Genomic DNA, 144,179 nt, shown 5'->3' with positions numbered 1-144,179 from the left:
GAAGAGATGTTTTACACCAGAGCAGATTGTTTCTTTCTGGGTGGGTCTGCTGTTGGTGGCAGTTTGGGAACCATGTGCAGCTGAAGAAAACCCTTTTTTCTCTTAAGCATATGAAAGAGACTTATGAAGAACTGCAACACTGACTAAAATCCCATGTTCTGTTATCCTTTGTGTGAGTTGGGTAAAATGAGGAAAGTGCTGGAAAAGGGGAGGGGGTTTGCTTTAATTTCTTGTTATTTTTCTTTACTTTTAATTCTATTAGTAATAAAACTCTTTTCTTTGTACTGCAACTGTTTAAGGTTTGTGCCTGCTTTGCTTTCTCCTAATTCTTATCTCCCAGAGGGGAAATGAGTAAGTAATACATATTTTGAACCAAACCACTACACTTAATTGGTGTTTCCACCCGGTTTATGAACTGAACCCGCAACACTCAGCTTTCCAAATGATCAGGGTAATAGCATGTATGAGATCTCCAAAGCTATAAAACCTAGTTTTCCTCTGTAGCTAGAAAAGGTGTCCTCTCCTGGAGATTTGTCTTGTTCCTTGAACAATTCAAATGTCTCCCTATTTCTCCAGCTGGAAGATTTTGGTACCATGTTACTGGTTTAATGTTTAATGTTTCTGACATATGGTAAAACAATGACACAGGGTCCCTTCCTGACCACACTGTCTTTCTGCATCTTCTCATTCTGGGTTCATTTCCATCCACCATCAAAATGCAGTTGTCTTTGCAGCATTCAGCAGCTGTTTTAACAAGGCTACAAACAGTACACAAAAGCTCTGGAAAAGAAGAAAAGAGCTTTACCAGTTTGTAACTGCAACAGGAATTTCAGGCCAAAGGCAAGAAATGGACCATTATTTTCTAGGTAGATCTGCAAGCCAGTCTTCAAACAACCACAACTGGTCAGGACCTCTCATTTTGTATCTCAATTGAAAGACAGATGTTCCATTTTCTAAATGGGAAGATAGTTCACCTTGATCTTGGCTTCAGCTGCTGCAGGTTTTTACCATTAAATATAATTCAAAATAGATTATCATCACAGGGAGAAGACAGAGAGTGTTTGAACAAAACAAGCCATTAATTTTCTACACAGAAGAGAACAACTCTCATCCCAGAGACACTGCTGTGCTGTTGTCTGAAACACAATTTTCACCTGAAATTGGACAAACCATTTGGGAAGTAATTCAAGTTCCTCTAAAGGAAGGATGTATTGCACACTGACAGTGGTGGAGGGATTCAGCACCCACAACTGTGTTAACTGTGTGTAATGAATTGGAAGCATCTCCTTTTAATAGGTCCTAATTGCAGCACTTTTTCCCAACAGCTCATTTGCAAACACGCCAGGTGTTCCACCTCTGTAAGTCACCATCAACAAGCTTCATTTTGCTCATTCTGCTCCAGTGGCATCCCTAGCAATTTGCCCATTTGTCTTGCAGCTTATACTCACTCGTGATCGAAAGTCAGGAAAACGTCTGCCAGGAAGACCTCCAAGAAATAATCTGTCTCTGGACACAATACCACCAAAAAATGAGAACTCCCACATTCAGAGTGTTATGACTGATGTGTCAGTGACTCTCTACACATCTCATGGCATGGCCAGTGTTTTAGTACAGGTGCTTATCAAACTAATGGCCAAGTTGGGGAATGCATCAATCCTTGCCTAAGAGACACACACAGATGTTTCCACACACTGTATCTAGCATTAAAGGAAGTAAAGGGGACTGTGAGCCCAGAGGTGATCCTTGTGAACAAGTTTGCCCGGTATTTGATCTCTCCAATGCCTCTTACTCTGGATCAGAACAACCTCCTTCCCCACACAAGGACAGCTGAATACCCCACCTCCACCCAATGCAGTCACAGGCTGATGGGGCTCCATGCCAGCCTCTTGTAAATAACATGCAGAGATGATGCAGAAACTCCTCCCTGCCAGCTGTAGACTGAAGTGCCATTCCTTGGCATTCCTTTTCTGAGTTTAGTTTGGGAAACCATCCAGAACTGTCCCTCAAATGCCACAGCAGTGAAGGTTATAACCCAAGACTGTTGTGTAAACACAGACTATGTAAAGTAAAAACATTTTTATTTTGATTTACCTCAGTATCTCCAAACAATGGAAAATTAATCTGAGTTTCATTTTTGTGGATGCATGTGATCAAAACTTGTGTTCCCTGCAATGCTGAGATAAACTCGTAATTTTAAAAGTCAGAATACAGTATATGCAGAGTGATAGATGAACTTCTACTACAGCATTGCTTGCAATTTGCTCCTAAAAAAAATTTCCAGGGTTATTTTGCCCTCTGAATATCAATCAAGCCCAGGAGGAGAAAAAGGAAAGAGGATGGATGAGGGAGCAATTGGAGTAACAAGCCTTTCTACTGTAATCTCAATAACAGATGAGATTGCATCTACTCCTTTGCTGGATCCTAAACAGGCACAGGGAAAAGACGGCTCCTATAGAGTCAAGCATAAACACTGGGTTTGTGCACGTGAAGACAGTAATAGGGTAGAAGGCAGTATGTGAAAGACAAATTTTAACAGCTAGCTTTGGATCTGTCTTAGATTTCAGAAACACGTTAAATATAAACATACGGAAATGCTTTCAGCTCAGCCCTGGCTACAGTTCAATATGCTTTCCATTAACTGCTTGGTTGTAAAGATTTTTTCCCAAACCCCCTTAATCATTTTTAATTTACAACAAGGTATCTTTAGTGAAGTTAATTATAAAATAATGAGCAGTCTTTTTGTGGCTTAGGAAAGGGTTTATTTTGGTTTAGGTTAAATCAGCATGGAACAGATTCAAACTTTATTGAAGTAAGACATTGTTAAATCAGAATAGACACCTACACTGGGGTTCATACAGACATAATTAAAAAGAGCTGTACATGGGTAGAGTCTCATGTGCTCCCAGCATCCATACTGTATTGATCTAACAACAGCAGCATAAAATGATACCACCTGAAACATGAAGAGGCACAGTGCTTATTAAAAGGCTACTTAAAGCAGTGGGTCTGATTCCCTGGAAGGAAATTTGTCTATGTGGTTTTTTTTTAAATTACCCCTTATCTCCAAAATTATTATAAACACCAAACCTAGCTGAAGCAAAACTGCACTTGAGCACCCCTCATGGACTAGAGCCAGGTGACAGAACAGACACACAGAAGAACAGCACAGACACACAGGACAGTAGAGTGCTGTGGAAGTGGTGGTGTCCCCATCATCATTCAGCTAAACACAGAGCATTGTGAAAATGCTCTCCTTTCTCCCCCCACCACACCTCCCACGGATTCGTTCTATTGAATTATATTCTATTTTGTCTCCCAGACACCTGGACAAGAATTAGTGCTGCCTCATTGCACCTATGTGCTTAGCCAAGCCATCTCAGTATTTCCAAGGTCAGTGTCTCCACTCTTCTAAGGTGGTTGATCCTTTGGTTTGTCTTTAGAGAAGTAGGGGAGATAAACTTCCGAAGGAGAGATAAAGGACAAAAACCGGAAAAATCAAAATACGTGTCATTTTTATATAATACAAAAGATGGAGGTGAGTTAACCTTGGCTGAAATTCACTGCAATCATTCACACAAAAAAAAAAAACAACCAAAAAAAACCCCCAAACAAAAACCCTCCACCTTATATTTGGTGGTGATGGATTTGTTGGGCTGTTTTTCTTTTATCCACAATTCAGACAAGGACACCTGCTAGATAGACTTTCTCTTCCCAAAGGCTGTGACTTCGTAATTTTAGCCTGAGTAAGCTGCTGCTGTCTCATCCCATTCATTTGTGCAACCACCTCTATCCTCACAGCAATAATGAGCTGCAACTTGCCTGCTGTTCGGTGATGAAACAACTTGGATTTGTGCATTGAGCAGAAACTGATTTTCCTTTTTTGTGTTTCTTTCCCCTACCCCATCCTATGCAGACAAAACTGCACTCTGGCTCACCAACTGATTGCCCTTCATGGTTGGTGAACAAAATCACAAGGGTAGCCCTGCTATTCTTGCTGTCTTCTGCTTTTAGCCTTGCAAAAATCCACAGGAGCTGCATCATCTTGAGCTGGTGATTAAGTGGTGGTGGAAATCATTTGCCATGAGGTCTTTAAAACATTTGATAGTTGTTAACTGGTTCGATGTCTGGTGTTTGCTACTGTGGTGAGCTGAACTTAGCAAGCAATCTAGTCACTCACTCACTTCCTTTGCCTCCATCAGGCCATAAGGGAGAGGATCTGAAGTACAAAAGCTGAAAACTTAAGGAATCAGACAGTTTGATAAGTTAAACAGAGCTGTGCTCAAGCAAAGCAAAACAAGCAAAGCATTCATTACTTCCCATGGAGTGGCAGATGTCCAACTACTTACTAGAAAGCAGGGCTTTATCACGTGATGGATACTTGGGAAGACAAATGTCATAACCATGAATGTTCCCATCTTCCTTCTTGTTTCCGCCAGCTTTAATGCTGATCATGATGCTATATCGTCTGGAATATCCCGTGGATCAGTCAGGGTCAGCTGTCCTGGCTGTGTCTCTTCCCAACTCCTTGCTCCCCCCTAGCCTTCTCGTTGGTGGGGTGGGGTGAGGAGCAGAAAAGGCCTTGGCTCTGTGTGAGCTCTGTTGAGCAGTAATGAAAACATCCCTGTGTTGCCAACACTGTTTTGGTCACAAATCGAAGCACAGGTTGCCATCCCAGCCAGACCCAGTAAAACAACCATGTTTGTATCTGTTTCCTTTCCTGTTTTCTTTCTGCCTGTTTCATTTCAAGTTTGTATCTCAGCTGTTTTGGACAAGGTCTGTCTTTATCTGATATTTACCTGCAGACAAGGTACACAGTACAAAGAGCTGACAATGGCAGAAAAATTACAAAAAAAAGGTAGTTAGGGGAGCCATGACTTGCTCTCTTTTATTTATTTGTTTTATTGTATTTTATTTTTAGTGCATGCAGAAGTGTCTGTTAAGATGGGGAACAATGTTGTATTAGGTAATATAGAAATGCTTACTAAGGAAAAGCCTGTGCCTCAATGCAATTTTAATCTAAGTACACAACAGGAGAAAGGTGAACACAGCAAGTCACCCTGCAGAAGCTCTGCAGTCTCAGTTCACTGCCTTACTCACTGATCCATGCTGCCTCTGCTTTGAGCCATGAGGTAACCTCTGCCTTCCCAAAAGATGCCAGTTTTCACACTTCTTTTATAAAGGTCTTTGTTGTCTGGAGATAGGATTTGGAAGCTATTTCTACAGAAGTCACCAGAATGGAGAACTCTGCTTGAGAGGCATTGAAATGTCAGGTGTTTCTCCTACATGAAAATAAGAAAGAATTTTTGAAGAGTTCTATTTATAGTCAGTCTTGCCACCTAAATGAAGACCTATTTACAAATATTTTCAAGAAGTCCCATGAACTCTACTAGCAGGTAACAAATCTTGTCTCTTTCTTCCCATGGAGATGTTTTTTTTTTTTTCTCTCTGAAGCAGGAAAAAACCCTTTAAACTTGAGAAAAAGTTGGTTCATAATAATGACATGGGGAAAATAGAATGTGTAGTTTTTTCAGTGACTGAAGTGTAACACATTGGCTGAGTTTCTCTGTGGGTGCCGGTTTTGACTGCACATTTACCTGAAGAAAAGATTTACCTGAAGCCAGTAAAATGCTTAAAACCACATTTGGAGCTTTAATCATGTGAACAGTCTTCTCTAAGCCTTGGAGTCGTCATCCTGCGCTTCTGAAGATAATTAGAGTTTTATTATGCTGAGGAAATTGAGAATACTTAAGCAACATGATTTAGGAATGCTGCCTGGGACTTGGGAATAAGATGTATTTCTTCCTCCTGACTCCATGACCTCAGGCAAATCACTGCCATCTCTTGGTTTTGCACCTCTGAAAATGGAACCAGTGTGTCCCTCCTTCCTTCTCTGGAAAGAAGCTTTCTAGAGGAAAAATGGTATATCAATCTCCATGGCCACTCAGGCCTGAACTTCTGTTATAAAACCACCTGTAATAACTTCCAGTTCCTGTAAAGTAGAATTTAGACCATTAGTACCTGAGCTGAGACCATCAGTTCCTTTTTTGTAAGCTGTCAAAAAGCTGTCAAGGCGACCTACTGCAGAGCAAAACTCTCTGCCAGTGCCAGTTTCCTGGGTCATCCCACCTGCCTGTCCCCTGCCACCACCCAGGTTCCACTCTCACTGCTATATTTCTGGGTTTTATTTAGCAGCTAGACACAAAATGGGAGTGTGCTTGAGGGCAATTTCAAAGTAGAGGAAATAATACCAAGGGGAGGTACAATAACTATCTGCAGAAAGAGAAAAGAATGTTGCACCAGAGGACAGGAAGCAATTATTATCATTAGTCAGCAATGATAGAGAAAGAAGTAATTAAACTTCAGATGGATCAGGGAAAATTTCAAACAGAATATTAGAGAAAACAGCTGAAAAAAAAGACATGACTGTGCTGCCAAGGAAAGTGGCAGTGTCACTGTGGTATTCAAAGTCACATTTCATGAATGCCTTTCTCTAAAGAGGCTAAGAACACACTATTCCTAACTCAGCATTCTTGGGGGCTGAGATGGAAAAACATTTCTATTCACAGGCATAGCTAAACATGCTTAAATCCCATTCACATAATCTGAAAAGCCAAAGAATTTAAGTAGAGCTGGAGCTATTGAAAGGCATTGGATGACAAGGGAGTAGGTGTGAATTATCCTCAGGCACCAATATTTTTCCCAATACAGTAGGACTGGTGAGTATCTGCTACAATGAGCCTTCACCTCAAATGTATGCTTGTAGAGCCAGACTACCTGTTCCTACCCAGGCTGTGACCATACAGTTGAGACTTTCTCATGATCAGCAGGAGATAACAGAGCAAAGGGAACACAGCCCCCATCCCAGCACAATGTAAGGACAGGAGGGAGGGAGCAGATGTTGCCTGTGGCTGTGACAGCAGAGAGAGGACTGATCGCGAGAGCAATGGGGGACACTCTTTCCTTTCTACCACTCTGCTTTAGCCTTGCAGGAGGAATTACCTTTGAGGGTTATTCTAAGCAGAAAACAAGTTTATATATTCTGAATTCTCTCTGGAAGGGCCTCTATCCTCAGGAAGAAAGCATGAAAGAGAAGGACAAGTCCTCTTCCCCTCCTCCCTGTCCTCATCCTACCTAAAGCCCAGGCAAGGGTAGGTCACAGCTTTTCTTTCTGTTTTGAGCTCTCTTCCCGTTTCATGGATGAGGCAGAACACAGAGAGAAATTACAAGGAACTAGAATAAGTATTTAGAATAAAATCAGGAAGAAGGAGAAAGAGAGCATGTAGGCCTAATGGCACTGTTTCTACTGCCCTACTGTCTCCACATTTCATTCATTTTGCTAATCTGCTGGAGAAGTGGCTCACTGGCAGGCAGAATCTTGAAGCAGCCATTTAAATTTGCTTGATGGCCCCCAAGGCAAGTCAATTTTCAGTCTGACTGGCTTTAGTCCCGGCGGAGAGCCCCACCATGCCATTACGTGGCACAGCAGGAGTAAGAGTGGGGAGGCAATCACATTACAGTATCATTCCATTTAGCCATAATCTGTAAGGATCTCATGAAAGCATCAACCATTATTATGACTCCTGCTGTCCTTCAGGCAAAGTCTTTGTGGGGAAAAGGAAGTGAAAAAAAATGTCCACCTGTCAAAAGCAGACAGGCACTTTCATTTGAGGGAAAGGGAGGTGAAATGTAAAAGTGACACAATATTATTTAAACATCCTATTACTAAAATTACAGTTTATCTATATAAAACTGAGCTATAGGACCTTAGTCTGTCAGCTAGATCAATGTACCTGCCATGGTCACAGAGATGCAACGAGCTGAGGAAGCATTTGGGAGACAGAATTTGCTGTAAAGGCTTCCAGCTTCAGTCCATCATGCCTGGTGTCCTTCCCACGGCACTAAATAGCTGCAGGAATCAATGCTGAGGAGGGACAGGATGGCTTTTCCTCAGCCCATTGCTGCTGCATTCACATCCAGAGGCTTGAGGCAACTTTAGCATAACCACAGCTGGTTTGGGGCCAGCAGCTTTATTCAGAATTGTATTTAAAATCCATCTCTGGCGCCTGACTCTCTGACCTCTCATGGCAGATGCAGGCTGATTGCACTCTGTGTGTGGAAATAGCTGGCATCAGTGGCTGCAAATCTGCGCAGCTACTCATTAAAGTGGCCAGCTCCAAGATAGAGTGTAGATGGACCAGACAGGGTATTTGGAGAACTGCTCCTATTTCCACACCTGCTTTGGACATTTGGTAAATCAAGTCAGATTTTTGGCCTCTGTTTCTCTGTTTGTAAATGAAAATTCCTGCCCATGTGTAAATGGACTAGCAAATATAAACAGACACAAATTGGACCATGGATACAACATGTCATCTTACCACAAGGCAAGGGAAAACAGGCCATTTCTGTGGGCTTTTTCTCCCCTTTTTCATCAGCAATATTTTGTGAACTGGCTCAAGGAATAACAAAGAGGCAAGTAGAACTAAGGAATCTCAATTTGGGATGGTGGTATTCAGAGGGAAACCAGCAGGATCCAAAGAAAGGGCACATGGAGTGCATCCATGAAGATGACTGTTCTCCAGAGCTGCAGGACAGGGCCAGGGAGAAGCAAGAATGACACAGTGGCAGGACTGAAAGTGTTATTTATACATTGGCATTCAGCCTGTAGGAGACGATGCCAAGAATGGCTGTATTTCTTAGGAGGGTATCGATTCAGGAGATGATGTGGTACCCGTGAAGCTGCTGACAGCAGTCCAGGGCATCTGAATTGTGCTGGGACTCCTGATTCTCATGGTAGGATGCACATGGAACACCACAGCATGAAATCTAGGCATACCAGGGGGGTAATGCTGGGGATGCTGAGGCACAGCTGTGATGGCTGTTGATGACCTGGGCTCCAGGGGAACTCAGAGCACTGAGTTCATGTGGAGGACAGGGCGCCACTCCCTCAGTACCATACCCAGCAACCTGGTTGCTGCAACAGATATCTCTGGCAAGAATAAGATGATCAAGGAAAGAAAGGCTTGGATAACTGGGAGAATTTGGAAGAGCTGGAGTAGAGTCTCAGAAGGAAAAGATGTTAAGCTTCCAAAACAGACTGGGAATAGTCACAAAAGGCTCTCCTCCTAAACTACAGATTTGGTTTCTGCAGTGGACTCAGGAGTGAGGCAGATAAACAAAAGGTAGAGGAGGAGGTGATGTTCCCTTGCAGGAAGTCAGAAATAAGAATTCATACAAGGGTGGATTGGGGTGAGACAAAAACCAGATGAGGAAGGAGGTGCTTGAAATAATGTCTTTGGCCTACCTACCCACTGAAAGGATACAGGGGGGGCCCAAGGGGCCCACCCTACAGACACTTGTATGGATTTTGTTTGCCTGCTACAAATGGGTCATGATGTGCCTGACCTGACGAGAGAACTGAGAAACAGGACATCGCATCTTCTGTTAAAAGTTCAGGCATGCAGTCCCAGGGAAAAAGCAAAATAAGAACCTGTATGGATGCAATACCGTTCTGGCACCTCATGAGAAGGCGGCGTCTCAGACCGTGCAGGACTTTTCTGTTTATAAGAAAAATATACATATATATATATAGCTAGAGATTTATGGGGAGAAGGGGCACAGAAAGTTTCACCCCTCCTGCTGTATTTTAATGTGGCACTCAATGACTTGTAATGGAAAAGATCTATTGTTTCTCCAGTAGCAATAAAGTAAGGTTAAAACAAACTCAAACATAAATTTTGCAAACAACCCCATATAAACACAGCTGTTCAATGAACTCATAGGACTGGCTGCTAGCTGAGGACTGCCCCCTAATGGTATCATCTAATGGAAATGTCCTTTAATGTCTTTTATTAATAAAACACCATTACTATGTAGGACAATGGAGGAAAAAAACCATTGTTTTGAGATTAGGCTAAATTTAACCTAAATGTAATACTGACATTAACAGATGTATTTTTGGCTTGGCTGCCTACAAAAGGCAGTTATTTTCTACATCATCAAATAGCTGATGTTTACCAAGACTTTTAGGAAACTTTTTTTTTTTTTTTTTTTTTTTTTTTTTTGAGAAAAAGCTTGCTGTGGTTAGATGAAGTTCCTTGGAGATCAGAGCTGGGAATTAGTTCATAACCATCTCTTTTTTTGTGAGCAAAATCAGCCTGAATGTCCAGCATCTGGAACAAATAGATCCTGCTCACAGGCATCCAAATGTTCTGGTGCTTCTCAGAGCCTCTGGGAAATCGAATTCCAAAATGGAAAGGATCTCCTGGGTGTTTCTGGTGCCTTCAGCCTCTTAGAAGAATGAGGCTCTCCCTTCCTCCAAGATTTTCATATCAGTCCATACATAAACTCACCTTTCATGCTATTTTAGAGTATAGATATCCAGGCACGTTTTCCTGCGTGGGTCCTAGGAATCACAGGAAATAACTAATAAAGTTAAAGTTTGGCTTTTGCCCCGATGGAGAAGATCTTTTATTCCTTTCAATCTTTTGGTTTAGGATGAACTGATCAGCTCCTTGCCCCCATGGTGTCAGAGAGCAACCCTGGTGTGCTGAGCCCAGTGCAGGGCTTTAAAACAACTGGAAGGTTGAGAGGGACCAATATATATGCCTCAACATGTCACAAATGAGGTGAAGAAAATTCCTATTAAAAACCCCCTGCGTTTCCCTGTGCCCAGAGAAGCTTCACCCGGCAGTCAGGGCAGAGAACGAAGGCAGACTGCGAGCAGACCCCGCCGGCCTCCCGCCCCCACACGCTGGCTGTACTTGGTGAAAGCGAGTACCCGGATGCCCGCCAAAAATGCCCGCCAAAAACGGGCCCGCCAAAAACGGGCCCGCGCAGCCGAGTTGGGGGAGGAGTCTGGGGGCACATCAAAGCAGCCAGCCGCCACACCACGAGGTCTGTCTCGTCTTTTTGCTTTGGGTCGATTGGAGGGTCTGCTTGGCCCTTCTACTCCCACCTTCGCGCCCTCTCCCTTGTGGCCCTGTCTCCTTGCCTGTGCCCGCTTCGCCCTGCTGTGCCCATTCCGGGAGCTAGCTTGTCGCCGTGAGGGCCTCGTGCCCGCAGCCGCCGCTCGCACCCAGCTCGGGGCCGCCGCTGCCCGCACCCAACCTGCAGCCGCCGCCGCCTGCATCTCGCCGTGACCGCCGCCGTGCTCCCCGTGCTGCCCGCGGCAGCTATCCCGGAGCACAGCCCCGCGGCACCCCGCCTGCAGCCGCCGCGCCCCGACGCTGAGAGGCCGCAGCTGCTCCGGGAGCGCTCCTGCAGCCACAGCAGCTGCTCCCCGCCGGCGGCAGGGACGCGCAGCCCGCTGCTCTTTAAAAATCGCGCCCAGCCTGCCACTGCAGCTTCGCGAACGCTCCGCGGATCGCAACACGCACGCTCCGTCTGCCAAACCGATGCTGACAAACAGCCAGGGCTACCAAACAGTGGTAACGCTGTCTCCTGCCTTCTGTTTCCTTCCCCCTCTCTCTCCACTCCCTTTTCCTGTTGCCCCCCCCCCCCCGCTCTTTTTTTTTAAAGTAAGGACACTTAAGGTCTTTTGTTTGTTTTGTTTCAATAAATGGTCTTCAGATATAATATTGCCATGTTAGTGCTTGATTTTTCGTCAGAAAAATCTGTCAAAAGAATCCTTCCCGGCTTCCCCTTTTATAGTGGAACTGGACAAAGGTGCATTTCTCATCGCTCTCCACAACATTCATTGCTTTCCAGACTTTTGCAAGCCCTTCTTCATTTTTTCTCCTGATGGCACCAGTCTTAACCTTTTATCCTGGTCTACTGGTGATTCTCACCCAAGCCGTCTCCGTTCTTCTTGAGAGCAGCGTCCCCACCTGGTAGCACATCCCGTCATGGTCCGTGCAGGACGTGGTGTGCACAGGGAGCTGGGCTTTGCAGTCAAACTGTGGCACAGCTACCTTGCAAGAAGGCACCAAGTGACAGATCTTGCTCATGGCTCAGGAACGTATTTTCCCGATGGCAGCTGGCTCTGACTCACCTTTCCTGAGTCAGTCTTCCTGACGCTGTGGTACCCTACCTGACAGCATTAAGTCCCCCATTGTCACTTTACCAGATCCTTCCACCGTCATTTCCCCGGGACAGAACAATTTTCTTTGGGGGGCTATTTTTCATTCTTCTGCCTCTTATTGCTGCTTGACAGGAAGCCATCTCCTGTTATTCTGCTCCAAAATGTCACCTGTCCTAATTTGCCTCCCTTCTTCCCACACCCTGCTGTTTTGCCTGCCTTTAAAATGGCAGCCCAGCAGACGTTATAGAATCCTCTATTTATTTATTTACTTTTCTGCACAGCAAAATGTAAAAATATATAAATATATATATATGTACATATATACTGAAAATGAGCATCTGATGTGGGAATAGAAAGAAGACGTTTCAGGGCAGACCTCCATGGTTTCAATTAATAAGTATAAAAGAAGAAGGAAACACTGAGGTGATGACTAGGTAGATAGATAAGGTAGTTTTTATTTAAGAGCTCTGCCTATCACAGCTTAAAGGCAAGTGCCTTTATGCAGATGTGAGATCTGCTGCCATTTCAGAATGGATAAGGCTATGTGCTCTAAATTACTGCAGGAAACAGAAGCACAAATAGCACTGTCTCCTGGATCTGGACAGATTCCCTTTTTATTGTCACCTGCCTGACAGCCAGGCTGTTGCTGCTTACTAAAACCTGTCTGTAACTGAAATTCCCCAGGGTAATAAGCTCCCTGTGAAACAGGTTCCTAAGTGGAAAAATCTGCACATCTCCAGATTAAATCAATAACAATTAAGAATTCTTTGAAATCTAATTGGAAAAGCAGCTATTTTGATCAGCACCATGATGTTATCTGGAAATTGTATTTTGTTTATCTACAGCAGAATGTTTTCTTCTTTGTGGGATTGGTTTGCCAGCCTCAGACACATCCTTTGATCTCTGAGATGATACAGTGAACTGAAACATGGGGGCAATCAGAGGGATTATCACGGGATGGGGAAATCATTTGATCTATTTTTAAATGTAATTTTTATGAATAACTTTGGGGGTTGGTTATCATTAAGAAAGGAAGAGATGTCTCTCCCATCTTTAGCAGTGTTATATTTCTCTGAAGATGACTGATTCATGTAGTTAATAATACTTAGCATTTATATAGTGCTTTCTAACTTCAAAGCACTCTACAAATATTGCTCACTAATGCTGCCCACAAAACTTCTGTGTTATTACTTCCAGGGAGGGATGAGTCTATTTGATGTCTCTCATACTCCTGTGGATGGTTTTCTGTTCAGGGCCCGCTTTAGCTGCCTCGGGTTAACTGGGACAGAAAACCCCAGTGAGAGAAAAAGAAAGACTAAAGTTCTGGTCAAGAATACAGTGAGACTCTTTCAAGCACATCATCTGAAAAATCTCGTGCTCATCTTCAGAAGGTCTCCTACATCTTGCAAGGACTATCCTACCAAGTTAACTGAGTTCCTAGTTATTATTGTAAGGACAGAACCCTTGTCTGAAGATCTCTAGCAATAACAATGCTCAACAAAAAAAGAAAGAAGAGATCATAAAAACACAAGAACAGAAGACATACTGTGCTTTGTGTGAGCCTATCCGATGTTTGAAAAAACCCAAAATCCAAACCTTTGAATGAACTTAAAACTCTGAAAGGTCGGTGTGGCCTTTTTTTTTTTCATCCTTGAACCTAGTTTCCTTATAGTACACATTCATGCCAACAAATAGCAGATGGTGATGGCAGATATGTACTAAAACAGCTAAAACTGTGTTCCTTGTAGGAGCATCTATCATGCTGATAGGGCTGAACAGTCTGTACTGGCAGCAATAATGGTCCATGCCAGGAAGGAAAGATCAAAACCTTTCTCGAGATCTCCCTGGATGTTATTTCAAGTGGCTTGCTCTGCAAACAAAGGTAGATTTGCTCTTGTGGTTCTTGGGCACTGCTTGAGGCAGGAATGCTGCTGTGTTAGCCATGTGTCTGCTCTGAGAGGGTGACTTGGAGCAAGCTAGCATCAGGGGTGGAAAGGAGGGACCCTGGGTTCGTGGTGCTCCCCTGCTCTGGCAGGGGTCCTCCCTCATGTGGGGAGCTGAAAACTGCTTTGCAGCCCTGACAGCTGCAAAGCCAGGCTGACCCAGTGCTTCTGCTTGGGCTTACTGTGGTGCAAATTTTCCTCCTTTCCAGCAAGATCTCCTAAGAGGTTTCTGGGTCTTCAGGTCTTTGGCTCTCTGCAGTCAGTTGTGACAATGTTTCTTGCAGCACAGCAATTTGTTTACCAGAGGTTGGCATAAGATCCATTTTGGAAAGGGTGCTAAGTCTGTCATGGATAAGAAAGAATTAAGGGAAGCTTAAATGTCCAAGGAGCTCATCAAGGATCACAGTTGCCCTGGCCTCTAGGAGATCACTCCGTCTGTGCTAGCATATTGAAGAGGGACCCTTGACGCATTTTCAGATGCTAATATTTATCATCCCAATCCCTCAAAACTTCAAGTGGCACAGACCTTACCCTTCCAGGTCATTTTCCTTCTCCAAATACTTTGGCACAAGACTACAGGGTAGGATTATCTTACAGGAAGAGCAGGTGGTCTGAGAGTCACAAGTCCTGAGCCCTGAACAGATTTGTCACTGGTTTGTGGTGTGATCTCGGGCCAGTTACTGAGTGCCTGGTATTAGGGGAAGCTGGACACCCACATCTCCTGCTGGCTCTGGAGAAAGTATTATTTGGTACCTTGGAACCAAAAATTCTTGACCGTCTGGATTCTTTGATGTCTGTAATGAAAATATGATTTCTCACACCTACCTCTGGGGTATTGTGCCACTTCACTGGTATTCATATGTCAGATGTAGACACTGTGAAAGAAACTACAGTAACCCCACTATGTTCCTCTCAGTGCTGGTGTAGCACAAAGCCTTGGCTTTGAGGAATTGCCCAGATTTTTCTCTACAACTCTCCAGGCACCTCAGCAAGCTGATCTCTTCTATTTGACAGAGCTGGCTTTCTCCAGGCATCCTGGCTGGTGATTTACATGGCCTTTTTGTAGTGGTACTCATTTTTCACTATTCACATTGCCTGCTGATGAGCTGATTTGAAGTTACGTTTTGCTCGTAGGTTCAGTCTCTTGTTCAGTTGCTTTGCACTCTTTTGTCTGATTGCTGAAGTGGAAACTGGGCCTTGCTCTTAGGCAGAAGCAAAGTCACAAAGCAGCACCAAATCCTGGCATGCATCTCCAAGCTGTGAAAAATACAAGTGTGTTGGGCTCTAATAGAAGAGAAGGCAGACCCTGTGCCTGCAGGGAGCTCAGCCAGATCCAGCATGTTTCATAGATGCCCCATGTCTTCATCAGTATGCAGATCCATCTGCGCTGCTGAGATATCTGCATAGTACAGATAGGGAGTGGGGGAATACATTTATAAATAGGATCACTTCATCTTTCCCTTTCCTGCTGTCCCCACTCTCCCATATTCCCTACTGATGGAGGTACTTCACTACTGAGAGCTGCCAGTCCCACCCTACCTTCATACCAGCTCTTCTACTTTCTTCTTTGCATTGCAAATGGAGGAGGAGGGGGTGAGAGGAATGGATGGATAGAGAAGGAGGGATAGGCTCCACTGGCTGCTAGGACTCTTGAAGTAACTTTTACCATTCAATTAACAGTGACAGGTACCAGAAATTATGAGAATCTGACATTACAGTGCCTCCCTGCTATTTGTAATGGGTGGGGTTTTTTTTTAATTCAACAGCTAAATTCTTAGAAAGGTTGCATACTCTCAACCTACCTGTGTAGAGCAGCAGCCTGCACCAAAATACTTCAGAACACCAAGTACAGCTCACTCTTCCTGCTCAGTGTGCTAGAAGGTTGTTAAATGTTGCATGGTCACAGAGAAATTAAACATTGCTCTTACTCATGCTTACTCACAAGAGAAGCTGTTGGAGCTGGAGTCACACTGAATGCAGCAATCGTGTTAGTACATCACAGTAACAGTTGCTTGGAAGAAAAACACAGGAAAAAAAACTATATGAGACACAGCCCTTTTGCAATTGAGTTGAAATTTTTCTCCTAGCATCTCACTGTGATTTTCTGGAAGTCAGAATTCCAGAATCCCATTTTCTTTTCCTGTGCCCCACCACATGAAAAACCTTTACCAAAGTTGTCCAATGAACTATTGTGGTTTGTCTCCACGGCCTTCATGTGTGGTTTTTTTCTTTCCTCAAGTTCATACCAACCACCCTTTGGTAAACTGATTTATCCTAATTTTTTCTGACTGTAGGTATAGAAACTGAGATTTGCCATCCACCATCAGAGAACCCAACCCAAACTCCTTGGGAGAGACCAATATTCTTAAAGAAATTTTAAAAGTCACATTTTCCACTGTGTATTTTTTTTTTCTTATTATGGAAGTAATAGAGGAAGTTCTGGAAATTCCATCATCTGGCACTGAGGATGTAAATGTTCACATACTACGCAGCAATGCTTTCAAAAAGTTACTTCTGAACAAAAGATGAAAAGGATGCTGAAGCAATTTACCCTCTAGACAGATGACTGACACATTTGTCAGAAGCCAAAAGGTCACAGCAAGCATTTAGGGCAGTTCTACTTTTTCCCTTGGAAAATAGATGTCCTTGCAATTGTTAAGCAATGCCCCTTGAAACACGTAATTCAAAGAGGTGTCAGTGCACACAGCCATGAAAGCAAGGGAGAAAAGCAAGTGTTTCATGGACACAAGTGTGGAGAAACTCCATGGATTGTTAGTACAGTGCTGAGCAAGTGGCAATTCAGTGGCAGATCTGCCCCTGGTTCCTGCTATAATTCAATGGGAAAAACCCTTTCTGAAAGGCTTTGAGAACAGCTTTGTGTAAGATGAGACTTTCTCCTTTGAAAGACAAGTTCGTCTTCCAGGACCTTCACAAGTGTCCAGTGGAACAGATCAGCAGACCTTTTTCTCAACCACTGTCTCCCAAAATGTCCATGAAGAAACTGTTCCCACCGGCAAACAGCTGCTGACCTCAGCAAGGACTCAGGGGACAGCAAGATGAGCTTGCATTGGACAGGGAGACAGTCCATTCCCAAAATGATTCCCCCAACAGAGAGGGACACAGACTGCCCCTCACGGATAATCTAACTCAAATATAATGCTGCAGAACAGTGTTTTCTAACAAGCAAGGTACTTCTTACTGAGAGAAATCTCAATGAGACACGGACCTCCAAGGTGGCCTTGCAACGTGTCCCTGGATCTTGAGTGCCCAAAGCTGTTCTGGATGGGGTTATCTGGCAGAAATCAGATGCGCTGCCTGGTTTCCAGCACAGGAAAGAAAGAGACAGCAGGCACAAAAGATGTAAGAAGGGACAAACAAAGGCACACATGAAGGGACAGTATGATGGGAGGGAGAAAAAATCCAGGAGAAGAGGATGGGATAGGCAAGCAATCACAGGAATAGCAGATAATGGCAGAGGTGCAATACTGGAGATCTCAGAGGAGAATTTAACAAAAGGGAACCCATGTTCCCTTTGTACCATAGCTCATGATCTTCAGCCCTCCTGCACTCGTGTCTCTGCACTGCTCTTCGTGTTCCATCCCTGTTTGTGTTTCCTTCACCTTGGCTGATGAAAGTCACCCAGCAGCCCAGCTTGCCAGGCACTAACTGAAGGACATCTGCAAGGCTCTGTATCTGGTCACTCTATCAGGAAAGGTGCTGCTTGTCTGGGTAGACACAGAGCAGAGTGAGTATAAACTCAGGGTATGTGCTGAACACCCCTACAGAGTGTGCTTAGCATGACAAATGCCTCCTACAGGGGCCAGCTTTCGCTCCATATGTGTTTGCAGGGCACCCAAACTGTGTTTGCACAGATTTCCATCCAGGAAATCCCAAGAGTAAGTGTGGCAGTCTTGGGCATTTGCACAACAGGCTGACACTTCCAGGATGCAGCAGATGGGCTGGCTGCCCGTACACTCCACAGCCTGTGTATGCTCACTTCTGACAACCCCTGGTGGGAAAATGGCAGTCCTGTGTCAAGACCAAGCACATAGAGAGTTCTTTTGATAATGCTTTGCGTTAAAAAGTGCTTGTGGACATATAAAGTAATAGAAAATAAAGGCTTTGAGTCTTCAGATATTCAAACTCAGACCTCTGCAGTGCAGAACTGTGGCAGTTTTCCCAAATGACGCAACCCATTCCATCAGCACAATTGCTACTCTGGTGGTTCTGCCCATGAACTTTCTAAAGCATCAAACTCCAGCACAGACACACCCTGACACCATCCCCGTGAAGCAAAGAAGCAATGATACAAAGATTTAGTTGATAACAGGCTGTCAGGTCTAAGCAGAACTTTAGGACTTGCTGACACACTGCTTTAAGTCTACCAGTACATTTTCTGGTTGGTAGCCAGATCTCACAACTTTGTAGTTGTCACTGTAAGATAGACCCTACAGATCAATCACCTTGCTTGGCAATGTCATGTCAGATTGGGATGACAGTGGATTTCATCAGAACCTGGCGTGGGTGCTTTTGTCACTTACTTCACATATGGAAAATCTCATTTATTTTTGCCAAAATTTCATGTGGTTGATCTGCGAAGGGATGAGGAGGTGTAGAAGGGGAGAGGTGTGACAGCAGTGTCAGTCTGTCCCATTTCTGACATTTGAAAACAAGGGATTTTCATTTCCTATTCTGTGCTTAGTCCTGACCAAAAGAAAAAAAATTGCAGTGTATTAAAAACAGAAAGTCTGAACTAAGATGTTGTGTTCTGAAAAAAATATTTAATTTCTCGCTGAACTTTTCATTCATGGAACTTATCAATATTTTCGTTGGGTTTCATTCTGACTTGGAACAAACCTGTACTTCAAAACCATATTCTTTCCTGAAACAAAGTTCTCATGGTGCCCTCCTGCAGTGCCAAACCAGCGTGGGCACAGGAGAATGGCACTGCCAAGATCACAGTTGCTGACTCCACTTTTATGTCTTGGTCTCACCTTCTGTGTCAGAGAATAAATTTTAATTCTTGTATAACCCCTTAATATTTCATGGGCTAAACTAAGAGTATGTGTGTACAGATGTGACATTTCTGTTACGCCAAAATCAGGTAGGATAGAGGTGGTCAGAAGTCAGGATCACTGGAAAGCACCATGCCCACCACTAACTCTCCTCATCGCCACCTTGGCAATCCTGGGTTAAGCAGGGAAAGAAACCAGGGGCACATTAAAGTCCAGGAAAGTGAATAAGGTAGAGTTTGAGGCACAAGTAATGGGAGAAGCAAGCAGACAGCCACGAGGGCTGATGAACAACAGGATGTGTGCTGTTCTTTCATGTGGAACAAAAGGCAAACATGAGACTTCACCTGTGTTCTTTCTGCCTGAAAAACACTTCTGATTGCACACTGCAGAGGTGAAGTTAGAAGTCAAACACAAGCCCTCAGTCTTCGCTTTTACAACCACAATCAGACAACAGACAGAAGGGGATAAAAAATGCAAATGTAGAGCCTTGCTAGAGGGATTCTAAATACAAGGAAGGGACTGTAGGCACTTTGTAATTCTCATGTCCTCTTGGGTGTTCAGAAAAGAATTGCTGGAGGGAGAAACTATAAATCCATGAATTACTGAGTCTGTGTTGACTTAGATTACCCAAGTATCTCCTTCTTTCTTTTTTTTCCTTTTTTTTTTTAATTTTATTTTTATTATTTTTATTTTTGGAAGGATATGTGTCATTGTTTGAAGTCAAACACTGAACAAAAACAGATATAAGCAAAACAAGAGATTCCAGCTGAGAAATGGCTAGAAGAGACTCTCCGGATAAGTGATGGTGTGTAACACTGCAAGTCCTTCAGAGCCCTTCATGACCTCATGAGAATCAGCCAGCTGCCCACAGAGATCCTCACAAAAGAATATTGCATTAACCAGAATAACCAACAGGCCAAACTGGGTGTAGAAGGGATCTTGGTTCAGATTTTCACTTGCTTGCTTACAGTGCTGAACTGAGATCTACCTCTAAACTTAGTTTCCAGTTGGTGTCATTACTGTCTGTTTTTCTGGACCTTTCTGTGTTTCTCTGGTTTTGCTCAGAAATATTACCTGAGGATCTGCTCCACTCAAGCATCTAAGTTCTAGGGGAGCAGAAAAAAAACCAACCAAACAAACAAAAAGGCATTTCTGATGAATTTTAATTTCTGAATGGAAAGCTAAAAATAATTCCCAACTAGCTGTAATCAAAGCACAAGTATAAATCACACATGATTCACAGTACAGCACCCAGTGGGAGTTTCTTGGGAGGGATTGCTTCCCCAGGGCCCTGGTTTCAATGTGACACTGATGTGTTTGGCTTCTCTCCCACTTCTGTTGAGCATGAGTAAGATTCCAGCCTCTAGACTACAAATTCGCTTGAGATGTTGACATCTGCAATCAAATTGAATGGTTTAAAATGGTTCCCTTCGTCCCCATAGGAGTTCATTTATTCTGATCTGTAGTGGGTGAGATACCTTTCCCTGTTTTGGCTATTACAAGAAAATAATAATAAAACTTTCACTCTTGTTCCTCTTTAATTTTGCTACGTGCTTTGAGCTTTTATGGACTTGAGAATTCTCTGCTGATGTGGGCCCAGGAACATCTTTGTATCTGCAGCCAGAGATTTCTTTTCCTTTCCCTCCACATTTCTCTGTGTATCTCGAGTATTGTTCTACTTCTCAGTTGCCAATGACTAATTTAAATTGTCCCAATTTTCAACCCCCTCCTGGTAGCATCCCCCAGTGATCCAAGAAGAATTTCCTGAGACACTTCCCTTCCTTTCTTTCTCACGCTCTGTCTCCCCACTCAATATCTAATAATTTATGTAAATGAATTCATCAGTATCAAAATAATATTGGAGGGAGAAGGAGGGCCTGACTGATCGTGCAAGATATGTGGACAGCTCTGGGAAAACAGTTGTCTTTAAAATCTCTATATCCTCCAATGCACCTCTTAAAAACTGCCTTAATCAAGACTGTTCACATTAGCCAGTGATACTTAAGCAATCTTAAGATAATCATTTTCAGGTGAACTGCATTTTCCAGGCAGTAACCATAAGTCACTTCCTGGAGCTCAAGCCTAGCAGACTGTTTCTAATCCTTGAACCTAAAATGATCTTCACTTATAAAACCGTTCCTTTAAAAGGACACTTTTCACAAGTGTGTTTCCAGATGTTCGATGTAGTAGTATGAAAACAAAGATGCTTGCTGATCAGTCTTTGGCGTTTGCCAACCCTAAAGCTGTGTGATTGCCAGAAAAGGGTATTTCTGAGGCACCTGGGAGGTCACAATCCCTTTTCCCCACTGGCATCACTGCTGTGACTAAGAAGTCATTCATTCAATTACACAGAGGTTCATCTATTTCACTGTCTCCTCTGGTAGTTTTAAGTTGTTCTCTATTCAGATTTTATGCTGCAGATATATTGGGCTTGATGAATGCAGACAGGAATTTTATTTCATTATCTTAAAATATTCAAATTACACATGCACAATAAATATTGACAGGGAGGTGAAAGGAGGACTTTACTGCATCTCACAGCAAAAGTTACAGTGGCAGAAGGGAGTGTGTAGGGTGGGTGTGAAAAGCACAGCAGAAAGCCTTGGGTCTTTGGTGCACTGAGTGGGGACTGATGCTGCTAAACCCTTGAAGAATCATGCCCTGCATATCAGCCATCCTCTCCTTAGATCCATCTCCAAGATCCTCTGGGGGGTGAGGGATCTTTTATGTTTCTGCACTCATTAGCAATACCAAGGGAGTAAGTAACTGCATAAATTCTCTTGCTCATAATTTGGTACTTTTTTGCTTTCATTGGTACTAGAAAATAAAAAGAGGATCATAAGATAATTCAGCCTAGAAAAAACCTAAGGAGTTCCGTAACCCAGATTCCTACTCAAAGCAGGGTCAGCTCTGGAATCAGGAGAGGTTGTTTGGGGCTTTATTGAGTCAAATGTTAAAAACCTCCAGGGATGCAGAATGCACACACTCTCTGGACAACTTCTGCTTCCAAAAGCTCACCTAGTCTTGCATCTGGTATAGCTGCAGAAATCCTTTTGGTTTTGGTTTTTTTTTTCAGCTCCTGGAAGCTACAGAAATAGTCAAGAAACATTTTCTAGTTGATGACCTTAAGCAAGTTGCAGTCTACAAGCTGGCCTTGCCTTCCAACGCTGGGTTTCCAAAAGCTGTGCTACTCCAAACCTTGGGCAGCCCCTACTCCCTGATGTGTGCAAGGTCCTGCCTCAGGTCCTGCTGTAAGGCTGCAGCCACTCTTGGCTCAGATTTGCTGCCTATTTCATAGTCAGGAAAACCCATGTGTGGAGAAGTTTGTGATGTACGTGTTGGCAGTGTAAAGTTACTAAAAAAGATGGGAATTTCCATTCACTGCCCTCAGTGCCATTTCTCTACATTGCCTCTCTTGCCATCTGAGCAAACTTCAGCCCTAGTCTGCTCTTAATGAAGTTGTATGGGATCCACAGTCAACTCCTTGGCTGGCACTTGCTTTTATTGCTTCATCTTTTTTACTGTAGCTATTGAAAATTACAGTAAATTCATAGATCTTGTTCCTAATTTTGATCCTGTTCCCTACAAGACCATCATTCCCTGCTCTTCAAAGCTTTTCTTCACTGTGTCCTGGGCTGGTGTGAATCAGACCAACTCCAAGACACTGCCAGGGACAGCATCAGGGTTTGCATTTTTATGTGAGGTTCTGAAGTCTGGCAATTAAGATGCCAACAAAGTCCTGCCTCTGGCAGCCACTTTGCCCTTCACAGCAAGATATCTGAGCTGCTCATCCATTAGGCTCCTCATCACTGCAGCCATCAGCATTACATTTTATGGAAACTCACCGCCAACTCTGCTTTCCTTAAAATTCTGCCCTGTGGTCCTGGTGCTGTTTGAAAAGTAGTTTAGGTATTGGTGAGTGGGATGAGGGTAAAGTAGGGCAGACTGGGGGGCAAGGGAACTGGCAGTGATAACCTCATCAGCTTCTCAAGATAAGTCACCTTCTCTCATTGCTCAGGGTCCCTAAACACAGCGGAGCACCAAAGGAAATGCAGAATTTCTTCAGCAGAAATAACTCTTCCTTTGCAGCTGACACAGCACTGCTGCACATGTCCATGTACCAGAGGTCTGTGTTATGGGAATATTTCTCCTCTTTGAGGGAATTCAATTATAAAATTTATTTCAGATTGATACAATATAATGTAGATACTCTCACTGAAAGTAAATTTTCCTTTCACCCCCAAAATACCTTGATATGGGGTGATCCAAAAACTCCATTTGAGACAGAAGATCAACATTTTGTTTTCAACAGCTTTATTATGTGCCATGAATGATTTTAATTCACTTTTCTTTGTTTCATAAACTTTCCCTTTCAGAATTTTTTGTTCCAAAAAGAGAGAAAAATGTGCCCTGATATGACCAGCATTTTATGAGTTTTCTCCAAAATGAAATCCTCATTAGCTGACCTAATTTCTAGAAATATTTTATCTTAATGGAATCATATATTTCAAAAGGAACATGGTTCTACCCCATGTCTTCTGATTTTCACTGCACTAGTGTAAAGATGTTTGTTCCGGGCTGCTATAAGAACTTTATGGGGTTTTGCTGTGACATTTTCATGGACCACTTAATGCCAGCTGCAGGTAAGTACGATGGGGAATGCGTTACTGACCACATTTGCCACTCCAGCGTCCTCATTGTGTTATTTGCATAACAGGGGGGATACAAGCCGCTTTGATTTCAAACAGGTATCCAAACTTTGCTTGAAGTGGGAAGGCTTAATTTGTGTGAAATCCTAGAGCCTTATTCCCCACACAGAGCCATGCACAGCTCTGGCCACGCCGCTGTCGCCAGCGCCAGCGGGAGCTCTGTGAATCACACGGGCCCCCACAGTGAGCTGAGAACGAATTTCCCCCTGAGCTGCCTCTTTGAAGTGCTGCTCGAGCACAGCCCTCACAGGCCACGAGCGGGCTGACATTTTGTGCAGCTCCTGTTTGGCAACCGGGCTCGAAATAACAGCAAAGGAAGATCTTTGACCCTGACTGATATTGCATATAACTAGATACACTTCTGAAAATGCAGAGTTTTTACTGGCAGGATTTGGGAGAAGAAGAGGCAAGACAAAAAGAAACTTTTAATAAAGAAAAGCACAGGTATTTGTTTAAAAACACTGCATGGAAAAGAACATTGCTTGTTTTGCTGAGCTCTAGTTCTGAATCCGTTTGCTGTGACATTTACTGTTATATCACTACCAGATTATCCTCACTATTTAAAGAAAAGCTAAAATCCACTTGTTTTATCTCAGGGTAATTAGTTTGAGGGCTGTGAGGTTGAACTCAGTATGTTCAGCTTGTAAAACTAGTATCCTTTTCCAAATTTTCTCTTCTTTATGTTGAAGCTGTTACTGTTTGTAGCCAAAAATTACTTGTTCTCCACCCCCATTTCAGCACTGTTACATCTATCCTCTTCAACCACAACTAGCTGAAATAACTCTAATCACCTATTTTTACTGTTTGAGTTAGGGAGTGTTCACAGGACTCATTTTGCCAGAAGAGCTGAAATGCTTGCAGAAAGGGAAAAGGGAAAGAGATACAAATTCAGAGCTGCAAAATAGCAGCTGAACATGATAATATCCTCAGCTGGCAGAGGTGGCTGCACACTGAGCATCTGTCTATGGCCTAAAATGACAGTTTTGTTTGAGGATTTGTTTTTTGGTTTGTTTTGTTATACTGCAGGATCACTCCTATCTGCTAATACAATTAAGAAAGAAACTTCAGAAAAAGAACCCTAAGTCCTATGGTTTTTAATTCCCTGTTGGGTTTGGGGAAGAAGCAGTTTGTGGCAAACAGGGAAGACAAACCTGGATCCTTTGCTGCATCCTTCCTCCTGTTTAAGAAGATTTGTGATTCTACATCTAAATCCAACAACTTTCCAAGTGGCCCTGGTAAGTTACATAAGCTAAACTTTTCACAATTTGATGTCTAAAACTAATTCTTTAATCCATATTTAGGATCCTGTAATTAACTCGTCTTGAATGTTATCTGCAGGTGCTCAGACATACTGAAAAATTGATAAAGTATATACTTATTCTTAGTTAAGGCACCCAAATTTGAATTTTTTGACCATAATGACTGCTCCTAGGTGTTAATGAAGACTTTCATACATTGAAGGGCTCTTCTGAAGAAGAAATTTTAAATCACACTTCTCTGTAACTGTTGAAAATTATGCTTCAAGCACCAAAAGAAGTCCAAAGTGGCAAGAAGCAAATTCTAGCAATCTTTTTCCTATTCCATGTCAGGCATTTTTAGTCAATCTTTTTTTGTAGTGTTTGGGGGAACCTCTCTCCTCCCATGAACTCTGTATAGGGCTGCATGACTCCTGTGTTTAACAGAGAGAGAGACTTGCTGGAAGTCATGGTACTGGAGGTGGGGGCACAAGAGTTGTCTATACGCAGATTCTGGCTGAACTATTGGGAAAACAAGTTTGTCCTAATAGTTAAGGTGAATGAATTTATGTTCTCTGCCTTATGGATTACAGCTACAGATAAAACTTTTTCTGAGTAACTTAAGCTTTTCAACAAGCTCCCATTTGTTTAGAAGTAGCAATAGATTCCCTCCTGTCCAAATGGTCCAAATGCTCTCACCTCCTTTCCCAGCTGCCTTCATCTCCCTCTTCCCAAGGTTACTGGATTGTCTTCCTTAAATAGAGGAGTAACTGTCAGATTCCAACATTGCCTAGTAAGTGGGAGACAAAGAGGGAAACAGGCCTCTAAAGCAGGAAAAAAATAAGTAAAGGTGTGGTGATTTCTTTTATCAGACTTTTGCTTAAGGTTTCTTCCCTCCATTTCTATTACAGAGGCTCCATCCTGACAATCCCTGTCAGATGATTTAGGATGAGTAATAAGGGTCTTGGTTACTACTTTTCTATGGAATGATGCATAGGATTTGTCGGGGGGGGGGTGGATTTGGGGGTAGGAAGAGCCAGGCAAAATCTCAGAGGCTGCACTCCCAAGCACTGCCTGTTACCTCTTTCCCCAGGGCTGAGCCATAGGACTAGGAGCTGAAGGACTGGCATGTAACAGGCTTTTGTTTCTGGAACTGAATTTCCCCAAGTGGCTGATAACAGGCTCAGTCTATTCTGTGAAGGATGTAGTTAGTGCCTGCCCTGATACATTTATTATAAACAAAAGCTACAGAATGTTAAATTTTGTCTCTCACAAAATGTTGTTCTGGCTATTCAGATAAAAACAGGTTTGGCTTGGGGTTTTTTAGATGCAGAGCTGCCTTTGCTGTAGGAATTCTCACGTATTAAGGAAAGATCAATACCACAGCTAATGGCCTAAGGTATCAGAAAACCTCACTGGAGGAAATAAGAATGTTGTCTGGAAACCAGATGATGATAATCCTCAGGATAAATGGATTTAGAGATTTCCAAAGCTGTTTTAGTAAACAGAGGGCAGACTTAGGCAGTTATTTCAACAAGTTCCTTTACAAAAGAGAAAGAGATTGCCATTTTCCTGTTTGGTTTTAGTCTTGACATTGATGAGTCTCAGCGAATACTTATTAACCTCTTAGATGCAGAACTGACCTTTTAATAAAGCAACCTCTTCTTCTTTACAGAGAAATCTTAACACCAGTTATTTTGTCTTGCAAACATTGTCCTTGCACATGCTGTTGACAAAAGCTGGCAGAGAGCAATTGGTTTCCCTGGAGTCGAGCAAAGGCAGGTGGAAAACTCATAAAGGACTCAAGGCAGAGCTCAGACAAGTACCAGAAAGCAAAGTTGCCCTGATTCTGCTCTGGGGTTCATGGCTATGAACCAGAAAGAACCAGAGTAGAGCAGTGTTCAGTGTGGTCAGTAAGACCATCCAAACAGCCCTGGTGCCCAAGGTCAGAGGTCCATCTAGCCCACCCATCCCCATTCATCTTCTCTCTCACCACCCCTGCAAACACCTCTTTCCCAAGATGGTGATTGATGGCCTGGGTCATCTCTTCCCCTGTGAAAGCTCTTTCACAACTTAATTCACATGTGTTATATTTTTTAGGTTTACTACTTCCTCTGTGAGAATAAAAAAATCCAAATACAGCATCTGAGATCTGCGAGCTTGTGGTATTTCTGCAGCTACTTAGAAACGTGCTCTGTGTTGCTCTCTGTTCTTTCCCACATCTTCATGGCTCCTACAGGGGGCTGAGCTTTAGTGTTTCATTTTCTCTCTCTTTGAATAGAGGCATTTAATCTGCTTTGCAGGTTTTCAGTGGGTTTTGGTGCATCAGCTAAGTGCAGAACCAGACCAACAAAAAGGTGAAATGCAGAAGTTTATACCACTGCCAAAGCAGTTTACTTTGCAGTCCAGGCACGGTCAGCTATGCCCATTGACTGCCCAGAGAAGCTGTGGCTGCCACATCCCTTGAATTGCTCAAGGCCAGGTTGGATGGGGTCGAAACAACCTGGTCTAGTGGAAGGTGTCCCTGCCCATATCAGAGGGCTTGGAACAATCTTTAAGGTCCCTTCCAACAAAAACCATTCCGTGATGCTGTGACATGCTAGACTTGGTCCAGCACTGGTCATTTTCCATGTGTACCTTATCCTGCTTCCCACATGATTACTGGGGCAGTAATAATCCATCCGTCTCTGTCCCATGGGGCCTCATTTTCATCAGCCATTTTGTCTGAAACAATTAATGTGATACTGCTAAACTGAGAGCAGTTACACCTTGCCCTACCTAGTTTCTCATCTATTTTCTCTGCTTGAGAAATGTAGAAAGGACTATGTGCATGGACACTCACTCTCTGTTGGTCTAATAAATGGTATTACTTCTTTACAGTAACTTTTCATTTCACACATCCTTAAAACTTTGTAGTTGTAAGAATACTATCGCTACAATATGTAATTATGGCTATTGTACTTCTGACTGAGCCATAAAATCAAGGATCTTACAGTCATTAAGAAATCCCCCAAAACTCCTCACACAAATAGACATGTTAGTTCAGGTTCCCTGGCCCAGTGAGCACAATCTTTACATAATGTTTTGGCTGAATTGAGGCTCCTCTGACTTTCAGTTGTGACTGTGGGTTGTTAAACAGCTGCCATGATTCCCCCATTCCCCCAAGAGACCGAGCTGCAAATGAATTATAGATATAATACAAGCAGTCTTACATGTGCGTCACCCAAAGCCTCTTACATGGGTCAGGATCATATGGTTATTGTCCTGTCAGGTCTTTCAAACAAAAATCCGTGGACTTTGTGAGGCGACCCCAGTGTATTGATCACTGTAAAGGAGACAGAGAATCTTTGACTTGAGATAAAAAGATAGCAGACATCTGTGATTAACGATCAGCAAAACTTGAGTGCTGCAGAGAGAGCTTTTAATTGATTCTATCAGTGTGCCTCTGTCTGCATATTTATGCACCAGATGCGCATATGCAAAGTGTTTTGATGTACAGATCCTACGTGTGTGTGTCCATAGATAAAATCTGTGTGAGGAATATGTGCCAGGGCCACAAGAGCCCCAACACACTGGGGGTCTGGCTGCCGGGTCCAGGGACCAGCTCAGTGCTGGCCCGTGGATATCTCAGGCTGTGTGTCATCCTGGATCCCCTCACTGGGCCTGATCCTTATCCCCCACCCCCATGTAAGAAAGAAGACAGCAAGAGAGGGGAGGAAGGAGAAGAGGGAGAAGGCAGAAGAAAGCAGGAAGAGGGGGAGAAAGAAAAGAAAGGGGAAAAAGGAGAAAAAGAGAGAAAGAGATAGAGAATACAGCATAAATATCTTTTTACAACTTCACTTAAATGTAGACTCCTCCAAAAAAAAGGAACAAGGAGATGACAGTGAGGACTGAAGCTTGGACGCTGTCCAGATGCTCAATTGGCTTTGTCGTTCCTGTCCTATTTTGACCTTTCTATTTTTCAAGGGTAATTAAGCACTCCAGCTTCATTTTGGATCTTGCTTCAACTAGTGATTCACCTCCACTGACAAGGTAAAGAGCTACACAGGAAAGGTCCAACCTGGCTGCCCAAACAGCCATGTCCGTATTGGTCTTATTTTATGTGAATATAATGCCACCAAGTAATTAGCAATAAAAATACTGTGCAAGAGCTGTGTATGACATTAAGATTGAGTAATTTGGTCTTTAACCCATCTAGCAGCTACTGCAGGATGTACTAGGTGACTGAAATCCATATATCTCATTATAATAAATATTTTATAGATGACATCTCAGCCCAAATCACCTTCCATGACATTGTTTTTAAATCCACTGGCAGGTCACAGGGCGATTTCAGTGGCTGGTTGTTGGAAAAGAAATCTTCCGTTGCCAAGTTAAAATGAACCCATATTCATAACAAGCAAGTGTTTTCATTTGATCCGTGTCAAACGTCAACAGTGCAAAAACCGGTGGCCCTGCTTCAATTTCTGTCACTCAGAGGACGAAAGACCACTTCTTCCCCACCTTGGGTGCCTATTTACCATTTCTCACCCTTGGGCTGACGCCTACTTGTGAGAAAACTCTCACAGTGGACATCCTGCTATATTTGTTTTGTGGAGAGGCAGAAGACTTTGCTATTTAAGGCTGTAAATCTGGCATTTTCACAAGTGCTGAAATTCACACCTTTGCATTTCCTGCTAGATCCCTGCTATATAAGGTGAGCAAAGGTAACCACACTGCTGATATTTGCAGTAGTCCTTTGTCTCACTCCTTTTGGGACTGTTCCCGTGCACATAAGAACTCTTCATCTCTGACGTCTGAAGGCAGCTCTTTATCCATTCTTATCTGGCTGTGAGGGACAAAGCATCAGAGAAAGCTTCCTAACTGTGAAATTCATTAGACAGGAGAGCAAAGTCCAGGGAAGTGTTGGAACAAAGCTCCATCAGAGGAGGTTTTGGAGGGGATAAAACACTATGAAGGGAGGTGTAGTGTTATGGTCCTGCAGTGACAAGAGTTGAGCAGGTTCTTAAAACTATTCATTCCCAAAATTAGGGCAGAAAATGGGAAAAGCCTTCCCAACTCATCAGGTGGGCTCCTCTGCCATTGTGCTATATGACATTTTTCATTAATTAAATGTATGCTCTATCTTTAAATCACTCAGGATTCTCTCCATCCCCTCCAAGAAGGGAGATGTCTGAATGATTAAAGCATCTGGGTCATTCATGCAAGTACCTCTGCAAACATGACTAGAAGGCCATGCTTCATCCTTCTCTAAATGGGTCATGACTATTCAGACAAGAGACTCAAAGGCAACCTGAAGTGATGCTAACCAAACCATTTCCATTTGTGAAAATTTAACATGCCTGATGCAACTGATCTCCTAAGCTTCAAGGAAAAAATGAAGGTGTTTTCTTTTAAATTAATAGATCTATTTGTACAAATATAGCTCAGTCAAAGCCAACCCATGACCAGTAGACTATCCCAGCGTCTCACTATCTTCATGGCTAAAACCTTTCTTCTACTTTTCAACTTGAATTTATTCATTCCCAATATTCTTTTGTTCTTTGGACAAAATTTTTCTTAAGCTGAAACTGCTCTTGCTCTTCACTGCTGTGTAGCCCGGTGCCCGTTTATGGATCTCAGTCGTGCTCCCTCATCCTTAATTGTGTTAAAATTAATAAGCCAAGCTGTCTTGGTGTAAGACAGGCACTTCCATTTCCCAGATCCCTTTTAGGGAGAAAGCAGTGAACAAGAAATGATTGCTTATTGTCTTCTTAAAAATAAGAATTAGCAATGTTAGAGGAATTAAAAAGGATCTGTTTCCAAAGAAGCAAAAGCTGATGTTTCTCTTACATCTTGTGTCTGCAGAAATCCCCTGCTGCTGCAGACATGCTGAAAGCAAGCTGAAAGCAAAGCGGGTAGAAGAAGGTATGGGAGGAAATGCAGCAGAGGAAAGAGTTGTTGGAAGAAAGTAAAAGCAAAGATAATGCCTCTTGCTCAGGAAGCTTTTAAATTGAAATTTGCTGAAGACTGACAGTGTCTTGAGGAACTGTTACACATGCTTATACTATCTTGCACTCTTTGTTAACTTTAACTCTTGGTCACCATCAGGAACACTCGATTGCACTGCAAATGCCTTTAGTCTGATTCTTTATGGCTTTCCTTATCATAACTAATAGTTTTTTACTGAATCTCCCCCAGTCTGGGTGCATTACTCTTGCAGAACTTTAACTAGCATGGCAGTCAGTATTCCAGGTGAGTTTTCAAAGTGTCTAGTATTGGGCTATTAAATTCTTCACTCTCCCCTAATGACAATGTCTTCCCTGACACAATACAGGCTTATGTCTGATTCATGATTTTTCTGTCATCAGCTGCCCTGTCTATGTCCTCTTTCTCCCAGCAAGTCATGTCCCAAGCCATTGCAGAATTCCTTATTAGGTGAGTTTACATTTTGAATGGTTGAACTTCATCCCACTGCTGCTTCTCCAACACTTACGGTCATTTAGATTTCTCTGTGTGGTATTTCCACCTGCTTTGAACTGATCATACCTGCCACCCCTGTGTGACCAGATGTTAGTTAGTTTGTACATGTAGTAGGTTCAAACCATGACAGTACAACCCTCTGGCAGCATCCTCATGGGGGTTACTGTGGGCATGGAGTGTCACCATCACTCACACCCCCTGCCACCCTCAGACTCAACACAGGCAACAGCCAAAACTGTGTTTCACTGGAAAATGACAATTAGTCAAAAACAAAAGCCTGTGATGGCAACATTCAGGTTTCATTCAAGAATATAGTAGAAGTAATTGCTCTGATCTGGGGAGTCCCAGTCCTTCTCCTAAAAATAAAGCTGGTATTTGTAACCTAGACTTCCTAAGTCAGATGGAAATTCTATTTTGGTCTGGTTTTTTCCCCTGTATTTTTTGTTTGAAATTTTACACTTTGCTAATTTTGTCTTAGCAAAGGTCAATTGTTGGAACCTCAGATTTTCATAGACTACAAAACTCATTTCACACCTGATTTTACTTTACTTTCTAAACAAGCTGAAGTAGGTTTTTTCACAACAGTACATCTAAAGATGCCTTATAAAAAGCAAAGCAACTATGGTTTATTTTATATAATTTGCATTATTTTTAAAGCACCCTCTACTTACTTTTCCAGCTGATTTCCAATCTCCTATTTTTTTTAATCTATAATGCTAATAAATTTCTAACTTTACTCATAGTTTCTCTTTGTGTCCTTCAAAACTATCATTAACCACATGCCTGAGTTACTTTTTGTTCAAAAGAATTCATCAGAAAATGACAAGTTAAGCCTAATCAGTCAGTCTTTGCTTCCTCAAAGGCCTCCAGCTGTTGTTAAGTAATATCCCTTGTCACACTTTAGATAGCCCAACAGACTGGGGAAAAAACCCAAAAACACTTGTTATAACGACAATGATAAACAAAATCTGTTCTGAAGCTACCCTAAGTGCCTTCAGAGTCTAACACAACCCTTGGATTGACTTCTTTCTGGAGAAACATAACAGCCAGAGTAATTATTAAAGTGTTGGCCCAAGACTTAAATCCACATACAGATTTCCAGCTAAACATTAAATAACACTTGGTCTTTGAAAAATTGGGCGCTACAGTCTTCAATCAGCTTCTGTCCCTCATCATCTTTACAGCACCAGGGAAATAAAGGACAAGAATTGGCTGGACACACAATGTCAGACAGCTGGAACACTGACCTATGCTTTCAAAGTCTGTTGCTCTACTAGGCAGGGTATTGGCATTAAGATTTTAAACCTGTTATCACTCACAGGAGTTCAAAGACTTTTCTTTTATTCCCATGGAGGTTTTTTACAGTGGGCTTTGCCTGCCATTTAAATGTTTTCACTCTGGATTTATGGCTTATTTTATCCGGTCTGCAGACGAGGTTTGTTTTGGGGCTTTTTTTGCAATATGAGTTTCTAAGCTAGTTAAAGCAGCCACAAAATGTTGTGCTGTATGTTATCCCAGAAAACGTAAAATGTATGATTTTTCAGCTATGGAAGAGTTGGTAGTAATGAGACCATACATTTTAAAAGATGAGTATTAATTTTAGACTTCATGAACCCTTTAAGAAAGCTCTTCTAAACTGAAAACACCTTCTCCTGCTTCAATTAGACATATTAAACATTCCTTCTCTTTTGAAATCAATTTAACAGTTAGATATGCTAAAGGATTGAACTGCAAGTTCCAGCTTCCCATAACCCTTTGCCACTACCAGCTGTTCCTTACAGATGTTTTCCCTGAGGTGAACATTCAGGAGGGGTTTCAGATTAGGGGAACATGCGTGACAGTTTCTTCTTTGCTGGCTACCACAGCTCGTTCATTCTGTAGCCTTGAGGGAGGCTCTGAGATATCACTCTTTACTTTCTGTCTCAGACCAGCTCAATCAGCTCACCCAAGTATGAGCAATTCTTCTAACAAGAGCCTTATTCAAGGCAAAGATTACAAGTTCCTCAAGTTAGATCCCTTTCACATTGATCAGTGAGACTTTTGGAGCCAGGGCAGCGTTGCCTCCATTTCCCAAGCTTTTGACTGACATCTCCATCCTGAAGATGATTGCATTCATCCAGGTGAAATTTGCTGCAAACACAGACGTGTGGGCACATGGACGTGTCTGCCCAGCAGCCAGGGATGGTATGAAGTCTCAGCTTCTCTGTGAAATACTTGTCTCTGCACAGACCTTGTCAAAGACACAATCACCCCCCTGGATTGCATGATGTGGTGAAACCAAGACCCAAGGAAAGACTCTAAGAGAAAAAATTCCACTCTGCTCGAGCCCATGCTTCTGCAAGGGACCTGCCTTCAAATAAACAAATTGCTGCTGCTGAGCACTATTCTGTAGACAGTTTTGGGCTGAAAAGGGCTCAATCTGTTGCGAGTTTCCCATACTGTTTCTGCCTGTCATCTAGCTAGAGGGGAGACTTGGGACAGGAATCCCATATTACACACAGAAGGATAGTATTGGCCTCTCTAATACAATTGCTTGATATTTTTAAAACAATTGATACTTTTGAGCTTTCTTATAGATGAGATAGAAAAAAACAAAAGTTCCTTAGAAATTCTACACTTTGTTCAGTCACATTTAAGAACAGGAATCAGCCAGTGGCCTCCTCACTTACACACAAATATGTGTACACAGCTCCTGTTGAACAGGCTTTGTAAACCTAGACAAAATAACAACATTGAATTCAGGAGAACAACTATTTCTATTAATCACTGTAATAAAAAACCTGCAAACTTGGCAACACAGTTTTATTCAAATGCCTCCTCTATACACACTGGCAACACCACCCCCAGTATTACTCAGACATTGTTATTTTTATCATTGCAGTGTCTCTTACACAGGCATCTTCTTATTGCCTCATAGAGGAAAGTAATGAATTGAAGTATGAATGTTCTTGAAACAGATCTTTTAAAAGAAACATTAGCTCAGAAGGTACTAGAAATTAAGTTCCTGTTTGGAAAAATAGAAAAACTGAATCTCATAAATAAGCCTTTAATTTGGGTTTAATGGAGGCCATTGTTTTGGGCTTCTGCATTCATCTATTTAAGAGAAATTTGTGGAGATATTAAATGGGATCAATTCTGCTGTCACATAGTAATGGGAGTGAATAATTATTTAATTACCAATTAAATTTTGTGGGGAATTGGCACATAACAAGGTGACCGGAAATTGTATTCAAATATGAATTGGGATTTTAATAAATACTTTAACTGATGAACCTCCAGTGGTGGATGGCTCTCCAGAAATGCAGTCTTGGTCACTGCACATGAAGCAGGTAAATTCACATTTAAGGGTAAATTCTGAAACCTGCATCCTGACCACTTTCCTTGTAAATCCCATTGCCTAACGCATAAAACTAAAATGAAATGCATGAAGTCCAACTGTTTGAAGGACTAGGCATATTCAGTCCCTTTTAACTTAAACTCCCATTTACAGTAATCAATCTTCTGGAAGAAGACTCACTAGCTTTGGAGTCACCTTCCTCATCCTTGCTGTTCCTTAAAGGATTCTTTTAATTCAAGGGAAATTTCATGGATTTCAATAGTAATGCCACTAGAGCTGCTATTATCTCTCTGAGCAGTAATACAAGCAAATACAGCCACTACAAAAATAGAAAAATAATTCCTACATGCATCTCATGTTTATTAAATCTCATTGTGGCATGCTGTGATTAATCTTTTGCAGGAAGTTTCCTTAATTCTCATTTAAGGATAAATATCTGTATTTCTTCATAATAAATAAATAAGCTTTTGCACCACCTCACTTGTGACACAAATTAAAAATAAGCCATGAATTGATAACAGTTAGTTTTGTTCCTCTACAGTTCAGACATTTCAGAAATCCCATGCTAGATGAGCTGACCATTCTTCTCACTCTGTATTTTTTTTGGTTGTTAAATTTATGTACAGATTAATTTTTCATGGCTTCTGATCACATTTTAAGGACGAGATCTAAAGCTGTTTCTGTACATTCAGGTCTTGATGTCTGGGATGTGTTTTTTAATAAATATCTTCCTGCAAGTAGCCTGTCATCCTCACCTATTACTGCATTTGAGTAGAAAGTATGAAATTTGCTTGAGTTCCTACATGCAATCCCCTCAAAAGAGCATTTCAAGCAAAAAGGCAGAGGAAAGGAGTGCAGCTAGAGAGAGGAACTCATTTCTGGTGGTGCTGGTATTCAGAAAAGTCCACTGGGCTGATATAGGGACAATGGTAACGGTTGTTGTCTGTGTCTTATTACTAACTATGCACTCTTTCTTTAAGAAAAGGAAATTAAAATTTTCTTTCATCTTCTGCTCCTTCCTACTTATCTCTTACATGTCACTAATAAAGCATAATATTGCACAGTGTCTCTCCAGGGGTAAAACTCCTGTTTCCCTTCCCCTAGCCCATGCTTTGTTGCAGCTGTGCTGCCTTTCCAAGTGAACATGCCAGATCTCTGGGATTCTCTCTGCTGTCTCTAACTCCTGTTCTGATTGCTTGACCCCAGAGCCAAGTGATGAATGTTGTGGCCTGACACCCACTTACAGCAGGCTCTTCCACAGGAGCTGTTTAAGCCCCTGACAGCGTGGGCCATCAGCAGGATGGCTGTGGGCAATGAATGCAGCAAAGTGCTTGCACTGGTTACCTTTGCAGTTCAGGCTGGGACCATGGGGGAAGCCTGGGATGAAGGAGTGAAGAGGAGCAGCTGAGCAGTGTGGGTGACTCTGTACAGGCACCAAGGTGACAGAGAGGAGCATCCTCCCTGCAATCACCTTGAGAAGAGCAGCACAGCCCCGTCTGGAGTCCTCTGGAGGAGGGAGGTCGAAGAGGCTCTGCTGCATTTCCTTGTATGGTTCAGCAGTGGCACACAAGAATAAAGTCACTGTGTCAGTCCCAACCCGACTGAGGGGAAATTAGAAGCTGTTCTGATGGCTGCATGGTGGCCCAATAGAGGAGGCCACATGAGCTGGTTTCCTTGCCATCTTCAAATTTGTGGTGCTAAATATGGCACTGAGTCTTCTTGGAAAATTCAAAGAGAAAGGAAAATTAAACTTCTGCCTCCTATCCTTTTTCCTAACTCCCCCTTCCCTGAGAAAGCCCTTTCTGAGGATGAGGCATCCTTGGAGCCATCAAAAATTTTTGCTTACTGAAGGACCTAAAACCAGACTTTGTCTAGTAGCCACACCACACATATTTTCTTTAATAATATATACAGACAGGGTGGTTGGGGATGCCACAAAAACTGCACAGGAGCTGTGCAGTTTGCCCAGGCAGAGGACCAGCCAGGGGCCCTGCTCTGAGCCTTTGCTCTGGCTGCCAGCCCAGGTAAGCATTTGGTCCTGGGTGCTGAATGACTCTGCTGATGCCACCATAAAACCAGGAGGGGATTGCAGTTTTAGCGAGATTTCTGCTGGATGTTTGGTAAGGCACCATCCGTAGCATTGCACAGCTTATAGAAATATTTTCTCTGTATCATAATTTCACTTATCTATTATTAATTTTTTTCCAGACAATAAAACAAAGGTATTATCATTTGCTGTGGAAAAAAAATATGGGTAAGAAATGCATCTTGGGGTTTGTTTTTTATTTCGTGTTATTTCTCTTTCCTTTCAACATCCAGGAGAAACAGTAGCCATGTGAGTTCAACTCCTCTGCTCTCCTCTAATCTACCCTTTGATGTAACAAACTGGCAAAAACATATTTCTAATCAAATATAGTCTCTCATCCTTAATCAGCTCAGCTTTAAAATGCAGATCAATGAGATAAGAAAGAGATGATTTAATTAGCCCAACCTCAGCAATGTTACAGCATATTCTCATTTACAGAAATAATGGGGAGCAAGAGGAAAGACATTCATCATCATGAAAAGACTGGGGAAGGCAGAGGAAAGCAGGATATTTCCTATGTTAGCTAAGGGTGATTTTCATTCCAGCTAAAGAGCCAGCACGTATTTTATGGGCCATTTAAATAACACTTAGGCCTTGCACTTTGTCCTTTAGCCTAAGGATGAATTTCTTTCGCTAAGTAGCAATACCTTTGGAAATCATCACTCTTGGGTTTAATTGATGAGCCAGAGACAGCTCCCACCACTTGGTGAATAAAGAAGAGGAAATATGGCAGGCAGGAACACAGCAATAATGCACATTTATAGAGCTGCTTGGGAACACTCACCCACACGAGTGCCAGGTCAGGCACTCTTACTGGAAAGGCTTTAATGGGAACAGCACAGGCTGTACTGCCTCACACTGCTACTGCCTTACTGAGTGGCCACAGGCAGGTCACTTTGCTTTTGCATTTTTGGGGGTGTGTGTTGTTTTTCTTTGCTTTCTTTCTCTGTCCCATTAGGATTTGGAATTTCCTGCAGAGTAAATCTCTTCCTTCCTCCACAGCACAGGTCCCCCCACAAATGGGGACTGTGGCACACCTTGAGCTCTGTGGTATTGCTGTAGAGCTGCTTAAAGAGAAGAACCAGTGCAAGTTCTCAGCTTGCTCTTTCACCTTTGTGGCTTCAAAGCAGCAGAACACTACCTTACCTCCATCAGCCCTGTGTATCCTGACTCCAAATGCTCCTTCATCCCCCTGGAGCATGGGACTCACTGGATCAGATTAGCTCAGGTTTGGTCAATGCTGCCTCCTCCACACAGAGCACCCAGAACACTTCCATGGCCACACCAATCCTTTAGAGGCCTCAACAAAAGGAAAATCAGACCTGTAAATGTCCAACAAGGGTTTTCAGATGGGCTCCAGCTGTGGAGTTGGACTCAGGACCTGAACCTTTGGTGAGGTGTGTCTTGACATTCATGCTGTTGCAAAGTCAGGCCAAACCCACACAGATGAGGCTATGCCAGCTCCTGATTTGAGTTCTGGGAATGAAGTTTGTCTTCGTTGGTGCCCATCCATCATTTTGAATGGAGCTATCTTGTGACAGCCACATTTGGTAGTCTCTGCCTGGGAGATAATTGCTCATCACTGAGGGGAACTCACACAGCTGAGATAACCCTCAGGCACTTTCTCTGCAGGGATGGGAGCACCAGAGGAAAAGCAATTAACAGAGCAATTAAGCCACTATCCAATCATATCTCTTTTTTTTCCCCCCTCATCTCATACTTGTGCCATTCTCCAGTGCCTCTAAAAACAAGCAAGGAAAGGCCCTGCTCTCTAGAGGGATAGTTCCCTCAGGTGGGCTGGGGCTGAGATTAGGCTCTAACCCCCATTCTTGACCCTTACTCATCATCAGTCTGGGTTTGTTGGACATGGCTTGGCTACTGTAAATAGAACCAGTGTCCATTTCCTTTCCTGAGAGCCAACAATGGTAATTTAGACCTCTTCCCTGTATTCTTCTCCTTCCCTCCACCAGGCTTGTTCTCCAGGTAATAAATCAATCTTTTCAAAAGCATTAGATCAGATATCGTGACTCTGTGGTTTCATGAGAAAGCTTTGCAGAAAAGATACTGAGACACTCTCACATGCACAAGAGTTTATAAAATGTGTCCGTAGATGATGGCATTCACCAACACTAGAAGTGAAAGTTACTTGGGGGGGAATATAAAAACACAAGGACAGAGAGGAGAGAGACATGAGAAGGAGAAAATTCTGTCACAGTTGGGCTCTCCCAGGTCCCCCAAACTGTTCCTCCCCCATCTCCCTGTCCCAGCCCTTCCCTGGGCTGCAGCCCTTTGGGGACAGCTGCTCCTGCTGCGGTTTTCCACAGCCACAACTCCTGCAGGAAATTGTGCTGTGGAGCTCCAAGTGATGTGAAGGGCCAAAGCCCCATGGCTCTGTGGAGTTTGGCAATGTCACAGACATTACAGCAGTTCCCCCCCACCTCGTCCAGCAGCTTGGTCTTAAATTATAAGAAGGACATGGGGCTACGCTGCAAACCCTAGCAGGAGACTACATTTGTTCCTCCAGAGACCCACCTGAACTGCCAGAACAGAGTCAAGTCACCAAGTAGCATTGTGGGCACCCAAAGAAAAGTCACCTTCGCTTTTCAAAGCCTTGAAATGAAGCTCTCCATCAGTGACTCCTCATCATCGAGAAATCTGCAGAGTAACACTCACCCCATCCTTAGCACCTGAAGCCTGCTCATCCCTCCATTTAGAGGATGCACAATGCTTTTGTTAATTAGAGCCTTAGTTTAATATGAGCTGTCAGAGTTCACTTAACTTCAATTAATTGTTTCTCCTGAGCTTAATTTCTTTAGTTAAGTATTGATTAATCATTGCTTAATTATGCTGAAGTCTCACTGGGTGATATTTCAGTTGCATACCGCAGCAATGCACTGCTTTCTAAAAATACTCAGAGAATCATCAGATATTTTATGTATTGCTATTATTGGGATGACTTCTAATATTTATCTTTTCATCCCTTATGTTCCAAAATGTATATTTAACAGGTTGTGTTTAATTCCACTCGTTTACAACTCATTTTTCTCTATGTTGGTAGGTCATACACTGGAGTTTTGCTCTGCATGGTGTGGGGACAAAAGCTTTGTGTCTGGCATCCAATATCTTATGCCAGGAGGAGTAGGTTGGGGAACACAAGTAAATTAACTTTACTGTGGTACAATATTAACACATTTAAACAGCCAAAATATTGATGGCATGGGTTTTTTTCTTGAATTTTTACTTTAAGTGACACACAACTTTGGCTCAAATACTGTCTGTATTTCCTCAAAACTACAATGCTAGAGCTCTTACGAATCTGGCCTTCAGACCAAGCTACCTCTAATCTGAAATCTCAGTCTGTTCTGAAATATCAGGAGGAAATAACTACTTCCACAGTAGTATCTCTGTAGTATCTCAACATCTCTGTAATGTCAGGTTGGATTGCAAGTACCTTAGTTTTCACAGATAAGTATAATAACTATTAAATTTTTCCAAGGTCTCTCTTGAATTTCAATACTTACCCAAGTTAGAAGTTAAGTTTGATCTGTAGTGAGAAATTAAACAATTACCTTTTCCCTCACAATAATTTCCCTGGAGTCCATTTAGGCATCTAATTTTACCTACACACGGAAACATTTTTTGGTTTTTTTTCTAGATGAGAAAGAGTCACTCCCCAGGGAACACTTCTTGGTTTGACATGGTTTTGTCATACTCAAGGTTTAACTTTCTCCCTTTGGTACATGTTTACTTTTTCAGAGATCTCTAAACATACTCCTACTAAAATTTAATTTTGAACATGTTCTGTGCTATAGGAGTACTAAGCATTATTTACTTCTGTCATCCCAGATTCTCAAATGAGCACTGGTAGGAATATGCTATAAAGAGAGTCATCAAAATGACATCCTTTTCTACTACATTTCACCTACTCGGTGGTGTAAACATCTGGCTCCTTGGGAATGCACATTTTTGCTGTGTGAAAGGCAAGATAATCTGGTGAAAACGTGGATGGTTATTACATGGATCATGGAAAACACTTCTGTTACCTTATGCTGAATGACACAATACATTGAATTTTCCAGAAAGGGATGGATGAATTCGTCCAGGTTAAGAAAGTACTGACAAAACACTTGCTCAGAATCTGAACAAGTGCTAGTCAAAACATTTCTACAGTACAATTAATCTGTCCTTTGTTATTAACTTCTTATCACAGCTCTGTGTTTCTGGATTCTGATCTAAACCAGAAGCCCCACTTCTATAGCACAGCTGGCTTGTATTAAATTTGTACCAATACTTTACCAAGAAACTGAAAAGCAAGTCTGTTGTCAAGACTCTCCTTGCAACTTCATCTAAACTCTGTATCCAGGTCTGAGTCCCGGTCATTACTGATGTAGGTCCTGAACAAACACACTCCTGCCTGACATGCTCACTGCAAAAGAAGAAACAAAGAATTGGAAAAAGGAAGTTTTACCTTCCCTGCTTTCTTTAAAGGAAACTGGAGCACTGAGACACAACAAGCTAAATTTCCCAGTGTGATTTGGATCCGTATTCATTAAAATGACAAGTCATTGATCTTAATTACAATCCTCAGGATCCTGCCACATGGAACTCAAGATGTTTGTGGAAGTTTAGCAACATCAGCTTGATGCACATCCCCAACTTTCTTATGCTAATTCCTAAAGACAAAAATATTCCCATTTTGTCAGCTTTCTTGGTGTCAGCCACAATTTTACAGCTCAGCATTATTTATTTATATTGTAACCTGGCTTAACAGACAAAGTCATCAACCACAGCTGTATCAGGGGCTTTACTACCAGAAAACAAAACTTCTAAATCCAGGTGTTAAGATGAGACCACTGAGATAAACAGGCAGTTAAGTGGGAAGTATGAGTTTATCAGGGCAATCAGCCTGGTCTAAAGGGATCAGAACTCCTCCAATCCCCTCCTGCAGACTAAACCCAGCGTGATTAACGTTAGGAGAGATGACTAAATGTTATGTGCCTACGAATGTTTCAAACATTCCTGTTCTTTCTACCAAAGGAATACACACGAGGACTACAGTGGCTCTTCCATCTGCCACATCCATCTTGCAAAACCAAGAACAATACCATGCAACCCTATACCCAGTTGTCTGCTGGAGCTTGCAAATTTTCTCTCCCACTGCATTAATAATGTGACATGTCCCCATTAAATAATAATAAAAATATAAATAAATAAATTTAAATGAAGGGAGCCATGGCTTATTTCTTTCAGCACATCTTCAAGTGAACAGAATCCCTGGCTCCCCAGGCTGGCCTGTCACTACCTCCTTACTGTTCAGGTGTCTTAACCACTTTTTTCATCCTTCCAGCTCATCTGAGAAAAGAACAGGAGGATGAAACATTCCTGCAATTGTCTGTGAACTGATACACTGGAAGTGGCCTGTGGGAAATCTGCCACTCTGCTGTGGATTTCTGGTCTCTGGGACGTGGTCTGCGAGGCTGACTGGATTCAGGATACAATACCTTGTGGAGGAAGTGCTGTGATTTTTTTGAGAAAATCATTCAGGCATAAGAGCAGAGAAAAAAGTTGTAAAAGTTAAAGAAAGATCCCTGAGGGACATCAGCACTGCCAGGATCTCTACAAGTTCAGTGTGTAGTCTCTTTTCTCAGCACATTTGCTTTGGGCAAAACCATAATAGTAACTCATCAGTTGAGGCAGGTAAGTGTGCCTGTTAACATATCTATCCTAAAATACTTCTATTATTAATAAACAATCAAGTAAAAGCTGCAGGTCACCATAACTTTTTCAGACTTCTCACCCTAACTTTTTTCCATTTTCAATGACACTGTGCAATTGATTGCAGTGCAATTTGCTTCCTTGCTTTTCAACAAATAATTGCTTCATTTGGATTTTTCAGATTTTTGATAACTAAATTGGCTTTTTACTGTAATTATTTCCCTTTCTATTTCTCCATCTTGCACTTCACAGGAGCTGTAGTTTGGTTTTGAATCCTGCTCTCTGGGTACCAGCAGCATTTTCACATGGGCCGAAGCTCTGGTTTATGGCTGTTCTCATCCAGCTTGGTCAAGCAGGCTAAAAGGAAAAGAAATGCAGCTAAATTCTGAGGGATCAGATTCTATCCACCTTTAACATATTATGTAAGTCTTCATCCTTTGAGTAGTCTTATTGATTTCAGTGGAAGGAGTTGTTATTGCAGAATGTGAATAAGATGTCAGAATTTCACCCTAAATATTTCACTTTACAAAGGAAGCCATGCTGCAGAAGAAAACACTCCCTGAGCTGCAGCAGGATGTAAAATTTGCAGTTAAAATAAAATCTGAGAAGCCTTTTGCTTCTTTGTGATGGTGCCCTCCTATTGAAAGTGCTTAATAAACAGAACTAGTTCTGTCTGAATCAAATGAAAGATGCTCATATACAATCTGAGAGTCTTCTAATCCTTACAGCACCACAAGTAATTCAAAGAAGTCTTGAAGTGCCACGATAATGGCACAAGATGGTTATCTCTGTATTATTGGTTTTGTGTACATCAAAGAATGCTCAGTGGGAAAAATAATGTTGCATAAAAAACCAAACACTTTTCTTTCAACAAAGCAGACAATTAAAATTATCCAGAAGTTAAGGAAAATATGAACTAAAAATATTTTGCCTTTCAAAGTCTACATTACGCTTAAAACAATTTTATGGTGTGTATTGTAGGCTCTGGATTACCATAAATGTCTGATTGAAAATCTTTGTAAGGATGTTGAGATTAAGTACACAGCTCTTAAATTCTACAAACACAAAATTGATTTCAAAGGAATCAAGTGATGAGAATGGATGTCCATGAAACAAAAATAATGTATTCATAAAGGCCTTTTTCACCAGTCATGACATAGAGTGACAACAACTGGACTTGCCACCTGGTTTTAAAATTGCTTAAACTAAAGATTATGGGAAAAGCTGAAAAAGGAAAGAAAGAAATAGAAGCCAGCTGTACCTGTGGTGTGATTATATTGCCTTCAGGATAGACAAGGCACTGGTTGGTCAACTTTTATGTTGTAGTTTTGGATGTACATGAAGTAAAGAGAATGTGGTGCTGAATGAATGACCAAAAAGTGTACAAAAAAGGGCAAAATCCACCTGGTACAGTGTCAGCAAAGTCTCAGGAGTTGTGGGGAGGGAAGGGAAAGAGAGCACCTTACTCTACATGACATTATGAAACAAATCACAAAACTAGGCATGCTTTACACCAGTGGAAGCATGATACACCAGGCAGAAGAGCTGCCCCCCAGATCTCTCCCAGAATAATTCTATACCTTTCACAGATGTAGAAATTCGAGTTCCTGATGAGTCAGGGCCTCCTGATGCCTTGCACAGTCCCAGGAGCACTCGGTGTGGAGGTGCAGTGGGACTGCCTTTCTTCTCTCCAATAATCAAACCACTGGATAAGGAGTGGGAAAAACCCTGGATGTTTTGTGCCTGGCTTGTTGTCAGGGCAGAGCTGTGTATTTGTCCCTTATGCACAGGGGGTCATACCCCCATGTCCATACCTCGGCAGAAGCATCAGCAACAACGTGTGACAGGCTTTACTCCCCATAGAGAGACACTGAAGTATGGCATCCACTCATTTCCTGTCATACCTTTAAATTAAGGCTAAACAAGGTGAAAAGCAAATAGATTTTCAGCCCTTGTAAACTCTCAGGGCAAGCTGAATGGATAAATACCAGGATGATTCACTGTCATATATTATCCTGGTGTGTTAGAGTTGGCTATATAATAAGTTCATGGCCATCTCAAAATAAGTGGAAAAGTGAATGCTTCCATTGTGATTACTTGGCTAAAAAAATACATGTCAGTAATTCTTCTTCTGCCCTTCTTCACCATTTAATTGCAGTATTTTAAGGTTAAAAATGGGAAAATGCTATGTACTTTTCAGGGAAAACTGACTGGGCTTTTTTTCAGAGATAAATTACTTAGAAACAGAGAGAAAATAATATTCTATTGAAAATGACTCCCTAATGTCCATGGGCCAAGTTAAAGGATGTATGGGCACACTTGCACAAAGAGCTGCAGCTCTGCAGTGGTGTGACTGGAGGAGAATCTCAGCTTCTCTGTGTCAAGCTAAAGGGAAAAAACTGTGTAGGAAATTTCAGTTCACCTGCTTGGCTGGGATGAAAAGTTTCAAGGAAATAACCAGAGTGTTATCTGCTAATGTGCCTGCAGGCATAGTCAGACTGAGACAGCAGCTCAGATTAGGGTCACCTGGCATGTTCGCTTCTGTAGGGTCCTAATTCTATCACCACCTGTCCTCAAGGGACTTTAAAGAGCTGGTCCCCATCTTCCCTAGCAAATGGCTATGTAAGAGAAGAAGAGGAGGAGGAAGGATGCAGGAACTGATTCTCTTGACAATGAGAATTACTCAGCTGCCACTTCTCCCTTCTTTAGGGTTCAGGATGTTTCTCCCAGCCTATCTTTATAATGAGTGTGAGGACCATTTCAGTGGGAAAGCATAACCATAACTCCAAAACAAGCTCATGGCTGCAAATCCTGTGTTTAAATGTGGGCTAAACTGCTTATGAGGCTAAGCTGAAGTTGCATTTTGATGTCCAGCTCTGCTGTTTGGCTCCTGGGGCACCTTTTGTACTGATCTGGCTGTGGTCCACTTGTTCTGGGTGTGACTAAGGAGCTGAATGAACTTCTCAAGTAGATCCAAGTAATGTTTTTCACTCTTAATGCATCTTGAAGAACTACCAGATTCATTATAGAAGTTGCTCTTTCATTCCTGGTCTCTCCAGGAAAAAAAAAAAGAAAGATCAAGGTGCTTTGGAAGACAACCTGTTTCCCTGTTATATCTGCCTGTTCACAGGATCAGGAGGATCAGATAAACTTCCTGGCTTTCCCATGCTCCACTAATACCAAATTACAATGTGCTGGCCATTTTTCCCTGTCGTGTGTTGAGCAGTTTCAAATGAGGTAGATTAAAACCATTGCACTTATTTATAACAGTTGCAGTAAATTTTAGGGTAAAGCAGGAGGCTATTGGGCAGCAGTATTTTGTTTCTTTCCCTCTTTGAGTTAGGGCTATGGAACATGGGGAGCTGATATTAGGTTCTGGCAATTTAAGTCTGTTTAGCAAGGTTCTTAATAATCTCTGCATGTATATCACAGAGAACCTTTTGCATATTGCTTTAAATAATTCAAAAGTTCTCCAATATTGTATTAAATAATTCAAGAATCGGACAGGCTTTGTGATTAATGATGTGTACCTGGAATTTCTGCAAACACAGCAAGGAGTCAAAGTATGCTCTAGATACAAGTGTCCTGGCACAAGATCCCACTTACCCCTTGCCAAGGCAATAGTATGTATTAGAAAATTGGATAAGCGCCTGCTACTCAATGGAAAACTGACTGAGGCCAATGGTTAATGTGGCAGCTGCTGAAAGAGTCTGTTCTTTCTGACAGACAATACTAATTTGGCTGAGAACCTCTATTGTCTTCAGACTCCCATTTTTAATCTTCGTGAATAGTATTGGTGTCTGATGTGAAAATTAAATGGAAGTATAAATACTTCTGCGGGAGCTGGGCGTTTGTCCTCGTATTTCACCAGTCTTGATTTGAGAGCATGGAAAGGGTTTGCTTTGTAAAGCAAAGCACATAAGCTTATTTTGCATGGTAACTTAATCCTAAAGGGCTTGGAAGTTGCTGTTATTCCCAGCTGTGCTGGGTCTGTGATCATGAAAAGTACCTGGAAGTCTGTTGTCCTTTTCCATTTGTTTTTATAGGGGGATACAAGTGGAGCATCATTATTAAGGCAAAACCCCCCTAAATGCTAGAATTACTGAGTTTTCACCCTCAGTTGACACAGCAGCCACTTTCCCTTCTTAGTACAGATGAAACAATTCTGATTTAGACAGTACTATCAACAGTTTTTCCCAGGAAATGAATAGATTTCTGTAACCTCAAGGTATTTTTTGGTTAAAGGATTTCTCTAAGACACAAAGAAAATCAATGCTACATTGAGGTAGAAATAAAGCAGACAAATCCTCCTAAATATACTTTTTTTTTTTTTTAAATAAAGGATATGCTAGTGAGCAGAATGGAATACCCAGGAAGCAGAGTACAATTATGAGCACTATTGGAAATACTCTGTAGATATCTTTATGGGAGTCTGATATGAGACTCCCAGCCCAGCCACCTCAGTGAGCAACCACTTTACAAACATCAAAAGGACCAGCTGATTTTATTGGATTTTGGATATTTTCAATGAAAGACTCCACAGGGGATGTACTGAGATGTGTCCAGCTTTAATATTTAAACATATTCAAGATTTCTAGAGGAAGAGACAGAGAAATAAAGAGGGCTGCTGCTGTGGCAAATGCATTTGGCATGCCATGGCCAGTATACCCTCCTATATGTTCCTCTCTGCTCCAGCAGCAGCTGGTGGCCTAAGGGCCATTTGGATAAGGTGAGGGACTGCTGGAGTGAAAGCTCCTCTGGACTCAGGCCCAGAGGGAAACCAAAGCACAGGGGTTGAATTAAAACCTTTGTACAAGCTGAGATACATGAAGCCACACTAAAGTGAAATAGAAATATAGATTTTTTAACTTTTAGTAGAAATATATGCTAAGTGCCTTAAACATTAAAAAGCTGTAGCAGAGACCTTAAACACAGTTGTTGCTACAGTAGTGTTACCTTTTCACATAATTCTTTACTTTAGACAAAATATAGATAGAATTATACTGTTCACATTTTTTAGACAGAGTGTTCACATAAACAATAAGAGCTGATAGAAACTGTACATGTAAATCTGTGTAATACCTATGTAACGCTTGTGTGAGATTTATGATTGTTAGAATTAGACCAGGATAGGTTAAGAAAAGAAAAACTAGAATCGTGTGTTAATCTTATTGGTCAATTAACAAATATAATCCACACTTCTGTAAGAAAAAGTTTATGGAGCATATAGAGCATATAGAAGAAGAAGAAGCTGGTTTTGCCTGCCGTTGCTGTTGCTGTTGCTGCTTGCCTTTATCGTGAACCCCCTTCGAACTCTGCCTTCAAGAAGGCTATGAGACTATGAAATAAAGAACTTAGCAGAACAGCAGCCTCCTCTGCTCTCTTACCCTCGTCTGAGAAGGAAGGGTACCCCATCAAAAGCTCAACAAGCCTGGATGAAACACATTTTTACAGATGCTGCACAGGGAATATTGACATTAGATATACAGCCTGCAACCTGGGGAGCAGGTTGGTGGATTGGTTCTTGGGGTTTTTCAGTCATGGTTTTTGTTGCTTTTGGTGGTTTTTTGTTGTGTTGTTTTTGTTTGGGTTTTTTTAAGAATGTGCATCTCAGAAAGAATCTCAGGTATTTAAGGGCAGGGACAAAACCCAAGGTGTATCAAATGACTGATACCTAGAACAAAGCTCTGTATGCACATTTGCATTTAAATAGTGGAAGCTATTGCAAATTGCCCACACTAGTCTTTATTTCAGTGGTTTAGAGATCCACGTTACAATAAACTTCAGCATTTTTTACATAGGCTAACTGCAAAATGCTGCTCATTGTTTCTTAATAAAATGAAAGCTTGGAAAGATGACCAATTAAGGTGTCTCTGCGAAAGTCTCAGGGGTGAAGCATCTTCCTTAAATAAAAGGGAAATATGCTAATTTTCCATCCCTGCAGATTAATTGAAGGAGCCATAGTATTCTTTTCGTGTTTCAGGGCACAGCAGGTGGGAAGGGAAGAGAGAGGATATTGCAGGTCAGCCACTTTAGGATTTCGATGGAGAGTCTGCCTTTTGTAAAGAATGAATAATTCAACCACCCACACCACATAACCATTTAAATTACAGTCTTCCTGTTATTGTAAAGCAATGTCTCAAAGGAATAAATAAAGTTGACAAAAATAGTCTTCATAAGGGTTGACACTGATTACACCAGACTGAACACCCTCCCTCATGGGGCTCGTCCACCTTTAAATGTCATCATGAGATGACACCTGTCTATCCTGCTGTCAGTCTGAACAGAGAATAAGTCTCTGTTCCCAGTGGCTTCTTTTCCTAGCAAGACCAATTCTAAGTCAAAAAGCACAGGATGACAAATCTTAAACCAGCAAAAGCTGAATGTTTTTTTATTACTCACTCTGTCTCTTAGTAGGAGGGGGAAACCGCTAAAGAGAGGAGTGAAGGGGAACTTCATGGCAGATAAATTTAAAACAAATAAAATGCTGGATGTTGGTTCTGTAAAATTAATTTCTGCAGAACATCATGTAGGAGAATGAAGTGACAGATATTAGGCAGAAATTCTTTCCTGTGAAGGTGGCTGGGGCACTGGCACAGGTTGCCCAAGGAAGTTGTGAACTCCCTACCCCTGGAAGTTCAAGGCCAAGCTGGATGGGGCTTTGAGTAACCTGGCCAAATGAAAGGTTGTCCCTGTCCATGGCAGAGGCATTGGAATCAGCTGATCTTTAAAGTACCTTCTAACCCAAGTCATTCTATGATTCTGGGACAGAAAACATTGTCCCAGCTTTGCATTAATTAGCAGTGGTAATTCATAGCCAGCTGTCTATCAAGGACAACTGACCTTGTGGCTCTGTGATTCACAAAACTGGTCTGTTGGCACATATTTGGTTTTTTATTCATTTTTATTGTTGATTGTTCATCTTGCAAGATAACAGGCTCAGAAGACCACAGGTACTTCCATATCGAGTGAAATCAAAGGCCTAACAAGCCCTGAAGGAAACAGCCTGTTGAGAAACCAAATCATGGCTGGCCTCTGTGACATGGCTCATCTGAAACAGAGATGAGAATGATATTCACCTTTTCTGAACAAGCCTAAAAACTTTTTCCTTGGTCAGAAAATAATTTATTTCCTGATTACTTCCAGTTGTTTTATTAAATTTCTACCATGGAGAAAAGAAAATTCCAAAATGTGATTGTTCATTGAAACAGATTTTTTTTCCTATTTTTGCTGCAGTTCATATTTCATCTCAGTACAAGAAATTGACATAGTGCCCTCATGCCTCTTTCTCTTAGAGGGTGCTTCAGATATTAACAGTTCATTTGCCACAGAGCAGCTTAACTGGCCTCCCCTGCCCAACAGCACAAAAGGGAATGGTTATTGATACCCTGTGATACAAACTGATATCCCCTAAGGGCAGCATATATATTTATGATTTATATCATGGCTTATTTCTTACTATTAGAACGGTTTTCTGTGCTGGTAGGAAATCCTAATTCTGCTCCCATATGGACAGCTCAGACAAAGTTCCTGCCTGCCTATGCTCCTTCCTGTACACAGCAAGTCGGGCAAGACACAGAACAGCCTCACTACCGTGGGCAGGAGAGGGAAGGAAACAAACACACTTCAGGCTCCCACTTCACAGGTGCTGCCAGGCTCAGTGTGGTCATGATGCTGTAAAAAAAAAGCATATCTAAATAGACATGCCTACACATAGTCACAAAGAATATTGCATCCGTTAGCTCATGGGAAACTTCAGACTTATATGATGCGGCCTTTTGCTGTTAGCCAGTCCCTCTCCCTGTGTGCCATTTCACTTCTTTGAAGCACTGAAGATGTACTTCAATCCAGACTATCCAATTCAGAAACTATATGTGTATAAATGAAACAAGGATCTAGTTGCTCTGAGCTACGTCCAAATCTAAATTAAGTTGCTCTTACCAAAGAACGTGTTCAACAGCAGCAGGAGCACCTTGTTCATATTTTGCAAGTGTTAAAAAAGAGCCTTCCCCATTTTGTGCTAATAAAATGCTATTCAATAACTTCAGGTAAGAACTACAAAGGATTAAAACAGTTTTACATCTCTCCCAGCTCCTCAAACAGCTGTGCTATGCTGCAGCTGCACACATTGCTCAGACAAGATACAGCAGCAGGTAATTCTGCAGTCATTGGCCTGCAACATACCCCAGCATCCAGCAATCCCCTGGTTAGTCTGGGTTTTAGAGGAGAAGCAAAATCCTCTAAGCTAAGTCCTCCTAAGAAAAAGGAAACAAACCTATTTTAATAAACAAATATATTTGACAATAGGATTATCTGAGTTTCTAAGGTTAGCATCCTGTCTTCCTCAGAAAGGCACTAAGCACACCTAATTAACACTATAAAAGAAACTAAACATATTGGTTGGGTACTAAGATTTTCTTTGCACTGGTTGCATTGTCATGGCTAAATAAAAAGGACTGATGTCTGGCTTTAAAAATGGAGGAGGGAGAGGAGGTATGGTGAGAGAAAGGAATTACCCATTGATTTATTCTTTTACTTAACAGCTGAGGAGAATGAGCAATTTAAGGTCAGCAGCATATTGTTCAGCTGGCCTCAGAGCCTGCAAAATTACCAGCACTGTGTGTTGCAATAAATTGCATGCTTTTGTCATCCCTGTTTGCTTGAAATATGTGTGAAACGAAGAGAGAAATAGCTAAGACCAGCATTAAGGACTGCCCTGATCTGCCTAGAAGGTGAATGGAGACAAAACAGTCTGTTTTGTTGTTGATAGGAGAGCCCCTCTAATGCACAATCAGTCCCACTGCTTTTGTAGCTGCTTCCTTCCCCGGTACCAGGGGCACACACAGCCACGTGGGTCAGGAGGGTTGCTGGAAATCCCAGCAAAACTACTCCTCCCAGTTCTCTCCTTCTGTACCCCAGTGATCCACCCCAAAGGGCTCATGTTTGATTCTGCACAAAGTCCGTGTGCTGTCCTTGTAGTGCTGCAGGCTGCCCAGCCATCATGCCTGCAGAAACATTTACTCTAACAGTCCCTAAAGAACTCACCCTGTGCAGAAGGGTAAATTAAACACGGAGGTGTGGCTCAGCTAAGGCACTGCATCACACAGTGAGAAGGTTACTGACAGTCCAAGTAACTTTTCAGACTAATGACTCTCTCATCAGTCCAGGAAAACAGGTCTTATTGCTCCAGAAGGTCATACTGGCCTTTATTTTCCTCCTGGTGATGCAAGTGCTGATTATAGTGCAGTATCCAAGACAGGTAATTCATGTCAAAAGGTGCAGAAAGTGGCTTTGCTTATTGATGTGTTGTCATCGCAACGTTCAGCCTTTCTGTTCATAGCTATTCACGTGAGTTACAGCAAACAGAGCCTGTGCCTGGCATTAACCTGCTCCCCAGGCAGCTATTACTCAAAATGCACAATGGCCTGCGGGACACCAAGAGATTTGCCATTGCTCTATTGACCAGACACAGCCTTGTACTGCACTGTGTGATGAAGTAGTGTCAAAATAGCATTCCAGGCCATTCTCCTGGAAAAGTCAGAAAGCCACAGCTTGGACAGGTGCACTCTTTGCTGAGGCAAGAACTGCCTGGATGGCTGGGCCCAGGGAGTGATGGTGCTGCATCCAGTTGGTCATTGGTGTCCCCCAGGGATCAGTAGTGGGCCCAGTCCTGTTCAATATCTTCACTGATGATCTAGGTGATGGAAACAAGTGTACTCTCTGTAAATTTGCAGACAACAGCAAATTGGGTGGGAATGTCGATCTGCTAGAGGCTGAGGGCTCTGCAGAGGGTTCTGGAGAGATTGAATTGATGGAACGAGACCAATTGTATGAGGTTCAATAAGGCCAAGTGCTGGGTCCTGCCCTTGTGTCCCAGCAAGGCCCTGCAGTGCTCCAGGCTGGGGGCGAGTGGCTGGAAAGATGCCCAGCAGGAAAGGCCCTGGGGGTGCTGGCAGACTGTCGCCGAACATGAGCCAGCATGTGCCCAGGTGGGGCAAGAGGGCCAAGAAGCCCCACGGCATCATGGCCAGCAATAGTGTGGCCAGCAGGACCAAGGCAGTGATTGTCCCTCTGTGCTGGGCACTGGTGAGGCCACACCTCAAGTGCTGTGTCCAGTTTTGGGACCCTCAGCTCAGGAAGGACATTGAGGGGCTGGAGCAGGTCCAAAGAAGGACAATGAAGCTGGGGAAGGGTCTGGAGCACAAGACTTACGAGGGTCAGTGGAGGGAGTTGGGGCTGTTTAGCCTGAAGAAAAGGATGCTTCAGGGAGATCTTATCACTCTCTACAACTCCCTGACAGGAGAGTGGCCAGGTGGGATCAGCCTCTTTTTTCACCAAGTAAGAAATGACAGGCCAGAAGGAAATGGCCTCAAGTTGTGCCATGGGTGGTTTAGATTGTATATTAGGAAACATTTCTTCACCATAGGTCATCAAGCACTTGAATAGGCTACTCAGGGAAGGCCTGGAGTCACCATCCCTGGAGATATTTAAAATATGTATCCATGTGGCACTTGGGGGCAGGATTTAGTGGTGGACTTGGCAGTGCTGGCTTAACAGCTGGACTCAATGACCTTAAGGATCTTTTCCAACATAAATGATCCTATGATTCCATGTACATGCTTGTCCTTCCCTTGTGTATTCTTCCTTTATGGGCACTGTAGCACCTAACAAAGAAAGTACCATGAACCTCCCCAGGTTTTATTTTAGGCTTCACTGGGCAACAAGATGAAGCTACCCTAATGTTGCAGCTCAACGAGCTGTGCAGCAGTGTGAGCCACAAGGTATCATGGGAGGATTGGAAATTGCTGTTTGTTGTCCCTGATCCTCTGTCAGCAATGCCTTCAGTCTCATACTGCTTCTGTGTGTAAAAGTACTTTTCCCCAGCTCAGCCATGGAAAGGCAGGAAATATCCTGCATGTCATTTACCTTTGCTTTGAGGAAAATAACTACACTTTTTACTGTGTGGCTTTGATTCTCGGTGTAGAAAAATCTTTTTCTTCACTTACATTTTACTAATAAATACATTGTCTCTGAGAGGACAGAACCTGACTCATCAATGGAGCTTTCTGTGCTGGCCCTACAGAGGCACTGGGATGTCCACATGACATCTCAACTCTATATTCTCACTAAGAGTGATGGAGGTGGGGAACCCTGAGCTGGGGTTGCCCAGACAAGTTTTGGTCATTACTAAAGGCCATTCCTCACAAACCACCTTCCCCAGGCATTCCTCCAGTCCTTGGCTTGGTCTTTGTGCTCACACATATCTACCCCTTGTTACTATTGGGGATAGAGGCTGTGGTCCCTTGCCACTGTAAGGATTAGATTCTGTGTTGCTTGTTGCAGGACAGACAGGACAGGATCAGAGCTCAGGGAGGAGTCTGTGTAATGGGCAGCCCTGCCGTGTGCTGGTTTTATCTCAGACATCATCCTTTCATGGCTTGTCTATACAAATAACAGTATTCCAAATCTCTCAACAGACAGGAGGAGAAGTCATTGCAACCCTAGGACTGAATCTGATGGGCTGCTGCACCCTTCTACCATTCCTGCAGGGATGGGGGGAGATGACTGTCCCAGCAGCCACTGTCTCACCAGCATACACAACATTTTGTGCATCACCAAACACCCTCTCCAGGGACTTATACTGAGTCCTTGGTTGCCTGGATCTTGCTTCTGACCTGGGCAAACCCCAAATTCAGTAGGACCCAAGGTCTCCAGCCTTGCATAGAGCAAGGGGCAGTCACCTCTCATGGAAACAAGGTGCTGCCCATCAGCAACCATACTTCCATCCCTACCCTGGCCACAGGTTTTAATGATGTGTTCAACCCACATAAACAATGAAAGATGCTTATGATATTAGGCATGCACATTCATGAATCTGTGACCCAGCCCTCATCTTCCAGAGGATCTTCCTCTAAAGGAAATCTCCACAGTGTCATCCACAGTTTTGGAGGTCTGGAGGAAGCTCTTCTAAGGCTACACAAAGCATTTAGCACAGCCCCACTCACTCAAAATGCCATTTGAGTAACTGACAGAGCTCTGTAAAAAGCTTTTAATTTACAGCAACAGGACCATTTTTCAAAGTTTCCAAGAATTTTGTGCATTTTACAGTGAAAGAACATTTATTGCCACTTTTATTTGTAAGCTGACTACAGCTCCATATTACTTGGGGTATAAAGCAGATGAGCAAAAGGCCTTTAAACTATTGTTTTTACACTTCTGATCTTGATTGATGTTGACACCAATTAGCAGAAAAGGAATCTTCCAGATAAAGGAAAAGAAGATTTTATTAAGCCCTAAATGCCAAGAGTCAGAATTCAATGCAAAATTCATTAGTGCTTATGGCAGGAGTCCTACCAGATATTGCCAAGGGGTTAAAGGGAAATAAAAATTACATAAACAGGATTTTCAGGACTTTTAAATCCTAGCTTGAACAGTAAACTTGTTTGAGTGATTTCAGCTTGCTGTTCTATACCCTGATATATAAAGGCTGTTCTGGTACACTCACTAGCTTTAATCAGAGGCAACCTCTACTGAAATCAGTTGTGTTCCTCTAAATGAACAGAAAAATCAAGGTAATATTTTTTCATTCAGTTCTAAATCTATTTCTGTAAATGCAACATTCATCAGGTAGAGGAAGAGGTCTTCACATGATATAAATATAAATTTTAAATAAATAAATATATAAATATATGCGTGTGTATATATATATATGGGATCAAAATCTGACTAAAATTTCTATTTCATGTACAGACAGTGACACAAAAATAATGATACTTGCCTTTTCAAGTAAATATTTTTTTGTAAAAAAATAATACTTTCCTTTTACCCTTAAACAGTTGCTCAGAAAAATAAATGAGCGTTGCAAGTTTCCTGATGTTGTATCACCAAGAAATCCCAGTTTAACAAAGCTCCAAAACCAGATTTGAAAGCTGTATAAAAACAAAGATTAAATATGCTTTTTTAGAAATAGAAATAAAATAGTTTGTACAGTTTGGAGTCCGAAGAACTTTGAGTGGCTGCTCTGTAAGAGAAGTGCCACAGCTGCCTGTTATTCTAATTCACAGGAATTCTTACAGGAACTCTGTTTTGGAGCAGGAACAAATACTTGGGCAAGTTGAGGCAGTTCCTTCCTAAGGCTTCTATTCACAGCACTCAGAAATTTACTTGAGTATTCATGTCTCTCTGTGTTCACTAGATCATGTTTTGCTTTTTTCACTAGATCATGGTTTTGGTTTTTTTTTTTAGCTCTTCAGTTTGGTAAGGAAAATCATAGGTCTCAGTTCCCAAACACCAGGCACTGCCTGCCCAGAAACACACCACAGGTTTTCATTCCTCTCTGCTGCCGGGTATCTGCTCTTTCAGTTCAAAGGACTGCACACACACAGATTTCTTGCAATTCAATTTAGCCAATGATAACTCGATTTCAACATGTCCTAAGACATGTTCTTCCACTGGCAGAGGATCCTGATGGCCATCCGTTTACATCTACTTGTCAGAAACCCCAGGGCAAATGTTGACTCTGAATTTTCCTTCCCGTCTCATTTGCTGCATCAAATGTCATCAGTGCTTTTGACAGCAGCATCCTAGACTCGTAGCTAGGAACTTATTGCCATTTCTTGCTTGCTGTGGACATTACAGGTTTGGTTTGTACATCTCTCATCTTCCAGGGCTAAGCACTGCACTTTTCTGCTTCATTATACTGGGGTAGTGCTATTCACCTGAAAAGCTTAATCCCAGATTTATTTTAAAAATCAAAGCATCCCTTTGCTGTCTTCACATCATTTGCTCCTGCCCTGCAACCAACCCTTCCCCCTTCTGCTGCTTCGGGCAGGAGTTCATTTTCCTGTAGATTTGAGCAACTTGCCACACAGTGAGAGCTTTGCTCTCTGACTGAGGCTAAGCACTGGTTTTATTATTAAAAAAACCCTTGCCGGTTGCTTATTAAAAAACAAACCGAATTAAAAACAAACAAACAAATAAAACAAACAAAAACCAAAAAAAACCACAACCAAACAAAAGCAAAAAAAAACCCCAAAATACAGATAACACTGCGTTGTTGTTAAACCACATGTTGAGAATATTAGTGAGCCTGGAAACTCTGATTGGAAAAAGGAGAATGATTCTAGAAATGGGGATATGGGATTTTATGGAATATGTTTTGTAGACCCGTACTCTTATCTAATACTTTATTGCCTCAGTTTCTCCTCAATCCATTTGGGCCATGTTATGCTCTCACAATATTTACATGTTCTGTGAATGAAGATGGATTTCTGCTCACTGATGGCTCTTGTCTAAGCTGCTTTGTTTTTTGGATCTTGATCATACTTGCAGTGTACCGATTTTATAATAGCATACCTTCCTCAAATAAACATTTAAATGTGGAGGGAGAGTTCCTGTTCAGAGAGTAAAACCCATCTAGCAAAATCTCAGAGCCAGAGCTAAATGCCACCAGCTTCCATCAGTTCTTCAGCAGCAAGTGACATATGGCAGAAACCTGTCCCCTCTTCTCAAGGATCTCAGAAACAAAATAATGAGGAGTCTCTGCCCAAGACTTAGAGACTATGAGTGCTCTGTGTGTGTGTGCATAACAATTAAAAAAGCAACTGTCCTGAGAAGCATGATGAACTGCTTCAACTCCTGCACCTCTAGAAGGATTTCTCCCTCTGTATTCACAGAACTGTGGGGGAATGTTTGAGAGATCAGCAGATTAAAGGTATTTTTGTTCTCTTTCTTTTGCTTCTTGAGGAGGAAAACATTGGAAAAAATGTGCCATGGAAGTAGAGCTTGTGAAACTGTCTCTCATAACTTTGCTGGGGAATTCCGTGGAGGACCAGAGTGAGGCATTTACAAATTTGAAATAACGGGGCATTGACTCAGTCACACAATAGATATACTCTCAGTTGGTTAATAAAATAAGAAAGAATTCTTGGTTAAAAAACTATTTGCAGGGAGTCAGGTCTGTTTCAGTCTTATGCACAGATTCTCTTAGTTCTTCCTCCATTGCAAACAGAGATGACAAGACTTCATGGGATTTCAAATTTACAGTATATCAACAAGAATATTTTAAAGCAGAGGTGCAGCGACAAGGCAAAATTTAGAACTCTGCCCCTTTTCTCACTCTAGAGTTATCTGTAGCAGCCATGTAGAGAATAGAAAATGGAATATTCCTCACAGATATTCATATATAACAGGACACCAGCAGAAATGCTTGCATTGTTATCCCTGTCAGATTCTATGAATCCACAAATCCTGCTAAATATCTAATATCACAGCTAAAGATGTGCCTAGATGTGCAAGCTGTTAGTTATCTATAAAAGGCCTCTTATCAGGACCAGCACTGACAATAATATCTGCAAATGCTGAAGGCCCCTCAGCTGTCAAACAAGAAATCATCATCCAGCTGTGTGATAAATGTAAATACAGGTGCTACGTCCACAAGCAAAATGTAAGAGGAAAAACACCCAGGTCACTAAGAATGAATCTGACCAGAGAAAAAAACATGTGAGAAAAATAGTAGGGTTATAGTTAATCTTCATCCTGTTGTCATTATCAATAGGGGACATTAGGAGTCTACCTAGAGGCGTCAGCAGCATTCCTGTTACTTCTCTCTATATGCCACCACACAGAATGGTCAGTTTTGATTGTGGTCAAATGTGAGTCACTGGCAGTAAACTTAACAACTACTGATTCAACTGGTGCTTCAACACAAGCCATGATGTGTGGAAGTGATAGAAATATGGTCATATGCATACTTTGGATTTAGTCCGTGATCCAAAATGTCTTCAGCCAGGACTGACAAAAATAAGTACAACAATCTGTATCAGGCCTCTGTCATCAGCACCATTGCTAGATGGAGACAAGGTAATACAATAGATCCCAGGAACTTGTATAATGTCTTCTAAAGACCACAGAAAATTTACTATCTGCATTATCCCGTGGCAGGGAGTTCCACAGCTTAGCTGGAAACTGTGCAAATTGTAGGAGGTAAGAAATACAAACAGGATTTTCTTGACCTGTAAAGCAACTTTTTGAGTGAGGATATTTTTCCTGAACTGACAGAAGATGGAAGTCATGCTCCATAGAACATGTAGGCATAATCCACAACAGCAGAAAAACACCAGCAATTAGTCAGAACCCCTCTGTTGACTGACAAGAAGTAGACATACTATCACTGAAGACCAATCTTCTGAGCTCTCAAAGTGTGTAAATTAGACACAACGTGTAAATTGCACAGTAAGTGACAAGAATTTCAGAACATTGATTACTTTGAGACAGTCATTTGAGGAATGAATTCTTTCAAGAAATATAAAACTGCTGCTCTTGATGGCATCTGACAACTGAGTAGATAAAATACCTTGGTTGAATGACAAATATCCCAATACTCCAACCATTTACTGTGCATTGCTGTCAGCGTGTTAGTGTTTGTATCTCATGGCAGTCCAAAAATCAGAGAAGGATGCTTCAGAGCCAAAGAACAGTGGGTTGTGTCCATACGGCATCATCTCCACAAATGGCATCAGCGTCTGATCCTAATTAAATTAGTTATCACCATTTGCTAAATGGTTCCTAATACCGGAGCAAGCTGGACTGTTCCCAAAAAATCCCTGCTGTTTAAGTGCTTAACATCACTGAGCAGTTCCAAGAGAGCCTTGGGAGGGCATGGACAGATACTCTATGCTTTTACATCCATCAGCAGCTGCTCATGACACTGGAAAAATCTGAAGTACGGTTTTATTTGTAATTATTAAATTACACAAATTGATCATCTCTTCATAGGGATTGCACACTGAAAAGTTTACATAAAGCATGTGAGAACCAGAGCCAATGGTGCAAACTGCAATATGAGCTATTAGAAAAGGGTACTTGTACCAATATTTTTGGCATCTGTCAAAATAAGCAACCAAGCTATGATCATATAAAATCTAATTTTTTGCAGGTGATTAAGCCATCACAATCCAAAATTAGGAATGCAGTTTTAAGGACTTCGTGCAAAATCATAGCCATGGTGACCTCAGCATCCTTCCTGGATATCTGATTAGTGCATCCAAAGCCAGCTGTATAGGAATTCAGGTGAAACAGATGTGATTCTCCTCCACCTTTAGACTTAATAAGCAATTTTGCACATCCAAGATTGAGGGTGACTCACCCTTGACTAGCACATGATCTATCTGGGTATCAGACTGCATTGCACACTTTACTGAAGGCCAGAGAGATCAAAATGCAAAGTAAGTGCTCGTAAGAGTTCAGTTCCCAAATGAAGGTGAGGGGCAGATGAGGAGACTGATGGCAACCACACAATGCTGTGAATTGCTGAACTCACACAGTGCCATGCAGACCTGTACGTGTGCTCTGTGTCTGAATGATCAGGGTTTGCAGAGTTATATAGGCTGCAAGGGATCAAAATTTCCTTGTCTTAGTGGTTATCTTGGATAGCAAAAATCAGTCTGCCTTTCTAGGAGTCATCCTATCATGAAAGCATGAGCTATTACCAGAGATGCACCTTGAATGTTTATGCTGGGGCTGAAAACTTTTCTAGTTGCAGCAGAAATACAGAAGCTGTGGTAGCTACATAATTGACAGTGCACAAGATAATCAATAGGGTATTTAGAATTAGCATAGACTAAAAGAAAATAAGAGAAAATAAAAGAAAATTACTTTGCCTAGTAACCTGAGAATGAATTTGACAACTTGGAGACCTTCTCACATGAGTCAGTTGGAAGAACAAGAACATGCAGAAATGTGATCATTATGAATAAAGAGAAATGTGTGAACATAGAGCCTGGTTGAACAATGCAGCACGTTGTGGTTGGTGGCATCATGAAAGAGTTGTAAAATACCAAGGATTGAGCCCAGGCAACCCACTGGTGCATCTCTGATGCTGACTTTATGAAACCTCATCAGAAAACAAGCAAAGGACGTGTATCAGGAAAAAGGAAGCACAGACATAGCTGTGAAGGCATGAAAGGATAAACAACTCTTTTATTCTCTTTCTGCAAATCACAACAAGGTAAATGACTGAAAAGCCTTTTTTGAACCCTACCAGTATGTGACAGGAAAGAGGAAATAATGCCCTAGTTGCCAAAAATGGCGAGGAGAGGAGAGGAGAGGAGAGGAGAGGAGAGGAGAGGAGAGGAGAGGAGAGGAGAGGAGAGGAGAGGAGAGGAGAGGAGAGGAGAGGAGAGGAGAGGAGAGGAGAGGAGAGGAGAGGAGAGGAGAGGAGAGGAGAGGAGAGGAGAGGAGAGGAGAGGAGAGGAGAGGAGAGGAGAGGAGAGGAGAGGAGAGGAGAGGAGGCAGAATGTCATGGTTACAATTTGTTTTCAACTCATTTTCTCTCTCCAAGGTTCCTCCTGCCCTTTAAGAAGCCTGTACTTAAAACATAATGGACTAGACAATTTCCAAACCAGGCACTTGGTATAATTCATTTTAATGCCACTCCAGTTGGCTGGGCAATACAATAGATCATCACACTGTGAGAGAACCCTTTGGTCCAGACTATGCATCAGACTGAACTTCTAGATCTATAGCGTATTTATCATGAGTCTGCTGCCACACAAGGTTATCGTGCTCGTAAGCAGTATTTCCCCATCTCAAATTTGGTTCTTTTAGACAAAATGGAGCTATTCAACATAAAAAAACCACCACCACCACCAACAAAAAAGCCTGTTCTGGCTTTGTCACAGTCACATGCCCAGAGTTCAATATCCACCATGGAACTCAGGGAAAGTATCAGCAGACAGTATGGTTTCACAAAATATTCAAGACTATCTTTTTTTTAGTATGAGCCACTGTTTAATCTTGGAAAGATGCACTGTATTGTAATTAGTTTCAGCTACACCAGATATTCTGCACTGCTTTTTCTGTTTAGAATAATCGCCATGAATAAACAGAGGATTTATTTTTTCTTAAGGTTATTCCCCTCAGCATATAAAAAGAAGAAAATCCTGCATGGTTTTGAGCCATTTTTTTCCCAGGTCCTGTGACAAAACACTTGGGGCACACCAGACTTGTGTTGACCGACTGTTTCTCTACCAGGAAACCAAGCCAAAAGGTCCAAGATGTCACAGGAGACATGTCAAAGACATGGGATCAGAAAAAGTGTTACAGCTAATTAACTTGTCTTGGAAGAAACTTGATTATTGATGTTTCCACTGCTTTCATTGGAAGTCAGTGCTCTGAAATTCTGACAAATCAAGTCATGTATTCAAACTCCTTACTGTGAACTCTGCTGCTGTGAACTTGGGTATAGGAGATTTAAGAGATACAAGTGTAACAGAAACAAAATCCACTTTTGCTCAAAGGTCATTGTCAATAATGTTATTTTTTTGTGGTCTTGTTTTCTCTTTGGCATACTTGCATTTTTGTCTATAAGTGACAAGTTTGACCAGAGCAGCATTGATTAAACCAAACTCACAGACTCACTCAATATTTCAATGATTGAGGATTGCTGAAGGAAAATAAATACTTGCTTTCACTCTGCCTTGCATTTCCAGCTAGAAGCAAAGCCAGCAGTGACATAAATCTGCTGTGCAAAGGTTTGTCTATGCTATTTCCATCTGGAAAATCTCATGAATTCCCCAAGAAAGCCTGTTCTCATGATCATCCCACCTTGTTCCTGTGAGCTTCTGAGGTCAAAAAAGCTGAGTCAAGGTCCCTTCTGGCTAACTGGATTGATGCAAACTCTCTGCTGCCTGTTTTCCTTCTCTCCTTAACATTCCCAGTGCTTCAGCTAAGGCTCCTGATCCATTACCATTCAGATTGTGTATCTATTTACTGACAGTCCTTAACTCTTTTCATTGTATCTCTAATTCTGTCTTTAAGGCCTTGTGTTGCTTCTTCCTGCCCATATTTATGCTCTTATCTCTATTGTTTCCCCCTTGTTCTGCCTTCACACTCTTTCCTTGAGCTCATTCTTTCTTCTGGTCCATCAGGACTGTATCACCCTCCTGTTATTGCTCAATTCCCTCACTTTCTAACTCCTTGACAGACTTCTCCCTCCATGTTCTGCAAGAACCAGATCTACAGTCTTGGAGTACATCTGAGGAGCACTTGTTACTCCAGCGTAAGTTCCCACTGAACTCTAAGAAAGAAGAAAACCAAGCACAGGAGTAATAGAGAAAATGAAGGAAAGAGGAGATGAGAAATGGAAGTTGAGTGGCTGGAACAAACCATGTTTTGTTGTTGCTACTAGGAAGTGACAGCAACAGTAGTAACAGTGCTAAGCTCTTACTACTTTTTAAGAAGAAAAGTGATGTTTGGAACATGTCAAAGGAAAGGAGACGGTGGCCACCAACATCTATAAGTCCCTGTCAATGGACTGTAATTCCTTCAGGGCTGCTACTGGGCAACAGGAAAACAGCATCAAGAGGGTCTGTACTGCCAGTGTTATCCCACAAATGCCTTATGGCACCCGAGGTGGTATGAGATGGCAGAAAACAAGAGTCAGAGGTGAGATTTACCAGCACATGCATCTGTAGGTGGCAGGGGGAAGGGCTCTCTCAGGCTGAGCCAGGCTCCCAGAGCAGCCTTGAGCCCACACAAGGAGAAAGATGGATTGATTTTACTGGGATACAAGCATGTAGAATGTCAGGCCTTTTAGAACAAAAACATTCTATCTAGGGAAAGATGACGGGGAATCTGTTGTCCCAGGGCACTCAACTACTATATTCCTCATCCTGACAAATTTTATGTTTAGCCCAGAGCAACAAGATTTTGGCGAAAACCAAGCAAAGCCAAGTTTCATGGATTGCAGTGCTATGTGCCAGATGAACAAGCCTAACCAGAGCAGTATGATAGGACTAGTTAGTGTTAGATAATATCTAGGGTGGCAGTTCTCAAATGGAGGTTCCTTAAATGGGCAGTGGTTGCTAGTATTTTCTAGCTCTTGGCTATACCATACCCATGGGCCTAAAGCTCTTTGAAATGATTTGGCTACTGCAGATCACCCTGCAGGATGCAGCACTGAGTAAAAATTCAGGTCAGATGGTCACAGCAGGCAACTGGGATCCAAGAGTCCTTGCATTGGCACATAATTCTCAAACACTGGCATAAAGAAATTGATGTTTTTGTGCTTCATTCAACATGAGCTTAGTTAGCATTACTTGAAATAATAGGTGGCACATTCTCTCAGAAGTGCTTTAAAGCTGTGAAAGTGTAAAGTATCATAGAACAGTAGTACAAGATCCCCAGACTGTTTCTACTGACCTACAAAAGTCAGGGCTCCTGCTGCCTCACATTTTCAGGGTAACTGCTAAAAACCAAGATCATCTATTTGTCAAGTCAACTCATTAAACAATTTGAGACTTTGTACTACTTGATTTGGGTGCAAATTTAATCAGAGTGTAGGGGTGAATCGACACAGAACACATTTCCTAACTGCTGCCTTAGGGCCATTTAGATACCGCGGTAACACAACATTGTTATTTTATAAGCTACCTGAAAGTCAGCATTACTCTGTTGTGCTGGTTTTGACAACCAACAGGGAAACTGAGCTTGGCTGCTCCCAATGTCTTATTTCCTAAGAGAGCCAGGCAGGATGGCCCCTTTCTCACTTCCAACCCCAAGTCTTTCCTGCTGAAACCACATCCCCCAGTGTGGAAGTGTATGGTATAGAATATTCAACACCAAAACTCCACCCCCTGGCATTGTAACCGTAACACTCTGTGTTCTTCATTTCCACAGTGGACACAGGAAATCTTATTCATGAATGCTTATTGATATTTCTGTATTTAAGATGCACTTAAAAAGGAAACAGAGGCTGTAAGGTGCTTAAATGTCTCTCACCTGTACTAATTCTAGTGGCAGCAGGACAAGGGGTGTGGTGCAGACATGCTGGTATAGCCATTTTTGGGGATCAGTATCCATTTTCTGTTCAAGATTTTTACATAAGCAGACAGAAGTGCAAAGCACAGGGACCTGTGTGGCTCCCTCCCATCTCACTCCTGGCATGGCTCATGCCCCTTCACTGCATACAGCAGTTCTGGTCCCATAAGTGCAACCCAACAAACTTTCACCAGGCCTCCCAAGTTGAAGCTCGAGCTTTTCCAGGGGTTCATTTTAGAATGTGAGCAAAATCAATCCTACTCATCCCATTTAGGCAGCCAGTGAATAAACCTTGTGTTCTGTCATTGCAGATCTTTCTGTTGTGTCGCACACTGCTTAGAAATCTTCTTAAAGTAACTGTATTGTTCCACTTGTTTCTTTTTGACAGTTAAAACTTCTTCCTTCTGTGTAACCACAGAGTGTTTGTTCAAGGCCTGCTTCTGTGCTGAGCAGAATCTGTGCTGTATTTACAAAGTAGAAGCCAATACAAAAAGAGCTGACTGTAATGAACAGTGTTTGGAACGAAATGTCTAATGAGTATAGATGCTATCAAAGCTGTTCTCCTGCTCAGAAGTGAATGTTAATGCCAATTACTCATGTTTCTTGATTAAACTTTCACTGAACATAAAGTACTGCAGAAAAAGGTCCTCCGTCACAAAATATGCACATTGCAGTTGAGTCAGAAGCTGGTACCAAGAATCCAGGGACAAAGTGTACTCAGTGTTGTGGTCCTTCAAAGAATACATGGGAGTACATTGGATGTGATTCATAAAAGATGTCTGTGCTGAGTATTCCACTGGATCACAGCCAAATAAGTGCACACCAGACTAAGATGTACTCTCAGGACAATGGAAATACTTCCATGAGCAAATAACTGAAAGAGGACATTTTACATGGACAAATAGGAGGTTGCACTAAAGATGTGACAGATATCAAGATCTATAACCAGAAATCATATAAACCATGAGAGTCAGTCGTGAACTCTCGTAGTTGATGTTGGGGCTACTGCCCAGTTTGACCGGATCCATGTACACTACTCTGTTGGATAAACCATTCTGGGGTACATCTGCAGCAATTTTGTTCTATGAATATTTTGTTATGATACAAAAGGGTCAGGAACCTTGCTATATTTATATGTATGCTTCAGCTCTGAAATAAGGTGAAATGTGCTGAACAGGAAGAAAAGTGAACATCAGGTTTCTCTTAAAAAGTGAAAAGTTTTATCAACAAAGCTACAGGAATGTGTGTTTGTTTCTGATCATCAAAACAGAGTTTAAAAGCAGAAGGGATGCATAAATTATCTATTCCCAGCCATCTTCTGTCTCAGGCCACTGCACTTACACGACTTCCACTGCCTGTAGTCAGACGTTTCCTAGAGCCGTGACACAGTGACACCCTAAACCCCTCTGGCACCCAAGCTACACAGAGGATGTGATGCTGGGAACAGATAACAACAAGAAAGCTTAAAGTTGAAATAAAATTGAAGGTGGCTGGTGGAAGAGCAACTTTCCCATCCCTAGCTTCAGACTGGTATAAAATCTTCCATCCAAAGAGGATCCTGAGGGTCTCAAGAGCACCCAGAACCTGCTGCACCTGCCTTTCCGCCAGCACCTGTCAGAGCACTGTTCACCAGAAGAGTTCACAGATAAATAGATGCATTATATAAAATCTGGGGGGAGAGGAGTGGCAGCAGTGGGGATGTGTCTTGTCCAGGGACAGGCAAGAAGCCATTAGCAGAGCTGGAAAAGGTCACAGATGTCCCAATTCCAAAGATTGTGCTTTAAATATTTAACTACCCAATGTTCATCCCATTTGTTATCAATAGATCACAGCACCTGGCTTAAATAATGCTTTACTCCTTGAAAATATCACTTCATAAATCTTCATGACAGGCACGTGCAGTGGGTGGGTGCCAGTGTTTTCCCACTTCTCCAAACTGGGACACTCACACATCCCAGCAGGGAGAGGCAAACTGACAAAAGATCCTCCTGCAGCCACTGGGCTGGGGAGAGCCTGAACTGCCCACAGAACTCTCTCCACGAGCCTTGCAAAGAGCAGAGCATTGTGATTTACATCGAAAGTTGTGGCTGCTTGAGGATGATTTGCAGGAAGTGCGAGAGTAGCTCTGGCCGAGCAGACAATTCACAGGAATGGTTGAGCTAAACGATCTGTGAGGGGAAGAGGGGTGGGTCGGGAGGAGGGATGCCTGGATGTCGTGCCTGCCCCTGCCGAGCCCCCGGCCAGTGCCACCACTACCGACAGCACTGCAGTTCTCACACAAATTCAAGTTAGAAGAGAAAAAGGAGAAGATTGGAAATAATGGGGGACATATGAATCATATCTGCAAGACTTCGTGTAATTTCATTTTGAAATCTAAGATTTAAACTAATGTATTCCTTGGCCAAAAGTTATTCTAGCTTCTCTGGGCAGGTAGTAATAGAAAGAAATGTGATCTTTTTGATTAAGCCAGAACATTTACTGCCACTGGGAAGTGCTGCATGTAATGTACCATGGGGACATGGTGTTTTCTGCTATTCCTGCTACAACTGCAATATCTGACAGCAAACCTTCAAAAATACAGTATATAGAACATTTCAGATAATCCTCATTAACCGCATTTATGCAATAGAGCATCTGTCTATTAAGGTGTTAGAGGTGCTTCTACTGAAATAAAATAAGTCATGATTCTGCTTCCAAACACCTGGTATAAATCCAGACAACTTGTCCTACTTTTGTAGCATTATACCAGATTTAAATCTATTCAACAAGGCTCTTAAATTTATGCCTTACTTGGGGACTTGAGTATTTCTACCAGTGGCACTGGTGCTGCTCTCATAAGGTTTAAATATTCAAAAATTTAAGCATGTGCCAGTGACTAAAAACTGACCGCTGAGGCTGAAAACAACAGATTGGTAGCAAGCTGAAAGCTCATACAAAACCATTAAGGAAAATCAAAAGGCACAAGAGCTTGAGGAGGACAAAAGAGAACTTGTGATGTTGAGAAAAACAGTAAAATCCTGAAAGGAAAAATGCGAGGTGAAGTCTGGGAATATGAACCTTAATTTCAAATACTCCAGTATTTAGTCCTGCCTCAGGATCCCATCATACAGGTGTTTAACACAGAGAAGCTGAGCCTCTACCTCCCCAAAAGCTTACACCTCAGATTTTCGTACTTAATATTTCCATTCGTCTGTAGCTGATTAATCATTCTACAAATTCCATTATTATCAGCAATTTACCTTCTAGAGAAGTAAGGTGCAGGAAAGAGAAAGAACTTACCTAAGGCCTTATCACACACTCAATCACTAGGAAATAAGACCTGAATATCCATAAATATGGAAAAAATCTATATGTGTTTGGCAGTAAGCTTTTGGGGCTTTTCTTGCCGTTCAGACTCATGCAGGAAATGGAATTTTCCTGTTCCTGTCAACCTGAAATGCCTCCCAGGTCACAACTGCTCAGCTGGAAGATGATAAATACCACAGCCTCGTTTCCTTAATGCACACAAGAAAGAGATAAACTCACCCTAACCTTTTCAGTTTACTTTACTAAGTTTACTCCGGGATAATTTTATGGCCCAGCAGACTCCCAGCTCAGCCAGTGCAGGATGCTTAAGTGATCTTGTAATATGAATAGTAAATCTTAACTTGGGACCAAGCAGGAAGCTCCTGAATGCTGATAAACGTTGCTGTAAAAAGCCACTTCAGAGGTGTATGAAAGCACAGGGGAAAGCTCTGCCTGGCTGTGGGCAGGTCAGGCTGCCTAAAGAGGCACATGGATACTTGCCTTGCTGTCTGCAGGTAGGCCTTTGCCCACCTTCTCCCACAGAACACTTTGGACCACATACCTGATTGACATGCTGATTTCTTCCCTGAATAATCAACCCCCTAATTAAGCTGAATGCTGCTTAATTCCACCAGCTTGTAAATGCTGCATTCATTACGCAGAGTTACCCAGATCTGAGGGAACTGAAGAGGAAAAAAAATCTCCTCACAGAATTTCACACCCACTCTACCGGCCTGCAGAGACTCAACTTGAGGTGCAGAGTGATCCCCCTCCTATCATTCTTCAAATAGATGTGGGAAGGGGCGGTGGCAAATCACCCACCAGGAGGATCGGGGCTCTCCCTTTAGAGTGACTAAAGCCAAGGGACATGGGGACAATATTTGACTGGACTCAAGGGAAGAAGAAATAGGCACTGCCCTTGCAGGTGGTTGGTACTGATCTCCCACCTCCTTCTCTGAAGCACAGCAGGTGCTGCCCGTGGAGCAGCTGCCACCCCCAGGTGTTGTGTTATAGAGTTCCAGTATGCCTGTGGTGCTTGTGTTTTAGAGCACAAGGCTCAGGCTCCTGGCTCCCAGTTGTCCCACAGTTTGGAGAATTGGAAGGAAATATCCTCTCCCACTTGCTTGAGCAGCATCCAAGCCTTTTGTTCACATCCTGCTGTCTAGGGGAGGATGGGGTCTGATTGAGGCTCACAAAGAAATGGTAACTCAGCCATTTGGCTGGGCTACACACAGGAAGCCCTGCCTTGGCCATGGATTAGAGTGGGCGTCTCCACTGGACTCCATCTTTATCTCCTTTTTCTTTTGAGGTTGCTGAAAAAAATATCAATAGGACAGTGCCAAAACAGAACATGGAAACAGCCAGACATAACCACAGAATGGAGGGAGAGGGATCAGGAGTGGCAAAGACAAGTTCAAAGGTGGACGTGCATTTTCAGATTCTGCAGGTTCTGATTTGATGCAAAAGCATTTAGAAATTTTAGTTTAATACAGTGAGCAAGCCAAAAGAGCAAGCCAAAAGCTGAGGGAGTTTCACCTGGAGCAGTGATATTTTATTTCAGATTTCCTGAGTATTTTGACTTTCCCCACAACAGACTACGCAAAATCAGTGCAAGTTGCTGTGGGATCATTGATGCTCTCCCCTCTATTTGTCTGACCTCCTGACCTCAGCCAGAGCAGAGCTCTGCATCCCCATTTTCCCACTCCCAGAGGACTCCCTCACACCTGGCTGCAGCTCTCTGCATCTCAGCTCCTGACTTCAGTACCCACTGCAAGACAGACAGCAGGTGAAACTTTACCCAATGCAGAAGCCACTCACCAAAGTGAGTTGACTCGCATTACGTCCTCCATAATCCACATTTGGAGCTGGTTTTAAATTTTTCTGATCAAGCAGAGATCTGAAGGCAGCTGTCTCAGATCACCTCAAGTGTAGGCTGTTCCTACCTTCTTGCTTTTATAGCTCTAGGTTTCTTTTTTCTTTAAAAAAAAAAGGCCTCCAAGCAAAATGATCTGTTTCAGGTTGAACAAAACACCCATTCAAATCTAAATGAAAGCTTTTGAAAACACAGAAAGAAGATAACAGCTTATTTTAGGTTGGCCCAAAATACGCTGCCTAATCAGGTCAATACAAAGATCCTGTCAAGATTTTTCCCCACAATACCTACACTCTGGAACCAGACAGTACGATTTCTGATTGTGCAAACATGACTTCGCCCCATCTTCCCAAATTTTTATTCAATTCATTTTTTTTTTCTCTACATAGACTTCCATAAGGAGGGGGTTTTTTTTAGGATTACTCACTGAAAATGTTTTTATTAAGTTCTTTTAGAAAACAATAGTAAGTTAAATGTGTATGCATGAATTGTGAAAGTGCGTATGTTCAGACATAAAAATTTCTGAACATAATCACACTTATCAAAAATTTTCAGTGAGTAAGCCCAAATTCAAGGCTGTTTGGGAACTGCTTATATTTGCTTTATTCATGACAGCGTTATTTTATGCTGTTCTCAGTCTGAGATTGGCCTGCTGGAACATCTTTATTCACATGGAAAAATAATAAATATTAAATGCCCCAAAATCCAGATATCACCATTCAGCCAACTACCCATGGATTAAGTAAAGGTTTGGTTTTCTTTAATGACCAGCCATAATCTGTATATTTGTAAGGCACATAATAAGATCTCATAAATAATATCAAATAGAATTTAGACTTCAGGGTCTGAAATCCAAAATTAGGCTTTCCAACAGTGTGACTCTTCTCAGCAGTTCGTCTTTGCCTGTTGACTAGCAATGCTGGATAGGAGATAGGATATCAGCAGTGGGATTATCAGGCATACTGTTCCTATTATTGGCACATAGAAAAAACCACATTCTTTTAGATGAGATTTATCAAATATAACATTATGACTTATCAGCTTGGTTTCTTTTTTAAGAAAACCCTATTGCAAAATGATGGCAGAGCTAAGCAATACCTCAGTTTACAAATTTGAAGAAATTTTCAGAGAGTCTCAGGTATAACAGTGTGAGAAATGAGACAACTCTGAAAAAATTAATTTATTAAAACGGAAAAATTGAAAAATCACAGAAATTAGAAAAATATCAAAATTTGGGATCCTATGGCTCAGTAGATGGTATGCCCCAGGAGCGCAGGGATTTGAGATCTTCTGGCTGAGACAGCACTGGACCTCAGGTAGAGAAAAAGAACTTGCAGTGCTGGGCTGGCTTTTGGCTGGTCCAAAAGCAAACAAAATTACTAAAGGCTCCTTGAAAGCCGTAAGGCTTTTAATGCCCACCACTGGCGTCCACCACAGCTAGCTTGCAGAGAGAGAGAGAGAGAGAGAGAGTAAAAACACCTAAAAAAAGTATTAAAATACATCCAACACATCTTAAAACACTTGTAAAAGTATACAGTAAACACAGGAAAGATAACTCTTATGGTGTATAGGTGGTTTGAAGTTTGAAAAGGGAGCAAGTTGGTGATTTTTAACTGGGGAATTTTTAACTGGGAAGGGTGCAACTCTCTTAATAAACTACTTTGAACAATTGAAAACACTGATAATGGAACTTGATTTTTGTACCTGGGCTGATGGGTTAATTTTAAGATTCAATTTAAAAATATTTAACTCAAAATTAATTAATTAAAGCACTTAATATGCAAAGACCAAACACAAATAGGGATTTCATGTATGACAACAGGAATGGTAGTAGATTGATACTGCAGAGAAAATATGTTGAAAACATGGTACAGAGAGATGGGCAATTTAAAGTAATAAGAGGAAATTAGACTATAACGAATGCTTACACAGAGGGAAATAAACTGATACAATAGAGAATGGAGATCTCAGCACAGACAGATAAGCTTGGAGAGATACAAAAGGTATCAGAGAGATACAAAAGGTATCAGAGAGATACCAAAGGCATAGTGGGGCAGGAAAACCAACAGCAAGTGCAAAGAGACAGAGCCCTTCAGGCTTCAAGATAAACTGTGAAAAAACATGCTGAGTCCCCATTTCAGAAGCACATAAGCTACTTTATCTGTGTACTTTGCAAAAGTGAGAGAAGCAGCTGTCGAGGTTTGTGGAGGTGCAGAGGACAATAGGAAGGGACTGAAATAGTGCATGACAGTGATGGAGGCACCTACATCCCCAAGAAATGATGCACCAACATGAATCATATGAAATATCAGTGATGAATTCGCCTTCCAGCAGCACTGAAGAATCAAATTTGTAGAAATATTAGATTTAGCTTTTTCGTTCTTAATCTCCGGAACTGGAAACACTGGGGTTTTCTTGGAGCGAAACACATTCAGTGCCTTAGTGGGTGAAGAAGATTTAGTGGGAATAACAGATGGGCAGGACTGGTGACAGCTGTCTCCCTCATAAGTGGCACGAGTTAGTTGTCTCCCCTCTCTCTGTCTTTGTGTTTGCACAGGGCTGCTACTTCACAGATCTACAGGGACCAGATAAACAGAGCAAGGAGGAGACACAGGATGTTCTCCTTATTATGGAGCAGCAGAAGATGCTTTTTGCTCCAGCTGCTGGAAGACTTCTGCACAGGCACTGTGCTCTGCGCACAAAACATCTGGAGTGACGGTGTGATCAGGATCCCCTGAGTTTTCCTACAAATTATCCTCCTGCATTAATATCCAAGGAAGAAAAATGACAGAATGCAAATATTCAACTGCAAAAATGCAAACAACAGAATTTTGTTTTATTGACTTTTTTTTTTCAAGCTGGTCATTATGTGCAGGACTGTGTAGCAAACTGGTTCTCACTTCATCCACAGCCCTTCAGGTCTATTCCATGAGGGCAGAGACTCCAGGAGGAAGGGTGAGAGAGGCTGTCTCACTGCTGGACTCACTGGCCTTCAGTGCTATGTCACATGAAGTGAATCAAATTGGTTCCATGGGAAAGTTGTTTTTTTAAAGAAACCTGAAGTACAACTTGTCTGTTAGACCACAAATTCTTTAGGGGGAAAAATGAGAAAAACCCTCCTTTTTCAGGGTTTAGTGTGTGGCAGGTGTTTCTGTGAATAAATGAGAGCCCCATCAGACTGAGTGACTTGCAGGTTCCTCCTACCCAGGTGTCAGCTGAGCTACAATGTTGAGCTGGAGGCCTGTGTCCCCATTACCCATCCCCAGAGCCAGCTGCTCCCACACCTGTAAAATCTGTGCAGAAAAAGTTCCCTCATAGATTTTATCTCTGACTCAGATGGGATGAATGACTCCTGATTTGCTGCTATAAAGGAACGTACACCTGACAGGCACTGAGACTTTGAATCAAGCAGGATTTCCAATACTGTGCAATGGCTTTCTCCCAAAAAAAAGTTAAAGTTTGCAGAGTTTGAAAATAACTCCAGGAGAAGATGGCAGCAGCTGAAGGAGTTTGGCTGGAAACTGTGCTCCCCCTTGATCCATCCGCACTGCGCAGCAGCTCTGTGTGCAACTCCCGGATCGTTTGAAGGTGCTTGGGATGGCTTCAGGCTTTTGGCTTTTTTATGCAAGCAGATTTTCATGCTTTGATATGCTCTCTGACATGACTTTTGATCCAGTGAAGGTGATGCTGACACTTTTTTCACAGTGAATATTTTGTGTACAGTGCTGCTGGAGCACCGCAGTTGCCTGAGTTATTTTGGAGGAACTCTTTCATAAAGATGCAGCCTAATAAATATGATGAAAAGTGAGAGCTCTGATAACTGCAGCCAGGGTGTCTGCCCTGGTCCAGACCAAGGTATTGCAGCTTGTCAGCATGCAGGGACCATCAAACACAATCCAGGAGAGTCGTGGGGGGGGGGCACAGCACAGACTGGTCTGGGGCTCTGTGCAGTGAGAACAGCACTTTGGAATATCCAGATTATTCCCCCCAAAAAAAGCAGATGATGTTTCAAGCTGTCAGATTGGCAAGTTTTGGGAAAAGTGAAGAAACCCTGGTGGAAAGTCTGCGCTTTGCTCTTCCTGCCAAGGTAAAGCAGCACAGGGAATGAGGGTCACCAGCCAAGGAATGCTATGTGCCTCAGGGAACCCCCTGCTGAAGGACTTTCAGCTAATTGAGAAAGCCAAACATACATATTCCTGCTGAAAAAGAGGCTGCACTACCTTCATCGGGCATTTCAGCTACAAAGGGAATTGTTCATAAAGGCAGAAGGAATTATAGGAGGGAATTAAAGGATGCAGTATTTAATGGGGTAGATTGATGTGCACACTGATGAGATATACTTCAAATTGACTAAATGTCTGTTTTGGCTGAAATAGCCCTTTTTTCTTTTCCCCTTGGCCAATGCTATCTGGGATTTTTGTTGTTTGTAAGTCATGCCTCTTGCTGTGACCCAGCCAGAACCAAACCTGGCCAAATAAAAGGTGTGCTTAAAAAAGTTTAAAAAAAAAAAAGAATCACTACATGCCCTAATTTCTACCATTCTAAGGCCCATGAAAGGAAATGAGTTTTGTGCTAATGTAGGTCTCAATGCACCAAAAAGAAATCCCAGCTGGGTTGCAGCCTGCCTGGCTGCAGTGTAAGGATTTGTTGGAGCTCAGTGTGATCTGTGCCAATGTTCCAACCCCCATGCTAACCAAGGAGGAGACGTGGAGCCGTGTGCCGTCATCTTCTCTTTCCTAAACTGAGGAGGCAGCCTCATTTCTGTGTGTGTGTAATGATAGGGAAGCACAGTACCTTGGACTTTCTAGGCATTACAAAGAGCTAAGCTACCCTGGATTTATATTTATCCAACTTTTCCAGTTGATGGAGTTACCCAAGTGCAAGCCCCTGTAGTGGGACTTCCACCAGAGTCAGTCTTGCATGGATTCACTTTCTGAGGGGAAAATTATCCAACCAAGCTAAATCATTTCAGGCAGAGCAGTTGTAAGAGCTTGTTTACACGAACCTGCTCAGAAAAGTTGATCTGAATTTTTAAGTGGATTAGTAAAACTGCATTAATTAAAGCCCTTTGTGGGAACTGTCAGAATTAAAGTGTCTTTGATTTGATTTGGTTTACTTCTCTTCCAAGGCTAAGTCATATTAAAGCCACTTTACTTGTGAAACGAGACGTTTAATGCAATTTACTTAATTCACTTTAAACTCCTGCTTTTAGTTAATTTAAATCAACTTTCCTGATTTTCCCTATATAGACATGCCCAAGGAAAATGAAGACCACTGAAATAGAAACACCTAAGAGAAACTTTGAGAAAAATCAAAATATTGCGCTAGCCCCTCCGGGACATTACTACCTTGTCACCAACAAGATTTGGGAATTGCAGGTAATACCATCAAGGTCCAAGAACTGACAAAAACGTCCTTGGTGCTGAGCTACAGTTGCTCTTTAGAGACAGGATGGCCAGTCCTGCACAAAAACTCTATTCCAGCCTAAAATAAAAGATGAAAAGTTAAGAAAATGCCTCCTAGCCCTCAAAATAAAAACAGGACTCAGGCTATGGGCTGTGGAGAGGGAAGAAGAGAGGTTCCTGAATATGTGAAAGAAGAAGGAAATTTTATTTAAAGTTCTGGTGACAATATCTGCATTGTTCCTCCCTCCTGAGCCAGGAGGCACAAACGATATTGGTAAAATGCTGTTGGAGGTGGCCTGGTCTTCTTTGCCCTGGAAGTATCACAGCTGTTTCAGGCACTGGTACGGGGAATACCATGCAGCAGGCTGAAGCTCAAACATCTGGGATGTGGAGGCATACAGGTGACTTCGCTTGGCATCAGCCCTGGCTCTGCAGGACCAGCTCTGAGCCAAGAGCCAATCTGCCAGACAATCCCAAAGTGTCACCTATGAAAATCAGAATTCAAGGTGAATCTTTGAAAACTGTCTATTTCTACATGTGGAACCTGCTTTCACAAGACACTTCAATGCCTGCAAAACCCTACACCCTCTGTGCTTCGTATTTTTCCAGAGTGGTCCTGTGCAGCTGCACAGCAGCCAGCCCAGGCCACAGCGAACAGCATGTGCAGTGACAGGGTCACTCTGCCCCAGATGAATGATCAGAGCAGGGGACTGCCACGTTAAATGAGAGGCAGTATGAGACAGGCTCCTTGTATTGCCGAGATCCATTTTAGTATTGCATCATACTCCACATGGCAGCCTAAATGAGAGCAGAGGTGGTGATTAGAGGCACTGTGTCTGTTTGGAGAAGGCTGCATGCGTGACTGAGCATGAATGGCCTGATTATGAGTGTCTGGAGCTCCACTCAAAGGGACTGAGCGGGCAGAGCTGAGGTAGCAATGATTAGCTGCCACGCAAGGTAAGTTATTGTCCCCTGGGATGCTAAAATATACTGTACTTAATAGTTCACTGGCCACACGCATTCCGATGGTTGATACTGTCGCAGCCGGAAACATTCATTCACGTAATTAGTTTACTTTTCCAGTTTAAGCCAAATGGAAAATCCCCCTGTACAGCACTCTTAAGGTGGCTGTTGGGCCAGTGTGGATCAGCAAAGTCCTTTTGACTTTGCAAAGTTGCCTGGGTTTCCCCAGAAGGACATGAGGTCATTTAATCACCTATCTTATCACAATGCCTTATCACAGACATTATAGGGACGCTCTGGGATTTTCTCTGGATAATCTGACTCCAAGATTTGTGACAGCAGCCATTGAAATCAATGGAAAATGAGCCTTTGTGTGACAGGGTTGTCACCTGTCCATGATCTTAATTCCAGGTGTGTGACAGGGAGGACGGGAGATGACTCATCCCTTGTCAAAAATCCTCTGTGTCACAGATTTGCAGTTATACCTTCCTCCAGAGGAACCTCAGCTACTTACCCATAATAAATGATCTTCAGGTGACTTCCTCTCCTATCTCTGGGCGTCATGAATATTTGACTTAACAAATTAATCTTTTCACTTTCTTTCATGGGAAGACAGATACCTTTATATATGGAGCGCCTGAAACAGAGGATAAAAAAAAGACCACAAAGTAAAGAATTTGATTTTCAAGTAACTCTGTTCATTACAAGGGTTAGGCCAGACCCTCAACTGTACCAGAGCAACACCATTTCAATCATCAAATGTACTTCTCTACCTCTTTCCATCTCACTGGTCCTCCTTTGCAAACACCAACAGGGCTGGGAAGGATCCACTGGGGTCCTCAACACCTGCATAACCACAACACCAAACTTTGCATAATTTACCATTTTGTGGAGAGTCAGAAGGGCCTTACTCTTCAAGCCCTCCTTACTCAGCAGGCCCATCAAGGCCTGCTTTCTCCTAGTGACTCTGCTTCTCCGGGGCAGCACTTGGATTTGGGTTAGGTGCTCAGGGGCATGGCTTTGGGGGCAGAGGACCCTGATATGCAGATTTGGTGTGAATATCGTGCTCCGTCACCTACATTGCAAGGGAGTGTAACAGAAGTTGGGATGGTGCCAGCATTTTGTGCTGTGTTATTCTGTCTGTTTGAGTCCTTTTTGTTAAGCCTTCAGTGGAAAGGCTGGATTCTGGAAAGGGCTGCTTGGATGCTCAGAGTCCTCCTTGTGTGGCATTCCATCCTGTGAAGAGCCCGGGAAGTACAGGCAGTACTTAAATTTCCACACACCACTTCCAGTCATCCCCAGAGGCTGATTCTGCTGTGATCCACACCAGGACATCCGTGTCTCGAGCCTTGTCCTTCTGTTTGCTCGTGTTTGCTTCTGCATCTTTTACTCCTGACTTATTCAACGAGTAACTGAGCCCTGCAATTATTTTTCCATTCATTTTCTCCTTTCCTGACTCGTTTAGGAAACAAATACTTCTTGACCTCCTGTGCATTGAGATGCACCATCTAGCCCAGTGTGGTGGAAAGTGGGAATTTGCTGCCTTTGGAAATTCTGCAAGCTGGTAGCAGTGAACAGTTGTCCCCTGGATATGTTGCTCCAGTTCCACTCCAGAGCTTGCTCATGCAAGAAAGTAATTTCTGGTCTGCATTTGTGCAAGAAGAACAAAACAGCCTGCTCACTTTCTGTTTCCAGGCAGACTTCTCAAAGATTATAGGAAGAGGATGGGCCTAGGGGCTTTCTGGCCAGGAATGCAGCACACCATGGGACAAACAAGCACATTGCCAGTCAGGTGGCTGCTGTGTCCAAAGCAGCCCAAAACTGCTGAGTGCCTCAGCCTACCTGCTTACTGATGGCCCTCCTGCACCAAACTGCCTCATACCTGGGTCTAACCACACAGGGCAAATCCAAGAGGCTGCTCTCCCAAAGGGTCTTGCTGCTGTGTTGCTTTTTCTCTGTACTTTTTATGAATTTTTGAGAAAACTACAGTAGTGAGAGATTTGTGCAAACAGGAGTGTGCTGTATGCTCCGAGTGCCTGGGATGGAACAGCACACTCAAAGCCTCCATGCTGAGCTGCCAGAGTGTCCTCAAAAGCATATCTCATCCCCACTGGCTATTTGGGATTTCAAGGTTGCTCTTTTCATCACAGGCAAACCAGCCTGCCTTTTTTCCCAGCATTTCTGGTGCAGAACAACATGCTCTGTTGTCCTTCTGCAGCTGAAGGGGAAGGAGTTGGGGGAGATGGAGAGATGGGGCTTCTGTAATGCTCTTTTACCATTCCCTTTTGTGTCATGATTTTGTTTAGTTGGAAAGGCAGGGCAGGGACGCTGGCCTTATGTGCGGAAAAGCAGTTTTGCTATGAGGTAACAAAAGCTGCTACCCAAAAGGAGGATTGGAACAAGGGTGAAAGATTGGAGTGCATTTCCAAAAAATGAAAGGGGACATGTGCCAAGAGCTACAACAGAGTCCTTGCTGTCAGAGAGGTGGTCTGTCTGGAAAAGAAGTTCACTTGTGCAAAAGGAAGGGTCCCCAAATATTTCCCTAAAATGACAGCACAAACCAGAAGAACCAGCCAATGAGTTCATCAATCTCAACATTTATTTTAAGGTAAGTCTAACACAGAGATGGTGGGTGGTGCAGAGCTCCCTTTCTCCATGGCTATGGGGAGTATCCCTCTGCCTGTAGGACCATGATGGGGTACAAGGATGGTGGGTAGTGTGGAGATCCCTTCGCCCATGGCTATGAAGAGCTTCCAGCTGCCTGTAGGATCATGATGGGGCAGTGGGTGGCGTGGAGTTCCCTATGTTCACAGCTGTAGAGAGCTTCCAGAAGCCTGTAGGACCATTCTGGGGTACAGACCAGGGATAAGTGTGTTTCCTTATCTTTAGGTCAGTGTTCTTGTAGGAAGTTCCTTGTAGAAAGTTTCATATTCTCTGGGTGGTAGAGGAAGGAAAGGGTCGGTGTGTGCCTTGCACCAGCCATGCTCCTGTCCAGGGATTTAGCTGTCAAAGACAGGAACATCAAAGAATGCAGCAACCCCCAGCAGCCCCTGCCTCCATGACTGGGGCTCTCCCAGCCTCAGGTCAAGGCTGTCCAACCCACGTCTCCCTGATGGACAGAAAATGTCCGAGCCCAACCATGTCACCAACCCCACTGTAATGAAGGCCACCACCAGAGATGGCCACTGCCAATGTTCTGCCTGCTCTGACACATCACCAGGGCTGTCTACCTGGAGAAAAAACATGTGTGGGTTTGCCATGGCTGGAGGGGGCTCCCAGCTCCCTGTAAGATTGAAGGCAACTGTAAGAACAAAACAGGGTATAGGCTGGGGCCATCACCAACACACCCTGGGAGATGGCCACTGACAATGTTCCGCCTGCTGTGACACATCACCAGGGCTGGTGTCGGGAATTAGCACTGCATCACTGTGACATGGCTATTATCATCCACCATTCAGCCGAGAAGAAACACTTAAATAATAAAAATACATAAATAAATTAATTAAAATAGATAAACAACCTCTGGCAATATTGCAGTGGAAAATTAGGTAGCTGCAGCAGCTATTTAAAGAACAGGACCTTGGAAAATGTTAAAAAAAAAAAATAAAAGCAGCAAGTCCTACTCACTGCCCAAGTGTAAAGAATTGCTGCTGAGATTTGTGGGTTTGAAGACTAAATTCTTGAAAAATGCTTGTCAAGTTGACTGAAGGCAACATTTCACACTTTTAGAATTAAAGACATGTCCAGTGCAAAATGATGCATCCACAAGTGGCTTATGGTGCTGAGCACAGATCAGCATGAACTGCAAGGCTCACATCTTTCTTTCCCTGAAACATACCAGAGAATTTAGCCAGAGACTGTCCTGTGATACATATTCAGCTGGACCCTAGAATGAAATTCAGGAATTAGTTCCCTTCTGCTTGGTTCACTGCAGGCTGCTACATGCAGTCTCTTTAATTGACAGGACCAGAGGCACTGGGCACAAAATAAAATGTATCAGGCTCCCTCTGAACATCAGGAAACACTTTTTACTGAGACTGAGAACTGGCACAGGTTACCCAGGGAGGTTGTGGAGTCTCTAACCTTGGAGATATTCAAAAGCCACCTGGTCATGGTCTTGGGCAAGTGGCTCTGAGTGGCTCTGCTTGAGCTCAGGAGTCGGACCATACAACCTCCAGAGGTCCTGTCCAGGCTCAGCCCTTCTGTGAGTCTGTGATTCAGGCACCAGCCACCCCAGTAACTGACTGATAAAGTCTGTGTGATGCCACAGCTCATGGGCTCTCAATGAGCAGCCAGAGATCACATCCTCTGTGTGCAAACTGACCTTCCCTTGGAGACCACCAGAAGAGCAGGTAATTTACAGCTATTGGATCATCAGACTACAATCTTCCAGGCACTGGACCTGTTTTAACTGAGCAGTCTTCAGCTGGGAGAAATTAAGATCCCGAAAGACTCACTAGTCCAATGTATTTTGAGCTTAACCCAAGGAAGTTTTCTCAGGCAGCTCATCTGCTGCCTTCAGCAGCCATATTGCCCCTGAGGAAAGCAGGTGTTTTCTAGACATCCGTAAAGCTTCTGGGATGAGGACCAGGCTGAGCAGCTCTCAACAGTTCATTACCCATTTCTGTGCCTGTGTGTGAAAGAAGGTGCTGACATGTTGTAATCCTCCAGCATTTTGCACCTTCTCTGCTTTCAGTCTTTGCAGAGATAAGTGGTTGCACAGGGTGCAAAGCAGTGACGACTCCAGCCTGCAGTGTTTCCAGATGGGAGGAGCAGCACTGGTGCTGGAGAGCCCTCCTGAGAGCTCCTGCCGCTTTGCAGACCTGGGACTTCATAGATGTCAGCTGAGCTCCAGATAAGCACGTGGACTTAGTGATGCACTTCTGAATCCAGCACAAGTTCTGAGCTATTTAAGGCTTTTGTTCACTTGTCATTTCTCATTTCCTCCTTTTAAATAAATCTTCATTCCTTTGTTAAGAGACTGTTTAAATCTCTTGGCAACTAAACCATGTACAAAAAGGAGCGAGCACACCTTGGCCAGGTTTACATGCTGCAGGAGGTGTGGCAGTTTAGAGATGACAAGTCAATAGTAAATAAATCCTGGCTGCATGTTTTTTTCACCTTTTTTCTCTATAGTGAATCCTTTGGAAATCTGGCAGAGCTGGCACTCGAGTAAGGGGCTATTTGGCTCCCTGTTTAGCTGCTTCACCATGAAATGTAGTGATAGTCAGACGAGTAATTGCATAAAAATGGCACCTAGGTGCTGTAAGTAGGTGTTTTCTGTGGGCCTCCTGAGGCATGTGTGCCGAGTTTAAGGATCGATTGGGTTTTTTCTCCCTCTCTCATTCCTGTAGCTGGGATTTGCTAATCATCTTGTGCTCGGATGTCCTGCCTCTCCCACTGCAGTGCCAGCTAATGTCTGATTCCAGAAGCTTTGCAGTTGGCAATGTTTTAATAAGCAGAAAGAGCACAGCTTGATTCTCAGGTAACAGGCTGAGCTAGCTGTGCTGGCAGTCAGAGCAAAAAACATGGTATTGACTTGAAGACTGAGTGAATTTGGAATAGAAATTGTGGAGGAGGAATAAATGTGGCATACAAGGATGTCACTTTTACACTTTCCAGATGATAACTGCACTCTAAAGTGGAGAATCTCTGACAGTGATGTCCTCTTTCAAGCATCCAACATCTATGCCCGTACTTGGTCCTCCTGCAAACCCCCTGTTTTCCCAGCTTTGTCTGACTCACACTGTGTATTCTTCACAAAATACACTGTCACAGGCTCTGTTTATGAGAGTTACTCAAGCTTGTTTCCAAGTTAGAATTCATGTTTTATGAGGAGGTGGATAGATGAGGAGGGGAGAAGTTTCCACTTGGGCAAGGGCATTGGAGAGCACTTCTGGAGATAAAAGTTGCAGGCAAGTAGCACACCTCTGACTGTGTTGCATAAAAAAGTTCCTGGAAACTCCTTTCTTGCCTCTCACTGCAACATCTTTCAGGTCATCCATGAAATCAGCATCTGAGAGAAGTTTATTTGATCATCTGCTACACCATTGACCAGGATATTTATTCCCAGGAAATTAGTAATCACCTGGAATGTCAATTGCCTGAGATATTTGGGATGTCACCATGTGGTATCATAGAGGGAACAGATGCCTTCTGGAGGGCAAGGCCACATCTGGGTGTGTGTCCTGGTTCAGACAGGAAGGGGAACAAAGACTAGAAGTAGATAGTGTCCTTCTGGTGGCAGGATCAGTGCTTGATGGAAGACCCTGTGGCAACTGAAATATCTAATTTATTTTCAGGAAAGGGTGAAAAAGGGATTAAAAGCAAGAAATCAGGCTTTTTGCTTTTCTGGGAGAGAGAGGCAGTTTGATAATAAGCTGCTTTCCTGTCGGCAGCTTGGGGTGATGTACTTCCAAGAGCCCTGTCCCTCGGGACAACACCCTTGGCAAGTGTGGCTGACCCTCTGAAAATCCTGTTAAGAGTGTGAAAGCGAATGTCTGTGAGTGAAGGATACTAAAGCCTCCTTCAGAGGGCAGGGAGCTGGCCCTGCAGGGAGAGATGTTTCATAAACTGTCTTGCACTAGGATTCTTCCACCCTCAGGAGAAAGATGCTCCACTGTGTCCACCTCACCTGCTCCCAGAGGCAACTTCTCTCTTCCAGAACTCCAAAGATGTGTCAAAACACGTGTGTCTAAAAGACATCAAATCATTACTTTATCAGCCACATTTGACACCAAGGATCAAAATCGGGCCTATGTAAAAATCTTAAGCAATATCAGGGAAAAGTCCAAAGCATAGTGAGAGCAGTCATTTGTCTGCTTCTAAAAAGTGTGTTTGCAGCATGAATGTAATATTCCTGGAGAACCCAAATATGAAAGCAACTATAAAGAAAGCTCCAAATATCACACTCCACTCTTCAGAGCTTGTGTAATATAAACTGAATAAAAGTTCCTCATGGAAAAAAGGTAAATGAGTTATTTTTAAAATTTATTTAAGTGGTGACTGTGTTATTAATAATGCATTTAGAGAGTTATTTTCAGCTATGTCCCTAGAGCCAATGAAATAACTACATGCTCCAGGACAGCAGTAAAAGGATGAGGGACTGCATATATCTTAGTGACCAGTTCTATAAATACGCTGCTAAAAATTAGTAACAATTGTCATAGCTGGCTCAAGAGAGACTTGTTAACTAATTATAGATCAAGCTGTGCATTAAAATTAAAGCCATTTGCAAGATATTACAGCAAATGTAATGTTCCCAAGAGATGTTAGATTGAACAGTCTTGGAACCTCAAGCGGCTTGATCAGTGCAAAACACAAGTTTTCAAACATTATTTGAATGTCATGGAGGGACTAGATAGAAATGCTGCCTAGGATGGGTCATTCCTTGAATTCCTTGACCTGAAGACCATATAGAAGATGTACTAACCACAACACAAATTGCCTGGGTAAGCTACTTAGATATTGGCAGGTTTTGGCCATTGCTGTCTGGCTTTGTGTTTTACAGTTTGTGCATGATGGGATCTCAGTCCATGATTACCCTTGCCACAATATAAAACACACAGAATAACAGCATGGGCATTCTGGTCCTCAAAGCTGTATTTCAGGAGTGTGAAATTTGTTTCCTGATTTAATGCTCCCGCAGTCAAGCAGATTTGGTGTGTTACATAGGTCTAATAAGAAGTTTTCATGAGTATTTTAAAATTGTGGGTAACCTGAGAAAAAGTATATTGATAAATAAAGCATACTTTAATGTAAATCACAGATAGCATTTCCAGGAATTTATCCTGGGACAGAATCTGAGGGCTGAGTGGCTGACAAAGGTTACAGCCCAGTGAGTGCACACAGGGAATCTTTATCACCTTGAGCTGCAGTTTGATGGCTAAAAATAAAATTTTAAAAAATGGGAAAAAAAAAAAGGAAAAAGCAATACACAGTGCAACCTTGAGCATCAAAAGGACCAAGCAGGCTGCCAGAGAAGAGTGGGATACTTCCACCTGCTTGATATCTTTGCTCTGGCTAAAATATTATTAATATTTTAGTATATTGACTCCTTCTTACTTTTCTGGAGCAACACCTTTAAAAACCAAGCTGTGCAATACAGAGATGAAGCTGGATGATGGCTGGTTGAGATCAACTGCAAGAGACAGCACTGTAAAAATAGACAAAAATCTGCACTGAAGCTAAGCCTTCCCTTTTATTCTTTTTTTTTTTTTCCTTACTTTGGATTAAATTTTCCATTTGCCAATCTAGAACAGAGCATCTGGTTGCAAAGAAGCTGGTAGCTGGACTGCAGCATTCAATTACAACTAATCTGCATCACTAGATACTTCTAATGTGCCTGGAAACTATTTTGATCCAAGAGCAATTGGTTTATTGTACACATTTACAGGTACACAAAGAAAACAAAAATTGTGACTGAGCTAAAATTCAGCTCATTATTTGCTATTGTGGCATTAATTATTGACCAGATTCTTCAGTTTCTGAACAATTTACGTCTGCCACAAGCAGTAGTCATTCTTCTGAACAATGCGTTGGAAGCTGTTCTATGAGAGATGAAACCTTAAAATGTAGAGTAATAGCACAGCCCAGTGGCTTGTGAAGGAATAAACCACCACTTAGGGATCTATTGATCTGGGCAATTTAATGTATTTTATCAAAAAGTCAGGGAAATGTGAAAGTGGGAAATTATTCTCGGGTCAGATAGAAGTGAATTCTTTATTCTAATCCCCTTTATTTATTCAAAATCATTCTGAAAAAGTGCTTTCAGCTATGCTGGCTACAAAGCACATTGTCTCACTCATGTCATTTTATGTAGAATTCTTTAAGACACTTATTGAAAACTGTATTTAGAATAATAATTTCGTTTAGAATAATTCATGCTCTAAATTATGTTATTATTATAATTGTATTGTTTCAAAGAATTATTCTTTATCCTTGCTTGGATCTGCTTTTATTTTCATGTATATTTTGCATATATCCAAGCAGTCATCTGAAATCTACTGACACTGGCCTACGTGCACCTATTTGTTGTAGTAAAATAGTTGGTGTCTAACAAAAAATACGCCACCACCAAAATCCCCAAATTAGCCTCGGACTAGAGGAAAGGAGTGGGATGTTGTGGCTGCATGGGCACCAGCCAGGGTCTGGGCTGAAACTGGGGTTGTGTCAGGGCTGGGGAGAGACCTTGTAGCAGCATTTTCATCTGGGCAAGGCAGGAGGGGTGGTGGGCTGGGAGGATGTTGTGTGCCTGTTTCTCATCACATTAGGAAGATGGGATGTGTTTAAGGATGCCCTGAGACACAGGCCATGGAAAGGCTTTCTAGTGCCTCATAATCGTTGCCTGGCTGGGCCATGAGAGAAGGGTCCAAACGGGGCTGTTGGACACCAGAGAAAGGAGCTCGTGCGTGTTAATACATGGGTAAGACAAATACCTGTCCAAATCACCAGGAAATAAAATGGAAAGTGCTGTGCCTTAGTATGCCTCCCATAATTAAACAGAAATACCTTCATTTAGGAAGTATTGCTCTTTCTCCTGGGATGAAGTAATGACCCCATCCCTCCACAGGCAGCACAGCTTGTCACAAAACCTGCATAGAGTCCAGATCTGGACTATGGATACACCAGCTGGGAGGGAAGGAATGGGAACTGCTATGGCCAGGGAAAACTTTTGAAAGGAAAAAAGATCATGTAGTGCTCAAAGAAGACAAAAAAACCTGACACAGAAGTGGCAAATGAAAAGCAATGAACAAAGGCTTTGAGGGATGCCACTTGCTGCAGAGTCGGGTCAAAGAGCCTGTGTTGGTATTGTAGCAAGCATAGGTCCCCAGCAACACAGATTTCTATTGACTAGAGGAAACAATCCATGGTCCTAGATAATTCCCTAAATTAATTCTACCAGAAGATGTTACAGATAAGAGGTGACCTTGCACACTGAGTCAGTTTGTTAAACAAGGTATAACTGACATGGCCAAGTCCTGCACACCACAAGTCTCTGAATCTGAATTTTAGCACCGTGTGTGGTTTAAATATATCAAATCTAGTTTCCATTGTTGTTAGTCCCATGGGTAGCAAAGAATGGGATTGAATAATAATTAATAATACAGCTATAAAGAAAACAAGAAGACTCAAACTCAGAGTTGTATTTAGTACTTTTAAATTTCTGTACAGCCCCAGAGATAAATAAATGTAATATGCAGGCGTTTTGACCAGCAAGAAACCAAAGGTGCACCTCACTAACAAAGTCCCTTGGGATTTAAGGATTCATGGAGAGAGACAGGCAAAGGCAAAGCTCAGCACCACTCTGGGTTCTAGGTGCTGATGATTGCAAGCAGCGTTGGTTTCACAAGACGTAGCCCGAAGTCCCCACGGCACTGTAACTCTGGAAGTATCACCTCTAGGTTGCGGTATGGTGCTAGCAAAGAGAGTCTCAGCTGGCCATTATGCATGAGAAAGTCCCAGGCAGTGACCCAGCAGCTGGAGAAATGAATAGTGTGGTTCCCAGTAGTCCTGCTGAGTTACAACCAGGTGCCAAATATGACTAAATCTGCTGGGTAGGCCTTGCCGTTTGACTTTACCAAACTTCAGGAGGCTGCAGTGACACTACCATACTGCCAAAAACTTCCGCAGACCCAGTATGGTTTAGCAGAGCATCCTTCCAGAAGAACACATTCCTCTTTCACCTATTTTCTCTCAGATGCAATACAGTACATGTTGCCAGAGGATCTCTTGCCTGCATATTCTCTGGGTGACAGAGAAGGGACCTCAAAAACAGGAGAAAGACCACCCCTGTGGCACCCAGCTCCATCAAGATGCTTCCTTGCAAGCCTTGTCCTATCCTAAGCATTCTCCTGCTGACCAGTCGTGAGCAAAAGCAAACTCAGTAGGATAATTTTATGGTTGCCTGATCAGTAGCTCTCCCTCCCTCCCTCCCTCCTCCTCCTTCCCTCCCTTCCTCCCTCCTTCCTTCCTTCCTTCCTTCCTTCCTTCCTTCCTTCCTTCCTTCCTTCCTTCCTTCCTTCCTTCCTTCCTTCCTTCCTTCCTTCCTTCCTTCCTTCCTTCCTTCCTTCCTTCCTTCCTTCCTTCCTTCCTTCCTTCCTTCCTTCCTTCTCCTTCCTTCCTCCCTCCCTTCCTCCCCCTCCCTCCCTTCCTTCCTTTCTTCCTTCCTTCCTTCCTTCCTTCCTTCCTTCCTTCCTTCCTTCCTTCTTCCTTCCTTCCTTCCGAATTCCTTCCTTCCTTCCTTCTTCCTTCCTTCCTTCCTTCCTTCCTTCCTTCCTTCCTTCCTTCCTTCCTTCCTTCCTTCTGAATTCCTTCCTTCCGAATTCCTTCCTTCCTTCCTTTCTCCCTTCCTTCCTTCCTTCCTTCCTTCCTTCCTTCCCTTCCTCCCTTCCTCCTTCCTCCCTTCCTCCCTTCCTCCCTTCCTCCCTTCCTCCCTTCCTTCCTTCCTTCCTTCCTTCCTTCCTTCTTCTTCCTTCCTTCCTTCCTTCCTTCCTTCCTTCCTTCCTTCCTTCCTTCCTTCCTTCCTTCCTTCCTTCCTTCCTTCCTTCCTCCCTTCCTCCCTTCCTCCCTTCCTCCCTTCCTTCTTTCTGTCCCAATCTAGGTCTCAGTGTCTGATTAAAGATTATATTATTTCTTTTTTTGCAGGGCACGGTGTGCTTCCTTGCCGTTCAATTTTCTTCTTTTCAACATGTCAGGCACCAAGCCTGTTCCAAGCCTGTTTGTCTATCCATGTTTTCCTGCTTGGGTGTGTCTGACTGAACTTCAAGCTTGTGTAGCTGGTCATCCAGAGCACCTCTGCACTCCTGACTCTACTGTTCAGCAGAAGTCTGCAATCTCTGAGTTGTCTGTAGAGTCTTGAATCCATCTCTGGACCTAGTGTTTTCTCCACTTGCTTTTCAGTCATGTTTTTCATGAGTTCTCTCAGTCCTCTCTCTGGGCAAAGAAAACCTCTGCCAGGAACTTCCTCAAGAATCATGTCCACATCTCAAGCATCCAGACACAAATCACAACCAAATTACAGGAAAACCAATACTTCCTTCCCCTTTCCAGGAGTTATGGATGTCCTTTCATTAACACCCCAAATCACCCTGATATTTTTTTCTGTTTATTGGTTGTCGGATACTGTTACACAGCTCTGCCATATTTGAACACTGGTTCCACTGTCATTATCTTCTCAATCCCAGCTGAATCTAATGTTTCTCAGAGGGTTTTGTACATGACACTCTCCTAGAAAATGAAACATGAGAAGATCTTTTCATCCAAAATCCTAAGGGATTCACCTAAGCATTCGCATTCCTGCTTATAAATGTTCTTGATGAAATATAGGTTAAAACATCAATAATTTTTTTTGTGTAGAAATACTGTGGAACAACTATAATGCTGTCCCTTCTCGGAGTCTTCATAGAGAAAATATGCAGAATATCTTTGCTTATTCCTCATGCATTGTTCTGGTCCTGTGGTCTATTTCCATTCCCTTATTTATGATAAATTCATTCCACGTTGTCACTAAAGCATTGCCATATGTTGCCCTTTGTTTTGTGAGGACTGTTACCTAAAGGTCTTATTTTACAAAGTACTATCAGTACTGTGATTCTCCTGCCTGATTTTAGCATTTTCCATAGTTTCTTGAAGAATGTTGTGATTTCCAATGGCGAGCATGTGATACTGGAAGTTGCAGATCCCAGAAGTGTTCTCTACTCAGGAAAAAGGGCAGGATGTCCTTCAAAGTACAGTTCAGCTTTTCAGAGACCTAATTCCAATCCTTCTTTTTTTGTTCCTTTTCCCTTTACCTGATCACTTATCACTGGAAGGAAGACTGTTTCATTCTAGTCCTTGTCTCATCCCTCATGAACTTTGTCTTTTCCATGCGTATATTACCTTCGATTTTTGCCTTCCTCTCTCAGCATCTGAATTTATACAATTTAGGGCTTGTAATGGTTTCAGGCAGATAAAATATGTCATTCAGGAATGGCTTGGACTGTGCTTGATGCGTTTGCCTTCCTCACTCAGAACGTGAAAAGTTTCCATAAAATTATGTCCTTTTTGTCTAATTTCCTGCTTTGACTTGGTCTTTTCACTCTCCTTGAAAGCAGAGTGAGTAAGTACTTGGGGACTATGTAATTCACTTATAATTGAAACAATAGACCATAAAGGCTCCTTGAGAGCAATTACATCTATCGAGCCAATGAGTCAGTTGTGCATTTGCACTAAGTCCAAGCAGTAAAATATATTTATGATTTTTTTTTAATGAAAGTTACTGCTCACTTAGTCTTTGGAGGCAGCACAATGCATCATGAGACAGGGAGGCTTAAATGTGAATCTTCCTGAGCAGTGTATGTGACTTGCCATGAGAAAGGAGTGCAATATGCTATGTCTGGGCATTCTGCACCCAACCAAAAAGTTAGTATGTGTCTGATTAAATGTGGTCTGAAACATAATGGTTAATCTAAGAAAACTGAAGTAAAAACTAAAGCAAAGTTGAGATCATGGTGCTCAAGACTAGATAGTGAGAAGGGGATAAACTGTAATTACCAAAATTAGAAGTGCCTCAATCCCTTTGCTTTTGTGTTCAACCACAACCTAGGCTGACTCTTCTGACAAGCCTAGTTGAGAGCAGGAAAAAGCAATTACACTGCATTAAGCCACCCATCCAAGGGGAATTCTGGGCAAATCAAATCCTGTGCAAGACACTGGATTACAAAGGAAGGAGTCTGGGATCATCTACTAACTGTGTCAGAAACATGGTTGTCTGTATGATCCTGGGATCCAGCTGTGTCTGTGTCCCATAACCCTCTGTGATTCTGGGCATTTCACTTAGTGGGGTACCAATACCCAAATTACGGTCTCCAAAAAATAGAGAGCAAAGTGCTCTTTACCTTTTCCTTCTGCCTTTTTTTGGGTGATCAGTTGGGCACCTGCTCCTCCATTAGGCAGCACAGAGATGGTAAATTCCATGAGAGCTTTGCACAGGTGTAGCAGCCCAATACGTAGGAATTCATAAAATCATTAAGGTTGGAAAAGACCTCTAGGATCATTGAGTCCATCCCTTAACACAGCACCACCGTGTTCAAGGCTAAACATCCCCAAGTGCCACATCCACGTGCCTTTCAGACACTTTCCAGGGATGGTGATTCCATCACTTCCCTCTGTAGCCTGCTTCAGAGCCTGAACCACCCTTTCAGTGAAAAAATTTTTCCTAATATTTAATCTAAACCACCTGTTATGATTCAATTATAAGAGATTCCTCTGCCTGAGTTAAGGTGAAAATGAGACCATATGCCAAGTCAATAGCACGGATTTTATTTAACAGTAAATTTAAGGTAGAGAGATAGAAATAATAGGAAGGGGACGACAAGAGAGAGAGAGAGACAGAGAGGTTAAGCAAAAGATATCACCACCATGTGGATCCCCGCAGCATCCCAGTGATCCTTCTTCACCCTCATCTTTGGTGGTAGAGGTCCCAGAGTCCTTCTTCTGGAGAGACCACTTTTATACTGTCCAATTCCTGGGTATTCACAGGGTGTAGATGCCATTCCCATTACTTGAGATGGCATCTGAATAAGCACTTGCTTCCTTTCCCACAGTTTGCCACGGTGGGAATTTTTGTCTGGATGCTAACCAAACCTCTACCTCTGTTAGGCTCAGAATTAGCTCCTTCCTTCTGTGCCATCTGTGCTCATCTCAGGTTCCATTGTGGTGGCTTATCTTATGGGCACAGTATTTTGAGACATGTAACTGCCTTCTTTAAGTCCTCACACCGCCCTGGTCACTTCCTCTCGTCCTATCACTTGTGACTTGGGAGAAGAGAGCAACCCTCGACCTCTCCACAGCCTCCTCTCAGGTAGTTACAGAGAGGAGTACATCCTCCCTGTGAGAGACAGAGACATTCAGGGCCTCACTGAGGTGGGCCCTGGCAGCTCTGTGGTTTCACCAGTCTGGAGGTCAAGCAAGGTGGTTCCATAGAATACCTATGGATTAGCGTGGAAAGACCTTTGCACCAACACAGCCTCCCTAATTCCAGCACCCAAGCCAACAGCCCAGGTCTTCAGCACCATGTAAACAGAGCAGCACATTCAGCAGAGGCTGCTGAGATACCTCTCTTGCACCTCTACAGTGCAGCTTTGCAAGAAATATGTGCTTTATGTGCTTTATGTGACGAGGCTTGTTCCCTGCCCCACAGATATGCTCTTTTCCGCAGAAGGTGTTTCAGCTCCCTCTTAAAAGTGAGCATGCATTAAAGTGCTTCTCACCACAGAGATAACTGAGTACATGTACAGCATCTATCACAATAAAAGACAAATCTCAGACAGATACTAGGGCACTATCAAAGACAAAAAAACAATAAATAAGAATTCATAAGGCTTTCAGTACAATGTTTTCTGCCACCACTTGATCCATTAAAAAAACCCCAAGTGTTTGTACAGCACCTATTTCTACAGAGTATACAGGCACCACTGCAATACAAATACAACTTACAGCTATTACTACTAAAAATAATTAATAAACCTATCATTTGTTGATTCTCCTCTCTTTTTTAAAACTGCCTCTTTTTTGCTTTTTGGAACCTTTCATATTTTTCTACTTGAAAAATTATCAAGTCATTAAAAAGAAAATTGAATTTTTTTATAACAGATACCAAGTAACAGCAAATGTGCACATCCAGGTTATAAAAATGAGGTTTATAATGGCAGGACTTATAGATCATTCCTGTTACCACATCAGCAGGGCATCACCAGAACATAGTGCCCCACAAAAATGACATATGGAGCAGCACTGAAAATAACAAGAAATTTCTTGGTATGTCTGATTTTTTTTACTGTTAATTCAATGAGCCACCAGCCCTGGTTTTCTTAGTTTGTGTTTTTCATCCAGTTAGTTTGTTTGGGGATTTTTCAGAGAAGCAGAGGTTATGAGAAAATGGGGGTTCTTTTATATGTGCCATTTAAGTTTTGCTATTTCCCCCAAATTGTGAGGGGGGAAATACTATTTAAATACCACTTTTATAACACTGATAAAAAAGAGAAGAGAAACTGTACCTTTTCTTTCATGAGGTCAGATATTCTTTAGGGAATACATGGGCCTTTTTACAACCTTTTACACTTTCTTTCTACTTCTTCACAAACAGCAGCAAATTCTTGAAAGGACAGACCACCTGCTACTCCAGCTTCATGGAAAAAGGGATGGAGGTTCTCAGCACTTTGTCGGAGTCAGGCCAGGTTCTGTACTTACAGTGACATTTATTTAAAACTGATTAATGGGTTTCTGCTGACAGAGCTAATGCTCAGGAAGAAAACCACCTGTCAGCAAGATGGGCACCACATCCAAACCCGTGTGCCAGGTGGTCAAACTTCTGAATCCTCCAGGACATTGTTTCTGTGAACATTCCTGGCATGAGCATCCCCGGCTCCTCCAAGCTTCAGGACCCCTTTCTGTACTGCCTGATCCTTTGCAGGCATTCCCAGAAAGTCTATGAGCTCTTTTGCTAAGACATAGATATGCTGACTTTTAAAAATAATTTTTAAAAATCATTAGAGTTGAAAATTTCCCAATTTGGAATATGCTCAAGGGCTCCCCCTTAGCTTCTGAATTGCACAAAGCTTAAGATATCTCATAGAGGTTTTGGATAATTGCCTCAAAGAGTGTGAATTCCTCCCTCTCTGCTCCTGATGAGCTCCAGTCGTTAATAAGATAAAGTGTACAAAGCAGCTTTGCTGCAAGAGAAGAGTACAATGCAATACAATACAGCTGGTCCACATCTATATGGGAAGGAAAACACAGGTGAAATAATTGTCATAAGGTTTTTAGATGAGACAAATCTTGGGTGCATTGTCATCAGCAAGAGTTTTGTACTGGCTGAGATGATGACTGGCTTTTCGATCCCTGGCACAATGAAAATATATCTCTGAAATCTGCCAGTGTGATGCATCTGTGCCTGCTTGTGTTCTGTCTCAGCACTCCTGGAGCAGCACTGGCACACACGCCACTCACACACATGCCCAGAGTGCACAACATGCTGTGACTGAACAAACTGGGATGGGGACAACCGATGCACAGCTTAAAGCCAACTGCAAGGTGCCACAAATGACTAGAAAAGGTCACATTCCCCTCCCCTCAGGGTTAAACAAAGCTCATGTTGGGAAGGTCTTGTGCCTGCTGAACAGGTCTACTCTCCTGCAGGGCAAGGAGGAAACAAACATAGGAAGGTGCAAATTGAGGCAGTTAGAAAACAGCAATGTTTGTTTTGACAACACCTGACTTCCTGGGCATGAGTTGGTAGGATTTTCCTCGGCTTTAAAACCATAGTTTCAACACTCACCATGCCCAAAGCGTGCCAGCAAATTAATGCAGTTTCAGGGGTGGGGGAGAACAGCTCATCAAAGTAGGAGGGTGGAGGAGCTGAGAGATCTTAAGAAAGAATGTTCTGAAGGAAGAAATTGCTGCCTTTCCTTCTGTATATTGTTGTGATTGCTTTCTTGTTCTCATGTGACATTTTACATGGGCAGATAGTGATAGGATGAAGTAGGGGATGGTTTTAAACTAAAAGAGAAGAGATTTAGATTAGATGTCAGAAGGAAATTGTTTCCTATGATGGTGGTGAGGCACTAGAACAGGCTGCCCAGAGAAGCTGTGGATGCCCCATCCCTGGAAGTGCTCAAGGCCAGGTTGGATGAGGCTTTGAGCAATCTGGTCTAGTGGAAGGTGTCCCTGACCATGGTGAGGGGCTTGGAATTAGGTGATCTTTAAGGTCCCTCCCAACCCAAGCTTTTCTATGTTCTCATATGTTCTTCACACTCATCGATGAAAGATGTTCAGAAATATAACACAGAAACAGGCAAACCCTGAAAATATAATGTATCTACCAGAAGAGGTCTAGAACTAGTGAGAGAGAGGCTATGCATTCACTTCTTACTGACTTTTCTTTGGAATGGGGAAATGGTGTGAGCTGCATTTGTCCTTCAGGCCTTTTCCTGCTTCTCCAGCCCCGTCTCTGCCTTGACAAGTTGTTTTGTGATTGTGAGCCTTCCTCAGAGAAACTGCTGCTGACCTGGCAGCTCCTGCCTGAGAGCGTAGGACTACAGAGAGAACACTGTTTTTCTGTTCTCTCACCCTGTCTGATCCCCTTGGCCAGAGGACGTAGATCTGGCCAGCTTCCAGAGAGCGAATAGGGTGATAAGGGAAAGCAGAAGGACTTTGGAAGACAAAGATACACTGTTACACTGGGCACCAGCAAGGAACTACTGTGATGCTGGTGTCTGATACTAAAGGGCAACACAATGCAACCTCAACCATGAAGTCACAATTTCTCCCAACTCTTGGAAATGACAGAATATTCTCTCAAAAGTGATATTGTAAATATCCACACTTTCTAATAGTACTAAGTGAAAGAATGTAAAAATTCTTGCTTTAAAAACATTATCAATGTGAATTCAAGGGAAAGTTTAAGAATATCCTAAGGGATACGAACAGAGAGCTGACAACAGAATAAGCAGAACCACCTCCTGTTTGTTGCCACTGGATTTGTCTCCTGCCCTGCTCTGGAGGTGAAAGAAAGCAGGAAAATGGGCAGGCTCCTTTCTCAGGAACCACCGTGCAAGAGGGGAACTCAAACCACACCATCTCCTCACTCAAAGGTGACTGATAGGTACCGATGACCTCCAAAGATGCCTGCTGCCCCCATCCTGGGCTTTTACACACTTCCCAGAAACACATCCGCACCCTCCTCACTGCTAATTGTTTCCTAATGTCCAAGTAAGGTTGCTCTTAGTGTGCAACAAGTGCCTCTTTAGTCCTGGTCTTGGGAACAAACATTATTATTCCCTTTGCAGCACTGCTCCCTGTTGGAATCCTGTTTCCACATCCACAGTTTATGCTGTTTTTATTAAACCAACAACCCTGCTTTGGTCACCTTTTCTAGATAGGGTCACACTGTCCAAATCTCTGAGCTCTGCTGTGGCTCTTGCTGAGCCTCCCCTGTGCACAGAGGTGTCTGTGTGCACAGGCACATCCCCTACTTCCTAAAGTATGTGTGCCCAAAACAGGACACACATCCCAGGAAAGGTCTTGCCCCTGCTAAATAGAGTGGAATAACAGCCTTTATCTCTTACACGTCACATACACGAGAATGGCTCAACAGCATCTTCTCTGCTGGCTTATATTCAGCCCCTGGTCTAATACAGCTCTATATTCTTTTTTTAACATACTGGGGCATAGACTAATATTGACCAATTTGGATTTTTATTGATTTTGTTTTTCTTTCAAAGGCAGAACATTTTGCACTTGCTTTTATTGAATTTTGCTTTATCAGTTCTGGGCTATTTCTCAAAGTTATCACGACTACTTGAATTCTAACACTCTTCCAAACACTTGCATCTTTTCCCAGAACATTATCTTACGGAAATTATATCTGAGAGAGCTCTATATCACCAGGAAACTTGGCAACAAGAACATCCAACCATTCTGGAGCTGGGGCAGACCTGTCAGCCCCAAATGACCTTGCTGGTGTAAAGTGAGTAATTTATAATTTCTCTTGAAAAGCATGACTTTTTCAGGCAGTTGCACTCTCCACCTTATAGCAATGTCCTCTGGAGGAGGATATTCCTCCTTGTCAGAAATTTTAGCTCTGCCTTCCTCCATTCAGTTCCTCATGTCTCCTCACAGAAAGTGGCCTTGGGGATCTGACGTGCTGATGTGGGGTATCACCTGGGTTAAGCAGTGCCCATCTAGATCAGCTCTCTTTGCCTGTCAGAGAGGACATTTCCACAGGGATATGGCAAGATTTTTATTACAGCCGAGGCAAAGCTGCTTTGCCTTTACCCACTGGGCTAAGAACTACACTGGCTTCATGGGATATGCTTTATTCTTAAAACCTCAATGTTGGCAGTTTCTCATAGGGATGGAGCAAATAATTCATTTCAGTATCTTTACAAATATCAGAACTGCAATGTTTGATTTAGAATTGTGGATCTTCCCTTCCCCTGTTTTTTAAGTACATAATTTATTTTAATATTACCAGAGCTGTCATGCAGGTTACACCCACACGAACAGATGGAAAAATGCAGGGAAAGTTCCTGGGCACTGGGACTGAATTCTCCCTATCTTACACTGTGAGAGGAGATGTTATTTCAGCCAGTTAGTGTCTTCCCAAAGAATTCCTGCACACCATGCAAGAGCTGTCTGCATGAGCCCATCCTGTTTCGAATGGTAGAAATTTAAAAATATAGCCATAGCCAGCTATGTCAGTCAGCCCAGAGCAAAATAAGGGCCCCACTATTGCTTACTTTGTAGATTTTTCCAATTTTGTTTATTTTTGAAATTTTTTCTCACTAATCACTGCAGAAAAAAACCACAATTTTCAGAATAATTTCAGATATCTGAAATAATTAACCAAGTAGGTAAATGAAGGAATATGATCCACTTCCTACAAAACAAAGGCACTTTGGCAAAATGGCTGATGCCAAAAACTTTTGTCTGTTTAAAATGTTCCCATCAGCAGGTGTCTGACACAATAAAAGAGGGTATCACACATCACCCTTCAGGACTGCAGCTTAGTTGCTGGGGTTGAATCACTCCCTCCACTCTCCATCCAGTTTGTCCTTAGTACTTGAGGTTTTTCAGAAGAAATTTTGGATGGAGTAGAGCTTGCTTTAGCCATTAATTCCCGGCCAGTCTCTGGAGCTACATTAAGCAAGGCTTCCAATAATGTTTCCAATTAATTTTTAGGTAATAGCAGTGCATGGCGTTCTGCGAGGAACACTGAAGGTTGGTGGAGGTCCATTCATCAAAACCTGATGGGAACTGTGGCCTCCATGGTGTACACAGATGTTGTTCTGGTCTAGGGAAACATTAGAGAGAATAGTTAACACAGCAAGGCAAAAGATATATCACAGTAAAAGATTTCCAGCCATATAATTAAAAAGAGAAGAGGGTAAAAGCATATCTATTCAGCAGAGAGAGTGGAGTAATAACTAAAGATAATCTAATTACAGTCTGAAGCAAGAAAGAACTTTTTTTCCACAGTTTTCAGTGAGACAGATTACCCTGTATTGTGGAGGGAACTCAGAAGTGAGCAGAGACTATAATCATCTCCAGCCAAGTCCTTCTGGTAGGACAGCCAAGGTGTGACAAGGGCGAGATGTGATGACAGGTTTGACACCCTGTGATGGGACCAGAGCAGAGACAAAGCCTTAGAGCCAACCCACTTGTGAATGGTCCTCAGAGTGAGCACACCAGGCCACAAAAAAAGAGTTGATGAGGAAGGGTTTGTTTTTATTAGAAGACAAATTAGAACAATCAATTTCTAAAATACAGAAAATTGGATGTTCTGGGTGAGAGACTTCAGTACTAAAGTTTTTGTAAGGAAGTTTCCCTCCATATGCCCTCCACTTATGAGAGTCCGTGAAAACTTTTCAAGGGCAGATCTTGCTTCAGCCACCTCAGCAAGGAGCCAAGGGGCAAGTCTGATGGGAGCTGGACTGGTCAGCCTGGTGCTTTGGCAGGGTTTGGCCTGGGGCAGGCCATGGGGCTGCAGGGTAGAGAGGTAGGGGCTCCCCGTGCTGGACACAGCTGATCCCAGTTGGCTCCAATGGCCCCACCACAGGGCACATCTGAGCCCCTCAACCAAGCAGGGGTGTCCAGATGATGCTCTTACTCATCAAGTTCAGTGGTAGGATGTCCTGCACAGAGCAGGGAGTTGGACTCCAAGATCCTTATGGGTCCTTTTCAACTTGAGATATTCTATGATTCTGTGACCATAACCCCCATTCCCACCCACTGCAACTCTTGGGGCCTGTTTTCTCTGGCAGCGAGAAGTCTGGGATCATCTGAGAGCTGTCTACAGCTACACCAAGATGGGAGCTGTAAAGACAGCGCAGACAAACACTCTCAGTCCTGGCAGACAGGGTAAGGAAGAGCAGTGGCCACAAAAGGCAGCATGGAAATTCAGGTGGGACACAATGACAATCTTTTTCACTCAAGGGTGATGAAGTCCAGGCACAGGTTTCCACAGCAAGGCTGTGGATCTGCTGTTCCTGGGGATTTTTAAATGTCAAAGACATGGCTTATCCCAGCAGTTGCTAGTACAATACCTGCTTTCAGTGAGTGGTTGGACCAGAGACCTCCAGAAGTCTCTTTGGACCAGCACTTCAATGACTGTGATTATAACAGCTGTAAAACAAAAGTGTGGTGGACTAGTTTTGAAAAGTAAGGAAAGTAATATAACCCAGGAAGAATATTTGCAGCCACTGCAAAAGAACTCCCATACTTAGAATAAGGAGTCTGAAGGTTAAATCCTCCTGGGGAAAAACTGCAATAAAGATAAAGGTAGTATAAAGAAAGTTGGTGAGATCATAAAGATAGATGACCTTGGGGAATAACACTTTATTTTCAACACTTATTTTGCTTTGTTCTGATTTTTAGGGGGAAAAAAAAAAATGTGTTGTGCTGTCTTTTTAAGGGAAGCATAGCAGGCAATGCTCCTTGCAGGAAAAGTACAGCTGGGCAACCATTGCTGTGTTCCTGCATTTGCTGGAGGGCTGGTGGAACTGGGATCCCTCCCAGAGCTGAAGAAGTGTTGTGGGGCAGAAGCTCTCCCCCTTGTATTACAAGCATTTGGGCTTGGACACAGGTGGAGGATCCAAAACTAAGCTGAAGATGAGAGCTGCCATCTCATATACAGGTAAGAATCCAACTCATCTTATGCAAAGGGTTTCTGCACTACTGGGAATGAGGAGAAGGGGGAATCACAGCCTTCCTGGAGGCAAGTTAACTGCAGCCAGAGGATCTGAAGGATGCTTCCCCTGTTGAGGGGAATGGTTAAGCCTGGAAAACCATGCTGCCTCAAGTACTCCACTGGGAGGGATAGAAATGGCCTGTAGGGACCATGACTGAGAGATGCTATGGATCCTGTACACATGGAATGACTGGCAAGGCTGAATGCAGGACTTGGAATGCAGCTGTGATCACAAGTAAACACTGCTGTCCCTCTAGCCTCTCTGAAAAACTCTGCCCACATCTGACTGAATGAGTTCAGAAAAGACAAATTCAGTGTGGACTAGGTAAAAGGAAGGGCTTTTTGAAGAACCATGGGAATGGAGGGCCTATTTTATAAAGTCCTGTTTCATAAGAAGTCTTGTTTAGTCTGGCAGAAGAGTGGCTGCAAGAGAACATGACTGCTTTCTAAAAATACAACAAGGAGGGAAACACTGGGGAAAACTATTTAAGTGAAAAGCCAATTCTGGTGCAGAAACAGGTGGTATAAATTGTCTCAGAAAAAAATTAGTGCAGATTTGTAACCAACCAAACAGGGATGTCTAACAGCTGCAATGTGTTGAGAGTGGGGGGCATCCAAACTACTTTGTGACAAAATTTGGCAGGTTTGAACCTGCTCATGAGGCTCTCTGTAGTAGCAGACAATGGGACTCAGTCACTCAGGAGTTGTTCTGCCTCTGGCCCTGCAGGGCTGGTGTGTCAGAGGGCAGAGATCCTGTGATCCCCATGCTGTTCTGCCATCAGGGCAGAATTACACTGCTCTTTAAAGTGCTTTGGTAAATGCAGCCTAAATGTTTTCCTTTGCTTTCACAGATTTCTTGTGAATCTCAACACTTTGTTCTGCTGGTGTCCCGGGGAGATACTGTAGTCCAGCCAAAGGACCAACGCCTTCTTCTGTGCTTTATCTTCTGTTTTTTCCAGCATTGTCTGACACTGCCTCTCAATTAGCATGCATTCCCTCTTCTCCTTTAACTTCATGTTCTCCAATCCATCTGATTCTTCCTCCTGATTCCTTTTCTTCTACCCTGTGCTACATCTGCTTGATCTTCTGTATCATCCTGAATCTCTGATGTCAATTCCCAGCTCTTCTTCCACCACTGTCACCGCTTGCATCCCACATCTTCCTGAAGTGGGGTTGATATTTGTACTTCTTACTTCCAACTGATAATACATCAAAATCTACACCTCACATGTTCCATGTGGAATGTGTGCCTAACAGCAGTATCATAGGATGTAGAACATAAAGTAAACCAGAGCAGATGTACGTTGACATAAAGTGTAGCTTGAGGGAGTACAACTGCTCATTTCTATGAATGGGCCATCCACCACCAGGAGATTGCAAGGCTTGTGTTGTGGGACAGAGAAGCACCACAGCTGGGTTAAGGAGGATTTTTTGCTTGGGAATTTGCCTGCCTTTTTTCGGTGTCTGCCTTCTAGCTGAAAAGAAAGTCCTGGATTCTTAGTCCCTTGAAACTTGGCTCCTCCTATGTGTGACTCTGTCTGGTGTGCAGAGACTGTTTAAATTAGATTCCAGCATGCACACGAAAGAGCAAAACACCGCCCGCTCAGAAAAATGTGTCAACTGAATGTCCAGCAGAAAAGCATGATGATCCCACACCCCAGAGTGGACACTAGAGGCCTGGTCAGCTGGATGCTCTCTAGGCTCTGCTGGCTGGGTCTCTGTTGGCTCTGGTGGGAATATAGATACCCAGCTCAGAGGGAAATGCCTGCACACAGCCCAGTTACATTTAACCAGTTGAAATGCAAGTGCCAAGAGTCACTGGAGATGCGCCAGGGTATCTCAGATGTATTTATGGGACTGTCAGAAATTACACAGGATCTACAGTGGACTTGTGACCTTCTGAAGCAGGAGCTGCAGTTGTCTACAATATCTTAAATGGCACAGAAGTTTTATGTGTGGGCAACTGCATCAAGCTGTGTGTTTTAATCTGGAGCTGAATTGTGGCTGGAAAGATAAAATAAAAATTTTCATGTGCAGCTGAAGAAACCAAAAAACTGGTTTTGCAAGCTCCAGAGCTTCAGTGCAGCACTTGCAACTTGATATCGATCATCCAATAAAACCAGCACCAACCTAAATCAAAAGGAATCACTCAAATCTCCAAAGAGGAGCAAAAACAAAGTCTGAGGGAAAGGCAGGAGACTGTTAACTGAGTTATATCACAGGATACAGTGGCTGAAGACTTTGATACTGTAAATAAGAAAGCAGCCTTAGAAATGGCCTAAACTGAAATAAAACCAGCTTTGAATGAAAACAAAGTGTTAGCTGCCTCAGAGATTTGAAATTAACTTGGCTGCTGATTCAATAGATCAAAAATTGCATTGATCTAATGCCTCTGACTTTCCACTTATGTCCAAAAAAATGTAACTTGTACAGCTCAACTGGAAGATTGCTGTCTGAACAATTTTTTTTTTTTTCTTTTAATGGAAAATTTCAGCTCCATTTTTCCAGCAGTCCAAAACATCCTCTGCTTCCCACATTGTGAGATGACAACAATGCTCAGCTGTCTTTGGCCTGAGTTGTGGCACCAGGCCAGAAAGTATCTCAAGTTGTGAAAAGTCTTAAGTCAACACATTTTACCATTGAAGAGTGAGGAAAAACAGTTTCTAAACCATATGAAATATTCATGTCTAGCATCTTGTGAGATACCATCTGGTTAGATCAAACCAAAGTAGAGCTGATAGTGACAGAGAAACACTGGGTAGAAAGTGGGGTGCTGTGACTTGAAGATTCATTGTTTCATGCTCTACAAAAGAGCACTACAAAAGCAGCATCACTTCAGCAACAATTAACTTTTCCAACAAAAACAACAACAAAAATCTGAAATGAAAGTGTTGATCTTTTGGGTCTGTTACTAGGAAAATCATAATGTACTTCATATAATATCACACTTCTCATAAGGGCATTGACAATTAAATTACAATTTAATATTTGCCTAAATATTAAAGTGTCTAAGAAAAAAAGCCAAACCCCAAAATTACCAAACAAGGACTTCTACAGACAGCAAGAAGAATAAACAAAGAACAAGTCCTGCTGCAGACATTGTGATCTTCTTGCATTTTATATTTATATCCCCAGAAAGTGCTTTTATCCCTAAAAGCACTTGTTCATGGGACATAGCACTTGGGAGACCTGATCTTTTCTCCCGTCAGAGCTACTTTTCTGATATATGACCTTGAGACAAATATTTTGCTTCTGTTATTGCTTCCCCTCCCACTTCCAGTCTCTTCCGAACAGCAGCAGGTTTGCTGTGCCTTATACAATGGGGCCTTCAGGTGCTAATGCAATGTAAATAGTGGCAGTACAGGTGCAGTTGTGAGTAGAGTACGGCTTTGATTATTCAGTTACAAGGTCACCCTTGGGTAAAAGGATTGCTGCATAAAACATTGCTGAGCCATCAGTCTGTGGCTGCCTCCTGGTTATATAATAATGTTGTTTCAAATGCACTGGAAGTGATTAGCAGTTTCCCAAAATAGCCAAGTTTGTGGTGCAGTGGAACATCAGTGGTAAAACAGTCCCACACAGGTGAGTATGAACACAGACATGCTTACAGTGCTGGGGCTTTCCCCACCCTCTCCCTGTTGTTGGCAATTAACCCATTCCTTCTCTCAAGGTTAATTAAGCTTTGTGCCACTTTGGAGCATAAGGAACTATTGTACCCAGCTCCGGGGAGGGGGAAGATAAAGAAAGAAGAAATTAAATGGCTGCCTTGGAGCATAGAGCCGGATGCATCAGGACCAGGGTGCTCTCCTTTCCCTCTCCGCATACCTTGTGATAAAACCAAAATGCTACCCCTTTAACAGCAGTGTCACTCACACAGTATGGGTTCTGCACAGGCTTTGAAAACAGGGAAGAGAGCATCAAACGTTCCAGCCCACTTAATTTGAAAGCTGTCTATAATAAACCTTTGGGAACATGTAAAACAGACAGGGCAAATTACATAATTACACAAATATCACTGGATTTCTGGCATTTAGGAATAAAAGGCTTTCATCTGTTCAATTTAAAAGTGCCTAAAACATCCATACACTATGTTAAAATCTAACAGTAAGTGCTTTTGTTTTTGTACTTTCCAAAAGCTTAGCTAGAGACAATTTGGACACAGCAGGACAAAACTTTGCCTTAATAATATAAATATCTATGCACAAGTAATTTGACACAGTGTGCCATTGCAAAATATTTTATATTCAGTAAAATGACAGTCCTTATCTAGTTCTTATCCACAGAAACCCTTAAAGAAACAATCCAGTGTCCTTTAAAAGCCCCACTCAATTCCTCGCTTTCCCATCCATCTTATTTATAGCTCTGTCTTTGTAAAGCGCTCCAGGATCTACGAATAAGAAGTGCTCATAAAACCTCTGTGTGAGCTGGGATTTGAAATAAGCAGCACTTATGGATGTTATGCATATGAAGGGAAGACTTGAGTGCAATGCTGCAGCATTCAAAATCAACCCCACATCAGTGTCCTCGTCAACGACTTTGCTTTAAACCAGCGCTCACTTGACATCTGTATAAATTCACCAAAATGCCTCTTACCCCTTCTCCCACTTATTTTTGACAGGCGTTTCACTGTGTTTATGAGCAGGGATCCTCCCTCCCTGTTTTCCCTCATTGCACAATTCGCTTTCCATGGGCCTCTTTGGCAGCTCCAGCCCTTTCGGAAAGCAGAGTTTATTCCTCCCCTCCTCTTTGAGCCTTGCATTGAGGAGGAGGTCTGTGGCAGGACTCGATGCAGCAGAATGTCAATGCCAGAAGTGGCCTTTCTCATGGAAATCAGGTGCAGGAGCTTGGCATTGTCTGTGCAAGAATGAGAGACGTTGGTGGGTTGGTTTTTTTGCCCCCTCCCTTTCTGGAAGATTATATTTGAACTGATGAGCTCTGGCTCTCTCATGCCTTGTGGGTGCCAGATCTTTCCTCAGGACTGATTTCTCCATCTCCTCCCTCACCTACATTGTTGTGCCATCTCCTTTCGTCACGTCCAATTAGTCATTATGGGCTTATCTTGGCTTTTTTTAAGATTTCATGGATAAAAATGCCAAAGAAGTGTATTTGGTTTGAATTTACTCATGCTGAGGACTGTATTTATGTCCCCAACTAACACTGATTACATCACCTGACCCCCGGGAGAAAAGAAAGGACTCTCCTCGCTAAACTGGGGAGCAACAGGAGATGTGCAGAAAGGAAATGACTTCCCTGCAGACACACTGAGGTCATACTGATATATTCCTGCTGGCTCATTTATTTATGCCCTTCCTTAGAGTTTGCTTTTCAAAGTATTCCTCCTGATTTGACTCAACAGAGTTTTTGTGGGGATTGGTAACACGGACACCACACTTTTTCAGCGTTACAAATATGAAGGTCCAAGTCCTGGTGTCTTGATACACAGTTTATCCTGGCTGACAGTCACATCCAGCCCAGATGGTTCTCTGGTACCTTAGAATAAGGTCACTCCTGGCTGCTCCTGACTGGCCAAACTCATCCCCTTCACAGCCCTGTGAGCTGGCCACAGTCAGACTCATGGCTTGGAGACTGGAATTAAAGGAACCCATGAAAAAGGAAATTCCAGCAGAGCTGGCACCTACCAGAAACACTGTGCAAAGCCAGCAGATCCACACATGGCCTGCCGATGCAGGCTGGTGTCACCCTCACCACCCACCATGCAAGAGTTGCCTTCCACCCAAACACTCCTTCTCTGAATAGCATCCAGTTGCAGCATTTTCACAGAATCACAGAATATTCTGAGTTGGAAGGGACCCACAAGGATCATTGAGTCCAGCTCTTCAGTGAATGGCCTGCACAGGTATCAAACCCACAACCATGGCATTATCAGTCAGTAACACAACACTAAATCTACTTGGGCTGATAAGAAATAAGCTATGTCACAAAGTCAGTGATAGCTAAAAATGTCTCTTTAAAATTATTTCCTTATTAAATCTCTACCTTCAAATGAACAAGACACAAACCATGCATGAATTCACACTGCAGATCCTGGTCTTGCTGTGATAGGATTTGAACTGGTTTGTTAATACTCTGGAATAAAGGTATGGTGCATTTCAAAGGCAGGAAAACTGTATCCATGCCCTTTTATCCACCTTCAGGATATCCTTCAGGAAAGGTTTGCTGAACATAGCTTGCATTTTTGACGAATATTGGATTGTATTTCTGATTAATATTTTGATTAAAATTGTTTGAAATTTGTCACAGCTCCAAAAATGACAGCAAGTGGCACACATAAAGTATTCAGTGTGTTCTGCATGTCGGGCAGCTGAAAGACAGTGTAATTGCTAATTGATAGTGTATTTAAATACCATGCCTGCATACTTATCTTGACATAAAGCCTGAAATATGTAACATGCACACACCTTTCATGAAACAAAGTACAAACCCTGAGTCAAACATGCTGACCTTACACACATTGCAAGCTGCATGTGCTCGCAGCTGACAAGTGTTTGAAGCAAAGCATTTACACATAAAACATTTATGCACACATTGTGCACTGAGGCATTGAAATATGCAGCCTTCCATATGTTATACATATTACATATATGATATCTATGCCAAGTATTTTGGGAAAAGAAAAAGCAATTACCCATATGCTCTCTAAACAATAGGCTCGTGCTGTAAGTTGTGGGACTGGAAAAGCAGCTTTATCCTCAGGGAATATTTAAGTGTCATGGGATATGGAAGAACATTAGAGATGGAAAGGAGCAGGCAAACTGCGACAGCACAAGCTGAGCTTGTGCAAATGTGTGCATAGAAAAGGCAGTATTTAAATTCACAGAACAGAACAGGATAGAATCAAAGAGAACATCCTGAGCTGGAAATGACCACTTCCAGTGGAAGGATCATTGAGCCCAACTCCTGGCCCTGCACAGCATGATCACCAAGAATCATACCATGTGCCTGAGAGTATTGTCCAAACTCTTCTTGAACTCTGTCAGGCTGGTGCTATGACTGCTTCCTTGGGGACCCTGTTCCAGTGCCCAAACACCTCCTGGGGGAAGAACCTTTCCTGATATCCAACCTAAACCTTCACTGACACAGCATCAGGTCATTCCCTTGGGACCGGTGACTGGTCACCAGAGAGGAGAGATTGATGCTACTCCTTGTGAAGAAGCTGCAGACCACAATAAGGTCTCCTCTCAGTTTCCTCCAGACTGAACAGAGCAAGTGACCTTGGCCACACCTCATATGGCTTCCCCTCCAGATCCTTCACCACCCTCATGGCTCTTCTTTGGACACTCTATAATGGCTTAATGTCTTTATATTGTGGTGCCCACAACTGCCCCCACAAGTCGAGGGGAGGCCCCCAGTGCAGAGCAGAGTGGGACAATCCCCTTGCTTGGCTGGCAATGCTGCCCCTGATGCCCCAGGACACGGATGTCCCTCCTGGCTGCCAGGGCACTCGTGTTCAACTTGCCATAAGCCAGGATCCCAACATTGCCTCTCTCCTGGCAGAGAGGATGGAAGGACTGACTCCATGAAGGCCTTTGCGCATGTACTCGCACATCTCACACTCCCAAGGCACCCATAGGCACACCAGACTGCCCTGGCATTCAAACCCTATAGCCGACAGCAGCTCTGCTCCAGGGTTTGCTAAAAACAAAAATAATCACCACCAAGGGCCTTGTTCTGTACTGTCACAGAATCCTGCTTGTGCAATGGGCTGCTGTGGGGGGAAAGAAGGAATATACTATATATACACACATATATATATGCACACACACACACAAACACATACACACATATATAACAGAAATACACATAATATCAATACTGTATGTTTATTATCGGCTCTGCTCCCTGTGGGTGACTCCGGGGGGCGGGGCGAGCCCGCCCCCGCCGCGCGCTCATTGGCGGGGGGGCTGGAGGCACCGCCCCCTCCCGCCGGCGGCGCGTGCGCGCGCGCGCGGGGTTGGAGGGCGGGGCCGGGAGAGGGCGGGGATTGGTTGCCATGGCGGTGACGTCAGAGGGTGCCGGGGACGGGCGGCGGAGACACGGAAAGGTCAAACTGGAGGCGAGGGCAGCGAGCGCGGTGGGGCCGCGGCGGCGGCACGGGCGGCACGGCTGCTCCGGGAGGCTCCGCGGCACGCACCGGCCGGGCGAGGCGGCTCCTTGGTCCCCGCCGCCTCCCCGCGCAGGTACGGGAGGAGCGGCGCTCCGGGGCTGGGCTTGGGTTGGGGGACAGGCGGCGAGGAGGGGGTCGGGGCCGGGTTGGGGAGCGCCTGTGGAGGACCTCGTGTGAGGGGTCGCGGCCGGCCATTCCCGGCGGTGGGGGAGCTGGGGGGAGCTGGAGGGGGCTCCCTGCGCTGTGCGGGGTGGGACGGGAGCCCTGCACCTTCCCGGTGCCCCCTCCCCACCCCCCGTGCCGGGGGTCCTTTTCCCTGCGGTTGTGACCCCGGCACTGTGACCCCATGACCCTTGAACAGAAGTTGGGCTTTTTTTTTTTTTCTGTGGGCCTCAGGGAGTTCTGCCCCCCGCCCGGCCCCCAGCTTTGCATAACTTGACTCCCAGTTGACTGTCCCTTCCTCCCTGCACTTCGCCCTTGCCCGGTGGTCTGTGGCGTGAGGGAGTAAAACTATTCAAGGACTGGGTTTTGTTTCTCTAGGGAAAGAGCTGGGTCACAAATGAGGCAGGCTACCTAATAATATATATGTATATTCCTTTTTTCCCCCCACAGCAGCCCATTGCACAAGCAGGATTCTGTGACAGTACAGAACAAGGCCCTTGGGTGTGATTTTTTAGCAAACCCTGGAGCAGAGCTGCTGTTAGCATGTAGAGTTTGAATGCCACAGGCAGTCTGTTGTCTCTTCCTGCTGAAAGAATAATTTAGAGGAGCAGCAGTGACTCATTAATAGAAAGTATTAGTTGCAGGAAGGCAAAACCAGGTGAAGTTTCTTACTTTACCACAGACTTACTCTGTGACCTTGGATCAGTCTTTTCTGCACCCATCAGTCCTCTGTTTGCTTATGAATCGGGAATAGTGGTGCTTTCCAAAAATGTCCTGTGGATAAACATACCGATGACTGTGAAATGCTTATCTGCTGTAGTAATAATGGGTAGATAGTGGTGGTATTTCTATTATAGAAGCAGAGAGGCTCTAGCCAGGATGTGAACTGTAGTAGCCACACTTTGATGGAAATAGGAGCTTGCTTGAAAAGACATTTAATAACCTGTGATATTGCATGATTTGCACTGTGGTCATCTTGCATTTCATATTTTGATGTAGTGTGTGCTTTCAAAGAGCTGCCATTCCACACTGCAAATACTTTATGGATTTTTTTTTTTTCCCCTTCTATTAGCCTAGAACAAAGCTGGTGTGGTATCCTCTTCTACTGCTAAGGAAACCTTGTGAATTTCTAATGTGGCAGATGATCCCCGATAGTTGACATCTCTGAGCTACGTGGTGTTTTTGCAAGGAAATACTAAAGGGAGTGACAAATTGTTCATTATACCTGTAATGAAAGGCAAACTTAGTTTTAGGAGCAGTATTTTTCCCCTCACCTTATAGGATGCTCTCTATGTAAAATCAGAATACTTCAAAGGATTTCATAGGCAAAAACCTAAATACAGGAGTTCTGAAGCTGAAGGAGTTGACTGTTGTGGTTCACACACTGCTCTGAAGTGCAGCCACTGCAATAACAGATGGAAGCAGCCAAGCACAGAGCTGGGAGCTGCTGCTGCAAATCCTGACCTGAGTGAAATAAGTTTTCCCTCTTTACAGTTTTGCTTTATACTAACTTGTGCAGCTTGATTACTCATCTTTTTTTCTAATTTCTTTTAATATATTGTAGAAGGATACACCAGGAAGAAACACTGTTTGCCTCATATCTTGGGGATTTTTTGAAAATAATTTGATCTATAGTTTCTCACTTACCTATTCAATTTAATATGAAACTTCCATAATCAGATTAACGTTAAATAGGAAGGCTTTTGTGTTGAGGAGGAGGTAAGCACAACCCAGTTGGGTTTGGGTTTTGTGTTTTGTTTTTTTTAATGAACCTGAAAGCTGCTCTGGTAGAATGGCAATTCATTGTTAATTCATCATATGTAGGTGCCCTGGAAAAATCAAATACCCAGTTTCATAGCTACCCTTAGGCATCTTTAATTTATGCAAGCAGGGCTCACTGAGTAACTACTATAAGTCTCATTGACCTTAGTAGGTTTGCAGAGGTCATATTTTCAAGTGGGTAAGTTGTGCTTGAACTATTTTCTCAGTAAGTATCAGGCTCATGTATTTGTGTACACAATTACATGCTTTTTCCAGTTCTCCATTACATTTTCTGTTTTTCTTTAGATTCTTGCTCGTCTTAAAGAAAGCTCTCGTTAGGAAGAAACACAGGTTTTTGAAAACAAGTTCCTTTTCAAGATGTGGCTGTAGCAGAGCAGACTGCAAGGTTTTACAAACAGCCAGAAAGGCCAGTGTTGGTTTCAGAGAAACTTGGCCAGCGCAAGCCGAATGTACACGAGTGACATCAGCATTTTCCTGAGCCATTTATGCTGTTCACTTGTGCTGGTTCCCAGCAGTGCCTTGTGTCTTATGTAAGCTTACACTGTACATCCTGTCCGGCTGTTCTCATGCATGATAATTCACTGGCGTTATCTTACGGGAGGGTTTGAGAGCTGCTGCTTGTCTCAAATGTCTGCATGCAAGTTTCCTATGAGCCAGGAGCATAACAGTGTCCTAGAAGACATCTGAGGAATAACTTGGAGTGAGACACAGCTTGTCCCCTGCTCCTTTTGGTAATGGAGCTGTAACCACTGTGAAGTCATGTGGCTGTGACAGAGATTTTAGGGGACTGAAGCCTTGATCTGTATCATATGTAGATGGGCCACTAATGCAGTTTTGATGGCTGGTGATAAAACAGCCATAAAACTCAAAGGACTTAAGTTTCCCTCGATAATATTAAGACTGGAAAATAAAGGCTTTTATTATGTTGTCACTGCACACTGTTACAAGGTGTTTGGAAGGAATTAATTGTGTCTTCAGATACTGATCCTTCAAACTTGTCCTTGCAGTTAGCATTTAGTCACGTGTAATGAAAGTACTGCCACTTGATGGGTGAAATTGAAACAAACCCTCCATTATAAGCTCTCAAACCCAGACATTCCTTCTGTTTTTCTTTTCAGCTAAATCTAGCTGAAACTTGCTGGCATAAAATCCTTCAGTAACTCAATGCACATAATCTAGTTCTAAGTAAATGGACCACCTTCTTTAAATAGTGTCTGATGTTTCATACTTCAGTCTCTTTTGTTAGTGCTGTAGCAGTGTGAGGGAGCCAAATTCCTGATTACCTGTCTTGGTGAACGTGGCTGTCCTTGTGTGACTCCTTGGCTTGTTCGGAACAGCTGGAAAGTTTCCTTAGGAGCTCTGATCTGGCACAGCTGTGTACAGGACTGTGAGATTTATAGCTCTGCAAGGGAACCACCTACAGAGGGAAGAAGGGTTGACATGGAGAAGTGCAGCTGGAGAGGAGTGCTGATGTTCCTTGTGGAAGTAACCAGGTCTGTCCTGTGACTTTTCCTGAGTGATCTGCTCCAAACTGCACAAAACAGTTTTTTGTTGTAGTGGAGAAACGAGGAATGCCAGACTTGACAAGGGGACTGGTTATCTGAAAAGGAACAGGTGCAGTCCTTAGACTCTGAAAAGCTAAACAGATGCCTTTAAGTGAGCTGTTCTTACGAAGTTTAAGGACACTTATTGCCAAAACATATAAGAGAAACTTAAATTTTTGTTTTGAGAAGGAACTTGAATTATCACTACTACTTTTATTGACCAAAGGTAGGGATGCATGGGCTTTTCCTAGTGCTTTTGTTATTTATGGAGGACATGCAAATCTGTTTTGAAACCACATACAGGAGAATAGGGAGCAAGGAAGTTGTGTGCATTTTAGAGACCTGTAGCAGCTGTAAGAATAAGCATTGTAAAAAAAAAAAAACAAAAAAACCCCAAACAAACTCCCCCCCAAAAAATCCCAAACTTCAAAAGCTCCTTCATTTAGCACATTCAAGATTCTGTTAATTATATTTTATTGCATTACAAATATTTATATGACTATAAAAGTTCACATATATGTTATCATGAATCAATAGCTTTTTTAGTAGATGTGGGCAAATAAAATGTAGTCTGCATGCTTAAATCGCTAAAATATTTATAAGAAAGCTGGCTCTTGGAAAAAGTTTCCCACAGGATGCAGTGGGTGTCAGGTCTAAAGGTCAGCAGCAGACACAGTAAAGCAAAGGCTCTTCAGCATTTATTTTTCTCCAAATTTTTCAAACAAACCTTGTGTAAAGAAGCATAGAATCTTTCTTACTTCCTAAATTCCAATTGCTAATAGGCATTTGCAGGTTCGTTCATACTTAAGCTGTTTGTTGCAAACTTTTTTTTCTTAAAGAGAGGGGAAAAAAAAACCCCTCCATGCAGTTAATACATTCATGAACTCTTAGCACGGAAGTTCTTGGTGTAAATCATAAAAGCCAGATGGAGTTTTAAGGGACTGTCATGTACAACTTGGGGAATGAACATTCTTGATACTAATAAAAGGGCCAGATTGGAGCTACATAATTAATCCCAGCGTCCTTTTCAATGCATGATAAGATTTGGCTACAACAGCCGTGGAGTTAATGGAGACAACTGTCACATCCTGTGAAGCAGTGGATTATTTGCCTAAAATAAAAATACCTGTGTGCTTACTCTGGTATGTATCTCCAGGTGGTTAGTACTCAAATTGCAGTTCAAATCAGGAGAAAAAGAGTGTGAGTAGTAACTGAGTTTTTCTTGGATCTATTTTCTGTCTTAAGTATGTATGTAAATATATTTATACATATATTCAATATGTATAATTTTTCTGCATACATATTTTATATCTATAAATGTTATTAAAGCAGACAATAAGTATGTAGGGCTTTTTCGGGTGTTACACGGCAAAACCTTTTCTAAATAGGAGTTGATTTGAAATGTAATGCCTGGGAATCCCCAGGAAACAATCATACAATGAAGTTTATTCCCTCTATGTACCAGTGTCCTGAAGCAAGTGTGCAGAAAAGTGCTAAAAAAGCATATGAGATGGCACAAAGGCTGTGTCAGAGACAGACAGGAGGAGGAGTGGGCAGATGGCAGTCAGTACAAAACACGTGAATAATCAGATTGAGAACAAGCTGAATAGACTGTCAGTATGCTGGTTGCATGCTGCTGCATTTTGGGTTTGGTGAATGTGCTGGGGATTTTTTCTGTTTTGATCAGTGTTTGATACTCCAGAGAGGTAAAAATCTTCAAGTTAGAAGCATATATAAGGGTGAAGGCATGCCTACCATTGTCAGGGGAACTTCTGGGATGAGGGAAAGGTCAGTGCTTCCAGAACTATCAGGACTGGAAAACATTAGAAAAAAATCTGTTCAGTTTATTATAGACTTCATCTGCAAGTTTATTCACTATCTTTGGTGTGCATGACGTGGAATAATGTTAAAATGATCCAAAGTCTTAGTGCCTGAACCTGTGTGATGATAGACTTATTTCTTTCTCTGAAAAGGTCTGGAAGGTAGTAAGACTTACTTGTGATAAATTGTTTACATAACTTAGTTTGTCTAATTTATTGGAAAACTCTTTGGGTAGCTGTCTGGCCTGACTGTTCATTGCCTGGCTCAGTGGTCTTTTCCACATTGTTGGTTGGATGCACTCCTGGAGTGTGGAATGGAAAGAAGAGCAAAGGGATGGCTGCACTGGTGAATGATTGATCCCATAACCCCTAGTACAATGCTAAGGATTATAGAGAAAAATAAATCCAAAAATGGAACAAAAAAACCCCTCCTGCCCTACCAATTCTTACTTGAAAAAGGTTATAATATCAATTTATAACAGCAATAAGGTATACACATGGACGAGAGTGTATTGAGATGCAGTTGATCTGTAGCAACTTGGTCTTGTTTATATTTGTTTCAAAATATTCCTGCTTTTTTCTTTTTCAGCGAGTTCCATAGGCTAAAACAGTAGTGAACTGGTCTAACTGGAGAATGTCCTACTTCCAAGAAAGAGGCTTTGCTTTGTCTGAGATGGCATCTGAATGAAAGGAGCAGCACACACCTTGGAGTTTAAAATTTATTTAGTACAGATAATTTTGCATGTCTCAAGTTATCCTTTAGTAATACCAGTTTGCTCCTTGTACACTGTATTAGCATGCCTCAGTCTGAACAACAGCAGTAAAGAGTTTAACAGCACAACAAGGTAGAGCAAATTTGGTCTATATTTCTGCAGAAGTGAAGGTTAGAAAGATAAAGGGAAAGAGATTAAAATATTCACAAGAAGTGCCCTAGATAAGACTGTTTCATGTCTGAGGGTGTGATGAATCCTGTGGGAATGAGGAAGCTAAAAGGCCGTTTAATTCCGATGTCGCACACTGAATCAACATGTTAGATATCAAAGTGGTATTAGTGAAATTTGTAAGAACATGGGCATTTTATGTAAAGAATAAAGAAATAAAAGAAGTTCATCCAAACCAAATCTTTTGCTGTATCCGAGCTATGCGGAGAATGAATGTTGGAGGCTTAACGTGAGTATAATAAATCAAACTGCCAGCTGAGCCTCAGAGGGCTTTATTCATGCATTTCATTGTTCTCTCTGCAGATACAGCGGGGCTCAGCCAAACGCAGGGTTGTCATTCTGCAGATGTTCAGAGTGTTTCTCAGTGTTCTGAAGACCGAGCTGGTGTCTGCCTTATCCAAACTGCTCAGTTCACCTCTCGGAGTGGCCGTGCTCTGACTCTCGTGGGCGCTTTTACATACAGGAATCACAGCGTGAGTTCGCAGTTTGGGGTGAGTGGGGAGCTGTGTTGTGTACTGTTGGTCACTCCCAGGAAAGGCTCACATTTGTACCTTCTGGAAAGTACTTTTTGGCAGCAGAGGATGCCCTGCTGACCCTCTGCAGCTTGGCAGAAAATATTTCTCAGTGCATGAGCTTCCAAAACATCTCTCTCACGGTACAGACTGCTTGGGACTGCTGGCACAGAGCAGGTTTTTTAACCTTCACCAAACTGTCTCCTTTCCCCATATCCTCAATACCAGGCAAACAGAATAGTAAAACAGGAGGCAGACTTGTTTTATAAGATAGAAATGGGAAACAAAAGGGTAGAAGCAGAACAGATGCAAAGTTGTGTTCTGGTTTAACACATGATGACACATCTGGCTGTTCATACCCAGAGTTCTAAAGCAGCTCTCTGCTGTTGGGCCTGGAGAGTCAGTACTCATAGCAATAGTCTCTCATTAGTGTTAGCTTTAAGTATTTAAAGTTAAAATTGCTAAGTTTTCCATCACATCTTCGTTTCTTTTACCTCATCCTCACTGGGCCTCTGGCTGAAGATTGGCACCTTTGTGTTGAAAGAGTGTTGCTTTTTCGTTCTATCCATATTCATTTTTCTGGTTGACTGGTCCATATTTGATATGCATCAGTATTGTAATAAACATGCTTGCAGCATGCTCATATGATTAGTGCAGTGTGTTTTGTTAACTCAATGTTTCCTGAGAGTATCTTGAGCATTTTATAGAGACCTCATGGGACGTATTTTTAGTCCTGCTGATAAACTTTAACTAAATGATCTGATTACACACAGATCATGCTTGTAAATAAATATTCTTTCTCATCTTCTCCTTAGTCTGCTGCTTTTGGAGTTTTGCTTAAGTTATTGTTCAGTAAACTTAACCAGTAAAACTTTAACCTAAGAGCAATCAGTATTGCACTCACTTCCAGAAGGATAAGTAAACACATTTTTTCCTATCAAATTAGGTTAACATACAAAATACTACAGCTAACTAATTTCTGATATTAGTTTGACAGCTGTGTACTTTATCCCAGTACAACAAAGGCAGTGTTCAGGAATGTTTTTCTTGGTGGTGGTTCTGTGAGCATGACCCTTGGATCTCGCTGTAGGTCAAGGACAAGCTTCACACAGCCCTTTGCAGTGGGATAACTAAGCTGTCTGCTGACAGGATCAGGTACTTTCAGGTCACTGGAGCACTGGGAATGTTCTGGTATCAGGGAAGCCAGTTTTTCTGCAACCTGCCCCTCATCTGTTCTGAATATATCAAGGGAGTATTTCAAGGAAATGCTAAGGAAGGTAAAGGTGACTTCTAGGGCTTTATGAAGATTGGTGTACATATCTCTAGCTGAACACAACTTCCAGTGTTCAAACTTGACTCAGGTGTGCTGCAAGACTGATTCTTAAACAAGGAAGTCTGTGATACTTGCTTAAACTATTCATCTGTGTATTTTGACTCTTCCTTTCTTTGGATTCTTTTTTCAATTACTCTAACTGAAAAAAGAGTTGTCACATCTGATCCAATGCGTTTGATATTATTAATTGCAAAATAAATGTAGTAGTTATGCTACAGATATTATGTGATTAGGCATGATTATTTGGTCTTGCATTCTTCATTTGATTTCAGCTTGCATGATTGCTTTGAGTTCAGAAACCTAATTAAAATTTTATTATGAGTTTTTTTATAGTGGCTGAATGACTTGTCTAGATAAACACACTAGTTAGATCAGGATCTGCTAAGGTGATGGTTCACTTAAGAGTCAGGTTATGCTAAATATTAACCAGAAGTGGTAAAATCTCATCAAAGTCTAATGAATCTGTGTACTTAAATATTCCTTGGTTCTAACAAACTGATGGAAACTGTGCTTCTGTATGTTAATGTGAAGTTGCATATTGCAAGATCAGGGAGAGGTTTGGTGTATTTGTTGCTCTTTCTTACACAACAAAAACTTCAGTGTGAAGTTCCTTGTTGTAGTTAATGATACCTGACTTCTTGCTTTTATAGAAATTAAGACACAAGACCTTTATTTACACAGCTTGAATTGCTGTAATGTGTAATACTACTTCTAAATTTCTTCTGAGAGTACCAGACATCCTAGTAAAACCAAACCTCTGCTGCAATTTTCAAAGACTGTTAATCATTAATTTATTTTTTGGGGGGCAGGAGAAGGGTTAATGTTTTCTTAAGTTGCCTCATTTAAATGAGAAGGTGACTACTAGTTTTCTGTCATTTTACTGGTGTGCTACAAATCTATTTCTTAATAGTTTAGACAGTTTATAATCTGCTGGTAACTTGAACTATGTGGCTGTTTGCTTCAGTCATTTCTTCCCCCTCTGTAGAATTATTTTAGCTGTCTGGTTTATCTTTGCAGAGATGGGGCTTGCAGATCGTTGGAGACTGAAGCACTGTGGTGTTCAGGCTATTGCTAATTCTGTGATATTTCCTGTCTTTTAAGCTACTGGTTTAAGTTGTAAAATATAATTAGTTTGAGGTGTTGTACTTTTAAGTAGTATTGTAGTTAAATTGGTATTTGCAAGATTAAATATTAGATTTCACTTGCGTACAGAGCTTGACAAATATTGCCAACTATGATACTCTGTTTCTTGCATTTAAGTGGAGCCTAAGGCAGCTGACTGTGGCTTTGTGCAAGGGTGGTGAGTTTTGGTACTTGAGTTTATTGTATACAAATGACTGGAAGCCTGTGTTTGCAGCATTTCCTTAAGTGTACCTTTGTTGGTCCCATTGTACAAGTTCAATTTTTGCAGAACATATTTGTTCTAGAAATGCTATTCCTGATGCTTTTTACTCTAGGACCAGTTACATTTGAATTCTTCACATTGAAATAAGATTACAAACTGCACATGAAATTGATTTTTTTTTTTAATTGAATTGATTCCTTAGAGTAATTTCTTGGATGTTTTTACAGTATTTCTATTGAGCTAATATGATGTTCATTGACCTCTGCTTGAGCTGCTACAGTTACAGAATCACAGAAGGGTTTGAGTTGGAATGGACCTTAAAGATCATCTTGTTCTAACCTCCTTGCCATGAGCAGTGACATCTTCCACTAGACCAGGTTGCTCAAAGCCCCATCCAGCCTGACTTTGAGCCTCCTTGACTGAGAATTTGCAGTTGGTCACTCAGATAAAGACTAGGAGCAGTAGGTGTTGCTTTCAGTAACTTGACCTGCACCTGCAGGTAAACACTCTGGAAGAGGCTGTGGAAAACAACTGATTACAGAGTTTGATCAGCATCCAAACACCTTGGGAGTTTTCTTCAGTTACCTGTTCTAGTTTGTTTGGCTTTTAAAAAAGCAGTTGAAGCAAATGGTAACTGTTGTGGAAAGCTGAGTGAACTTTTTAGCTCTTTCAACAGGTGAAGTAAGTCTTAAGGACTGCAGCATCCTTGCACTTCAAACCTCTGTGGGGACCATCATCTGGTTCATGAACTGAGTGTGGCAGGATTCCTATGAAGAGCCATATGTTTTCTTATTTTTCTGTTTTTGTAAACAAATTTTTCTAGGCAAATGTGGTGAAATGAGGCGGGCAGCTTTAATTTTTTTTTTTTTTCTCTTTTTTTTTGGTTGATGCCTAACTTTAATGAGCTTTTATTTTGGTCTCTTATATATAAAATAAAATCTTTAGTGTAGAAACTCCACATTTAATGACATTTTTGTGTGGGAGCTCTACTCTTGGGCTTGGCTTGCATCACTCATGCAAATTCTGCAGAGCTGTACCCTTGACCTAATGAAGTAACTGATGCTCATGTGTCAGCCACACATGTGTCATTTCCAGTCACTGAAGGAGGGTGGAACCACATCCTTGGGTAGAGGTTTTCACAGATATTTTTTGGGAATATTAGTATTCAGAAATGTGTTGTACCAGCAAGGTCTTCAGGGGAATTTTTGCTTGAGGTGCTTTAAATGCTTCTGACTACTCAGAAAGGATTTTGTTTATTCTTACATTCTTTTAGTTTGCCTTGGCCTCCCCAAGGGCTGGGTGCTTTTGGGACTAACCTGCACTGTACCAGGTACTGGCAAGTGGAGCACTGGGAATGCAAAACAGACTTGGAACTCCTTCCAGCATTTGGGAAAAGTGCTGTGGAATTGCTCAGCTGATTTCCATGGAGGTGGAGTCTGCTGACTGTTTGGCACAGAAGCCTGTGGGAAGAGCTCCATGTTAACGTGCAGCATTAACAAAAGAGGCTGAAGGACAGTGTTCAGACTTGCAGAGAGGGTGTGTAGCAGGTTGAGTTCGAAACCGGGCAGAAACACCAATTAAATGTAGTGGTTTTGGTTCAAGATATTCATTACTTACTTATTTTCCTTCTGTGAGATAAGAATTAGGAGAAAAGCAAAGCAGGCACAAACCTTAAACAGTTGCAGTACAATGAAAGAGTTTTATTACTAATAGAATTAAAAGTAAAGAGAAAATAACAAAACAAAATTAAAGCAAATCCCCCCCCCCCCCCAGCACTTCTCTCCTTTTACCCAGCTCACACAAGGGATAACAGAACATGGGATGTTAGTCAGTGTTCCAGTTCTTGAAAAGTCTCTCTCTTATGCTTAAGGAAAAAAGGGTTTTCCTTCAGTTGCACGTGGTTCCCAAACTGCCACTAATAGCAGACCCGCCCGGAAACAATCGATCTGCTGTGTGTAGAACATCTCTCCCATGAAAAATCTCACAGTTCCTTCACACTGCAAAACATGGACCATCACATGGGGTTATTAATCTTTTTAAGGATAAGTTATTTTGGCCTGCACACAAAGGCTTATCTTCGCCACAAGTCTCTAACAGCCTCTTACTACTTCTACATAGCCTGGCATAGGCATTCTTCACAATCTTCACAGGCCACACGAGGATTCTCCATCCCCCCATGTTCTTCAAATGGATTAAAGAGACAAACAGTTTGTGGTATTACAGTTTCTTACCACGGCATGCAAGAAGGTTTTTAAGCTACGCGCGAGAATCGTGGCACCGCCCTCTTTTCTCCCGTCTCCATGCTCAGCTCCGTCCCACAGGACTCACTTCTCTTTCTCTCTGACTCTGAAGCCGCCACGTTGAAGAGTGTTCTTATTCAGGCTTTACGGTGGGGAAAGCCTCGTTCCCTCTGTGCTGCTGGCTGCATGGTGTCCTCTTCAGTTCAGCACGAAGTGTGCTGGCTGCAGACAGGAGGCTCTGCCGGCTCCCGTTGACTCCGCCGGCTCCGCATGGAGAGGAGAGGGACCCGCCTGTCCCCAGAAGCCGCGCTGGATGGGTTTAGCTGTGGCAGTCCATGGCTGGTTTTAGCTGCCTGGGGCTCTGGGACAGTCCCCCTGCAGTGATCCAGGGTCCGTGCCGCAGTGTTGGGAAAGGGGCAGTGGCCCCGGCCCGGCCCGGCCCGGCGGGGCCGGGAGGCTCGGAGCCCCCCAACCTTCTAGCAGGGGAGCTCCGACAAAAAGGGGAAGTCCTGCTTTTCTGTGTGATTTAAATATGTAAATTGAAAGAAGCGTAATTGGTCTTAAAGACTGTCCATCAACTCAGGGTCAACCCACAGGGTGAACTTCAATGCAGAGAGTAAAAAGCAACTTGATGTTCCTCTGATGATTTTTGGTTTTTTTTTTTCCCTCCCCCCAATGTCAGGTTCCTCTTGCAAGGCAGGGAAGTATTGAAGCTGCATCTAAATGGTTGCAGAGTTAATATTACGTTTAAGGAAGCATGTCTTGCCAAATTAATTTTTTATTGTTTACTCTGTCTCTTGAGATCTACATCTTGCTCACATTACTATTCCCCACTCAAAAGGTTGATGCCAGAGGTCTTAAGTATTTGTCTTTTTAGCGGGCAGGGGAAGGGAAAGTTCTGTTGTGGTTAAACAATTCACCTATCTTGGTTTAGCACTATATTGCCACCAAAACAGGCGGTCCTGGCCTATGCGGTACCTTCCTCTCGGTGCTGAGGATTGAACTGCTCTCCAGTGATTGAGATCGTCTGTCTGCTGTGGCAGAAAACTCATCTTTTTTTCTCTTATTTTTTTTTCCCAGGTTTAGTTTGCAGATAATACAGTGGTTGTCCAAGTAACTTGCATCATGAAGTCCAAAAATTCCTGCAGCAGTAGAGGAAGCAGGAATCCCTCAGCTGGAAGACAGAGAACACAACTACCCTTCTGCCACAATGCTTTTACCATGTTCAGTTTAAACCATCCTGAAAGTATACCAGTAGTCAGACTCTGTGGTGTGAGTATTCTTTTCATGTCTTTGAAACAGTCATTGTGCAACAGCCTCCCTCATTAAGATAATTATAAAGCTATACTGAGTTGCATTAAATGATGTTGCGCAGTTGTTTTCTGTTTGAGGTACGACATGGAATTCAGCTGCATGTAGTTGTTGTGTTCATGTATTACTCTGTATTTTGCAGAGCTAATAAAAATTGCTTCAAGATTAACTTGAGAACAACTGTGTGTTGTTGTCCCCAGAATGCCTGTCACTGTAGGCTGGGTACTGGGATTCTTTGTTGCTGATCCTGCTGAACATGCAGGTGATGTTTTGGGAGAAACAGAGTTGAAGCATGTGCTTCTAGACTTCATTGATGGGTTTGGTTTAAGGGTATTTGGACCTTAGGCAGGATTAGAGCCTATTTTGAAGTGAGATCCCCTAGAATATGTGTAGTTTAAATATTGTCTTCAGCACAAACTGTTAGGTTTTGCAGATCTCCTCCCACTGCAGTACACTCACTAACCACTAATGTGGGCAGAGAGCTGGGGTTTGTTTATTTTAGAGGAATACTTCAGTTAGTTAACCAAAAGGTGTGAAAAGCATCAGTCAACGCAAGGAAGAAAGTTCATTTTAGCTACTAATCTTGATAAAATTGAGTTGCTCTCATTGTTGGTTTGGAACTTGGTGACAGTCTGGGAGTTCCAGGTTTGCTGGATCAGAAGTACCCAAGCCCCAGGATTTTAATGTCAGGCAATGATCTGGGTTTCCCCTTCACCAGGCTGTTTTGTCTCTTGCATTTAATTGTTGCTTAAACTGCATTGTTGTGGGAGTGAGTTGTAGGAACCAGTCCTTCTACTCCTACGTTACTTCTGAACTATTTGTTTACTGTAAATGGTTTAATTTTGATTATTACTGAAGCCCTGCACTTGTAAGGTGACTGAAAAACAGTTTGGGTCATACTGTCCATCTTCAGTGTTTAGTTTATGATGGTTCAAAAAGCTTATTCAGTACTGGGAGAAAACAAAAATGAGTTTTGCTGGGAAAAAAATAGACACTGAAAATCAGTAGTCAATCCTTAAATGTTAGGCATTCCTGTGTACTGCTTCACAGTAACATTTTAAAGTTTTCATGTTCAAAATAGAGTATTGTAGGAAACATTCTGCTACCTTTTTCAAATTTGAGGGACTTCCTGCATACAAGCTAGTAAAAATATCTTTTGTGTTGCTTGTTCTTCAATATACTGGCATAAAATTGTAATCTTAAAGAGTTCTTTTTCTGGAAGAACACTGAGTCATCTACAGAGGTGACCATTGGATAGTGTTTGGCAGCATATTTAAATACAGTAGGCTTAGGTATGCAACTTCTATTCTCTCTGTAATTTATTTTTTAAAATATTTGGCATCAACTCATTAAAATAGTTTTAACATCAAATATTTGTGATTTCAGAACTGTTGGGCCTGCTGGCAGTGGAATCTATTGATAACACCTGGTTATTTATAGAAAAGACTGTACTGATGTAATCTGTGGATAGTTCTATATCCAGTATTGACTTTACTATGTCTGGGAACAATTATATAAACAAGGCTCTAGTTGCTGGAAGCATATCGCAGGAATTAATGAGATTATGGAGCTGCAGGTATAATTGTCAGAAGAAACTTCTGGGGGTTTCTGGTCCAACTACTCATTTAAAGCAGGGGTAGAACTAGCACTGGGTGGGATAAGTCATGGCTTTGATCCCTGAAGCCATGAAAACCCCCAAGAACAGCAAATCCACAACCTCTCTGTGAAAGGTTGAAATGAAAAAGATAGTCTTTGTGTCCAACCTGAATCTTCTATGCTGCCTTTTGTGGCCATTGCTCTTCCTTACCCTGTCTGCCAGGGCTGAGAGTGTGTGTCTGCACTGTCTTTACAGCTCCCATCTTGGTGTAGCTGTAGACAGCTCTCAGATGGTCCCAGCCTTGTCTGTGCCAGAGAGAACAGGCCCCTCTGCCTCTCCCTGTGGATGATACCCCTGAGGCCCTTGACCACCTGAGTAGCCTATGGCTGGATGCTCCTTGGTTCCTGAGTCTCCTGCTGAAGTGGGTCCCCACCTGGGCACCAGGTGTGTGCAGAGTGGCTTTGCCAGCATCTGGCCAGGCAGGGATCACCCCCTTCCTGCTGGCTCCTGTTCCCTCTGGTGTCTGTCCCAGCACCTGGGCCCTTTCCCACAGGGCTGGTGCTGTGCCAGCCCTCCCAGCTTGTACTGGGGCACGGGGCTCTTCTGCCCTGGGGGCACAGCTTTGCTTTCCTGCCCTGAGCCTGATGAGGTTTGTTTTGGCCCCATCCTCAGGCTTATCCTGGTTGGTTTATATTTGTGGAAGTGCTGCCATTCCCTCTGTGAGCCCTCTTTTCCCTGCCCCCCTTCTCTTTTTGATCCCCTTGCCAGTTTGCTGAGGGTGCACTCTGCCCCATCTTCTGGGTGCTGATGAGTGTTTGGAGCCCTGGGATGGCCCCTGGAGTCCTCTCTGGCCAAGTTGCAGCTGTGTGATTCAGAGATCTGGCTTGTTCTCCAGGCCAGCTTTCCTTCTGTTCATGGAGCTTGGGGCTCTTTGGCTCCCAGGTAAGACTGTGGTGGGAGATCTGTCCTGAAGTCAGAGAATGTTCTCTTGGCTATTCATCTTTCATCAGAGCCCCCCAGCAGTTGGGTACACTCTGCCCTTGATAAATATTTGTTAACTCCTTAAGATCGTCAAAACTAATCTCATCAGGATTTGTTCCATGTTCCTTCCAGAAGCTGATGGGACTCTATACTTTTGAGTTCTCAGGCACAACTACAGTGGGAACCTCCTGTGAATGCCATGACACTTAAGTAGGTGACAACACTCAAAGGCACATGGTGTGATTCATGGGGTGTCCTGTGCAGGGCCAGGAGCTGGACCTCATGATCCAGATGGGCCCCTTCCAACTCAGCATATTCTGTGATTCATTGATTCTTGGGGTAATTCTGTGTAGAACACAGAAAAAAAACCAGCTAATTTAAGTTGGTAAGCAAAATTTTTAACAGGCAGTAGGAAAATCAAAAATTATTTTCATGATTTAGGAAAAAAAATATTTCCTACTAAAAGTTACTTCTGTCTCCTCCAAAAGGTTGTATGCCTCATCTTGTAGTCCAGTAACTAAATTTTAACTCTTATGTTGTTCCAAGTAGGGACAGATAACGCAAATTTATCAGTTATACTCCTGGCAAATTTGCAGACTAGGAAAGTCGTTTTAATTCTTGTTTGTTATAAATTATTGAAGGAGATGGCTTGATTCTGGGGGAGATGGTGTTTAGAGGCTCTGAAAGCAGTAATTTTCCAAGTCTATTTGTCAGATCCGATGTAAGATTGATTCTATAATATAGAGTTAATGTTTTCAAAATGAGCTGCTTAGCCAGTGCACTGTGTCTGGTTCCAATTACTGTCAGTAAATCCTGAAAACTATTTTTTGAGAAGGACTTGGTGAAATCTGCATTTTAAATAGAGATAATCAGTCTGAAAGTAGTTGAAAGGAGTTTTGTATTTCTTCATGCTGTATGGTTTCGCTTTTGTCTTTGAGATTGTTGATCCTGAAGTGGATGCCATGACTGTGCTGTTCTGGCGTGCACTGTTTCCTCTGTGGAAGCAAGATTATGAGTGTGCTTAAAAGAATGGATCTCCTGGGTATTATTGCAAAACAACTAATTGACTTTCTTTAAAAAAAACCTTGTGCATAAGGACAGAGATGCTGTGTAAACCCAAGTGCTGTGCACTTATTTGATGTTTGTGACTTGCATGCTTGCTGGGTTGAGCTTATTTTCTTTTAAGTAATTTTAAAAAGTGTATATGCTCTGGAAGCAAGGTTAGGATTGATACCAGTGTATAGATTGCTTCTTAGTCTGATACTCTTCAGGATTTAAATGCAGTGGAGCAGTTGAGCCCTCTTTATACAGCAGGGAAAATAGGTGGTTGTGGCACTGTACTTTCAGCAGAATCTACAGGCTGCAGACTCTGCTTTCAAAATTCAGTGTGATGATGCCAGGACTTGTCATATTTGCAACTATACTCATTTGGAAGGATTGGAATACGTTCACAGAGGATTATCCTTAAAATGGGAACATTGTCTCTGGACCTCTTGGTGCCCTAGCTCTTACCAGCTTCTGCAGCAATTTAGTAATTGCTGCAGACTTAGTTGTTGGACCCTGCCGTCAGTTGACTGTCAAAATGTACCCTTGTTCAGCAAGGTAAGCAAAGGGATTTTGAATGTCTGCTTGCAATTCTCTACTTGTTCCCTCACAGTGTTACAGAGAGCTGTTGTTGGCAGCTGATATCACCAGAGAATTATAATTTCAAATGTGAGTGAACAGTCATTAAGTGAAGGAGTGTGCTAAATGTGTCATTGATTGGAGTCTGCGACACCAGACTCAATTGATATCCACTCAAAAGAACCCCCAAACAACCAACAACCTACTTAACAAATGACATACTTATATAGATTTTTTGGTTTCAGTCTTTTTAGGGAGGTTTTTCCATCCATACTCGGCCATGTTTGAGTCAGCAGGTGTGGAGGACTTCAATAGTGAACTTATTACAAATAATTCAATCTTTACCATTCCCGGTATTTCGATTATTTTTAGAGGGCACTGCAATGAACATCTATTAGGTGTATTCTTCATTTCTATTTCTTGTCAAGTGTTAAGGTTATTTTTTGCCCTTGTGCTTCTGTCTTCAGCTCTCTTAGAATAATCAGATCACTGGGTATTAACTTTCTTTGTATTTTTTTCAGATTGGAGGATCTTCTGAATCTTATACTTTAAAGATGCCTTTAAAATGAAAGAGTCCATTTTCTACAGGCAGCTTTGTCATCTTAGATCAGAGAGATTGGTTACCTTGGAAGAAGAAAAGATAGACTATGGGCACAAATTAGGAGTTGGAAGAGTCTTCAGGATAAAATGGAGATATGTCACATAGACGTAGCTGGAAACACTTAGAGATTTGTTTGAATAGTTTGTTTTTAAGTATCTACAAGAATCTGCCCCAGATTGAGCAATCTAGTTTCCCTGTAGGTCTTTACCAGGAATGAGGCAAAAATTCCTTTTCTGTAAGAGGGAGCAAAAGAGGTAAATAGCTGAAACTATGAAATTAGAACTGTGCCATGGACAGCAATAATGAGCTATAATGTTAAACCTACTGAAGTTGTCAAAATTTCTTGCTGACAGTGGGGAAGGAATACTTTATTGGAAACATGAGGGAAGGATCAAATCTTTATGTGAAATCTGGCATAAAATATTCATAGTATTCGTAGTTCTCCTAATGTTGTAGTACTGGTTGTTCAAGTTTCTCTTGTTCATTGGGATGAGGTTGTCCTGCTAGAAAAGTTTAAAATCTACAAAGTGAAAATAACAGTGCATGTTGCTGTATATTATATTCCAATGTAAACTGCTGGATGTCTGTGTGCTGAGGAAGAGAAATACAAGTAAGGGTGGTTTCTTCTTTTTTCTGTTCTTGATTGCAGCTTAACCTACTGGTTGGGACTTTATGAGGGTAATTCATTATGATAACTTCTTAGTGTGGCAGACGAGTTTTAAATTTTTTTTAGTTCATTTTTAAAGCAAAATGACCTTGAATTAGCCACTTCCTACCTCCTGTGGTGACTCTGGAGATTACCAGTTACTGCAGAACTTCCTGAAATAAAGACTTAATTTGCCTGAATAACATCTTGGGTATAGTACTCCACCCAATGGAGAGCCAATATTGTGTTCCATAAATAAACATATGGTTTCTTTAGGCAGAGCTGTTGCTCAGCCAGAGGAATATGAGACTCTGGTGGGGAAGAAAGGGATGTCTGACTGCTGCCATCATTCTTAGGCAAAGCACACTAAATTTATTACTTTTTCTAACTTTGTTCAGACTAAGATGTGGGGCAGTCTTGAATCAGAACCCGAACTTTATTTCGGCTCACACCATTATCCTTTTTCAGTAGTTTGTCCTCCTTAGAATTCCTTTTGTCAGATAAAAATAATTACCACACAGACTTCTAGTGGTTTGTTTTACTAAAATAATTACATATACTGTATGCACCCAGCCCTCACTGAAATTCCATCTGAGGTGTGCTAGTAACATTCTACTTTCATGCTTTCCCAGACATTTTTAAAATACAAAGACACTTTTTTCCTCTTTCTTTACAATTGGTAATGTTAGATTCAATCTCTTTCATTGTGTTAGAATTCATGTCCCAGTTTAAAAGGTCTTTCTCCCTCTTGTGCTGAATTTGCTAGTTGCACTGTGTAAGTATTAGTGATCAAAAGAAGCTGCATGTGTGTTTTTCTGAAAATACACAGGAAATGCAGTGTTAAAACTACTTGTGTACACTTCCTACTTCATAATTCCTCATGATGAGTATTGTTAACTTGTAGCGAACTCTCTGTTGGTATCAGAAGTTAGCTGCAGTTCACAGTGGAACCTCTTGATTTCCATTGTGAAGGTCTTCCTACTGTATTTAAATTTGTGTACAGTTCGAGGATCCCTTTTAATAGTTAGATTTTAATGTTTAATTCTCAATTCTCTTCTGGTCAGTATGCATGACTGTAAAGAAAACCTCATAGCAACAATGAGCATCTATCTGCCTTTGTAATTTTTCAGCACTCTGTGCTTGCGTCAGGAATCTGAGGGTAAATTGCCTTGACAGACAGATGGACTGACTGACAAGACCTTGGCTCCAAACACACACACACACACACAGACAGGCTCCTTGGCTCCATTTACATTTGACTATTTTTACGTGGCAGCTGAGGCCCCAAATACAATGAGTTTCAGTGGTGATGCTGGTTGTAGAGTGAGGAAGTATTAAGATGTGGTGGAAGAGAAGGAAGAAGCTCTTTGGCTCCTTACTCTCTTCTCTCTTCCTTTCTCCTCCCTGTCTTGCTGGACTTTTTGCTTAAGGTGCTCATGAAAGGTGCAGTAGAAATTCAGAGTGACTGGTAAATTAATGATGGAGGCTTGGGAAAATTGCAGTAAGTCTCGGTGATCTGCATGACTTTGATTTGGAAATGGTGAATAAACATGAACAGTATGGTGTCTCTTTAATGGTGTCTCTTTTAAATCCTGACTGTTACTATGAGGTTTTTTTAAAGTCATGCATATTGACCAGAAGAGAATTGAGAATGAAACATTAAATCCTAACTATTAAAGGGATTCTTGAACTGCACACAAATATAAATACAGTAGGAAGAACATCACAGTGGAAGTCAACAGCCAGCATCCACAAATTTTCTGGTAGTTGAAAAAGGATTTTAATTTTTTTGTTGTTGTTGTTATTCCGGAGTATTGACAGCTGAAGAACGGTTCCTAGGCAGGTGATCTTACATTACTGTTAATGACAAAGAGGTAGATTTCAGGTGTCAGAAGGACTTAATGTAGTGTTAAAGATCTGCATCATTCCTTGTGTTGTCTACATGTGGAGTTAGAAGGGGACTTCACACTTGAAAGAATGGTATCTTTTATTACTGTTCTCAATAAAATCAGTTAAAGGCATTAACGGAAGCCAGCAGCCAATATTCTTCATCTTGTGATGACGTTAGAATAAATCCTGGTTGTTCTCAGAGCTTTTAGTCTTTACAAAAAAAAGAGGGCTGTGCCATTAAGGAATATTAGAGTATGCTCTCTACTTTTTTGTTTGAAAAGAAGAAAGTGGTTGGGAAAATAGCTGAAGATGGTTCTTAATGAATGTATGGCTTCAGTTTTGATTGAACTTTTCTAGAAATTGGTGTCTTTCAAGCATGTAGTTGTACTGTGACCTGTAATGCCTTTGCCTTTTTTAACACCACATTTGGAAATGCAAATTTAAACTCCTTTTATACAAATATAATTACTTTGTAAAATGTTGTGTAAGTATTTATAGTCGATAGTGAATCCAATAAAGCAAGAGATTTCACTGTCATGTAGATTGGCAATTTTGTGATGATGCACATGGTAAACCAAAATGAGGTTGTGGAGAGTTTGTTCTCTTTGGGCAGGTGACATTGTAGTAACCTTCATTATTCCTTAAGAACTGTTAAAGGAAAGCAGCGTAAGAAATGGCTCATTGCAACTTAATGCTCAGCAGCCTAATTAGTCAAATACCATGTACCTACCTCTGCATGAAATAGGCTATTTCTTTCCAATGTAAAATAGGAATTTTCAGTTTCGGAACAGCCTGAAGAGGGCCTTTGTTGCAAATGACCACTGGCTTTTTAGTTATTTATTCTCAAAAATAATGAAGGTCAGCATGGTATCCATAGTGACTGCATGCAGCTTCCTCGTTAATCTTGGCATGCTGCTGTAAAAACGAAATTCACTTACTAGTAAGAACTTTTCGTGTTGCAGAGGGAAACCTTTCTTTGAAAACTGGATGTGATTGGGTTTCTGTAACTTGAGAAATCTTGAATACTGTAGTTTTTCTTCAGTTTTAAATTCCTTGTCAATTTCTGGTTGCATGAGTTGCTGTGGAGGTCTAAACAGAGAACAACCTTAAATTGCTGATGTATGTGTATAATCTGGCACTGGAAAACTTGTGACTTGAAAAATTACTTTCATTTGGAAGTGATAAGGACTGCTAAATGGGGAATATATCATTCTACTTGCAGCTCTGTTAGTAAAAGGAAGGCATTCTGCTATAAACTACAAAATTCAGGCTTCTAAGAAGTATGTGAATATGATCAAGCCAGAATGGTTGAATGCTCCCAATTCCACGGCGTGAAATGGAGCATTAGGAGAAAATGTGGCAACTAACTTGGTGAAATGCTTTTAGTAAATTACTAAAAACTAGTAAAAACCTAAATTTAGGAAATGTACACTATCTCTTTTTGAGTATTACACAGTATAAATACTAAATTTTAATATTACAAAGGCTCTTTTAACTTCGAGGAAGTATTGTTGCAGAACTGAATGCAAGTCTTGTGGGAGTTTTGATAGGAACTTGTTGAAGATGGGGAGTGAAGTGGTTCCATCCGGATGTTGCTGTTGTTTTCCCTCTCACCCCATCCCTCTCTTTTAATGCTTACCCAAAGAGAGTGGGTTTGGGTTGGGTTTTTTTTAATCAGTTGGTTGTAATAGAGTTTTAAACTGATCAGGCAGGATTCTGACACTGAGGGTAAATATTTTCAGAATTCTGTCAAGTTTCTGTTTCTGATATTTTCTTCATTATGAATGTGGCTGTTTTTGCTTCTGTCTTTAATTTTGCACAGAGCTGTATCTAAAAACATAAATATTTATGAGAGGATAGCCATTTGCAAAATTCATGGGAAAGTTCAAAGTGGAAGTCTGTTTTAGAGCGCTCTAGGAATGAGCCTATAGGGAAGTAAAGTCAATGTATCTTTAAAATAATAATTATTTTATGTCTATTTTAAATGTATAAATGAAAAAATATTTATAAATAAGTATAAAATAATATAGAAATAAGAATTAATCTATTTGAACCAAAGAGGTCTTAAAATGTGTATTAAAATTGAGAATTTGTAATCTAGTTGTTGCATTTAGAAATACTAATTTAATGTAAGTTGTGTGTGAATCTAAAACTGTACTTTTGCTACTGAATGTAAAAAATATGTTTTCTTTGATATTAGCTGCATAGTAATTGGCTGGAATGCTACAGAAGCTTATCTTAAATCCTTTCTTTTTTTATTTCCCTCTCCTAGAGGTGACCAGCTGCTCTGCGCCAAGTCCCTTGCAGTGATGTATCGTAGTCTGTTGCTGTAAACATCCCCGACTGGAAGCTGTACCAGCGCCAGCTTTCAGTCAGATGTTTGCTGCACCTGGCTATGCTTGGACAACAGCAGAAGGAGAAGCTGTCATGAATACATATGTGCATTTATATTTATCAAACAGTGTTTCTACAGAAAGAGATTAATTGCCTTCCCATGAATTAACCTGGCTGGTAGGTGCAATTTCCTGAAATCTAGTCTGAAATGGAGATCCAAAGCTGGTGCATGGGTCACTCAAAGCTGAGCTCTTTGCTGCTTTGTGGTATTATCCTACAGGGTTAGGCTTCCCTGGAATGACAAGTGGTGGTGAACTTCTACAATTGCACATGAACCCTTCATTGCTTTATCAATTGTCTGTTTTAGCAGCTTCTGTTACTTAGGGCTCTGAGGACAAATTACTATCAATGCTGTCAAATACTTAGCAGGTACCTTACCTGCTGTGCTTTGCTTTTTGTTGTTTTTTCTGGAATTCTGTAGTCCAAGTGTCCTTGTTAGTAGGTTATGCTCTTAATTGTTTGTAAGCTGGACATAACCCAAGACCAAAATAAAGGTTAAAAACATATGGCCCAGTGTGTATTTTTGCTGTATTTTTGCATAGGATATACCCTTGTGTAGTGGTTTGGTCCAAAATACTCATTACTGTTTACCTTCTGTGAGATAAGTAAGAATTAGGAGAAAAGCAAAGCAGGCACAAAACTTGAAAGAATATAAAGAAGTTTATTAATAGACCTAAAAGAAGGGAAAGAAAAAATAAAATCATACCACACCTTCAGAACACTTCTCCTCCCCCTACCTTTCCCCCTCTCCCACTGTAAAAAAGACAACCCTTGAGATGTTCAGTCTGTTTACCACTTCCATAATAACCTTGTTCAGTTTATTTAGGGAGAGGAGTCTCTCTTGCTCATCTCCACAAGAAATTCTCTCATGGCTTCAAGTATCACAAGGAGACAGCTGCCCATGTTGATTCTCTGCTCGCATTATGTGAGAGTCCCTTCCCCCGACTTGCAGCTTTTCCCACAACTGCTTTCGAGGGTCCAGTCTTGAGCTACTGGGCTACCATTTTAAGGTTGAGCCGTTCAGAAACAAAAGTTCTCTTCACCCATCTCTGGGAGCATTTTCATCTCTAAGAATAGAGGCCCTCCCTTTTTCCTGGGAGACAAGGGTCCTCATCATCTTCATCTCTAGGACTATCTCTGGGAGCATCTCTAGGAACTGAGGTCTTCTCCTTCCAATTTGGAGCAAGAGTCCTCATTGCTTCCATCTCTCCCTATTCAAGCTTCTCATCAAATTACAGCTGCTTCAGCATTTGCTTATTCCAGCACAGGTGCTGTTGCTCACAAGTACAGGTTGAACCCTCCACCCCCCATGCTTTCATGAAATTACAACGGGTACTCTGATATATCATAGTCTATCACCACCATAGCTTTACAACAGATTTTCAGCTTTATGCATCTCCTCTTTCTCCTCCCTCAGAATTTCAGTTCTTCTTTCTTTACTTAATGTCTGCAGCACTTACAGCACTAAAAGGGTTAATCTCAGTCGGGCCTTGCAGCTGGAATTTTGCTTATTGGTCACATGATCTTTGCCGGACAGCGGGGCAGCCAGCTTCAGCTGAATCTTCGGCCGCATCTTCGGCCGCACTGGAGAGGGGGAGCCGGGCCGCGCCGTCTGCACGTAACAGAGCTGGGGGGCGCAGGTGGAACAGGGCCCATTGGCCCCAGGATGGCTGTAGCCCGACCCAGGCCCAGCCCAAGCAGGTCCCGGCAGGCCCTGCTGGGCCCTGTATGGGCCCAGCCCAGTTACCTGTCCCCCGGCCAGAAGCAAGAGAGGAAGAGCTTCCCAAGGTCTGTCCATTCTTAAATGTGGACCACAGAGGTGGTCAGAATTCTAAGTGGCTTAAAAAATTGTCAATATTCAAACTATCCAGTTGATAGGTTCTGTTAGGTCACAGAGGAAGCTGTAAGCACCTCTTTGCAGGAAAATCCAGAGCTTGTCTGGTGTGTTTGGTTTGTGGTGCCTCCACCATGGCCCTGCAAGGGTTTGCTTTTCATGGAAATAACAGCTTTTGAAAGTATTCCTTCAGAAGCAAGTCTACACTGATTTAGTTCCTGGACAACTTAAAACAGTCTTGTCATCAGGAACAGCATCTGCAGAAAAGCTTCTGCACTTTCCACTTTTCTCCAGTGGGATCTGCACGTGTGGTTGCCTGGATCTTCTCTGGGATTTCTTTCCTTCTTCGTTTCACTTTAGTCTTCTATTTTTAAAGGGATGGCCTCTGTGAGTAACTGCTGTTAATACAAAAAATATTCTTGCAATAATGTAGCTCTCCATTCTTTCACCTCCCAAAATGGTGTGTTTTTTTTTTTTTTATTCCCTAACACTTAAAGACTTTGTTTAATTGAAGTGGTAGTATACCAAACCTAGGTATTTATTTGTTCAGCTTCACTATAGTGGTTCTACAAAAGATGATTATGTCCAAAAATAAGATACTTTTAAAAGGGAAATATTTTCTCCTTAACTTACCAGAATTGAAACTAGGAGGATTTCTTAGTCTTGGGAAAGCTGAACTAATAAGCATTGGAAAGCTGATGATTTTGAAGCTGTCTGGGAATGATCAAAAGTGAACCAAGGACAGCCATTGTTCTGTGATGGTCCTATTGCTCTAACCACTTTGTTTCTTACCCTGTGTTCTGTCCGGTGACGTAGGAACATGTGTGGTGATAGAAGGTTGTGAACTTATTTATTGATCTAATTCATTGCTAGCACCTCTACAAAGATTTTTAAAGCAACTTGCACACCTAATATAACCTCAGTTAAAATTGCTTTTTAAAAAATAACTCTATTTGGTTTGAAAAATCATGTTGGTATATTTGTAAAAAAAGACTTTGATGCAGAAACTACAGAGCTTGATTTTTTAAAAAAAATGCTGGTAGTTGTTTTCCAAGCTTTCTTTGCTGTAAATATTTAGCATTTCCTAGTTCTAGATAGTATTTGGGCTTAAAAGAAAGGAAATGTTTCTCGTTAACGAACTTCTTTGTTCAAAGTAAGTGTCTTACAATTAATCTAGTGGACATATTGATTAGTGTTGTCTTAGCCATTCCACATGCCAGATCAGTGCTGCTGCTTTTTTTTTTTTTTTTTTAATAAGCTTAGTTCACGTGCAGTTTGTCTGTCCAGTCTTGTGGAATTGTACTTGTGCCTACCTTTATATTGTACTGGTATCTAATTCATGTACTCCAACACAGCTGTCACATGTCAGCATACGAAAATAATTTGAAGTGGCTTGAAACTGCAAGAAATAAATAGGTTTAAAGATCCACACTGTATTTTTGCTTGAGTTTTTTTTTCAAGTGTTTGAAATGCAGGGATCTGCTTTTTCTATTCATGAAATACAAAGTCCTGAACATATTAACATGTCTCAAATGTGGCTCTTGTTTGCAGCTGAAGAAGGTGGGCGTCTTAGTGTTGTCCAAATGCGTATTTATGCCGTGATCCCAGGTGAGCTTGCGGTACTGGGAGATTTGGGAAGGGATGATGGGGATTTGACATGGTGTCTGTGCAGTTCTGCTGGTGCTGGGGATGAGGAGTTGAAGCAACTGTTGCAGAATGTAGCAGGACAGGCTCACAAACACAGCAGTGAAGTTTGGGAACAGAAGCAGATTTGACACGTCAGCCTGGTGGCCAGCAAGCAAATGACCTCGTCTTGTTCACGTGAAGCTAGCGACCAGTGCTTGTGTGACGTGGATCAGTTCCTGGTGTTTTGCAGCAGAGGAAAATACCTGAATGAAAACCAGTCTGGGGATCCAGAGTGACACAGTGGCCGCATAGCCATTGCTTTTGGGTGGCTGTCATAAGCTATATGTGCAGGTGCAAGGTACAGCTCTTTGGTGATGGAAGCTTGTGATTAATACAAAGGTTGCCCCTTCCTGAGCCAGTGGAGTGTCTGTGAAGTCCAGTGTTTGGGGGCTGCCTGTGGTGTTCCTCTGAGTTGCTTTTGAGCATTACCTCAAAGTCCTCAGTGCCTTTGGACTGGCCTGGTGAAGCGCTGTCTTCCCTTGCTCGGAACTCGGCAGCTGCGTTCAGCACAAATGCCTGAGCTCATGTTTTCCTTCATACAAAGAACAACTGTTAAAACATTTGGAGGGCTTCCCCCCGCCTCCTGTATGCATGAAATAATCTGCATCTGTGATTTCTTTTACCCAGTAAAGCTGCAAACACCTGTTCAGGGAAGAGCTTGGAGAAGGCTGAGGCTCAGTGTCTTGACTGATTGGGTTCATCGAAGTTTTCTTTCCCTGCACTGCTGAGGTCCTGTTTGTTCAAGACTGGACATCAAATTAAACTAACCTGTAAAATACAAGATAAGATGCTGAAGAGTGTTCTGCTCTTTTGCTATTATAATGACTTGTATTTCTGAGTAGCTGAAAGTGGAGGAGAAAATAAGAATGAAAACAGTTGAAATAGTAGAAGTGCCTTGTAAAAGTTCTGGAGGAGAAACTGGAATTATTTTAAGAACATAAAAATAAGATGTACAAATGTCACAACAAATGTTGTAAAATTTAGCACACTAAGGAAACTTGAAATATAAACAAAGGGTTGTTTTTGCATAGAATTTGAGATGGACATTTTTGAGGACTCCAAGTCTCTACCTCCTCTTTAATCTCCCATATATATTTTAGACTTGAGTTTCAGTTTTAAAAATTTTGAGATTTCTAGAAGGTGCCTGTACTGAGCATCAAGGGCCTTGGCAGCTACATGCAATAGAATGCTTATCTTATACAGGCTGTGAGAAACTTCTTATTTTTGCTTTTGGATCTCTACAGCATCAGGGACTGTACACGGGTATCATTGTATTCTCAGATTCAGAAGAGTAAATGTTAAAATACATATTTTGACTTTGTAATGTTAGTCAAGGTTAATGAGAGTCACGTGTACTTTATGAATTGTGTAAATACACTGAAGTATGTGCAGATTTATTTTTAGATATCTTGAAAGGCACTGCTGTATTTATATAGTTAAGCTAATTTTTAGTTCCTGTAAACATCCTACACTCAGCTATAACAAGTGCTGATGCTGGGGCGTGGTTGTTAACTTCAGCTGACTTGGAAAGGCAGCTTTCCTCAATGACCAAGTGATACATTGGCAAGCAGGGAATACTATTTTTCAGTAGTATTTAAAATAACATTGTAAGCACTAATTTCTGTGGAAGCAGTATGTATTTCTAGAAATCTCTTAATACTCAAATTATGATTCTGGCTGTATAAAGGCATACATGTTTATTGCGAAGCAGGGTTTAACTGATGGGATCTATATCTTTCTAATTGCAAATAAACTGTGACAATATATCTTTGCTTGAAAAGCAACTTCTGATACCCTGATGACAGAGAAATAATCTAAAACCTTATATTGAATGTTCAGGTCTCAGTTGCAGTAGTGATTTATTGCTTCTTATCTACTTGATCATTGTCAAAGGAGGAATAGATTTACAGGGTACTGTAAAAACAATTCCCAAACCAAGAGATCATTAAAGTAGTAAAACTACTAAGATTTAACCATTTCTATTGCCCTTTGTATCTTACAAAATGAGAAATATCTTTGACAGGGGAAATTTGCATAGGAGAAAAAAGAAGACAAGCATCTCTTGCTTTCCTAGTAGCTCCTCTTCTATCACGTGTTATCTCTCGGAATCACATTCCCACTGATGATGGATGTGTTGTTAAATGAAGTATGGCTTCAGGATTTGGACAGTATTAAGTACCAAGAAATTTAAAAACTTACATATTTTTTATTTGAACAGAAGAATGGGGGACATGGAATTCATCTTTGTGAAGCATAACCTGGCTTCTTGAGGATCACTTTTACAATCTGATATCCTTGTTAATATTTGAAAGGCTCAGACTCTAAGATGTAACATTTTTTACTTATAAGGCCAAATACATTATAAAAATAATCAAGAGGGTTTGTCCTCATTTAAATTCACAGACACGAGCCCCTTTTTGCTATAGTTAAGCTTTTTGTTGTGGTTTACTTTTGCTTACAGACGGAGGTGGTCTTTTTAATATGTAAGTCCTTATGGGCAGTTTCTATGCAATATATGGCACTAGAGGCTATTGCATGGAAGAGACCACATCAAATTCTGTATTTGAAGATCATCTCTGTGTGTGTGTGTGAACACTGCACTGCAACCATGTGTTTGCTGTGTGTGCACTTCTGCATGTACAAAACTATTTTAGATTTTTATTCAGTGCATCTGTTTAACTGGTACAAAACACATTTCTCCAGTTGGGATGAACTAGGGAAGTATGAGGGATGTGAATTCTCCTCAGGAGAGATATGTAATTAAAAACATTGAAAGCTTATCTCCAGAAAGAATCTGCATGTCTGTCTGTTCTATTCCATTTCCCAGAATCAGATGCCTCATGGCACCCCTGACTCTGCCTGAGAGAACTTCTCTCAAGTTCTGCTGTCTTTGCTTCACCCATCCTGCTGTGGGCTGCCACGCTCAGGGAATGCCAGGTTTTGACAGCTGTGCTGAAGCACGAGGAAAGTGCCAAGACAGAAGGATTTCCCTGTGAGGCTGTAACATTTTGCAGCTTTGCTGTCACTTGTTGTGTGGTAGTGAATGCTGACACACACTTTTGACCCATCCCACTGTGATTTCTGCCCTTGCTCACGGGAAGGAACACACAGTGTAACAAACGCAGCTCTCTTGTGTCACGGGGAGAGCAGTGACATGCTCTCGCTGTCCTTCCACAGGCTGGATCCATGCCCTCACGGGGTGTATTGTATGCACCACAAGCTGATTGAGCCATGCAATTGTGCAGTGACATAAAAAAAAAAAAAAAAATTGATGGCAAGAAGGAATCCTCAAATCAACATTTACTGTCAACCAAAAAATCTAAGATTCATCTTTCTAGCCAGTGCCTCTGTGTGGAGCTGATTTTGTTGGTGGACATGGACAGTGAGTAAACAATCTGAGCAGATCAGGTGTGGAGGTATACTTGGTGTTTCAGCAGTTTGTTTTTTTTAAATGCATTTGAAATCTAGAATTCATATTGCAGAAACTCAGGAGTGATCAAACTAGAGGCTTGCTGTTGTTTTATTACAGAAAGAACAGTTCTGACCACTTTTGATGCAGCTCTTGAAAACTCACTAGGAGTGGAATGTAAAAATAGTAAACCAGTGAGCCTATTGAAGCTTTAATTAATGTATTTGAATAGTTGGGGTTTGCAAGAGTTTGAGTTCTTTGTGGTTCCAGGTTTGGGGGTTTTGTTTAGCTACTCCTTGGTTAAATAGGCAGGAGAAGAGGTTATAATGATACTCTGTCAAACGATTTCAAATAGTTTGGCTCCTCTTAAGGGAGAAAACACATTCACTGAAGAGTGTCAGGACCACTGTTTGGAGGGGGGGGTGGGTAGGGGTTGTTTGATTTTGGTTTTTTTAGGTGAGGATTTGGTAGGAGAATGAGTATTGTGCTTGTGTGCACCCTTCCATGGGCTTGGCTGCACTTGTGAGTGTTGTGAAAGTGCTGACTTGTTTTCCTTTCTGTGAAAATCTTCATTTGAGAGTCAGACAGACCAATTTTGGTACTGTTCTTCCTTGTTGAGGTAATCTTTGGCATTCTGGTTTGGGTTAAACTAAAACTAAACTTCTAGAATATGTCTTTGAGGATTCCAAGTATAAAATAACTCTGCAGAACTTGAAAATCTATTTTAAATAGTGTAGTTCACTTTTTTCTTCCATTCTTTTGGTGCTTTTTAGATAAACAGTGATAATCCCATGGCGCCAGTGATGGCCTAAAACAAAATGGGATAAGTATCTTGGGGAAAGATAGTGTGAATGATTTATAAGATTGTCTGGAAGTTTTTTATAGCTATGACATCAATGGTAAATCACTTAACATTAGTCAAAAATTAAATTTCTCTAGAAAAACACAGAGGCATCATTAATGTGGATTTTTTTCACAGCAATTTTGAAAATACACATTTACTCATGTTTGATTCTTCCTGGGTTTGTCTTCTGCTAAAAAAACAAGTATTTCAATAGATGGTCACTGATACTTGGTTTACTTGTCTGTTGTGTTCACTGAGACTGTTCCAAAATTCAGCTCACTTCCTTTTAACCAGCTATGCCAGTTCTGACCAGCTTAATTCACATTTTATAGAGGTCCTGTGTCTGGCGAGAGTACAAAGTTAAAACTGCTTAAAACTTGAGCTTAAAACATGATTTTATAGTTGGTGAGTATTCGTAGTGAGGATCTTACCTCTGGCATTTGGGTTTCCTCTGTAAAGGAACAGCAGATCCCTCACTTGTCCACCACTGCAGGCAAGGAGAGCCTGATCCATGGAACAGTACATGGGCCCTGGAAGCGGAACGAAGGAAATGCAGTTTATGTAAGTCAGAATTGTTTGTGGTCTGATAACATCGCTGTCTCAGCAGGGAAATAATTTCCTGTAAACAATATGGCTTTATCTCAAAAACCTGCTTTTTTAATAAAGTGAAAAATTATTTTTCCAAGCTTCACACAAGTCGTATCTTTGTCTGACAGGAAAAAGGGAGGCAGGGATGAAAGATGCTTTGTGAACTGAGCTCTGTTTACTTAAGGCTATGGAAAACATGCTGAAAACATATACATTAGGTGCATAGCTTAATGCATTTTTTTAATAAACACATTTCCCCACATATTATTGAATTAGTTGAATTGACTAACTACTATCTAGGGGAAAATGTGATCTGTTAACAATCTTTTTTTGGAGATGTTTAGATGTTACTCTAAGGAATTTATGAGATAGAAAATCTCTTAACCTGGATTCCAGTCCAATGTTGACAGTCCACAGAAGCTTTTTAACTGCGTGTGATATCCCACTACACACAAAGTCTTGTTCATCCTATGAGCTGTCTGCCATAGTTACTGTAGGCTGCTTCCTGCCTGTAATGGAGACATAACACACCCAGGATTTCCATTGTCACAGCTACTCTGGTTCTCCAGGCAGAGGCATTTCTTGGATGCATCCCACGCCAAGGGGTTGACACTGGTCTGGCTCTGTCAGCTGTAGACACAAACTTTGTACCTTCAGAGAAGTGTTAATGAAATCTGTCTTCTGCCACTAAACAAAGAAATACCCCTGACCCCTTCCTGCTTAAATCAGTCTTAGAAAAAAGTTGGTGTTACGGGATAGAGGCAGGAAAGCAAGAAGTAAACTGGATCTTATCAGAAGATGGAGTCTTTGAGGGGCAAAGGAGAGGGAAGATAATTTAGTAGAATTCTCAGAGGCACTAGCGTGTATGTTGGTTCTTTCTGTTCTGCAGGAATTTGAACAGTGATGTTACATCTCCCACTAGTAAATATATTTATGTTTAGCTCAGGCTTCCACACATTAGAAAACTTAGGGAAAACTAAGTTAAGAAGTTGTGAGGAATCTCTTCTATCTATGCTATGATGCTTCTTGGTCAACTAAATTCATAGGTGTTTTGTAGGTTTTTGAAGCACAAATTTCCCATATTTGTATATTTTTTGTTCCTTTCTGAACTTTTTTGAGTTTTTGCTATATAGAGATTTTCCTATTTTTAATCAGTGAATTCAGGAAATGGAAACTTTAGCCATTTCACATGCTTAGTAGCAAAAAATAAATATTTAAATAATCTTGGATGGTGTTTCACAATAAGAGTAAAGGTTTTGATGCAGTTTTTCATAATTTTTTTTTTAATACTAGAAAAACCAATTGCATGTTGAACAATCAGAAATAATTTCCATACAGATGCTCATCTTAAAACTGTTTTTTCTATTTATTTAGACTGCTTAAAGTGCAGATTTAAGGTACTGTACCATAAAACTGGTGTGTGTATGTGTGTATGTATATTTAAGAAAAGTCAAGATCTAATGAAGATTTTCATAGGGCAATACTGATAAGAATGTTTGCAGTAGTTAATATTGTGGGATGCACAATGAAGGCTGCAGTTCTTTCCATCAAAAACATCCTTTTTGGTGTAGATACCATTTTAATTAAACATCCATGTGTGCTGCTGTGTGACAGTGACCCTGTGGAGGTTTGTAATGTGCCAGGCTCTGACCTTTCACTGGCAGCTCCGGTTCTGGAGCTCTTGCAGACAAGGCCTGCATGCTTGGGAGCCACAAGGGATGTGAAGGTTCTGCTGGTCCTTGGCTGAATGTCCTCCAGTGTGTCCAGGTGGGATATTGGGAAATCCTACAGTACCAAACTTCCATGAATTTTTGTTTGAGCTGCAGCATTTCTGCTAGAAAAATAGGTGAGGTCATACTAAGGTCACACTAAACTAATGACTTCCAAGGGCTTGATCTCAGTGACAGCTCACATCTGTTAATTATATTTGGTGATTGTGTTTATGGCAGAGTAGTAGATGTAAGAGCATGTAATCTATCTGAAGTTGTTGTGACTGAAGGCCAGATTCTGACTCCATTAAATTCCATAACATCTGACTGACTCCACTGATGTCTAAGGTGGTTTTTTTCTGGCTTTCATGAATATGAATGAGATTATAATCAGGCTTCAGTTATGGTTCAGAATATATCAGGAGATAATAAATATGTGCAAATGTAAACAGTCCTAAAGCACATTAAGTATCCACAATACATACCTGGGTTTATTCATAAATGAGTTTTGCAAAATTGACAGCTGAGCCATGACAGGGATGAGTAATTTCTTAGCAGAGCTTCCCTGTATGAGCATAAAAGCAGAACTCATGTAGTTTTATTGGATGTTTAAGTAGTGGTGTCTGTGTTACAAAAATAACCAAACCCAAACCCTTGTCATGGTGTACTAATGAAAGGAGACTGAGCAGATGGTTTTTAGGGACTGCACGGCACGTGTTATGCAACTGTGCTGTTCTTTCAGAGAAAGAGAAGTGAGGCAGAAAGAAGTCTAGCTAAACCTTTAATGCTTAAATTTTCACTCGTTAAAAGAACACAGAAAATGAATGACAAAAGCTCCACAAATAGAATATTCAAGTGTGCAAGCTACAAAACTTACTTGCTTTTGCTCTCCAATCTGAGCAATTATCTCAATAGAGCACCAGAGTTACAAATTAGGCACACTCAACATGTTTTTATCAAGGAGGAAGAGAAAAGGAATAATAAATTGTTCTTGGATGAGGAAAAACCTTGTAGCATGGCCAAGAGAGCAATGCTAGACAGAGCACAGAGTTGCTTGGGTTTGAGATACTGCCCAATGAAACCTGAAGATGCGAGCTTACACTGGAGGAGTAATAAAAAAAGAAAATCAAACAGCTTATTCCAATTAAGGAGTAAAACTGGAGCCTCTGTCAGCCCTAGTAAATGAGGTTTAGAGAAGTGAAGTCATGTTCTCACACAGACTGCCTGTAGACTGTACAATTCAGTGGTGTTGTCATCACATTTCAGTGGCTGGAGTATTCAAAAGATGAACAGTATTAGTGATTTTTAGGAAAACTGTAAAGCTGTAAATTTTCCTTGAAACATTTTGTGGTGTAATCTCTATACTACTTTCAAAATTCCTCTGTAAGAGACACGGGTTGGTTAAAATACCCACAAACACTGTGCAGTGCACGTGTTTTCCTCTGTGTAAGGAGCAAAGAACGAATAGGTGGTGATCAGACTTTCTGTCAGTCAAGCAATATTACTCTGAAAAAGGACTTATTTATAGCTTTTCCCTGTTAATGGATTTTCGTTTATCATCACTTTATTATGTCAAAGAGGGCAGTGTCGGGCTGTGATAATTGTGGAAGTTGCAATGTAGGATGGAAAGACTAATGAGCAAATCAATGGTATCAACACTACACAGATTAGATCCCTTAGCTTTTTTTTCATAAGTAGGTATGTGCTCCTTTAGAGTCTTTTTTATATGGTCACAGTGGTCTCATCAATCTCCTTCTGTAGTCACTGGGGAATTCTAGATGCTTCTGAGGCCCTCTGGAAGCTATAGGCAGACAGGCCTAGATCATGGAATCACAGAATGTTTCGGGTTAGAAGGGACATTAAAGGTCATATAGTTCCAAGCCCACTGCCATGTATGGGGACACCTTCCACTAGACTAGGTTGCTCAAGGGCTTATCCAGCCTGGCTTTGAACACTGCCAGGGTTGGGGCATCCACATCATCTCTAGGCAACCCAGTCTAGAGTCTCACCACCCTCACAGTAAAGACCTTCTTAATATCCAGCCTAAATTTCCCCTCTTTCAGTTTGTACCCATTACTCTCTGTCCTATCACTACAGTTCCTGATGAAGAGTCCCTCTCTGGCTTCCCTGTAGCCCCTTCAGATACTGGAAGGTTGCTGTGAGTTCTCCCTGGAACCTGCTCAAGGCTGAACAACCCCAACTTTCTCAGCCTGTCTTCATGGGGGAGGAACTCCAGTCCTCTTACCAACTTTATGACCTCCTCTGGACTTGTTCCATGGTTCCATGTCCTTTTTATGTTGGGGACACCAGAACTGGATGCATTTGGGATCTCACAAGAGCAGAGTAGAGGGGGAGCATCACCTCCCTAAGGCTGCTGCCCTTGGTGCTTTTGCTGCAGCCCAGGACTTATTTGGCTTTCTGGGCTGCAAGAGCTCACTGCCAGCTCATGGTGAATTTTCCATCACCCATCACCCCCAACTCCTTCTCCCAGGGCTGGTCTCAATCACTTCTCCACCCAATCTGTTGGTGTGTCTGGGATCACCATGACCCAGGTGCAGGACCTTGCACTTTGCTCTGTCAAACTTCATGAGGTCTGACCGGCCCCACCTCTCCAGCCTGTCCAGGTCCCTCTGGATCCATCCCTTCCCTCCAGTCTATGACTGCACCACACAGCTTGGTGTGGTCAGTGAATTTGCTGAGGGTGCCTCAATCCCACCGTCCATGTCACTGACAAAGCTGTTGAACAGCATCAGCCCCAGTACTGACCCCTGCGGGACTCCACTCATCACTGGTTTCCATGTGGACAATTCGCTGTTGGCCACAACTCTTCATGTGCACCATCCAGCCAGTTCTTCATCCATCCGTCCATCCATCCATCCATCCATCCATCCATCCATGTCTCTCCAATTTGGAGACAAGGATGTTGTGTGGGACTGTCTCACATGCTTTCTGTAAGTCCAGGTAGATGATGTCAGTAGGTAATGGTGGTGGTTCTCATTTTCCTGGGAGGGAGCTTAAGGTATTAAGTATTTAATAACATGATAATCTTGCAGAAACTTGATGAAGATTGAGAATTGTACAGCAATCTGCTGAAGTCAAACATATGATGCAATGTCTAATCAAATTAACATCATACAAATCATGGAGGAACTATCAGATTTGTACAGTTTGGGCATATCATGGTTGTCAAATTTCTACTGTAGATTTTATAAATCAAACCCAGCATGATCGGTGCTGTTTTTCCTCTCTGTTCCACTATCCTATAAATAGCTCCCTGTTCCATGAGAGCAGTGGCAACTTTCCCAGCAGGAATACGATAACAAAGATGTCTATCTTCTACACCTCTCTTTGTGCCTTTTTCAGTACCACTTAGTGGTGTGGAGAATATGCTGTTTGTACTATGAATTTACCTTTTCTATTAGGTGTGTATATACATTTCTTCTTGCTCTGAATTACAGTAAAGGTGAAGTGAATGAAATCAGGGTGCTGTTTGGATATTGTGCTGCACTTTTCATACATAATCATAAATATAAATAATCTTCTATTTTGACAGTGCTACATTTTGCAAAGCTTCAGGCAAAGTTTGCTTTCTCACATGCATTTCTATCTCAGTCCAGCTGCACAGTGTTAGTTTTGTACTAGACTGAAGAAACAGCACATAATAGCATTTCTTAACTTTCATTTCTCTAATATAATTTCTTGTCTTATAGGTCCCTGTGTAAGAAAACAATCCCCAATCCAAAACTACTTAAAAAAACAAGGAGAACCACCATTTAAACCTGCACAGTGTTCCAGCTGTGCTGCTGTCTCCAGCTAGCCTGACATCACCTACCAAAGGAAAAACATGCTGTACAGTTGTAATAGGATTAAACAGTATAAACCTGCAAGCAGAAATGTGATTAATACAGGGTATTTCTGACTCCTGCAGTGACTATATTGCTACACTGAGAAAACCAGAATCTGTTTATTAGAAGCATTTTCAGTATGTATATATTTTTCTGAAGTTATTTATAATTGTTGCCTTTCTCTCAGGCCTGCAGGAGATAAATTTTAAATTAACTGTGCAGTGTAATCAGTATCAGTAGACTATACAATCCTGAGATGTCAAGAATTATGATAAGCCTCATACTAAGCTCTGGAGAGATTTGTAACTGTGTAGTTTGCATTTGTAGTTTGCCCCATTTTTATTAGCATTTTCATTATGAAGTTGTTACTGGAAGCATAAAGTTAATGTTCTGTAACAAGAAAATAGCAATTATGCAGTCCTAAACAAGAACTCAACATTAAACATAGCAGATAAAAATAACAAGCAGATACAGTTACTGCAGACAGATAATGTGGAAAAAAAGTAATGTAGCATTTACAGTAAAGCAATGGCAACTTTTCTTCCTTAAGCATAAAGCTGGTTGCCAAACAACCCCCTATAATTTCTGAGCATTCATCTTTGCATTTTCAAGTAGAACTTTCAAAAGTGCAGACCATAAGCTCAAATTGTTTTCCCTTTGAAATCAATGAGAAAATAAAAATGTTACAAAAATATATGTGCTAATTAACTTTAAAAAATTCTCTTAAACGTTTGTATCTTTTGAGAATGCTCTCTTCTGTGTCCTCCCCCAGAATGTATTTTAAATGGATACTGGTGAGTACCTCCACAGCTGTAAATATGG

General features: G+C 42.1%; 2 long non-coding RNA genes across 5 annotated transcripts; both read left to right on the top strand.

The window, feature by feature from the left end:
- The first annotated feature begins 24,473 nt into the window (after positions 1 to 24,473).
- LOC104692625 lies at positions 24,474 to 104,905 on the top strand. Of its 3 annotated transcripts, none has more exons than XR_005601542.1 (6): positions 24,474 to 24,921; positions 42,154 to 42,503; positions 42,774 to 42,943; positions 95,248 to 95,373; positions 98,283 to 98,541; positions 99,447 to 104,905. It is a non-coding gene; the product is annotated as an uncharacterized LOC104692625 (long non-coding RNA). The 3 variants fall into 3 exon arrangements; XR_005601541.1 differs by lacking the exons at positions 95,248 to 95,373; positions 98,283 to 98,541; positions 99,447 to 104,905 and adding exons at positions 72,056 to 73,353; positions 74,748 to 78,474; positions 80,563 to 83,866; XR_005601540.1 differs by lacking the exons at positions 95,248 to 95,373; positions 98,283 to 98,541; positions 99,447 to 104,905 and adding exons at positions 72,056 to 73,585; positions 74,748 to 78,474; positions 80,563 to 83,866.
- Positions 104,906 to 106,620: 1,715 nt separating this feature from the next.
- LOC109145392 lies at positions 106,621 to 119,879 on the top strand. 2 transcript variants are annotated; one of them, XR_005601529.1, is made up of 3 exons: positions 106,621 to 106,793; positions 113,273 to 113,442; positions 119,480 to 119,879. It is a non-coding gene; the product is annotated as an uncharacterized LOC109145392 (long non-coding RNA). The 2 variants fall into 2 exon arrangements; XR_005601528.1 differs by having other exon boundaries at positions 113,273 to 113,460.
- The last annotated feature ends 24,300 nt before the right edge of the window (positions 119,880 to 144,179 follow it).

Source organism: Corvus cornix, chromosome 2 (genome assembly GCF_000738735.6).
Source record: "Corvus cornix cornix isolate S_Up_H32 chromosome 2, ASM73873v5, whole genome shotgun sequence".
NCBI classification, from domain to species: Eukaryota; Metazoa; Chordata; class Aves; order Passeriformes; family Corvidae; genus Corvus; species Corvus cornix.
This window is presented reverse-complemented; position numbering and strand designations above follow the sequence as displayed.